The sequence below is a fragment of the Macaca fascicularis genome, chromosome 5, assembly GCF_037993035.2.
Source record: "Macaca fascicularis isolate 582-1 chromosome 5, T2T-MFA8v1.1".
Lineage (NCBI taxonomy): Eukaryota > Metazoa > Chordata > Mammalia > Primates > Cercopithecidae > Macaca > Macaca fascicularis.
This window is the reverse complement of record NC_088379.1, coordinates 126,405,866-126,550,044: the sequence shown is the minus strand read 5'-3', so window position 1 is coordinate 126,550,044 and position 144,179 is coordinate 126,405,866. Positions and strand designations below refer to the sequence as shown.

The window sequence follows — 144,179 nt, the reverse complement described above, 5'->3', positions numbered from 1 at the left end:
TATAAAATCTTTTTCTAACAAACAAGCACTAAGGGGGTTTATTACTGCTAGACAAACTTTACAAGAAATACTCAAGGGAGTCCTAAATTTAGAAATGAAAGCATGCTCCCACAAAGCCCACTTAATTACGTAGTTCACAAACCCTATAAAGCAACCATACAATAAACAACCAACTAACAACTTCATGATAGGATCAAAGCCTCACACATCAATATTAACCTTGAATGTAAGTAGTCTAAATATCATACTTAAAAGGCACAGAGTGGCAAACTGAATTTAAAAAAAAGACCATCCATCTGCTGTCTTCAAGAGACCCATTTGACACGTAATGACACCCATAGCCCAGAAGTAAAGGGCTGGAGAAATATCTATTACAAAAACAGAACACAAAAAAGAACAGAGGTCACTGTTCTTACATCAGGTAAAACAGACTTTAAACCAACAACAGTAAAAAATAACAAGAAATGTCATTACATAATGCTAAAGGGTTCAATGCAATCAGACTTAATTAACCTAAATATATATAAACCCAACATTGGAACATACAGATTCAAAAAACAAGAACTTCTAAACCTACAAAAAGACTTAGCAACACAATAATAGTAGGGGACTTAAAAACCTCAGCAACAGCATTAGACCATTAAGCCAAAAAACTAACAAAGAAATTCTGAACATAAATTTGACACTTGACCAATTTGACTTAATAGACCTCTGTAGAACAATCCACTCACCAATCACAGGATATACATTCTTTTCTTCTGCATACAGAACATACTCCAAGATCAACCATATGCTCAGCTATAAAGCAAGTCCTATTGAGTTGAAAAAAAGAGTAAATCATATCAACCATGCTATCAAAACACAGTGGAATAAAAGTAGAAATAAATACCAAAAAAACTCTCAAAACTACACAATTAAATGGAAATTAAACAACATTATCCTGAATGACTTTTGGGTAAACAATAAAATTAGGGAAGAAATTTAAAAAACTATTTGAAGAAATAAAAACAGAGACACAACATACCAAAACTCTGGGATGCAGCAAAAGCAGTGTTAAGAAGAAAGTTTATAGCACTAAACACCTAACTTGAAAAGTTAGAAAGATTTCAAATTAATTATCTAACATCCCACCTAGAGGAACTAGAGAAACAAGAGCAAACTAAACTGAAAGCTAGCAGAAGAAAAGAAATAACTAAAATCAGAGCACAACTGAACAAAATTGAAACCCAAAAATTCATACAAAGAATCAACAAAACCAAAAGTTTGTTTTTTGAAAGTATAAACAAGATTGTTAGACTATTAGCTAGATTAAAAAAGAAAGAGGAGAGACGATCCAAATAAGAACAATGAGAAATGAAAAGATAGCATTACAACTGATCCCACAGAAATACGGATGATCCTCAGAGACTATTACAAACACTGCTATGCACACAAGCTAGAAAGTCTAGAGGAAATGGATAAATTCCTGGAAATATACATCTTCCAAGATAGAATCAGAAAAAAATCAAAACCATGAATAGCCCAATATTGAGGTACAAAACTGAATCAGTAATAAACCTACCAACCAAAGGTCGGGCGCGGTGGCTCACGCCTGTAATCCCAACACTTTGGGAGGCCAAATGGGCAGAACACGCGGTCAGGAGATGGAAACCATTCTGTCTAACAAGGTGAAACCCCGTCTCTACTAAAAATACAAAAAATTAGCTCCTGGCTAACAAGGTGAAACCCCATCTCTACTAAAAATACAAAAAATTAGCCGAGTGTGGTGGCGGGTGCCTGTAGTCCCAGCTACTCGGGAAGCTGAGGCAGGAGAATGGCGGTGGGAGGTGGAGCTTTCAGTGAGCCGAGATCGCGCAGCTGCACTCCAGCCTGGGCGACAGAGCGAGACTCCATCTGAAAAACCAACCAACCAACAAACAAAAACAAAAAAAACCTACCAACCAAAAACAAGTTCTGGATAAGACAGATTTATAGTTGAATTCTAACAGATGTACAAAGTAGAGCTGGTACCAATTCTACTGAAACTATTCCCCCCGCCAAAAAAAAAAAAAAAAAAAAAAAAAAAAAAAAAAAAAAAAAAAAAAATCGAAGGGGAGGGACTCCTCTCTAACTCATTCTACCAAACCAGCACCTCCATTTTGTTAAAGCCTGGCAAAGACACAATGAAAAAAGAAAACTGAAAACCAGTATCTCTCATGAACACAGACACAAATATTCTCAGCAAAATAATAGCAAAATGAATCTGGTAGCACATCAAAAAGTTAATTCACTATGATCACCGAGGCTTCATTCCTGTGACACAAGGTTGCTTCAACATACACAAATCAAATAAACGTGATTTACCACATGAATAGAATTAGAAACAAAAACCATATGATTATTTCAATAGATGTGGAAAAATCTTTCGATGATATTCAACATCCTTTTATGATAAAAACCGTCAAACTAGGCATCAAAGGAACATACCTCAAAATAGTAAGAGCCCTCTATGACAGATTCACAGCCAACATTATACTGAAAAGCTAAAAATTGGGAGCATTCTCCTTGAGAACTGGAGCAAGACAAGAATGCCCAGTCTAACTGCTCCTATTCAACATAGTACTGGAAGTTCTTGCCAAAGCAATTAGGAAAAGAAAGAAATAAAAGGCATCTAAATAGTTAAGTAAGAAGTCAAACTATCTTTCTTCGCTAACAATATGATTCTATACCTAGAAAACCCTAAAAACTCTACTGTAAGGCTCCTGGAACTGATAACTTCAGTAAAGTTTCAGGATACAAAATCAATGTACAAAAATCAGTAGCATTTCTACAAACCAATGACATTCAAGCTGAGAGTCAAATCAAGAATGCAATCACATTTACCATAGCCAAGGCTCCACCACTGATTATCTCTGCAGGAACACCACATTTTAACAACTATTTGCACACACAAAAAAGCATCTTCTTAAGAACCAAAAATCAAATGAGCAATCACAGTCCTTAGTTTTAACTTTGTATTTCTGCAAGAGGCACTGAAGAGAGGAGAAAAGACACTCTTGAATTGCTGATGCGATTCCTCCCCATTTCCTTAGTAGTGGCTGCATGGCACGGGGAATCTGTGCACTTTGGGGAAGGAGAGCGCAGTGATGGGGGACTTTGCATTGAACTCAGTGCTGCTCTGTCACAGTTGAAAATAAAAACATGCTGGACTCAGCTGGGACCTTCCCACAAGGGAGCATTTGGACCAGACCTAGGCAAAGGGGAAGTGCCCATACCAGCAGCTGGAACTTCAGTTCCAGCAAGCCTTGCCACTGTGGTTTAAAGTACTCTGGGGTCATAAGTAAATTTGAAAAGCAGTCTAGGATACAAGGACTGCAATTCTTAGGCAAGTCCTGATGTTGTGCTGGGCTTAGACAAGTGGAGTGGGGCAGTGAGTTACCTAGTGTGACAACAGATGGCACAGGAAAGGGAATGCTTATACCACCTTCCCCACATCCCCAGGCAGTGCAGCTTGCAGCAACAAAAATGACACCTTCCTTTTGCTTGAGGAGAAGAGAGAGAAGAGTAAAGAGGACTTTTTCTTGCATCCTGGATACCAGCTCAGACACAGTAGACTAGGGCACCAGGCAGAGTCATGAGGCCCCAGTTCTACCCCCTACCTCCCAGATGACATTTCTAGACACACCCTGGGCCAGAAGGCAACCAGCTACCTTGAAGGGAAAAATCCAGTCTTGGAAGGATTAGTCACCTGCTGACTAAAGAGCCCTTAGGCCCTGAACAACCAACAGTGATACCCAGATAGTACACCATGGGCCTTGGGTAAAACCCTGAGCCATGCTGGTTTCAGGTACCGGCTTAGCCACAGTGCAGCAGAGCACCAAGTGGGCTCCTGGGGTCCCCAAGTCCAGGCCTGGGATCTTGGACAGCATGCCTGGACCTTTCCTGGGCCAGAGGAGAGCCCACTGCCCTGAAGGGTGAGCCTCAGGCCAAGCAGTGTTCACCACAAGCTGACTGAAGAGCCCTTGGGCCTTAAGTGAACATTTGGGTGGCCTGGTAGAACCCCCTGTGGGCCAGTAGTGGTGATGGCCATGGGGAAGGGCTCCTCTGTCTGTCAAAAGGGAATGGAAGAGCAGAAAGGACTTTGTATTGTGGTCTGTATGCCAGATGCCAGCATAGCAGCAGTAAAATAGAACACCAGGTACATTTATAAGGTTTTTGACTCTAACCCCTGGCTCCCAAACAGTATCTCTGGACCTGCTCAGGGTCTAAGGGAACTTGCTACCTGAAAGGAAGGACACAAACCTGGCTGACTGCCACCTACTGATTGGAGAGCCCGAGGGCATTGAATGTTTATTTCCTTTCCTCTATTTCTGTTTCCTATTTTTGGCACACTTATAATTTAAATCTTGGAGTACCTGGATGTATTCTCTAATCTTTTGTGGGATATTTTACAATGAAATATTCTATATAATTTAAAGTGACATTTGTCAACATGGACAAATCTTTCATAGTTAAGTGGAAAAAGTAAGTGACAGAGAAGCTATAAAATTAAAATAAAACAAAATTATTTCTACAAAATCCAAACAAAAAATAATTATGTGTGTATGTATACACACACATATATGCAAGTATACTGATGCATATGCACAAAGAAATGAAGCTATTTGTTCAGAATAAAAATTATCAAATATTACAATTATTATTACTTTGGGGGGAGAGTAAGTAGGAGGATGAAATTGGAGAAGAGTACAAAGAAATTCCAAGGTTACTGATATTTTATTTTTTAACCCATGATTGGTACATGAATGTTTAAAATGCTTTGTGTCTTTTTATGTGTTTAAAATATTTTAAAATAATTTTAAAAGCACTTAAGGTTCATTTCTGGCCTGAATTCTCTATTCCTTTCTTGCTCCTGAGGACTTTCTTTTCTGTCTTTGAAGTTTAGTTATATATTGATTTTTCTTTTAAAAATTGTTCTAATATTTTTATGTTTGTTGTTGGTTAGAAGCCCTGTCTGTATCAGCTGTTCCTGGTAATATTGCTTGAAACCAGTAAGTTAGTAGATGTATGAGTTTCCTAGGCTGCTGTACCAAAGTACCACAAACTAGATAGCTTAAAATAATAGAAATATATCACAGGTCTGGAGGCTATGCTGGACCACGCTGTCTATGAAGGCCATATGAGTTGAATTGTTTCTTGCCTCTTCTACCTTCTGGAGGTTTCCAGCAATCCTTGGCATTTCTTGGCTGGCAGATGCATCATTCTAATCTCTATCTCCATAATTCCATGGTATTCTTCCTTGTGTGTCTGTGTGTCCAAATTTGCTCCATTTTAAGAACACTAGTCATTGAATTAGGGCGCATCTTAACTCAATATAACGAGCCTCCATCTTAACTCTATTACATCTGCAAAGACCCTATTTCCAGCTCAGGTTATATTCACAGGTACCAGGTGTTAAGGCTTCAACATATCTTTTTGGGAGCTACAACTCAACCTTTAACAGAAGGTGTACTCTTTTTTATTTGTTGGACACCTAGAAACTCATTTTTAATATGTATCACCTTCATTTATCAGTGTTATCCTTAAATGTAAAATCTATCAGCAGTGGAGGGTATTGTGATGCTCTGGATAAATGGCCTTCCAGAGTGTAGAAAAATGATACAGCAGAGAAGGAAAGTCTAAATAGAATTGGACTTAAAGGAATTAATTAATACAATTTCTAAATCATAAATAAAATTTGGACCTCTGTGTGGAGTCCTAATTAGGGGAAAGAAGTCAGGCTAGTAGGAGCAGGGGAAAGTGAAAGAAAAAGCAGATAAGTTTTAAAGTCTGCCTTTCTTCATGGTCCAGGACACATAGCCCTCCTGTGCAAAGAAGTTATAATCTTCCTGCACCCAGCTATTACTAGACTCTTGGCTGATAGAAAAATACAAGTTAGCTCACTGCAACCTTGGTGTTATCGGTGCTGCACAAAGCCCTCTTCAGCACACAGCACAAGCACCATCCTATAAACATCTCCAGCAAGCCTCTGTCTCATTGCAGTCAGCTCCTTTCTTGCTGTCCTGCCTGTCGCACTCTTGCAGTGTATTTTCATACTTTCTCTAATAAATCTGCCTTTGTCTTGGTAAATTCTTCTTATCACCTGCGTGATACTGGCCCTAGATAGTCGTGCCCTGTGATACTCTGAAAGTCTAATAAAATTAAACTAGAGTTAGTATATTAACTTGTATTTAAGTGATGTATATTTATCTGCCATCTTAGATTTCTGTTATGTTCTTATTTCAAGGTTTGAAGAACAAGAATATGCTTATTTTATGATTATGTTTTTCTGTTTTTTTATTTTATTTTCATCTCTAGTCATAGGCTTTTAATAAAATGAGAGTTGTTTAGTAGGTAAAAGCTATACTCATGTCTCTTTTCATATAATTATGACTGCTCTGATTTCTGAGAATTCATTATGTTGGTACAAAATAGGAAGAAAAGACGTTGATGCATGACATTATTATTCCACTGAAATTGATCTACCTTAGACTCCAGAATGCCAGTGTGAGTGGAGTAAAAATTTCACAGCTTATATGTTTTTTTCTAGAGAAAGCAGGTTGAGGTTGAATGCTTGTGTATGATAGCAGTGGAACATTAATAATAATTCAAGAAAGCAATACTGTAACAATGTAAACATTGGGAAGATATGTGCTAAGAAGAAAGCTTATGTTCCTTTATGTATGGTAATAAAGTAAAGAAACGAGAGTGAAGTAAGAAATTGGTAAGAGAAAGAAGAGGGATGTTAATTGCCGGCTTTTGAGAAGACACCAATGCTTTTCCAAATAAACAATGTATGTTTTACTACGGTGTAAAAGACAATTGTAAATGTTCAGAGCTTCTCTACAAAACTACAAAATCTTCCAGTAAAGAGATGAGGTTTTTTTTATTATTATTTTTGGTGGCAATTCGGGGTTTCCTATTTTATTATGTGCATTTTCCATAATTTTATTACCTTATGTTGTAGGTATTCAGTTTAGCTTTATAATGGTCTGTCTCTTTGTACAAAAACATATTCTCTCATCTTTGAAATAGACTGAGGGATAAAGAGCAAAGAAAGAAGCAGTATTAATTTGAGTTGAAATCTTGTATTTGAAAAATATTTAACATTAGTGATATTAGTATTATATTGGTGACTCTAGGTCATACGTTCTAAAGGTTCTAAAACCATTTGATCCCTTTAGAGGCTTGTTATGAGCATAATTTATTTGCTTATCACTATCTAATTTGAAATCTCCCTCTCTTCCTTTTAAAATTTGAAGTCTTTGAGTAAGAAACAGGTGGCTGGGAAAATGAAAAATCAACATTAAAATTTTCCAGTGGCTAATTTATTCTGCAAATGTTATTTCACTTCTCTAGGTGCCAGTCACACACTGGGGAGGTGCTGCTATAAATATTTTCTGTTGCTCTGCATCACATTTTTGTAAGGTAGATATTTTTAGCTTCAATTCAATAAGAATATTTACATTCAGAGAGGTTAAATAATTTACCTAAGGTTCTTCAGTTTGTATATTGGAGCAAAGGGATTTAAAACACATTATACAAATATATGTGCTTGGAAGGGTGGGTTATAAGTTTTAAAGTGCTGGAAGGAACTGTGGTGTAAAATGTTTTTATTCCTTCCTGTAAGTATAATATTTAGAATTTCTCTTTTACAACATTTCATTTTATGAAATTTGTTAATATCTTTAAACATGTACACATATATCTAAAATTTAACATTAAGTATATTTATGATGTTGTTGAATATACATTTTAGTGCTGACCCCACCTTTTCTGGCTTCAATCTTCCCTTTTTGCTTATTCCTTTCTCATTCCCTATGGGCTCCTCCCATCTCCATAATCCACATTAATAACACACTTTTCCATATTTTCTTCTATATACTGTATATGGATATAGTGGTTTTACTTGTCATTGTTTTTATAAAAAATTGGATCACATGATGTATGTATGCTTTCTTACGTGTTGCTTTTCTCACTCCTCAGTAACTCATGGAGCATTCTCCCAACTCATATAGTTCTATGAGTTCTATGTATTTAATGGCTATATCATATATCATATTTAATAATGTGATTAAATGGAATGTGTGGCAATTATTCAACCATTTATTGATATTCCCTTTGTTTTCCATTTTTTGTCACTATGAACAATGCTGCAATAAACATTCTTGTACATATCTATTTCTTTATCTACTGGTTACTTGGTTATCACAACATAGAATCCCACGAGTGGGACTGCTAGATCAAAACCTATATTGCGAAATGCTTTCAAAAAAGACATTACAATTCACAGTTTCCTCAGTAATTAGATAACATACCTTTCTTCCAAATCCCTAATAGCACTTTTATTCCATATTTAAATCTTTACACTTTGATTAGTAAAAAATGATAGCTTGCTGTTACTTTAGATTTTCTGACTTAGCATTTTTCTCGTGTGTGTTTGTGTGTGACACACACAAATATACATACACAAATTGGCCATTTGGATTTGTATTATGTGTTACAAGTTAACATATAATACCCCAGGATAATATAATATAGAAAAGTAGACAAAAGATGGAAAACAGAAAATGCTATAAGCACATTATATAGTATAGCTATTGACCCTTTACTGTCATAGATACTACAAATATTTTTGCAAGTATATTATCTTTAGACTACATTGTTTATAGTATTTTTTACTATACTAAAACTTCCATGCATAGTCAAATTTGTCTGTATTTTTCCGTCTAGTTTGTGGGTTTCTTGTATTGCACAAGAGGATCTTTCCCGCCCCTGGATTATATTTTTAGCCTCCTAAATCTTATTGTAAGCATTTTTTATTTGTTTTATTGTTTCATTCAAATTCTTACCCTATTGGAAATGTATTTTTTACACATTGTATTCTATGAGGATATACTGTGATTTTCTTCACAGTATATCCTCATAGAATGTAGATAATGTAGATATCCTCATAGAAATGTAGATAATTATGCTACCATCATTTAGTAAGTTATCTATTGATTTACTACCACTTGCATTACTACAGTGAAAACAGTCAATATACCACATAAAATTTCAATCAATGATGAAACACATTGTTGGGTGGTCCCATATGACTATAATGGAGCTGAACAATTCCTATTGCCTAATGACACTGTAGTCAGCAAAACATCATAGCACAATGCACTACTCACATGTTTGAGATGATGCTGGTGTAAACAAACCTACTGAGCTGCAAGTTGTATACAAGTATAGCAATACAATTATGAACAGCACATAATACTTCATAATGACAATAAATGACTGCTACTGGTTTATGTATTTACCATACTTTTAATTGTTATTTTAGAATGTCATAACAAAAATGTTAAATGTAAAATAGCCTCAGGCAGGTCCTTTGGGAGGCATTCCAGAAGAAGGCATTGCTATCCTAGGAGATGACAACTCCATGCTTGTTACTGCCCCTGAAGACCTTCCAGTGGGACAGGATGTGGAGGGGAAGACAGTGATATTGATTATCCTGACCCTGCATAGGCATAGGCTAATGTGTGTGTTTGTGTCTTAGTTTTTAACTGAAATATTTGAAAGTAACAGAAAATTTAAAATATATAAATTAGAAAAAAGCTTATAGAATAAGGATATAAATAAAATATTTTTGTACAGCTGTATAATGTGTTGGTGTTTTAAGCTAAGTGTTAAAAGAGTCAAAAAGTTTGAAAAATTTAAACTAAGTGTTATAAGAGTCAAAAAGTTTTAAAACATTAAAAGGTTTATAAAGTAGAGAAGTCACAGTAGGCCAAGGTTAACTTATTGGAGAAAGAAATTTTTTTAAAAAATTAGTGTAGCCTAAGTGTAGTGTTTTATAAAGTCTGCAGTAGTGTATAGTAATGTTCTAGGTCTTCACAGTCACTCACCACTCAACTAACCCAGAGCAATTTCCAGTCCTACAAACCCGATTCATGGTAAGTGCCTTATAAAGGTGTGCCATTTTCAATCTTTCGTAATATATTTTTACTGCACTTTTTCTATGTTTAGATACACACAAATACTTATGTTACAATTGCCTATAGTATTGAGTATAGTAACATACTCTACAGGTTTGTAGCCTAAGAGCAATAGGCCATACCATGTAGCCAGGATGTATAATAGGCTATATACCATTCTAGGTTTGTGTATGTCTACTTCATGATGTTCACACAATGATGCAATCACCTAATGAGATGTTTCTCAGAATATATCCCCATCGTTAAATGACACATGACCATATTGAGTGTCCATATATTTCTGGAGGTGCTATTCTGTTTGCTTATCAATGCCAAATATCATTACTTGAGTTTAAGGGCTTTAGATTATCTTCAGTTATCTGATAAGTCGGGTCTCACCTCATTCTTCTTTTTCACACTTATGCTTTATTTTTGAAATTTTATTCTTCCTCATAAACTTTAAGATTACTCTTGCTACTTGTCTGTTGTCAGCTGCGGACTGCTTTGTGTCATCTCTCTTCAAGGCCTGGACTGTATCCATCACTTGGATGCTGTCAGGCACTATGTAAGAGGAGAAAGAGAGCGCTGGGGGTTTTGCTGTCAATGAATTCTGATTGGAATTGAAAGTGAAAATGTCACATTCTGTTACAACTCAACTGGTCACATGGCTTCACCCAACCACAGGGAAGCCAATAAGAGCAATCTACTACATGCCCAGAAAGAGTTAAGTGAAACCATTCGGTGACCTGAAATAATGACAACAACATATAACTAATCCTTGTTAATGTTGAGCTCTATCTCTACATTAAAATTTTTATGATTTTTTTAATGATTAAAAAGAAAGAAAGCAGGAATGGCAATATTAACTTTAGATAAGGTGTAAAGTTCAAAACATCAAAGGATGTTTTGTGACGCTATAAATCATTATTCATAACTATCATAAACTGGTATGCACCAAAAATATAACATACACATTAAAAATCAGAAATTTAGACATTTTGATAAAATATAATTATATAGGGATATATAATACTTGCATAGTAAAATTAATAAACCTTACATATTTTTATACTCATTTTATTTTTTCTTTGTAAATAATGTGCTTTTTGTACTTACTATGTAAGTAACTAGAACTCAATTAGCTCTTTCAGCTTCTTTGTCTTTAGCTTAATGTTTCTTATATTGTTTGTTTAAATTTTGCTTCCATTCTTTTTTCTGCTCTAGCATTGTTATTATGTATATATCCATTTCTATAGATCAGTCCCTCAAATTCCTTATCTGTCTGTGAATAATTTTTATCTCTTTGTATTTTTGCAATATACTTGAGAATATTTCATAAACTTGGTCTTCCAGGAAACAAATTCAAATGGCAAGAGTTGACTATCCTTTAATTCATAAAGTGTGTTTCTTAGTTGAGAAATCATGAATCATTTAGAGGACTCACAAAAATTTGCTTAGGCTTAACTTGAATTTCCTTAAGTGTTTTAAAATTATTTAAAAATATTTTAAACATATAAAAATACGTAAAACATTTTAAACATTCATGTACCAATCATGGGTTAAGAAATAAAGTATCAGTGATCTTGAATATTTCTTTGTACTCTTCTCCAATTTCATCCTCCTACTTACTCTCCTCCCAAAGTAAATAATAATTGTAATATTTGATAATTTTTATTCTTAACAAATAACTTCATTCTTTTGCACATATGCATCAATATACATACATATGCGTATGTGTATACATACACACATAATTATTTTTTGTTTGGATTTTATAGAAATTGTTTTATTTTAATTTTATACTTTCTTTGTCACTTACCTTTCCCACTTAACTATGTGTTTGTAAGGTTTGTCCATGTTGATAAATGTCACTTTAAATTATATAGAATATTTCATTGTAAAATATCCCACAAAACATTTGGAGAATACATCCAGGAACTCCAAGGTTTAATTATAGGTGTGTCAAAAATAGGAAACAGAAATAGAGGAGAGGAATAAACAATTAAATAATTTTTTAAAAACCACAAGTCTTGAAGGACAGAAATCTCCATTTTGAAAGAATTAACTGAGTGCCCGATAAAATGTATGAAAATAATCCCACACCTAGAAATATCATCATGGAATATTAGAATACTGGAGACAAAAAGAATCTAAGTATGGTAGCAGTTTTGTAATTATAAAATGATATTTAAAAAATAAAATAATCACTATATTTCTTTCTTTCTTTTTTTTTTTTTTTTTTGAGACGGAGTCTCGCGCTGTGTCACCCAGGCTGGAGTGCTGTGGCGCGATCTCGGCTCACTGCAAGCTCCGCCTCCCAGGTTCACGCCATTCTCCTGCCTCAGCCTCCGAGTAGCTGGGACTACAGGCGCCCGCCACCTCGCCCGGCTAGTTTTTTGTATTTTTTAGTAGAGACGGGGTTTCACCATGTTAGCCAGGATGGTCTCGATCTCCTGACCTCGTGATCCACCCGCCTCGGCCTCCCAAAGTGCTGGGATTACAGGCTTGAGCCACCGCGCCCGGCCCACTATATTTCTTTCATAGTGTTGTTTATAGGATGAAATAAGTTAATATTGTGAATAATAGAATGATGTCTAATATAAGCAATTAATAAATGTTAGCTATTATTTATATTATTCCTTTGCAGATAATATTTCTTTTGCTCTTCAGCTACCTTTCTAATCTTTGCTTTGTCTTGGTGTTCAGTTTCACTATGATTTGTGTGGATGTGGGTTTATTTGTATTTATCTTGTTTAAGCTTTGTTTTTCTTCCATACCCTGTGGATTCATACCATTATGTATTTTTTATTTCTCATCTTTAATTTCTTCTAATATCATCTCTTCCTCATTTTCTACTATATTTTTCGATACTCTTAATTATAAGATGTTAGAACTTGTCATCATAAATTACAGGTCTCTTTAACACTCATATTTTCTAAGCCCTTTTCTATATGAGCTGCCTAATAATTTTATTTCCAGTTTCTTAATTTGTTTTCAGCTGTGCCTAGTCTTTTATTTATCAACTGAGATTATAATTCCAACTCTTTTTCACTACTAAGAGTTTGATCTTTTCCAAAATTATCTGGCATTGTTGGCCGTAATTTATTGCCTAATCATCTTTTTTAGTATCGCTTTTACTTCCTTAAACATGTAAAGGGATATACTACTTTTACTCTGTGGCTGGTAATTTCAATATCTGTAGTTCTAGGTGGGGAAGAAGATTCTAATACTGTTGGTGGTTGTTTCTGTCATTTCTTGCTCTGGTATTTGTTCTTCCTGTGCTTTTATAATTTGGAGTTATGGATTCATATGTCCCTGTTCTTCATCAGTGTTAAGAATCTTGAAAGTGTTGAGGTTTGTTTCTTTAGAATGGGTACCAGCAACCCCACGTGCTACCAACCCAAGATCATACTTGACGTTAAAGTCACATGATAGTTTTTTTGACACTAGGATTATAAATTTAAAGCTCAGTATTAAGTGAGAACAAAGCTCCATTTAGTACTTCTCAGAGGAATTTCCATTGCATTTCAACTCTTTTCACCCTAATTTCAGATCCAAACAGTAACTTTTCATGAAACAATGCCCTTTGGCACAGGAGCAACCTGAAGTGATTCTCACTATCCAAATCTGCAATGATGTGTGCATCAAAATGAACAATAGTAAAGGATTATAGCCCATCCAATAATCCATGAATCTATACTGATATCAATTGACTAACAATTTGATAAATGGGGAAAAACGGAAAGCCCTTTCTTGTAGAAGATGCTCAACTTACAAATGTAGAAGGAATAATAGAATTAGAAATCCCCAGTTGGCAACCATAGAAATAAAAATTTTAAATAAAATAAAATAAAAATAAAAATTAATTCCAAGAAGAATCATCAACGGATGCTAACACTAGTGGGCAAAAGTTTAAGTAGTATATTTACATATTCTCAAAATATTTCCGTATGAAATGCTTATGAATTTCAAATGGAAAACTATATGCAATGAAAATTAACATAGTCACTAATGGGACAGATCAACATCATGTCCCTCAGTATGATGCACTGAGTAGATCATAACATCACGTCTGTGCTGTTTCCATCCAAAAATGCATAATCTGGTTCAAATCATGAGGAAACATCAGACACATCCAAAATGAGGGAATGCTATGAACTAAAGGCCTGTACTCTTCAATAATGTCAATGTCATGAATGATGAAGTCTGAAGAAATATTTCAGATTTTAAAAGACTGAAGAGCCATGACAACTGTATGCAACACAAGATCCAGAGTCCTATATAGGACAATATTGGGACAACTAGTGAAAAGTTAATGATGTCTGTAATTTAGGTAGGACTATTGTAACAATATTAATTTCCTAATTTGCATAATTGTACTCTGGTTAATAAAAGAATGTTCTTGTTACAAACTAAAAGTACTTTAGTAGGAAAGGAGCATCATGTCTATGACACACTTTCAAACACACCTCAGAAAAAAATTATACAATCATGTAAATAAATTGAAAATGCAAATAAGGTGTAATGTTAACATATGGGGAATATGAGAATTTTTTGCACAATTCTTGCAACTTTCCTGTTAGGAATTTTCAAAATATATAAAATTTCTTGAAAAAATCCCCACATGCCAGGGGGCAGATACTTTTCTAGCCCACATTTTCACTATTCTAAGTCTGTACTGGTGTTTCAAGGTACTGGATTTATGGACAGGCTGAAGTCTAACTCCCTGCCTTATATAGGCTGAAGGCCTTACTTTTCTTTCACAGCCATTAAAACTCATGTTTGAATATGAAGTGTGGTAGGCAGAATAATGGTGCTCAACAATGTTCACATCCTAATCCCCAGAACCTGTGAATACATTAGGATACATGGAAAGAGGGAATTAAAATTGAAGATTGTGTTGAAGTTGCTAACTAGCTCACCTTGAAATGGGAAATTATCCTGGATTATCTGTGTGGGTCCAACCAATGTAATCACAAAGGTCCTTAAAAGTAGAAGAGAAAACAGAAGTGGGGAGAGTCCAAGAGAAATGTGATGATAGAACGAGGGTTAGAGCATTGCTGGCTTTGAAGATGGAGGAAAGGGACTATAAGCCAAGAAAGGCATGTAGCCTCTAGAAGCTGGAGAAGGTAAGGAAACAGATTCCCCACCTGGAACCTCCAGAAGGAAACAGTCCATGGGATACTGTGATTTTAGCTCAGTGAGACTCATGTCAGACTTCTGATCTACAGAACTCTAAGATAATAAATTTGTGTTTTTTTAAGCCTGTATTTGCAGTAACATATTACAGCAGCAATAGAAAACTAATACATGAGGGCTAGTAATTGCTGAAAAGTGTTGCAGGAAGTCAGGGACCCCAAATGGAGGGACCGGCTGGAGCCATGGCAGAGGAACATCAATTGTGAAGATTTCATGGACATTTATCAGTTCCCAAAATTAATACTTTTATAATTTCTTACGCCTGTCTTTACTGCAGTCTCTGAACATAAACTGTGAAGACTTCATGAACATTTATCAGTTCCCAAAATTAATTCTCTTATAATTTCTTATGCCTGTCTTTACTTTAATTTCTTAATCCTGTTCTCTTCGTAAGCTGAGAATGTACGTCACCTCAGGACCACTATTATACAAATTGATTGTAAAACATGTGTTTGAACAATATGAAATTGGTGCATCTTGAAAACGAACAGAATAACAGTGATTTTAGGGAACAAGGGAAGACAACAAAAGGTATGACTGCCTGCGGGGTTGGGCAGAATAGAGTCATATTTTTCTTTCTGCAGAGAGCCTATAAATGGACATGTAAGTAGAAGAGATATAGCTGAATTCTTTTCCCAGCAAGGAATATTAATAATTAATAACCTGGGGAAGGAATGCATTCCTAGGGGGAGGTCTATAAATGGCTGCTCTGGGAGTGTCTGTCTTATGTGGTTGAGATAAGGACTGAAATACGCCCTGGTCTCCTGCAGTACCCTCAGGCTTATTAGGGTGGGGAAAAGATCCTACCCTGGTGAATTTGACGTCAGACTGGTTCTCTGTTCTCGAACTCTCTTTTCTGTTGTTTAAGATGTTTATCAAGACAATACATGCACAGCCAAACACAGACCCTCATCAGTAATTCTAATTTTGCCCTTTGCCTTGTGATCTTTGCTTTGCCCTTTGCCTTGTGATCTTTATTGCCCTTTAAAGCATGTGATCTTTGTGACTTACTCCCTGTTTGTACACCCCCTCCCCTTTTAAAGTCCTTAATAAAAACCTGCTGGTTTTGCAGCTCAGGGGACATCACGGACCTACCGATATGTGATGTCACCCCTGGAGGCCCAGCTGTAAAATTCCTCTCTTTGTACTCTTTCTCTTTATTTCTCAGACCAGTCAACACTTAGGGAAAATAGAAAGGACCTACACTGAAATATTGGAGGTTGGTTCCCCAATAGAAAAGTAGCTCCCTACTTTTCATTTTTTTCTGTCTCTGGGGTTTTCATTTCTATCTCTGGGTGTTTGTTTCATTCAACTTAAAATTTTTATAACAAAAATTCTTTAAAAAAATATACCTAAGGATAATGACTTCCAGCTCCATTTATGTCCCTGCAAAGAACATGATCTCATTCTATCCTCATCAAACTAATGTAGGAACAGAAAACCAAACACTGCATCTTCTCACTTGTAAGTGGGAGCTGAATGAACACACGAACACAGGGAGAGGAACAACACACACTGGGGCCTGTCCAGGGGTAGGGTGAGGGAAGGGAGAGCATTAGGAAAAATAACTAATGGATGCTGCACTTAATACCCAGGTGACAGGTTGATAGGTGCAGCAAACCACCATGGCACATGTTTACATATGTAACAAATCTGCACATCCTTCACACATACCCCAAAAGTTAAAATAAAAATAAAAATAAAAAAATCTAGTCCATATTGCAATGTAATAATAATTCCTCTAAGTGAAATGGCTTTTTAAAAGTTTTTTTTTTTTTAATTTTGAGATAACTTTAGACTTATCTATAGAGAAAGAAAACTCCCAGTTTTCTCTAGTATAAAGCTACTACTTTTCCCTTATAGTGATATGTATTTTTGAAGGAGATACTTTCAGATTATATAAATATCCTCTATCTCCATAAATTTTCATCCACTAATTTTAGCATGCATCAGTGGATTTTGCCTGCAGTACTTTTCTCTGTGGTATTCTAGCAGTGACTTTCTATTGCTTGCATTTCTTCCACATGGATTATTTAGAACTCTTTTATAAGGAAGATTTGTGCCTTCTCTCCCACTTATTTACTTATTTAGTTATTTATTTATAGAAATGTGAGTCATGAATATTTATTTTATTCTCTAGGTTTTAATCCAAATCCATTATTATTTTTATTCATTGTTCAAATTTTAAGTGCACTGTTCTTTAAAGTGTGCTTTTGAAATTTAAGTTCTGCTTGTTCTCTGTAATCTTTTTTTGTCTGCCGGGCTCCCTTGGATGAGTTATTATTTTCCATTAAGGCTCAGTGGAATGCAAATCTGGTTGATGGAAAAACATAATCATTTTGTAGATAGTAGTTATTTTGTATCAATAATTCTGAGCTTTTACTTAATCTAAATAATGTTACTGTCTTTGTATTCATTTTTATGTTGCTATAGTTCCAGATTACTATTAATATTTAGAATGAAGAAATGTAGAGTTAGGCATTCTGTATAGAAAGGTAGTATGTTAAAAACTAAAATAGTTACATTTTAACATCAGATTCTAATCAAGCTGCTGAATTAGTAACTGACGCTCTCCCATCTCCAAAATCAGTACAGAGGAAACTATGAAGGAAAATACTATGAAGCATAGAAAACTGTGAGAAGCCCCTGGGGTGACCCACTGAAAGTTTAAATTAATTGTGTTGGATGAGAGGCAGGCAGACAGGGCTGGTCACAGCAAAAATCAGGGGAATTGTTAGAGTTCTGTTATTGCTTCTACCCTGCCTTTATCATGGGACCAGCAATGCCTTCCTTCTTACCTGCACTGGATCATGTCTTGCCTGGGTGGTAAAATTAGGAAACAAAACCCCTATGCTTGAGAGGAGCAAAAAATGACAACTGTAGATTAATCAGCTCGGTGCAGGTAATTCCTCCTCAAACCCCAAAACCAGCAATATACAATCTAATGAGCTTCCTCAGCAAAGGATGAAGCCAGGACCTGAAGAACTGTTTGTGGAGTGAGGAGTAATTGGCTGTTTTTTTTTGTTGTTGTTGTTTTTTGTTTTCTTTCCCTGGTGGCTGAGCCTCTTCCCCTGAGAGCTCATTCCCGCCACCTCCTCCACAAATATGCACATTTTGAGTTTATTGTGTTTGACAGGGACTGAGGTTTGGCTTCCTTAGACACATTGCCTGAAATAGTAGCCCATTTAAAAATTTCCCAATTTAGAGAAAAATGAATTACCGGCCCAAATAACAGAAGTGTTTGATAACTTACAACTATTTCAAAAGAAATATGACATACCAGATCATAAATTCCATCAGAAACAGAAATATTAAAACAGATTGACCAAGAATTTAAAATTAAGCTAAAAAACAATGCTAGACGAGATTAGGGACACATCACCGATAAGAAAGAAGGACAAAGAAACATAAAAAAGGATCAAACACAAATATTAGGTATAAAATCACAATATCTGAAGTAAAAGACATTTTGAACAGGCTATACAACAAAATGGATATAGTTAAGAAACAAATTAATCAATTGAAAGACCAGATTTGGGGGATTTCCTTGAAGGAGGGAACAAAAGAAAGAAAAATATGTATTTTTTAAAATTTAGCAGCACTTATATCTGGGTAGTAGAAATCCCAGAAAGAGGGAGAAATAAAAATGGGGAGGGGGTCATATTTGAAGGCATAATGGAGAAAATTTCCTGGAATTAAAAAAAAAAGGATGAAGACCCTCAGATCGAAGAGATCATTTAGAGACAAAGATGATAAAGGAAAAGCCACACTTAGACAAATTACAGTACAATTTAGGACCTCAAAGACAAAGAAAAAATCCTAAAAGTTGATAGAGAAAAGGCAGATTGCATACAAAAGAAAGAAGCAGCAAATTTCTATCAGAATTCAAAAAAACAAAACAACTGGAAGCAAGAAGACAATGGTGTCTTTTCACATAATTACAGGAAAAGAAATCTGAACTTAGAACGATATGTCCAAACTGTCATCCAAAGATCAGAGCACAATAAAAAATATTCTCAGAAATACAAAGCATCAGAAGCTGAGACCTTTACTGAAAATAGTTTTTGATGAAGTACTAAAACAAGAGATTATTAAAATCCAGGAGAATGAGAAGACAAAATAATACCTAATCTATTTTACCTGATAAAGTTTGTTATCTATAAAATAAATATCTAAGACCAAGAAAAATAAGCAATGTATTTGTAATAGCAGAATTAAAAGACTAGAAAATATCAACGTGATGAGTATTAGGGTAGAAGGGGAAACAAAGAGATGTTCAATTGAACCATTGTTCTTTACTTATTACAGTGTCAGTATAAATATCAGCATTTCTTTTTAAATGTAAGAAAGAATTCAAAAGAAACAGAAAATGAGAGTCCATAGAAAAATGTCCATCTATATCCGATTATTCTTACTTACAGGGACAGAGTAAGGATTCTGTCCCTCTCATTCTTTAAAGTTAGTCCTGTAACTTGCTAGGACAATGTAATGAGCACAAAAGCCACATGTATCACTTCTAGATAAAATCTTTTTATTTTCATTGAGACACTGTCATTTCCTTTTCACTGCTTCAGAAATTGATAAGGCCCATGTTGCAGCTTGGTCAGCCTGGGAATGAGTGGCTATGATGAGCAAAGCCCCACTGTCAAACCTTGGCAGCAAATAAACCCAATGTGCAAATGAGGCCTTGGGAGTTGGTTGTTACTGCATTATATAACTGAGCCCCTACTAACAGAGATGTCTGGGTCTGTTTTGAGGTACCCATTTATTTCTATTCTTAAGGGCTGATCTCAGAAAAAAAAAAATGGGATGTGTTACGAGGTCCTCTCCCTGTATGAATCGGGTACCTGAATCAGGTAATCAATTACCTGATTCAGAGACTGCCTGGTGGAATGTTGGACTATATCTAGCAATTATTCAGATACCTTTTCTAGATGTGAGTTATTCCTGAGCCAAAGGGCACCAATGGATATCTGCCCTTAATAACTAAAGCACAAAGAAGTTGAAACAACTAGAAATACAACACTATGTGTTTTGTTTATGAGATGCAACAGGTCTTTGAACAAGTTCCTCTTTGAACAAGTGCCCTCTGGCGGGGATGCTAAGAGCTAAAGGAGGTAGTGAACTATCCTTTCCAAAGTGAGAAGGTGCCAAAGGCAAGACAGGATGTATTCTTAGGGTCTGCTCACCAGGTAAGTGCTGAAAGAAATCACCAGGAAATTTTGCTGCTTGTGAGATTACTTGCTGCTAAAAGCAATTGCTTGAAAGTATTACCGGAGATGTCTAGCTAGTGTCTGCATCTCGGACTTTAATGTTCATGTGAATCGCCTGGGAATCCTGTTGAAATTCAGACTAATTCAGTCCATTTGGGACAAGGGTGGAACAAAACTGAATGGTTCTAACAAGCTTCCAAGTAATGCCAAAGCTGCTGTTTCTCCGATTGCACTTTGAGTAGCAAAGAGCTAACATAATTGTTCTCAACCATGGCTGCATATTAGGATCATCTGGAGAACTTTGGAAATGCTGATGTCTGCATACCATTCTTACATGTTTTGATTTAATTGGCCTAGGAGTGGCCCAGGGCCAGGGTCTTCAGGCAATACTAATATGTTGCCAAGGGTCAGAATGACTGAGCTAAAACCTGAGAGCACAGCATCAAGCACACAGCTGGACATCAGTCCCCACTGTTATCCATAGGAGAAGGTAGTGATTCCTAGTACTTTAAAAACAAAAATAATCATTATAATTAGAGATTAACATTTCCTGAACACTTATTCTATGTCAACAACTCTACAAATTACATTAATTCTCTAATATAATTGTTACAAATGTTATCGGGTAGGTACCATTACTAACCCTATATGTATAGCTGAGGAAATTGGGCTTCAGAGAGGCTATGTAAATTGCCCAAGTTCAAATAGTAACTAAATTAATAATGTGGAGGTAATGCCAGGCAATCTAACGCTAGGGCCCTTACACCTAGTCACTACACTGCTCGGTGTTTTGTAGTGAAGGAAATAGATAATCATTTTCTCTAGGAAACACCACGGAAACCAGCCCATAAGCTCTGGGTGGGAACTCAAATAAAGACTCTACAGCGAAGCTCTAAATACCAATCAGGTCATTGTGGGAAAGTGAGAAATCTCACACATTGAGCATTTTCTTGAACTACATGTCTATCCTTGTATGGAATATGTATATTTAGCCTCCCTCCAGATATTTCTACCCCTGCTATTCATCTCTTTCCAGGTGATGTTTCCAGAGTATCTATTCCTAGTCATTTGGGGAAGACAGTTTGGTTCTGATATACACTTGAGTGAGAGCAGGCTGCAGGGTGCATCTCTGAGGTCACCTTGCCCCTGCCAGTCTCAGGCATCTGGTCATCCTATAGCTTCTCTTAGGCTAGAGCTTCTCAATGAGCTGTGCTGCTGCTGTGGGTGGCAGATGGGCCCTGGTGGGGACAGTGTGGGACAAGAAGGGTGTACCACCCTTCCCTTAAGCAGCACAATACCCACTGACTGTCCATTGACTTCCAAAGCACCACTGCCCAATACAAGGCTGGTGTGGGAAACAGATTTTACCAGGTTACTATTGAAGAATAACTAGAAGAAATTACAACAGCAGGGTGAATAACCTAACATTTGATGTTAAATAGGATTGTTTCTCAGAAGCCAAGGGAAAGGAAAAGGTAAGCGCTTCCAGGATGTCTTCTCATAGGCATATCCATTTTCAGTCTTAGGGTCCCCCTCCTTTGCCTCTCTTCAAAAAGATAATCTCCTCTTCAGTTTCACAAAATAAATCCTCTCTAATCACAGGAAAACCTTATTTCCCACCCTAGAATTCTTTTCCTAGGGTGCACTCCCTCTTCTCTTACTGCTAACCAGGACAATGGGACTCAATATCTACGGCTGCCCCCTTCTCAGAGGCTGGGTTCCTCTTTTGGAAACACGTGGGGGCAGGTGGGGCTGCACCTTTGGTGGTCAGATCCAGCCTCTGTCCTCTGCTGGTGGGACTCCAACATGTGTTGTTGCCTGCTTCCATGGCCTTGCAGATTCACTCCTGGTCTCCTGTGGCAGGTAACGTCCTTGCACTGATATCCCCCTCTCCTTTCTCCTCTCTCAGGCACTGAGACACACCCCAACATCTCAAGGACAAACAATGCCTTGGAGAGACAGTGTAAACAACAGCGAGACAAAGGAAAACACCTTCCTGGTGGGCTCTTCTACCTGCTAATTACTTACAGGGAGTCATATATAAACATTTCCAAACATGTCATATATAAACATTTCACTGCCCAAATAATGAGATCCTTGTCCACAAAATGATGCCTGTTGGTTTCAGTTCTTTTTTCCCCCACCCTTTCCAGCTTCTCAGCATAATAAGCAATGCCTATAACAGAACTTAACCAAGAATCTCCTTTTCTGAGACACTGCTGCCCTTCATTAGAAGACAAAGCAATCCTGTAACATATGATAAGATTGCTTTTCCTGCTAGTACCTTGGATTTGAGGATGCAGCTCAGAGAAGGAAGGCACATTCAAACTGTCTCTGTACTAGCCTTTTTGGAATAGGGTATACTTCAATTTTACTGTAGCCCTGAGAAGCTGCCTGATTAAAAAAAAAAAAAGAAATCAAAGTCTTTAGTATCAGAGAGACAAGGGTTGAAACTTCCATTCTTTATTTACTAGCTCTGGGACCTTGGACAACATACTTAATCTTTCGATTTTCTTACCTAAAATGAGTTAATAATTTTGCCTTATTAGATATGAGGACTAAATAAAATACGCATTCAATTTACCTGGTATATAGTTGACAAACATAAATAAGAGTGTCCTTCCTTATCCCTTCTAATTTCTGGGATATTTCTAAATATTTATTTTGGGGGTATGCATATGTGGAATTCTGTTTTCTTATAGCAGCATTCTGATACAAAATCAAATCAGACTAAATAATTTGCTGGAATTATCCTATTTAACCCTTACAAGAACCCTATGGAATTGGTGCTAATATAATCCCTATTTCACAGATAAGGGAATTGAGGTTAAGGTGACATGACCCAAGTTATTTAGATGGGATGAGATTTTACCCTTAGAACCTGGTTAAAAGAAAGTGAGGCACAAAGCAAGTAACAGCAAAATGGAAAATTACAGGCCGCGTATGGTGGCTCATGCCTGTCATCCCAGCACTTTGGGAGGCCGAGGCAGGAGGACTCCTTGAGCTCAGAAGTTCTAGAACATCCTGGGCACACTCTATTATTCAAAAAAAAAAAAAAAAAAAAAAAAAAGGAATGTGGAAGAAAAACAACAATCCTTTTAATCCTGGGCTTCTTAGGACTTGAAACTATATAGTTATGATAAAGCTCCCTTAATTAGGCCAAAGCAATAGTTCTGTGTGTGCTCTTTGAATTTTCACAGCTGGGATTTAGCCTTTTCCTGTCTGAGAAAAAAACAGGAAAGTGACCTTATAAGAAAACTTAAATTTAACTGAAGTCAGCAGGACACAGGTGGGCTTTGAGATAGTCTATGAACTATTTTGCATGGATATGCTAAAGATTTTCTCTTAGTGAGATATATTTAACTTCTTATTAATATCTAAAGTTTTAATATTGGCTTTTTATTTCTAGAAAAACAGAATCTAACTCATTTTAAGTTCTCTTCAGAAAATCTGCTTCATGGCAATTACCCAAGTCCAAGGCAGCTCTTTCCCAGACTCCTGGCAGAGCACTCACTTGATAATAGTGTTCCCACAGAGGATTCCAGTCATCTGGAAAAGCAGTGTCAGAAAAACCTCCTCAAATCATGTCAAGATGAAATAATATTAGAAGTGTTGCCTCTGCTGGGTTATCCAAGACAGGCATTTCAGAGGTGATTCCTCACAAATGCTATTAAAGATCAGTGACATGCTTCCTGAACATACATCTTTTCTCCACCATCCTATTTCTTTATGTGCTTACTAGAGATGACATCTCTTTTATTAAAAAAAGAAGGCTTAGCTGCTTAGCTCACATTTTGCTTTAACAATAGCCCTTGTTTGTTTTCAGTGGGACTCCTTTAAATTTCTCTCTCTCTCTCTCCAACATTAATCTAGAAAAGGATATTTCTCAGCAGAACATACATTAAGGGTCATCCCCATGTGGAGCCATCAGCAGCTCCACAGAGTTTAGCTGATCTATGAGGCTTTAATGCAAAAACAATTACTTTCATTTGTTCCTAACATTAAGCTTTGGAAAAATTCATTAATTAAACTGTGTAGAAGAGAGACAGACCTCATTGATTCTTCTTTTCTTTAATCTGTGAAATGAGGAGATTAGATGAGGTATTTGTATAATTTCTATGGATATTAGAAATTTCTGATAACCCATTATTAGGGAAAGTATAAGTTTCCTCTTGCCGCTCTCACAATTTGCCACACACTTAGTGCCTTGAAACAACGCAAGTTTATTATCTACACTCCTGAAAGTCAGAAGCCCAAAGTGAGTCTTATGAAACTAAAATCAAGGTGTCGGCAAAACTGCATTCATTATTTCTGGAGGCTCTGGGGGAAAATCCACGTTCTCACCCTTTCCAGTTAGCAGAGGCCATCTGTACTCTGTGGCTTGTGGCCCCTTCCTCCATTTTCAAGGCCAGCAGTGCAGCATCTTCAAATCTGTATTTCTGATCTCTGCTTTCTGTTTTCACACCTCCTTCTCTGACTGTGCCACTCCTGCTTTCTTCCATCTTAAAAGGACCCTTGTGATTACACTGGGCATACTCAAATAATATAGATTAACCCTCCCATATCAAGATTCTTAACATTATCACATCTGCAAAGTCGCTTTTGCTATGTAAGGTAACATATTTACAGGCTTCAGAAATTGAGAGGCAGATGTTTTCAGATGCAGATATTTTGGTAGGTTGTTATCCTGCCTACCACGGAAAGGTACTGATTAAATGCCTACAACATTAACTTTCACTTACACAGTCACATAAATATAAGTGTGCGCAAAATATTACATTTAGTGAGTGGTTTGGTGTGGGCAGGGGATACTCACAGCACGGCCATTTCAGATGACACACGGTTCCAGTAAGGATAGGTTCCAAGGAGACCACTTTGTGGAATGGGTTTTCTTAAAGGGTCAGCAAAAGTTACACATGAGAGTTGCCCCTTCCCATGGCTGAGAAAAACATCACATGGCATGTGGTCGATCACCAAGTGTGTCTAGAAAACAAAGTGAGTAAATTCATGGATGGCACACCACTGTGTTTTACTACAGTTCAGAAGTTCCCTCAAGCTTGAAGGTTTTTTCCCTGCTGTTTCACTTGCCAGCAGAGTTGTTCTGTATTTTTTCAGTGAGTATGTCAACTCACTGAATGCTTTCCACTCACTAGAGTGTCTGCGCCTTTAAACATTAAGATATGGAAGAATTTTAGGGATCTTCTAATCCACCTGTTGTGTGTGATAGATGAATAAACAGACACACAAAGCGTAATTAACTTGCCCAAAGTCACTCTGGTAGAACCTGAGCTACAACCAGACACTGGAATGATTCCTATTCCAGTGCCCTTGCTGCTATGCCATGTTACCTCTGGCTTTGTTTGCAAATGCTATTGGGACAAGCAAATGAAATAGCAGGTGGTTAAATATGGATATTAGAGCTTTACTTTCATAGCAAGTAGGTGGGAATTAATGCTAATTTCTGAAATGCAAGATCTAGGAATGATGAAGTCACATTTTGAAATGAAAGGAACACTATATTTTCACACTTAAATTGATATTCCACAAGTCTGATTAATAAGAATCAGTATGAAAGGAAAATCATTTTACCCACCATAGTTGGTAAAATTGGCATTGTTCTCTGTTGCTTCTTTTATCCATATTATTTAATTTTTTTCTTTGGATAAAGATTTATCTACTTTGAGTTGGAATAAAAGCCAAACTTTCCTTACTTAGAAAGAAAACCATCAGCAGCCTATTGTTTGCCACGGGAAAATTATAAAGTCTTCAATATTCCTCTCAGAGAAAAATGTCAATTTCCTGGGATCCGAGATTATTTTAAGTGCTTTATCTTTACATAACCAAAATGTCCCCAGGCTTCTTCAAACGTTAACATTCCAGACCTAAATTTCCTTGGTTTCTTAGCCTCCATCTGCTGCCTAGGACTCCATCCGAGGCCTCCTCTGTCTCCTTGGGTCTTTCTTTAGGGTGGGTCTCAGTTGTGCTGGCTGTTAAATTTCAGCTAGCTCCTCTGCCACAGCCTCCTCGCTGAGGCCTGAGACCTATTCTTCCCAAAGCAGAAGTGGGGAGATGCCCTCAAACTCCCTTACTCAATTACATCTTGTATTTGGTTATGTAGTCCCCAAAGCAGCACTTGGTTACCCTAAATGTGATAAAAGCTCCCCTGGAAGTGTGTTAGCTTCTTCTAACCCTCTAGCAGGTTCTCTCTTGTCCTGTCAGGTTGAGGAACAGAAATAATTACCCTCTGTCTTGCCAACATGCATATAATCAATGAATATGGATCGATATGCTAGGGAAGAGTGGGGAGCGGGAAAAGGCGACTCAGTCTGTCAGGCTCAGCTCTCTATACTGAGATAAGTGACTGCCTGCTAATTTATGATCATGATGAGTGATTTTTAAGTGGCAGGAATGAAATGTCTCCCAACAGCTTCCCATTCTATTAACTTCATTATTAACTTATTATTTAGTTAATAATAAGTTAGAAGTAGAAAAACACTGTTAAGAAAAGTGGGGTTGGGCGCCGTGGCTCACGTCTGTAATCCCAGCACTTTGGGAGGCTGAGGCAGGCAGATCACTTGAGTTCAGGAGTTTGAGACCAGTCTAGGGAACATGGCAAAACCCTGTATCTACAAAGAATATAAAAAATTCAGCTAGGCTGGTGGTGCATGGCGATAGTCCCAGCTATTTGGGAGGTTGAGCTGGGAGGATGGCTTGAGCCCAGGAGGCAGAGGTTGCAGTGAGCCAAGATTGTGCCACCACATCCCAGCCTGGGTGAGAGTGAGACCCTGTCTCAAAAAAAGAAAAAAAAGTGAGAAACATTAAAGATATCTAATACTCTTTTTTAAAAAACAAAAAAGATAATTACTTGATTTAAAACACTTTTAAAATAATGAAAATCTAAGCCAAAAATTACCCATTAAATCCTGAATTCAAGACAATGTTTTCATTCTCCCAGGTTGCCATCCAGTTCCCTTTTTAATGCCTCTGTAACATGTTATTAAACATGTAGGGGGTGTAAAAGGAAGACCCTCTGTAGGGTCAAGACATGTTTTGTTAAAATTCTAATTCACGGGTGTTTTTCTCCAAATAGGATTATGAATTTCTTTGGAAACTTTTTCTTTCTCTCAAATTCTACCTCCCAAACATAAGAATCATCTAGACTCCTTTCTTTTAATTTTAAAAAATTTTTAAATTATTTTATTTTATTTTATTATACTTTAAGTTCTAGGGTACATGTGCACAACGTGCAGTTTGAGATTTTCTCTCTTTTCTTTACTACCCATGTGTAAATAGTTTTCCTCCCAGCCAGGCTCGTTAAGGAGTAGTTTGTAGCCAGGCCGCAGCAGGCTTGCCTATTCTCAGACCCAATGCAGCTTCTCGGAGCCCCTGGCTCCCCTTGGCCATTCAAAGGCTGGCCTTGGTGTAATTTTAAGACTGTAAAAGGTGATGTTTCTCCCTGCAGTTTCCTTCACCCTGTCTTCCCATATTACATGCTGTTTTGAGATTCAGAACATTTCTTCAGCTGCTTCTCTCAGATTTTTTTCTCTGTGTTCCTCTTATCAAAGCTTTTATCTCTTGCTTCACCAAAGCCTTCATCTCTATGCTGATGTATCTCAGAGGGAGAAGCAAGTGGCTACTTTGGTAATTGATTTATTCATCTTATATTTTGGAGTTTTTTTTGAGATGTAATTTGAGTGTCTCAAACACATTACTTTCTTTCCTTTTTTTCCCTAAGGACAGAGGAGTTTGGAGTTGGGTGGACAAAGAACAAGAAAGGAAAGATATTCATTTGTCATTATAACTAATATTAAAATAGTTATGAGCATCTACTATATGGCAAGCACTGGTCACAACAATGCATGAGGAAAATACAACTCTTATTCTCCCAGAAGAGATGACCCAAGGTAGGGGACAAGCTGTGGGTGGCAAGGTGGATGTGTGAATACAGTTTAGTCACTGGGAAGGAAGGGATATGTATGTTGCTTTGAAAATACATATAGCTCTGGTCTGGGAGCTATATGTCAGGAACTGTCTGCTCAGTGAGAGTGACTTCCAAGTAGAGACCTGACAGTTGAGTAGGAGCTAGCCTGGCAAAGCCAAGAGGCTTGTTCCAGGAGTAAGAAATAGATCTGAGGTAGGAGACAGCATGAGGAACTCAGGCTCCTGCAAGGAGTACAGTATGGCTGGAGCCAGACTGTGAGGGAGCAGTGGCAAACAAGGAAGGGTCTCTCAAACAATGTTTGGTAGGTGGGACTTTTTCCTGAGGGAAACTGTCTCTGGTAGGGAGACAGGAAATGTTATAAGCTGGGAAGTGACAAGGTCACTGTGTTATTGTGTGGAGAAAAGATATTGGGTGTGGGAAGCAAAGAAGTAGGAAGCTGTCCTAAATTATCTAGAAATAACAGTGGTGTGACCTAAAAAGGTGGCTGTGGTGTTGGGAAACAGTGAATATATTGGAGAGGTATTTCAGCAGTAAGACTGACAGGACTGGGTGACTGACTCTGTGTGTAGATAAGTGAGAGAGAGGGATTTTCTTGAATGACATGTAGGTTTCTGGCTTCAAATAATAGGTAGACATTAGTGGCTCTCGTTGAGTCAGGGAACACTTGAGAAGACTGGGTTTTGCTTTCAGTTTGAAGAATGTTGAGGTTTATGTGGAGGCAGGGGATGAGAATGAAAGCAGAGATAAGCATACATGGATCTGGAGCTCAGGGTTGAAAATACAGATTTGGGAATTGTCAATAATAGTTGGTACAGATCTATAATTCATTATCCACAACTCCAAATCTCAAAAGCCCTAAAATCCAAGTGAATTTGATTTTAAGTTTTATGCAAATGCATTTGAAGCAAAGCTTGATATGAACTAAGTTAAGGTATTTTTAGTCTTTATCCCAATAATATGATTATTTATACCTTTTGTTGTAGGAAGGTTAATGCAATCAGTTATGGGGTGCTGCCCAGATACTAATGTTAATGTTAGTAATGTTAATGTTAGTAATATACAGTAAATGCAATGTTTTAGATTTCTAAAATCCAAAAAGATAATCTAAATGTGAAACCATTTGTCCTCAAGGGTTTGTGGACTTATATTTGAAATCTGGAGAGCGGATAAGACCCTGAAGGACAGTCTGTGAAATAATGAGAGTTCTATGATGGATATGATAAATTGTCACTCAGCAGCTATCTCAAATATCTATCCTGTTTTACAGAAACTAGAAAGTTAGAAACGACGTTTTTCTCATCAGAAGCTGCTGTTTCAGATGAATTTCCCAAAGCAGATGAATTTCTGCCAGACTTGGAAGATGAAAGTGATATAAAGGTTGTGTTCCTGCAGTTGCTGCTGGTGAGCCCAGCCATGAAGGATGAGGAAGTCTAGATTTGGTAGTAGCATCCTGAACAGACTGCTTCCTGATCCTGGGAGCTTCCTGATTACCTAGTGGAGGAGGTGATAAATGTCAGCTACAACTTTGTGAACAGTTGCAGAAATAAGGTCTGTGGTAGCTACTTATATACTTTATGATGTATTATGTTAATATATATGAAAGTATTTAAAGGAAGTATATATTTTATATATGCTTTCCCCTTCTTCCCTTTCTTTTTCCTTTTCTCTTTGATACACAGTATGTTATTGATTGCCAAATTTATCATTTTGGCCACAGGCACAGGATGTCCCAATAGTATGGTGACTGAACTAGAAAAGAATTGAGTGTCACCCAGGGGTGACTGGATGGATGCAGTTACTGATGGAACTTTGGGTCTTCTCTTCACAGGGGAAGATGAGATTGTTTTCATAGGTGTGAAACATAGTTTTATCACATTAGGTAGGAGCACATTGCTGTTGCTAGTGGTGTTAAGTGTCAGTAGAAGGATGTGCTGAGTGTTAAGTAGCTGATGGAGTATAGTTCCAGCTCATGTTAGTCTGGCGTGCTATTCCTTCTTCAGAGGCTGGAACATAAAATGACCTTTCCCATACTCTTGCAACTAGGATTCTGGATATGATTTGGGTTTTACCAATCAGATGCTTTTATGTGAGATTTGGAAAGTAGAAGTAAAGTGGGGAGATTCTAATGTTTCATATGTCATTTCTGTTTTAAGCCCAATCTAGAGGTAGTATCTTCACCACTGGGGCAGCTTCCTGATCTTTTGCAATTTTTATTGTTAGCGTCCTGACTGTGGCAATGAGGGTTTAGTTCTGGAGTCAATAGATGGCACCTTCACAGTTTGACAAATGGCTTCATGAGTGTAAGGGACAGTGTCTCCTTTTATGTTTTTGAAGATATTCCTAAAACCTCAACCTTAAGTTTGCTTCTTGAGCTTTCACAGTAGCTCTGTAGGTAATTTAATACTCTGTAGTAAATCCCTCCCTGCTTAAGCTGGCTGGAGAAAATTCTGTTTGCTTCAGTGAATTCTGACTGAAAAAAAAAAAGTGTGCCTAAGGCAAACCCTCAGGAAAAGCTACTTATGATACATGATAAGAACAGAGAACTTGACCAAAATTAATTAGAGTAAGCAGAGATACAGAGAGAAAAAAAATAGTGTAATGTCATGGGAGGCTATGGATAATAAATTAGAAATAACTTCAAACTAGACCACATCATTGAAGATAAGAAAAACTATCACCATTATCAGAATGAGCAAACAGGGCACAAAATAATTTTTTTGATGTTGTAAATACTTCTGGTGATTATATGGCAAGATGAGGCTACAGATCAACATGTGTATATCTATATATACACATGTTATATATATCTGCTTTAATAGAGATGCAAACACAGCAAGTCACAAACAGTGAGACATGGATATCATAGAACACATTGTGAGTAAAGAATTCACACTGCTTCTACCCTTTACCCAGTAAGAGAAGGTTCTAGCCATCTCCTCCTGAAACTCTGTCTTCCTTGGCCATGGCATTCTGGTACTGTTAGTACTTGGGCACCAGGTCATTCCTGTTGCTCTCAGCCTCAGTGCACTCATCCATCTCATCCATGCCCTCGCCCATGTACCACTGCAGGGAGGCCTTGCACCTGAACATGACAGTGAGCTGCTCCAAGATGTGTTCAAACAGCTCCTGGATGGCTGTGTTGTTGCTGATGAAGGTGGCGGACATTTGTAGTCTTGGAAGTGGCTACATTTCACATTGTAGGGGGATCCAATGAGCCAAGTAGCTCCTGTACTTATTTTGGATGTTAAGCATTTGCTTGTCCACCTCCCTCATGGACATGCAGTCCCTGAAAATGGCAGCTGCTGCTAGGTAGCAGCCATGGCAGGGGTCACAGGTCGCCATCATGTTCTTGGCTTCTTGGTCTGCTGATGACTATCTAGGGTCAGGGCAATCTGTGGCTTGGGAATTGGTTTTGCTTAATGTTTTTATCCACACACAAAATTAAAATGTCTTTTGTATTGGGCAAGTAGGCAAAGCTGCTTGTATTTTAGATAACTAAAAGATAATCCCTAAAACACACCTCACTTTCAACATGTTAGAAACACCTCATAGTTACATAGGAGTAGCTAATCTTGAGCATTTCCTTTATATGTTTCAATTATTTCCCCTCTCTTAGAGACACACATCTATTTTTCTTCTCCAATTTTTAATATGAATCTTCAGTGATTTCATTTACCTGCTGGTTTTGTACCATAGAAGTGGCCATTTCATCTTTAGTACCTTCTTCCAGACAGGTTTATAGCTACCACAGCATCCACTTGTATACTCCCAAAATGTCTATGTGTAACTCACAATTTCAAATGTATACTATTATAGTTACCACTTGTTAAGATAAAAGTTATAGCTAGGATTATGACAGTCACTGTGGAATTTACAGATACTAAGAAGCGTATCTTCTACTGTTCCATATTTTAAGCATTTAGAATACTACCTACCAAGAAGGTACTTGTTACAGATCTGACATCCAGAAACTTCCTGTCGGAGATTCAGCTAGCTTCATGGTCTATCAGTGTTTGCTAGTTTATTCTTTACTTTCCCAGGATTTAGCATCATCTTCCAACCTACAAATATGATTATATTGTTTCTCCCCCTTCTTGATTATTTATACAAATGCTTGATGAAAATGACCCTAGATGGAACTGGCAGATTCTGTTGTTGTTTACGTGACTACATTTAGAAAAGTACTCATTTGTTCCTTTTATTGCCTGATTAGAATTAGACAACAAGAGTTCATGAATAAAATATCCCAATGCTGATTTTTAAAGAAGGCCTTGATTAGGAAAACTATCAAATTTTTAAAAATGTAAGTATATTACATAGTGTGGACTTCACTTGGTCACATGATAATTCTTCAAATTTCTGGTATACTAAAATAGGCATCTAGGGAAAATTCCATTGTCAGTCACTTATTACTTTAGATAAATGAACTAAGATAACATGAAACTCATAGAAACAACTCAAGAACAGAGTGACAGCATAAAAGGTGCTGCTTTGTGGTGGGTACCAACAAATAGAATGCCAATGCTATTGACAAATCTTCAGAAAGAAGAATGAATCCAAAATTATGCAATTTTACCAAAACAATAAAAAAGGATTACTCAGAGGCATAGAGTATAAAAAAGATATTATTACACAAAAATCTTAATGGTAAAATATAATCACTATGCCATTTTGAAACAACTATCTGTTTTGATTTTGAAACTTTTATAAAAACGAGCCTATAAATATAACACCTTAATGCTCCTGCCTTTCTTGCATATCCTGTTCTGGTTGGCTGGTAGGTTCTGTTGGTATATACTTTGTATTCAGGGGAAGACAAGACAACTTGCAAGGGTTGGAGGAATTTCTTTTTCTGTCATGGATAATTAATTAGGCTATAGGTTTGCATCAGTAGCCCTCTGTTGCTTCCCTCCTGTCTCTCTCATGCATGTGCACACACACACTGACACACATACATTTACACCAACCCTTCTCCACATACACACTCTGCCTGTCATTTGATTCTACAACCCATCTTGCCAATCCTCTTTGAAACTCAATGCAAGCCCTATAATTTGATCTTTCTCTTTTCTTTTAGGAACTGTAATGTCATTTCATTTCTAGAACTTTCCTTCTAATCTGCTCCAGTGACTTTTGGAATTTCCTGAGCTCAAGACACTAAGACCATGATTTCTTTACTGTTAGTGTTCTACCAGTCAGATGCAGGGTTTTATCCCTATGAGCTAATCATTCTGAAATGTGACACCAATCTGTCCTTGTTAAGACATTGTAGGAATTGCTTGGGGAACCTAGGTTCTTTGCATAGGCTGAAATTTTCAGTTAGGGGCACTGTAGTACCTGCTCTTATGAAAACCTACCAGTTCTCACTTGCCAATGCTAAGAAGAGAGCAAGTCCAAAGTAGTGGGAAAAGAGCTTGTATTTTTCAATGGATGCTTGTTTTTTTCAGTGGATGCTCCTGAGGTGCTACTCTTGGCCACTCAGGCTGAACTGAATTCCTTTCTCCACCTGTTTGCCTTTAAACAGTTTGATGATGACAATGACTCCTTGCCTGAAAATAGCAACTTTCCTCCTGTCTATGTCCTCCTGGCTGTGAGGCTGTCTAGGACTTTGCAAAATACGTTTGGTTGTGTTTTCTCATGTTATTCTGGGAGCACAGCGAAAGGAGCAGGGCAGAGCTTTCAGTCCTCATTTTAAACATAAGAAAACCTCAGTTTTGAAGACATGAATGACCCCTGCAGTGGGTCACATAGCTAGAGAAGTCCTTAAAGTTGCATGAATCCTGCTGTTTTCTGATTCCTGGCCTGGCCCTCTTTCTTCTTCACCAGTGTTTCCCAAACTTCAATCATCCTAGGCTACCATCTTATTTTACCTTGCCTGGCTACCACTTGTTAATATTTTTAGGTATTTTTAGCATATTCACTTTCTTACCCAAATTAAAAATAATTAAGAACTTTCTATCATTATCATAAGTGGAAAACTAGCACTTCTTTCCCAGTGGAAATAAACTGACGATAAGTACATCAAAACAAAGCAATATTATGAAATTCTAGCTAAATAAGTTGCTTTCATGTTGCCAAGCCAAAGACTCTGAAGCCTAGACCTACTTTATTATTATTATTATGAAAAAAAGTTATCAAATGATAGATATGTTAAATATATGCTAGCATGAACTGGAGACTCTCCATGAGAATGTTAAATGGATTGAGAGACAGTTGAAAAGAATAAAAGAACTGAATCACCATATGAATCAATATTTTTAGGCTATGCATGTGTATAGACCCCAAGGTCATCTTACCTATTTCAAGAGGTAGTTGTTCTCCAACAACTCTTTGGGAAACATCATTGAATTCTGATTACTCATATATCCCTTCCATTTTTTTTTCCCTTCCGGTGAACTTAAATGCAGACTTCCAAGTGTAGACTTTGAACCTGTCTTCCCTCTTTTCCCCCAGACTGAGTCACCAGTGTGGACTCTGAAGCCGATATCACCTCCTGGGTCCATACCTACCCTACCTGAGTCTCTTCACATTTCTATGCAACTGCAGAGATGGCTCTAATAACAAAAATTTTGACACAATAGTTTCTAAATAGGCATTAAACAAGTAGTCTTTGTGTCTACTTTTAAATTATTTAGCACATTTTTCAACTGCTGGAGGAAATCAAGCAAGACAACAATGTGGTTAGGTATAAATAGGATTCTTTTCAGAAGAATTGCCCCTCTATTTAAAAACTGATGTTTTAGAAAATTGATTTTGTAGCAATTACCAGGTATCTTGTAAGGAAAAATGTAAGACTTTGGAATAAACTAAAAAGATTACTTGGATATCCTTTTAGTGGAATACTACAGCCTCTGGGAAATTATCTGATTCTGTAAGGGACGCTGCACTTTTCTTTGCCTTTGAGCTATTTTATAATCTTGTAATTTATAGATATCTCATAGCAATGCACATAATTCATGTCTATAAACATTCAAGCAAATTTTGTCTGGTGGAGAAAGCCACTTTGGGTCCATTTGTAAATTTATTTCAACATTCCCTTACTATATATATATATATACAAATGATTCTTTGATTTCTCCTTTGAACAAGGCTACAACAATGGCCTGATTTCCTCATTAACTAATGAATTAAAATCTTTGATATGTGTTTATTTTATATCTGTAAGAAAATCATGATTGTATTACTCTCTTTTAAAGTTTCTCTTTTAGCTCTCCAGTAGAGACATTTAAAATAGAAGTTTAATTTTTTTAAAGACTTTTTACTGGTGTGGGTATTTTTCCATTTTATACTGCAATAATTTGAAAATACAAATGCTAGTATCTACTTAATACCACTGTAATTATTACTGTGATTAAACACACCCACACACACATACACACACAAACTCTAATCTGCTGAGGAACAAAAAGATAAAAATTTCCACAATTATAATAGTTTATCTGATTATCTTTTTTGAGGAACATAGTGGGTGAAGTAATTCCCTATATATATATCTGGCTTTGATATTTTATATCAACCTACCCAGAGTCAACTATGTTCCAATGGTATCACATGTGATGATATTTAGTAGTGAGGACCACTTAAGGCCAATTGTGAGATGGTGAAGTTTAACCTTCACACATCTTGTCTTTATGCAGCATCTGCTGTTACCTCCTCTGTTCTATCTCTAAGCAGACTCCTTTTCCTTTTTTCTTTTGGAGCGACTTCTTTCAGGCCATTATCTATCTACCTAGGAAATGTGGAAATCAGGAAGAGTTTGGAGTTTTAAATATTTGGACTTGGTTCAAATTTCTGCTATGTCACTGATGATATGACCTGGGTAAGTTAATACACATTCTGACTTCTAATTTCCTCAACTTTGAGAAAGAGATAGCACCATCAGAAGACTGTGGGTTTTTTAAAATTTTATTTTAAGTTCTGGGATACATGTGCAGAACATGCGGGTTTGTTACATAGGTATACATGTGCCATGGTGGTTTGCTGCACCTATCAACCTGACATCTAGGTTTTAAGCCCTGCATGCATTAGGTATTTGTCCTAATGCTCTCCCTTCCTTTGACCCCTACCCCATGAAGAACCCCAGTATGTGATGTTCCCTTCCCTGTGTCCATGTATTTTCATTGTTCAACTCTCACTTATGAGTGAGAACATGCGGTGTTTGGTTTTCTGTTCGTGTGTTAGTTTGCTGAGAATGATGGTTTCCAGTTTCATCCGTGTCCCTGCAAAGGACATGAACTCATCCCTTTTTATGGCTGTATAGTATTCTGTGGTATATATGTGCCACATTTTCTTTATCCAGTCTATCATTGATGGGCATTTGGATTGGTTCCAAGTCTTTGCTATTATAAATAGTGTTGCAATAAGCACACGTGTACATGTGTCTTTATAGTAGAATGATTTATACATCTTTGGGTATATACCCAGTAATGGGATTGCTGGGTCAAATGACATTTCTGGTTCTAGATCCTTGAAGAATCGCTACACTGTTTTCCACAATGGTTGAACTAATTTAGACTCCCACCAACAGTGTAAAAGCATTCCTATTTCTCCACATCCTTGCCAGCATCTGTTGTTTCCTGACTTTTTAATAATCACCATTCTAAGTAGTATGAGATGGTATTGCATTATGGTTTTGATTTGCATTTCTCTAATGACCAGTGATGATGAACTTTTTTTCATATATTTGTTGGCTGCATAAATGTCTTCCTTTGAGAAGTGTCTGTTCATATCATTTGCCCACTTTTTGATGGGGGGTTGTTTGTTTCTTGTAAATTTGTTTAAGTTCTTTGTAGATTCTGGATATTAGACCTTTGGAAGATGGGTAGATTGCAAAATTTTTCTCTCGTTCTGTAGGTTGCCTGTTCACTCTGATGATAGTTTCTTTTGCTGTGCAGAAGCTCTTTAGTTTAATTAGATCCCATTTGTCAATTTCGGCTTTTGTTGCCATTGCTTTTGGTGTTTTAGACATGAAGTCTTTGCCCATGCCTATGTCCTGAATGGTATTGCCCAGGTTTTCTTCTAGGATTTTGATGGGCCTAGGCCTTACGTTTAAGTCTTTGATACATCTTGAGTTGATTTTTTTATATGGTGTAAGGAAGGAGTCCAGTTTCAGTTTTCTGCATATGGCTAGCCAGTTTTCTCAACACCATTTATTAAATAGGGAATCCTTTCCCCATTGCTTGTTTGTGTCAGGTTTGTCAAAGATCAGATGGTTGTAGATGTGTGGTGTTACTTCTGAGGCCTCTGTTCTGTTGCATTTGTCTATATACCTGTTTTGGTACCAGTACCATGGTGTTTTGGTTACTGTAGCCTTGTAGTATAGTTTGAAGTTCGGCAGCCTGATGCCTCTAGTTTTGTTCTTCTTGCCCAGAAATGTCTTGGCTATATGGGCTCTTTTTTGGTTCCATATGAACTTTAAAGTAGTTTTTTCTAATTCTGTGAAGGAAGTCATTGGTAGCTTGATGGGGATAGCATTGAATCTATAAATTACTTTGGGCAGTATGGCCATTTTCACAATATTGATTCTTCCTATCCATGAGCATGGAACATTTTTCCATTTGTTTGTGTCCTCTCTTACTTCTTTGAGCAGTGGTTTGTGTTGTCCTTGAAGAGGTCCTTCACATCCCTTGTAAGTTGTATTCCTAGGTATTTTATTCTCTTAGTAGCAATTGTGAATGGGAGTTCACTCATGATTTGGCTCTCTGTTTGTCTATTATTGGTATAAAGGAATGCTTGTGAGTTTTGCACATTGATTTTGGATCCTGAGGCTTTGCTGAAGTTGCTTATCAGCTTCAGGAGTTTTTGGGCTGAGATGATGGGGTTTTCGAAATATACAATCATGTCATCTGCAAACAGAGACAAATTGACTTCCTCTCTTCCTATCTGAATATGCTTTATTTCTTTCTCTCTTGCCTGATTGCCTGGGCTAGAACTTCCAATACTACGTCAAATAGCAGTGGTGAGAGAGGGCATCCTTGTCTTGTGCCAGTTTTCAAATGGAATGCTTCTGGTTTTTGCCCATTCAGTGTGATATTGACTGTGGGTTTGTCATAAAGAGCCCTTACTATTTTGAGATACATTCCATTGATACCTAGTTTATTGAGAGTTTTTAGCACGAAGGGGTGTTGAATTTTATCGAAGGCTTTTTCTGCATCTGTTGAGATAATTATGTGGTTTTCTCTTTGGTTGTGTTTATGTAATGGATTACATTTATTGATTTGCATATGTTTAACCAGCCTTGCATCGCAGGGATGAAGCTGACTTGATCATGATGGATAAGCTTTTTGAAGTGCTGTTAGACTCGGTTTGCCAATATTTTATTGAGGATTTTCACATTGATATTCACCAGGGATATTGGCCTGAAATTTTCTTTTTTGTTGTGTCTCTGCCAGGTTTTGGTATCAGGATGATGCTGGCCTCATAAAATGAGTTAGGGAGGATTCCCTCTTTTTCTATTGTTTGGAATAGTTTCAGAAGGAATGGCAGCAGCTCTTCTTTGTACATCTGGTAGATTTCGGCTGTGAATCTGTCTTGTCCTGGGCTTTTCTTGGTTGGTAGGCTATTAATTACTGCCTCAGTTTCACAACTTATTATTGGTTTATTCAGGCATTTCTTCCTGGTTTAGACTTGGGAAGGTGTATGTGTCCAGGAATTTACTCATTTCTTCTAGATTTTCTAGTTTATTTGCATAGAGGTGTTTATAGTATTCTCTGATGGTAGTTTGTATTTCTGTGGGATCAGTGGTGATATCCCCTTTATCATTTTTTATTGCACCCATTTGATTCTTCTCTCTTTTTTCTTTATTAGTCTGGCTAGTGGTCTATCTATTGTGTTGATCTTTTCAAAAAGCCAGCTTCTGGAGTCATTAATTTTTTGAAGGGCTTTTCGTGTCTCTTTCTCCTTCAGTTCTGCTCTGACATTAGTTATTTCTTGTCTTCTGCGAGATTTTGAATGTGTTTGCTGTTGCTTCTCTAGTTTTTTTAATTTTGACTTTAGGTGTCAATTTTAGATTTTTCCTGCTTTCTCTTGTGGGCATTTAGCGCTATAAATTTCCCTCTACACACTGCTTTAGTTGTGTCCCAGAGATTCTGGTACATTGTGTCTTTGTTCTCATTGGTTTCAAAGAACATCTTTATTTCTGCCTTCATTTCGTTTTTTACCCAGTAGTCATTCAAGAGCAGGTTTTTCAGTTTCCATGTAGTTGTGTGGTTTTGAGTGAGTTTCTTAAGCCTGAGTTCTAATTTGATTGCACTGTGGTCTGAGAGACTGTTATGATTTCACACAAAGAACTCAAACAAATTTACATGAAAAAAACAAACAACCCCATCAAAAAGTGAGCAAAGGATATGAACAGACACTTCTCAAAAGAAGACATTTATACAGCCAACAGACACACGAAAAAATGCTCATCATCATTCACCATCAGAGAAATGCAAATCAAAACCACAATGAGATACCATCTCACACCAGTTAGAATGGCAATCATCAAAAAATCAGGAAACAACAGGTGCTGGAGAGGATGTGGAGAAATAGGAACACTTTTACACTGTTGGTGGGACTGTAAACTAGTTCAGCCATTGTGGAAAACAGTGTGGTGATTCCTCAAGGATCTAGAACTAGAAATACTATTTGACCCAGCCATCCCATTACTGGGTATATACCCAAAGGATTATAAATTATGCTGCTATAAAGACACATGCACACATATGTTTATTGTGGCACTATTCACAATAGCAAAGACTTGGAATCAACCCAAATGTCCATCAGTGACAGACTGGATTAAGAAAATGTGGCACATATACACCATGGAATACTATGCAGTCATTAAAAAGGACGAGTTCATGTCCTTTGTAGGGACATGGATGCAGCTGGAAACCATGATTCTCAGCAAACTATCGCAAGAACAGAAAACCAAACACTGCATGTTATCACTCATAGGTGGGAATTGAACAATGAGATCACTTGGACACAGGAAGGGGAACATCACACACTGGGGCCTATTGTGGGGAAGGGGGAGGGATAGCATTAGGAGATATACCTAATGTAAATGACGAATTAATGGGTGCAGCACACCAACATGGCACATGCATACATATGTAACAAACCTGCACGTTGTGCACATGTACCCTAGAACTTAAAGTATAATCATAATAATACAAAAGGACAGATGGAATTATATCAAGCTAAAATGCTTCTGCACAGCAAACGAAACAATTAAAAGAGGGAAGAGGCAACCTGAAGAATGGGGGAAAATATTTGCAAGCTATTTATTGACAAGAAATTAATAGCCAGAACATACAAGGAAGTAAAATAACAGCAAAAAAAAAAAAAAAAAAAAAAAAAAAAAAAAATCCAATTTAAAAACTGGGCAAATGAACTAAGTAGACATTTTTCAAAAGACATACAAATGTCTAACAGGTATATGAAAATTTTCAACGTCAATAATCACTGGGGAAATACAAATGAAAGCCACAATGAGATCATCTCATCCCAGTTAGAATAGCTATCATCAAAAAGACAAAAAAAAAAATGCTAGTGAAGATGCAGAGAAAAGAGGACACTAGGACACTTATACACTGTTGGCAGGAAAGTAACTTAGTACAGCCACCATGGAAAGCAGTATAAAGATTCCTCAAAAAACTAAAAATAGAACTATCATAGGATCCATTAATCCCAGTACTGGATACACATTTAAAGGAAAGGAGATCAGTGTATTGTAGCAATATCTTCACTCTCATTTAGTGCAGCATTATTCACAGTAGCAAAAATATGAAATCAACCTAAGTATTCATTAACAGGCAAATTTATATAAAAAAATACAGTATAGAGAGCATGGCAGATGGGAGTCAGGACTAGATTGCAGCTCCCACTCAGATGGACAGAGCAGCATGTGGAGGCTCACATCATGAACTTTTGCTCCAGAATGACTGTAAGAATAAATCAGGAAAACACAGATAACCCACAGACCCTCTGAAGAAGGCAGATTGCTCCTATAGGACTTGAGACACTCCAAATATGGTGAGTGTCCAAACTGTGGAAGTGAGAAAGGGGGATCATCTCCCTCCAAACACACATTCTCACTGGGGAACCTGAAGGTCTAGATCATGGGAGAAGCTTCTGACCTTACTTGGAGCTGAGTCAATTTAGAGAACCGAGTAAAACACAGAGGTAGAAGCAGCAGTGGGAAAAGCCCTGTAGTCTTGCTAGCAAGCCATTTCCCCCTTGCTTCACAGGGGTCCTTGGGGTGGGCTGCCTGAGGTACTGGGCAAAGGTGACAGGAAGAAGGAAACTGCCAGCTGAACTGTTACAACTTGAACTGATCAAGAAGTATCCTGGCCAGAACTCAGGGGGAAGACGTGAATCTGATATATAGACTTCACAAGTGAGGGAAGCGTGAAAGTCCTACTTGCTTTTGCAGCTGAGAGGCAGGTAGTTCTCAGTCCTGCTCCCCCACTGCCTAAAGACTCAGTACTGTTGGGGGTGACACAGTAAGAGTGAGACCAGCCCTCTGGGTTGTGTGGGAGCTGGGTAACAACTGTGACTGGTGGCTTTCCCCCACTTCCCTCACAACCTGCATGACACAGCAAAGGCAGCCATAATTCTCCAAGGAACATAACTTCATTGACCTGGGAACCTCACCCCCAACCCCCACAACAGTCACAGCAAGACCCACCAAAGGAGAGTCTAAGCTCAGGCATGCCTAGCCCTGCCCCCACCTAGTGGTCCTTCCCTGTCCACCCTGGTAGCTGAAGACAAAGGTCTTATACTCTTGGGAGTAATAGCACCCCACCCATCGCCTGCTCCTCCCCACACTACCACAGCAGATGCTCTGTGGAAAGCACCACCTCTGGGCAGGAGGCCAACCAGCACAAAAATAGTACATTAAACAACCAAAGCAGAGAACCCTCACAGAGTCCATTTCACCCAAATGCCACTTTCCGCGGAAGAGGTGCTGGTGAGAGACTCAGACAGTTCACATCACATGACTCTGTGCAGACCACCACCAGCACCAGCCTGGAGCCAAGTAGACTTCCTGGGTGGCTAGACCCAGTAGAGAGATAACAATCACTGCTGCAGCTCAGCTCACAGGAAGCCACATCCCTAGGAAAAGCAAGGGAGTACAACATCAAGGGAATACCCTGTGAGGCAAAAGAATCTGAACATCAGCCTTCAGCCCTAGACTTTTCCTGTGACAGAGCCTACCCAAATGAGAAAGAACCAGAAAACCAACTCTAGTAATATGACAAAGCAAGGCTCTTTAATACACCCAAAAAAATCACACTAGCTCACCAGCCATGGATTCAAATGAAGAAGAAATCCCTGATTTACCTAAAAAAAAGTTCAAGAGGTTAGTTATTAAGCTAATCAGGGAGGCACCAGAGAAAGGTGAAGCCCAATGCAAGACAATCCAAAAAACAATACAAGAAGTTGAGAGAAATATTTAGAGAAATAGTATAAATATAAAAAAGTCAAAACTTCAGGAAAAAATGGATGCACTTATAGAAATGAAAAGGTTCTGGAAAGTCTCAGCAGTACAATCAATCAAGTAGAAGAAAGAATTTCAGAGCTCAAAGACAAGATTTTCTAATTAACCCAATCCAACAAAGACAAAGAAAAAAGAATAAGAAAATATGAACAAAGCCCCCAAGAAGTCTAGGATTATGCTAAACGACCAAACCTAAGAATAATTGGTGTTCCTGAGGAAGAAGAGAAATCTAAAAGCTTGGAAAACATATTTGGGGGAATAATTGAGAGACACTCCCCTGGATTTGCTAAAGACCTAGACATCCAAATACAAGAAGCACAAAGAACACCTGGGAAATTCGTTACAAAAAGATCATCGCCTAGGCACACTGTCATCAGGTTAACTAAAGTGAAGATGAAGGAAAGAATCTTAAGAGATGCGAGGCAAAAGCACCATGTAACCTATAAAGGAAAACCTATCAGATTACCAGCAGATTTCTTAGCAGAAACCTTACAAGCTAGAAGGGACTGGGGCACTATCTTCTGCCTCTTCAAACACAATTATCAGTTAAGAATTTTGTATCCAGCAAAACTAAGCATCACATATGAAGGAAAGATACAGTCTTTTTTCAGAAAAACAAATGCTGAGAGAATTTGCCACTACCAAGCCACCACTACAAGAACTGCTAAAAGGAGCTCTAAATCTTGAAAAGAATCTCAGAAACACATCAAAACAGACTCCTCAAATTATCAATCAAACAGGACCTATAAAACAAAAATACAATTTAAAAAGCAAAAACAAAAAACAAAAATCCAAGGTACACAGGCAACAAATAGCATGATGAATGCAATGGTACCACACATCTCAACACTAACTGTGAATATAAACGGCCTAAAGGCTCCACTTAAAAGATACAGAATTGCAGAATGGATAAGAATTTACCAACCGACTATCTTCTGCCTTCAAGAGACTTACCTAACACATAAGAACTTACATAAACTTAAAATAAAGGGGTGGAAAAAGGTATTTTATGCAAATGGACACCAAAAGCAAGAAGAGTGGCTATTCTTACATCAGACAAAACAAACTTTAAAGCAACAGCAGTAAAGAAAAAGAGGAACCTTATATAATGGTAAAAGCCTTGTCCAACAGAAAAAATACCACAATCCTAAATACATGTGCACCTAACACTGGAGCTCTCAAATTTATAAAACAATTACTATTAGACCTAAGAAATGAGATAGACAACAACACAATAATGGTAGGGAACTTCAATACTCCACTGACAGCACTAGACAGGCCACCAAGACAGAAAACAAAGAAACAACAGATTCTAATTATACCTTGGAAGAAATGGACTTAACAGATATATGCAGAACATTTCATCCAACAACCACAGAATACACATTCTATTCAACAGTGCATGGAACATTCTCCAAGATAGATCATATGATAGGTCATAAAATGAGCCTCAATAAATTTAAGAAAATTAAAATTATATCAAGTACTCTGTAAGACCACAGTGGAATAAAACTGGAAATCAACTCCAAAAGGAACCTTCAAATTCATGCAAATACATGGAAATTAAATAACCTGCTCCTGAGTAAGCACTGGGTCAAAAACAAAATCAAGATAGAAATTAAAAAATTCTTTGAAATGCACGACAATAATGAAACAACCTATTAAAATCCTCTGGGATACAGCAAAGGCTGTACAAAGAGGAAAGTTCATAGTCCTAAATGCCTACATCAAACAGACTGAAAGAGCACTAACTGACATTCTAAGGTCACACTTCAAGAACTAAAGAAACAAAAACAAATAAAACCCAAACCCAGCAGAATAAAGGAAATAACTAAGATCAGAGCAGAACTAAATGAAACTGAAACCACAAAAACAAAAAATACAAAAGATAAATGAAACCAAAAGCTGATTCTTTGAAAAGATAAATAAAATTGATAGACCACTAACAAGATTAACAAGGAAAAAAAAGAGAAAATCCAAATAATCTCATTAAGAAACTAAATGGGAGATATTACAATGGACACCACTGAAATACAAACGATCATTCAAGGCTACTATGAACACCTTTGTGCCCATAAACTAGAAAGCCTAGAAGAGATAGGTAAATTCCTGGAAAAATACAACCCTTCTAGCTTAAATCAGGAAGAATTAGACACCCTGAACAGACCAATAACAAGCCTTGAGAATGAAATGTAATTTAAAAAATTACCCACAAACAAAAGTCCAGGACCAGATGAATTTACAGCAGAATTCTAACAGACATTCAAAGAAGAATTGGTACCAATCCTTTCAACACTATTCCACAAGAAAAAGAAAGAGGAAACTGTCCCTCATTCATTCTATGAAGTCAGCATCACCCTAATACCAAAACCAAGAAAGGACATAAACAAAAAAGAAAACTACAGACCAGTATCCCTGAAACATAGATGCAAACATCCATAACAAAATACTAGTTAACTGAATCCAACAACATATCAAAAAGATAACACACCATGATCAGGTGGGTTGCATACCAGGGATGCAGGGATAGTTTAACATAGGAAAGTCCACAAACGTGATACACCATATAAACAGAATTAAAAACAAAAATCACATGATCATCTCAATAGATGCAGAAAAAGCATTTGACAAAAATCCAGCATCCTTTATGATTAAAACTCTCAGCAAATTCAGCATACAAGGGACACACCTGAATGTAATAAAAGCCATCTATGAGAAACCCACAGCCAACATAATACTAAATGGGGAAAAGTTGAAAGCATTCCCTCTGACAACTGGGACAAGACAAGGATGCCCACTCTCACCACTCCTCTTCAACATAGTACTGGAAGTCCTAGTCAGAGTAATTAGACATGAGAAAGAAAGAAAGGTCATCCAAATTTGTAAAGAGGAGGTCAAACTTGCTGTTTGCTGAGGATATGATTGTTTACCTCAAAAACCCTAAAGACTCCTACAGAAACCTCCTAGAACTGATGAAATTTAGCAAAGTTTCTGGATACAAGATTAATTTACACAAATCAGTACCTCTTAAGTCCACCAACAGCAACCAAGCAGAGAATCAAATAAAAAACCACTTTTACAAAAGCTGCAAAAAATAAAAATAAAATACTTAGCAACATATCTAACCAAGGAGGCAAAAGACCTCTACAAGGAAAACTATAAAACACTGCAGAAAGAAATCATAGATGACACAAACAAATGGAAACACATCCCATGCTCATGGATAGGTAGAATCAATATTGTGAAAATGACCATACTGCCAAAAGTAAGCTACAAATTCAAAACAATAACCGTCAAAATACTACCATCATTCTTTGCGATATGAGAAAAAACAATCCTAAACGGCATATGGAACCAAAAAAGGGCCCGCATAGCCAAAGCAATATGAGGCAAAAAGAATAAATCTGGAGGCATCACACTACCTGATTTGAAACTATACTATAAGACCATAGTCACCAAAACAGCATGGTACTACTATAAAAATAGGCACATAAAGGCCAGGTGTGATGGTTTATGCCTGTAATCCCAGCACTTTGGGAGTCTGAGGCAGGTGGATCACCTGAGGTCAGGAGTTCAAGACCAGCCTGGCCAATATGGTGAAACCCCGTCTCTACTAAAATTACAAAAAATAACTGGGTGTGGTGGTGTGCAGCTGTAGTCCCAGCTACTCAGGAGGCTGAGGCAGGAGAATCGCTTGAAGCCAGGAGGTGGAGTTGGCAGTGAGCCGAGATCTCGCTACTGCACTCGAGCCTGGGCAACGAGTGAGACTCCATCTCAAAAAAAAAAAAAAAAAAAAAAGGCACATAGACCCCTGGAACAGAATAGAGAACCCAGAAATAAACACAAATACTTACAGTCAACTGATCTTCGACAAAGCAGACAAAAACATAAATTGGGGAAAGGACACCCTTTTCAACAAATGGTGCTGGGATAACTGGCTAGTCACATGTAGGAGAATGAAACTGGATCCTCATCTCTCACCTTATGCAAAAATCAACCAAGATCCATCAAGAACTTAAATCCAAGACCTGAAACTATAAAAATTCTAGAAGATAACACTGGAAAGCCCCTTCTAGACATTGGCTTAGGCAAAGATTTCATGACCAAGAACCCAAAGCAAATGCAATAAAAACAAAGATAAATAGCTAGGACTTAATTAAACTACAGAGCTTTTGCAAGGCAATAGGAATAGTCGGCAGAGTAAACAGACCCACAGAGTGAGAGAAAATCTTCACAATCTCTACATTTGACAAAAAACTAATATCCAGAATCTACAACAAAGTCAAACAAATCAGTAAGAAAAAAAATTCCATGAAAAAGTGGGCTAAGGACATGAATAGACAATTCTCAAAAGAAGATATACAAATGGCCAACAAACATATGAAAAAATGCTCAACATCACTAATGATCAGGGACATGCAAATCAAAACCACAATGCAATACCATCTTACTTCTGCAAGAACGGCCATAATAAAACAACAGTAGATGTTGGCGTGGATGCGGTGATCAGGGAACTCTTCTACACGGCTGGTGGGAAAATATAAACTAGTATAGCCACTATGGAAAACAATGTGGAGATTCCTTAAAGAACTAAAAGTAGAACTACCATTTGATCCAGCAATCCCACTACTGGGTATCTACCCAGAGGAAAATAAATCATTATATGAAAAGGATACTTGCACACACATGTTTGTAGCAGCACAATTCTCAATTGCAAAATTGTGGAACCAACCCAAATGCCCATCAATCAACGAGTGGATAAAGAAACTGAATACATATATGTCTCCACACACACATAATGGAATCCTCTCGCAGCCATTAAAAAAATGAATCAATGGCATTTGCAGTGACCTGGATGAAACTGGAGACTATTATTCCAAGTGAAGTAACTCAGGAATGAAAAAAAACAACCATTGTATATTCTCACTGGTATGTGGGAGCTAAGCTATGAGGACACAAAGGCATAGGAATGATACAATGGACTTTGGGCACTTTGGTGCACTGTATACTGCTCGGGTGATGGATGCACCAAAATCTCACAAATCACCACTAAAGAACTTACTCATGTAACCACATACCACCTGTACCCCAATAACCTATGGAAAAACAAAATTTTTTAAAGACAAAAAAAAAGAAAAGTAATAAAATAAAGAAAGTGAGACATATAGCATATAGGGAAAGAAGATTCTGTTTATATTATATATAATTTGAGTTTTTTTTTTAGAAAAAAAATTTGTTTCTAAAAAGAGAAAAAATAAAATTAGAAAGAATACTGTATTTAAAAGTATACTTGAAATCTTTTCTAACACACACACATACACTCACAGACACACGCCATTACATTTACATGTTGAAAGTACCCTTGTGTCCACTAAATACCTGATAATGATCCAGAAGTTCATTGCTGATTCATATCGTAGTAAAACAATGGAGTCTCAAAGACAAAAATAATTCTCTGGCTTCCAAGCAAATAGATGAAGTCTCTTAGAAAAGAAAGAAAAGTAGGTTGCTGTAAGAATGCTTTTTCAATAGCAACATACTAAAGGAGGCAAAAGGTTTGTGTTAAAGCTGTTATTTGTCGCCTCTAAACCTCATGTTGAAATTTGATCCCTGATGTTGAAGGTGGGACCTTAAGGCAGGTGTTTGGGTCATGGGAATGAATTTCTCGTAAATAGATTAATGCCCTTCCTCAGGAATAATTTTCCATTCTATTAGCTTCTGAGAGAGCTGAATATTAAAAAGAGGGTGATACCTCCCTCCTCCTTGTCTTGCTTCCTCTCACCATGTGATCTCTGCATGTGCTTGCACCTTCCACCATGACTGGAAGCATCCTGAGGCCCTCTCTAGATGCAAATGTACAATCTTGCACTTTTTCAGACGTCAGAATTGTGAGCCCTATGAACCTTTTTATCTTTATAAATTACCTAGTCTCCAGTATTCCTTTATAGCAACAGTGAGCCGACTAAGACAAAGGCCATAGAAAAGCATGCAAGAACTCAAGGATATATTTCATCTACATCCTTGTAGATGTAGGAATTTCTACATCTTTCTAAGGAATCAACTAGAAGATGAACTTCATCATAGCTGATCAGGGGACCTTCTACAGAAAACTACTAATGAGAATTTAGATTAAAACAAATGTGGAATAAAAGCCTATCAATGTATGCTTTAAAAACTAAAAAATGAAAGGAGAAGGGAAAGAAAAGGAGAAGACAAAATTAGCTCATGGATTGGTGCACAAATAATAGACAGTAGTTAAAAGATATTTCTTAATGCTAATAAATGTAATAATAAAAGCCTAAGTAAAGAAAAAGGAGGGCTAGAGAATTATTTAAAAGTATTAGGCTAAAAGTCATTAGTACAAAAATATGCACATTTAAACCAAAATATTCAAACTAGAATAAACAAAACAGACTATTCAATGAAAGACACATGGGAAATACAACATAAAATAACTGAAAAAATAGAGATTAAAAATATTGGTCATATTTATAAAAGCAAAAAGATTCAATTTACCTATTAAAATAAATAAGGTCAGCTTAAAAGCAAAACAACTCTATGCCACATACAGACAATACACTGAAAATGAAGTTATTCAGAAACTCAAAGTAAATGGGCAGAAAGTGTACTGGTCAAATGCAAATGAGAGTAGAGTTTAAGTCTATAGTCTTGAAATCTAGGCAGAAGTCAGCCAAATCATTAATAAAGAAAAAGGAGGATCTTTATAATGTTAAAGATGCCATTTACAATGGAGATATAAAGTTATAAATATCTGTGAACTATTTAATGCAGACAAAATCTACATAAAGCAGAAACTTTGAAAAGGAATAGACTGAAAAAATCTAAAAGGTAGAAATTGTACCATACTACTCTTGGTCCAAAGACAGGTCAAATGGACAATACTAGGTAAGGATATAGAAGATCTAACAAATAATGAACAAAGGAGGTCCTATGAGTGTATATATATAAAATTTTGAATAATAAGAGAATAAAGCCTTCTTTTTCTGGTGCACATGGGCTACTTAAAAACTACCTGCTGGGCGCGGTGGCTCAAGCCTGTAATCCCAGCACTTTGGGAGGCCAAGGCGGGTGGATCACAAGGTCAGGAGATCGAGACCATCCTGGCTAACACGGTGAAACCCAGTCTCGACTAAAAAACACAAAAAACTAGCCGGGCGTGGAAGCCTGTAGTCCCGGCTACTTGGGAGGCTGGGGCAGGAGAATGACGTGAACCTGGGAGGCGGAGCTTGCAGTGAGCTGAGATCCGGCCGCTGCACTCCAGCCTGGGCGACAGAGCGAGACTCCATCTCAAGAAAAAAAAGAAAGAAAGAAAAAAAAAAAAACTTTACCATGTGTTAAGTCCAAAAGGAAACCTTGATAAGTTCCTGTGGTAGGCAGAATGACTCCCAAAAGCTGTCTATGCCATGATTCCCCAGATCCTGTGAATATATTACATGACAAAAGGCACTTTGCAGATGTAAGTAAGGTTATAAACCTTAAAATAGAGAGATTATTTGGAATTATCTAGGTGTGCCCAATCTAATCACATGAACTCTTAAAAGCAGAGAACTTTCTCCAGGTAAAGTTAAGGAGATGAGGCAGAAGTTGAATTCAGAGAGATTCAAATCCTAAGAGAGGCTTGCCTTGTTATTGCTGGAAGGAGTCACATGGAAAGAAAATATGAGGAGGAATGGCTTTTAGTCTCTAGCCACCAATGACATGGGGACCTCAGTCGTATAACCACATGGAACTGAATTCTGTCCCCAACCTAAACGAGCTTGGAACCAGATTCTCCCCCAGAACATCCATATAAAAGCCCAGGCCAGCTGATGTCTTCATTTCAGGCTGGTGAGACCTCAAGCAGAGAACTCGCCAAGCTTATCTTAACTTATGACCTACAGAACTGTAATAAAATTAATTTGTCTCATTTTAAGATGTTAACTTTGTGTTAATTTGTTATGGCAGCAACAGGAAAATAATAAAATTCCAAAAAGCAGAAGTTATAAACAACAGTATATGATCACAAAGTACAATAAGATTAGGTTGATGCAAAAATAATTGTGGTTTTTGTCATTGAAAGTAATGGCAAATCCTCAATTACTTTTGCACCAACCTATTATTAATAAAACAAAAAAATTTGGGGGTCAAAAGGCAAACACATCCCAAACTACAGAATTTCTAAAAGTTAAAATAAGAATTTGACATATCTGAATCCTTAAAGGACTAAAAAGAAAATCTAAAGCCTCCAATAGTTATGCCAGTAAAACCAAGAATAAAACATTTAACTCATAAAAGTAAAAAAGAATATCAGCATAAGCCAAACACATAAAACAATATATAATAAATATATAATGAAAAAATTATAATGGAAATTAATCTTTAGTTTTCTTAATCAAGTAAAAATGAAAAAAAAAAAACCACATAAATACACAAAGAAACTAAAGGGGGAAATAACCATTGAAAAAAATCACTAATTTCCTAACAAACAATTTGCACAACTCTTGGTGAATACATTTGACAACCTAAGAAAGCGGGAAATATCCTAGAAATATATAATGTATCCAAAATTGACCCCTCTAGAGATAGGAAGTCTAAAAGGCCAATTTTCATAGAAAATTAGGAAGTGATAAAATTATGAAAGAGCTACTGTATTAGTCTGTTCTCACAGTGCTAATAAAGACATACCCAAAATATGCACATTTAAACCAAAATATTTAACATAGAATAAACAAAACAGAGTATTCAATGAAAGACACACAGGAAATACAACATAAGATAACTGAAAAAAAGAGATTAAAAATATTGGTCATATTTATAAATGCAAATGGATTCAATTTACCTATTAAAATAAATAAGGTTAGCTTAAAAGCAAAACAACTCTATGCCACGTACAGATAATACACTGAAAATGAAATTACCCAAGACTGGGTAATTTATAAAGGAAAGAGGTTTAATGGACTCACAATTCCACATGGCTGGGAAGGTCTCACAATCACGGCAGAAGGCAAATGAGAAGCAAAGGCACATCTTACATGGTAACAGGCAAGAGAGCATGTGCAGGTGAACTCCCATTTATAAAACTATCAGATCTTGTGAGACTTATTCACTACCACTAGAACAGTATGGGAAAACCTGCCATCATGATTCAATTATCTCCACCTGGCCCTGCCCTTGACATGTGGAGATTATTACCATTCAAAGTGAAATTTGGGTGGGGACACAGCCAAACCATATCAGCTATTCTCCACCCCTACCAAAAGCAACAGGCCCATATGGTTTTATCAAAGAATTATACTATATCTTTAAGGACCACATAGCTCAAATGCAAATCACACTTTTCAAATAAAATAAAAGCAAATGTCCAAATTATTTTTATAAGAAAAGTTTAACTTTGACACTTAACCCTGATAAAGCCTTTTCCTCAAATATTAGTGAAAACTCCTAAAATAGAAGGTTGGCAAACAGAATCCACTAGAACATTAAACAATCATGAACCAAGTAGGTTGTCTTTCATTCTGCAATAAATTTTCAATATTATGAAATGTATTAATAAAATCAATTATATAATTACATCAAAGGAAAAAGTTTTGATACAAAAATGATATTAAACCAAATTTAATATTTATTCCTGATACATTAGTGAACTAAGAGTCAATGGATAATGCCAGATTCTCACTTAATGTGGGAAAATCAGAAGCATTCCTACTAAAGCCAGGAACAAGACACCGTCTCCCTACCTTAATTTTTTTTTTTATTTTTATGATTGGATGCGAACATGCTTAGAATGTATTTGTTTAAATTTTCTAGTTAAAAGTGTTTTGTGGGCAGGAATCCTAGCCTCCAGCCTTAGGAAAAAGTCATAAACACATTTTAGAATATCTGTTTATTTGTACATAAAATATACATTGTTCCCAAGATATACTACATGTTATGTTACCTATTAGGAATAAAATGGTAAATTAGATACAACCTAATCCTAGATGGCAGAGCCCTTCTGCCTTCATATAAATATTAGAGGCCTACATTTTCCTAAGTCAGAAGTTCTCAGGCTTGGAGACACATTAGGATCACCTGGGGAGCTCTTAACACCACTGCTCAGGCCCCACCTGCAGACATTCTGAGTTAATTAAAAAGTGATTCAAGTGGCGCTAATATGTAGCCACAGCCTGAATGCTTGTGTCTAGAAAAAGGAACCGCTGAGCTGGGATGAAAGCTGGTCAATGATCTTAAAAGCAGATGGCTTACCCTAGCAGGTACCAAGTCATAAAGCTTCTATAATTAAAACGGTGGATATAGACCCATGAAAAGATAAACAGATACAGTAAAGGGCAAGGCCAAGAAGTAGACCCAAGTACATATGAAATAACCCAGGTACAAAGTAATTTAAACACTACAAAGTATTGCATAAGAAACTGTGGTAGACATACATAGAAGCATACAATGTCAATGAATGCTGAAGATGGAGACGATGTTTGGTGATTGGGTACTTGATAAAGGTGAGCTTTTTAATTAGTGAGTCTGGGACAAGTGGTAGCTTTTGAGAAAAAGAAAAAGTTACACTATTGATTAAATCTCAAATTAATCAGAGATCTAAACATTAACAATGAAATCATACAAGTATCAGAATAACACCTGGGTAAATCTATTTCTTGGAAATGAAGAGTCTTTCTAATATGACTCAAAATTGTAAACATATAAAGAAAAGGTAATAAATTATTTTAATCAAGCTCCATATACATGGCTTCAAAACAGTTTACCAATTTGCCTTAAAATACAGTAATTTTCAATGTGAGCCGTGGTTTTTCCTTTTCTCCTACTCTTTTTTTTTTCTACAAATTGCAAATACTTGGGCTTTGTTAAAATATCTCTATATTTAGAAATAAGTTAAAAATCAACCGATTAGGACATTTGTAGGTAAGCAATAACAGTCATTCTATATTGAAATGTTTTCTTTTTGCAAAGAATCATTGTGTTTTATAGTTACCACGATGCTTCAATTCAAATGAATACAATCCTTAAGGAAAGCATGATTACAAAAAGGCTTTTATTCTTTTACTTCAATCTTCAACTTAACATTTAACATATATTTTAGAATTAAAGTTTAACACAAATGTCACACCTCTCATTGAGAAGCGATACCTTTAATGAGTAGGCATGAAAATGCAGAAAATGCCTGACTCCCTCTTTACAGGGTAGATATGAAGACGAAAATAATAGTGCATATGAAAGCAACTGAAACATTATATAAAGTATTGGATAAGATATTGTGGTAGACATACACAGAATCTAGAAATGTTAATAAATGCTGATGACTGTGTTCCAAAATACCTTCAGAGAATCAGACATGTTTTATAACTTAAAGTGATCGATATATATTTTAATAAAAATATATTTATGTCTATAAAGCCAAGAAGCTAATAATGTCATTTTCTCAGTGTAATTATAAATACTTACATTCTATAATATTAGCTACTTTGTAAAACTAAGCAAAATATTAAGCTAATAATGCCATATTTTCAGGGCAAGTATAAATACATTTGATAATATTAGCTACTTGTAAAATTAAGCAAAATATAAAATTACGATAAAAACATGCTATTGTGCAAATATTTTCCACTATATTATCTCAGTCCACACAAATCAGCATTCTCTAAGGAAGAATGGGAACTTGCTAACTTAAAATGATGATGGTTTGTTTAGGATTTAGAAGCAGGGCAATGAGCATTATACAAAAAGTGATGTGTTGTGTGTTCCCGTTGTCCTTCCAGTGGTGTAGGAGCTCAATAATAAACCACAGACAGTGGATAATGATCTAAAAGGGAAATTTGGTATCTAGAATATAAAGCTGATTGGGGTGGGCTAGGCATTATAAATAGCACAATCTCCAATAGGCCTGATTTCATAAGCTTTGGATCCCATTGTGGATAAACAGTAGACTGGAACTGGCATCTTCAAAGCCACCAAAGCATTCATTCACAGCTCAAACAGGAGAATTTACTCCCTGATTTTTTTTAATGAAACAAGGTAAATTTTGAGCTGCTTTCTTAATATAAGCTCCATTTTCTAAGTTATTGTTTTATTTAACACAAACCTACCCTGTTAAGTATAGCCGGAAAGAGAAGAGCGAAGGGAAAGAAAGCAGATCCACTATGGAATGGCGGGGATCCAGGTCACATGCTCTTCTGGAAAGGTCCCTGGAAATTCTGGCATCTGCGTTGACTCAGACTCTTGTTAACACTTGTATTGTACACATTAAAAAGGAGGAAACCTTTAAAACACTAGTAGGAGGGGTCACTTGCTTATGTCACCCAGAATACATGGTGCTGTCATGCCTGCCCTTCCTCCTTCTCGGGGCAGGTATAGCTGGAGGAGCTGCTTAGAGTCATCCTCCTGCTGTGAAGATCTGTCATTTTCTCAGGTGTGCTATCAACAGTGTCTTGCCACTAAATCTGCTGAGATAGTCACTGGTCCATGAGAGACAAAGCTTGTCACCAGTTTACTAGAGCACTTTGGTTGCAAGATGTCACCAGGTGTTTCCATGAACACTTAGGTCCTAACCCCCAGATCCAGGAAAATTTGGACTTCTTCTGAGTGATATAGAAATACAGGCCCACTAAGATTGTGGGGCTTTAGCCAGTATTTCTTTCCCTTGGTGGACACTGGCCAATATCCATCATCAAAAGAGCCATCTCTGCCCTGAGCTTGCCAACCACAGAAAACTCTGAAAAGAATAGGCTTCTGCAATTTCATGGCTAATCTGTAGGTCTCTTCCCAGACTGTAAAAGACCTAAACATTAAACACAAATTCAAAAAAGCAAACTAACAAACCAATCATGTAGCCAAACAAATGCAAACACTGGATATAGTTTTCAGGATGAATGGATGAATCCCATGTGCTATTTGGTATTCAAGGAACCTAAAGGAATGTATTTATAGTCTATTTCCTGATACAGGAGAGTGATAGCAAATGACACCCACAGATTCTTAAATTGCATCACTGTCATCCTGGATGTCCCCTGAGTTGAGTGGCTGTTATAACACAACTCTCACTCGGAAATAATTCTGGCAATATGTTTTCCTGCAAGAAGCAAGACTTATTTCCTCTACTTCTGAATGCCAGATTTGGGACTTTAATTATCAAATGGGTGTCCCTGGTTCAAATGTCTATACATAATAGAATCAGAAGGGAGTTTTTAATCTGAGACTTTGTGAAAATTTATTTAGGAAGCATTTCTATAGCTTCCTAAATAAATTTAAGGAATTTAAATACATAAGGGATTCTTCTAGATTACATTTACAAGTATAAGTTTATTTAATCCTCATAACACCTTTTTGAGAGAAAGTTTTTTTTTTAATTTAATGTTTTATTAGTACGTGGTAGCATTTTTTGATGTGCATACATATTCATAGTTCTAAAGCTATCCTTATGGCTTTTTTTATTATTATACTTTAAGTTCTAGAGTACATGTGCACAATGTGCAGGTTTGTTACATATGTATACATGTGCCATGTTGGTTTGCTGCACCAATTAACTCATCATTTACATTAGGCATATCTCCTAATGCTATCCCTCCCCCAGTCCCCCACCTCATGACAGGCCCCAGTGTGTGATGTTCCCTGCCCTGTGTCCAAGTGTTCTCATTGTTCAATTCCCTCCTACAAGTGAGAACATGCAGTGTTTGGTTTTCTGTCCTTGCGATAGTTGGCTTAGAATGATGGTTTCCAGCTTCATCCATGTCCCTGCAAAGGACATGAACACATCATTTTTTATGGCTGCATAGTATTCCATGGTGTACTTGTGCTATATTTTCTTAATCCAGTCTATCATTGATGGACATTTGGGTTGGTTCCAAGTCTTTGCTATTGTAAATATTGTGGCACTATTCATGAGAGAAAGTATTTCTATGGTCTCACTTTACAGAGGAAGAAACTGCATCCAAGTTTCCCCAGTGAGAGGATGGCAGAGACAGGATGCAAACCCTGGGCATCTGAGTCAGTTGTATAAAGACACCTCTGGCATGGATTTACTGCATCTCACTCTAAATATAATCTTTGATGAGAATTACATACATTTAATCATGCACATGATTTTCTAAGATGTGCTATCAACAGTGTCTTGCCACTAAACCTGCTAAGATAGTCACTGGACCATGAGAGACAAAGTTTGTCACCAGTTAACCAGAGCACTTGGGTTGCAAGATGTCACCGGGCGGTTCCATGAATGCTTAGGTCCTAACCCCAAGATCCAAGTGAATTTGGGCTTCTTCTGAGTGATGTAGAAACACAGGCCCATACAGAAGATAATTCAGTGGGTGTAAATCACATCTGCCTCCTTCGTATTAAAGAATGGGTGATAGCCTTTAGCCAGTGTGGCTAAAACCTCTTCTCTGTACAATGTATTGGTTGCTTCTCACCTTAGAGTTTCTAATACAGATTATAGAAAATGTCTCTGCATTTCCTTATTGTTTCAAATTTGGTCTTCAAGCATCATGCAATAAACTTTTTCAGAAAAGATTGCTTTCTTCCAAAACACTGCACGAAATTCTGGCTGCCTGCCTTGTTCACTAATGTCAGGAACTCTGTACACCCGACCCTCAAATCTGAACACCTTGTGTCTGCCTGCTTTCGTGGCTGTGGTCTTTCTGCAATCATCAGATTGTTCTGTGCTAATAGGCAAAACACTCCCTGTGGCGGAAGAACTGTTTGCTTTTCAGACTGAATTGGAAACTGATTTTCCATTCTATGGCCCTGGCATTTTCTGGAAAATGGAGCATTAGTAACTGCGTTTGTAGCAGTACCTCAGAAGTGGCCCTGAGGGAGAATGCCTGTTTAAACTAGTGGTGTGTAGGCTACACTATCATGGAAATATAAATAATTATGTGTTACTGTCATCCTAAACCAACTCAGGGGAGTAATACAGGCTTAATATGTTTAAAATCTGCACGAGCACATGCACCATTCTAAGGAGAATGTGCTTCCCCTTGTGGCTGTCTTGACAAAACATCTGCTCAATCTCCTGCTCCATCCATGCTGCAATTATTTAGTGGTTTGCACCATTTTTATGGTTCTTCTTATAGCATGAGAATCCATAGAACAAGCATTATGGATTTAACACTATCACCTCCCAAATTCGGTCACAAAGCTGATTCTCTGCATTGATTATACACCTGTAGTCTGATTAGCTGCCATTAGCAGATAGATTAGACTGACTGATTATTTTGTTATAAAAATTATCTGTTTAATTCAACAAAACTATTACTTAAAGCAAAGGAGTCATTATTTATTATACATTAGGGGCTCTCCAACCTAATTACCCATTAGAGTCAGCTGGGGAGCTTTCCCCATCTCTGATGCCCATGCTACATTCAAATTAGTTACATCGCTATCTCACAGGTTGACATTCAGATATCACACTTGTTATAGTTCCCCCCGACAATTCCAACATGGAGCTGAATTTGGGAACTACTGATTTACAGGGAGATTTTTTAAATGATCCCATTATTATAACAGAACATAATAGGGAGTATTTGTTTTATTGTTCTACACTGGCTCTATTACTATGCCTTCTTTTATCTGCAATATCTGCATTTTATCGGCATTCAATGAATATAACCTCATTTAATCCTCACTATGACCCTATTGTTTTGTCTATGTTATAGTTGATGAAAATAAGGGGCAAAAATTAACTTGTCTAAAATTGTCCATATTATAAGTGACAGAGTCATGATTTTTGCTGACAGCGTGGCTCTTAACCTCTATGCTATTCTGACTCCTATTAAATTTTCATATTGTTAAATAGAGTAGCTGTAGTAGCAGCAGCAGCAGGCATTCACAGAGCGCCTACTACACTTAGGATGAATGAGCTACACTTCTAAGTGCTTTACATGGAGGACAATATGCAACTTCCTGAATAAATACCAACTCTTATTAATAATTGCTTAATTTGCTTCTACATTCTATTGTTGTGCTCTCAGAATACAGCTCTTTTCCTCTCTCCTGTGGCTGCACTGCCATCGAATTGGAGATTGGTCCCCCATGTTTCTTCCCTGTGTTGCTCCATTCCTTCCTCATGCTCACTGCCTTCCCGACATTCCTCATTTACCCCCCTCAGCTTTCTTGACACCCAATTTCCACAAAGATACAAACTGCTCGTGGGCCCCCAAGACCCAGGGAAGAGAGCGTGCCTTCTTCTGGTGTGTGGTAGGAGGAAGAGAGGGTTCTCCTAGCCACATGCCCTGAGAAGGGCGACCTCTGATTGCTCCCTACTTGGAATCTATTGCCACTCTGCCTTGTCATGACCAGCTGGGTTCCCTCACAGGAAACCCTTCTGAGGTTCTGCAGCTGAACCCACTTAACTGCTGCTGGTGCCAGTGGAGCCCAGTGTGGGACCAGGGACCACTCCTGAACTACAAAAGACACCAAAGAGTCACTCAGTATAAAGTGGGTGTGTACACACTCATTGATCACAGTAGGACCTTTAGCCCACTCTCAAATAGATTGTTGATTTATTTCTGTGGCCACACTCTATATCTTAGTTTTAATAATTGTGTCTCTGTTTTTTTCTTCACTCTCACCTTCACGTACGTGCCTCTGAACAGGCCCTGACCCAATGACCTTGTCCTAGTCCCTTAAGCCCCACTAGGGTCTGTTGTCCAAGCCCCTAATTCCAGCCCCTAGCCTGGACTGGCCACCTGCCACAGATCTCCTTGACACCCAGTACCTAGTCTTGTCCTATGCCTATGACCAGGTGCTTTGATTCCATTTGCCATTCTCTCGGGGTGTTTTTCACATCATTACTTACTGTGGAGACTTGTCCTGTGACCTTCTCTATTCTGGGGTTCTGGTATATTTCTGGTTATGGGTCTTTTCTAACATGACCCTTCCCAAGTGCCATTTGAGCCTGAGGTTTGGCAGCCTTCTCTCCACTGGTGCTGGTGTTTGTGATAAATTATTTATATCCACATGGATGTTTGTTTATTGTTGAGCTATGTCATAGGCTTCTAGCAGTTTTCCCCACCAGTCTCAGGATGGCTGGCACAGACTGCTCCTTTATTAAAGGGGCCAGGTTGCTTTTAGTGAAAACATTTAAAAATTATATTCAAACACAACAAATCTGTAAGCAGGTACACAATATTCCTTAGATCATCAATGGGCATCACCCCTTCCTACACACCCCACTTCCCTCATCCATCTCCATGATCGGTGACAGCCTCCAGCCCAGGCCCATCCTTCCCTGTAACCCTGTGCACCCCTCCTCATAGGGCTCACCTGTCAAGTTCAATACCCATTCAGCAAACATTCTGCATGCTGTGGCTGCATATTAGTGCCACCTGGAACCTTTTTAATTAAATTAGAATATCTGCAGATGGGACCTCAGCATTGGTGGTGTTAAGAGCTCCCCGGGTGATTCTAATGTGTCTCCAAGCCTGAGAACTTCTGACTTAGGAAAATTAGGCCTCAGTCTTTTATACGAAGTTGAAAAGGCCCTGCCAACCAGGATTAAGTTGCATCTAATTTATCATTTTATTCTTAATATACAACATAGCATGTGGCATTTCTTGGGAACAATGTGTATTTGATGAATAAGTAAATAGATATCCTAAAATGTGTTTATGACTTTTCCCTGAGGCTGGAAGCCAGGATTTCTGTCCACTAAACCTAATTGGCTGAAAGTTAAAAGCAAATACATTCCAAGCATGTTCACATCCAATTATAAAAATTTTAAATTTTGACATTCTTGACACCTCTACTTTTGAAAACTTGCAGAATTTTCTCCATATATATATAAAGATATATATATATATCTTTATTACAGGAAAAATAGAAAACACATAACCAAAACAAAGAAACTAAAAAATATTTGTACTTATACCATCTAGAAATAAACTGATGTTAATCCTTTACTATCTCTTCATTTACTATGCATATGTATTCTTGGATACATTACATTGAATCATCATCTTATTCACTCAGCAATATATCATATGAAATGTTATTAACCTTATTAATACATAACTTGTAGACAAGTCAGCTAACCATTAGGGAGGTGAAAATTTAAATTCAAAATCCCATAAAAGGACTCTCATATGGTTTGACTGTATCCCCACCCAAATCTCATCTTGAATTCCCACGTGTTGCGAGAGGAACCCAGTGGGAGGTAATTGAATTGCGGGAGCAGGCCTTTCCTGTGCTGTTCTCGTGATAGTGAATAAGTCTCACGAGACCTAATGGTTACAAAAAGGGGAGTTTCCCTGCACAAGCTCTCTTCTCTTGTCTGCTGCCATGTGAGATGTGCCTTTCACCTTCTGCCATGATTGTGAGGCCTCCCCAGCCATGTGGAACTGTAAGTCTAATTAAGCTCTTTCTTTTGTAAATTGCCCAGTCTCAGGTATGTCTTTATCAGCAGCATGAAAAGGGACTAATACAGATTGTAAGAAGACCTTTCTAAAATTCAGCTACAGTATCTCTTTTGTGCTTCATTAGTGATTGAATCCTTAAATAATATTTGTGTTTGAAAGAACAAACCTTAAGGCCTGTGAAATAAAGTTATTCCCCAGTAGAGAATAGGGAGGGTGCAAAAGCAAGAATTTTAACAAAAATGAAAACATTACTTAGGAGTTTTGAGTATTAAAATCATAACATTCTTTTAAACTTATGATTGCCTTTTGCTTTTGGCAAAAGAAATCATAATAGCTAATTTTCATCAACAACAGGTATCCCATTGTTCCGTTAGTCCAGCTATACTTAAAAATGTGTAGCTACTTTGGCAAAATTCCTTTCTAAAAATCTCCTTCCCTTTACTAAGTCATTTTAGAAGTCTACCAGAGCCGGCCTCAAATTCACTGTTTAAAAACCCCACTTTCCTTCTTGAGGAAATTGAGAGTTTACCCATGTCTAGTCTTCACTGCTTTTCTTGGACATCTGATTTCCAAAAGATTTTTGGTGATGATTATTCAGACACGTTGGTTAAATTCTCTTCATGCTTTACTTACACAGTCTGTTGCTGATCTCCATACAGAATTGAAGGGATTCACTTGAACAGTGAAACAACACAGCTGAGCCCCTTAGCTTTCATAATGAATTCACTCACTGGCAGACACGTCATGTCCAGAGCACATGGATCTCTTTTTAATCAACAATAGCGCTTACCCCATTTATCTCAACTTAGAGCCATTTGTCATATGGCTCCTGTCCAAAGCCTGAGAGAGATAATTGATATTCAGGGCTGGTAGTTTATGAAATATGAAGGGTTATCATTTGCTAAGTTTCCTCCGATCAGGTCAGATCACTAGAAAGCAAGATACTGTACCTGCATTATCTTATTCTGGCTCTCTGTAGAAATCACTTTATAAACTATGACTTGAATTATGCCTTCAGCTTGCATCAAGTTTGCTATTAGGAATGTCTATTAGCAACTATACTTTGCTTGTCATGAAGTTTACAGAAAGCCCATGGTTATTAAAGACACCATCCATTATGTATTTCAGTATTTCTTATATGAAGACTAATGCAGTAAATTTTTCTCAGAGGTCAAAATGCGAAGAAAGTTGTTCTCTTTTGACAGTATGCTTCCTTTCTTTTTTAGGTTATGAGGATTTCAATTCTCCCTTATATTTTTCTTTTGGCTCTGACTCCATAGCTGTCAGAAGCTGATAGCTAAGTCTTCTAATCCATTAGTTTAGTGTCCCATAATCTAGGTTTGCTGATATAATTATCTGCCTAGCTTTTATCATTACCAACCTCCTGTCTCCTTCTCCTCCCTGTCCTTCTTTTTGTTCCAGCCTCATGGTTTATATTTTCCTCATTGGTAGTAAAGACAGTATGGGGTTGAGAGTATGATTGCCTGGAATTTTGAGAAACAAACTACCAGTTTTTAGCTGTGTGACCTTGAGCAAGTTTCATTATATTATCTATGCCTCACTTTTTCATTTTTCAAAGAGGCTAATAAAAGCACCTACCTCATATGATCGTTATGAAAATTAAATGAAACAATGCAGACAAAATATTGTTTAAAAGATATTATTTTTGCATTTTTTCTTTTTAAAAATTGTGGTAAAATGCACATAACATAAACAGGGTATACTGTACATTTACCATCTTAACCATTTAAGTACTGTACATTGTTGTGTAGCCAATCTCCAAAACCCTTTTCATCTTGCAAAATGAAAACTTTATATCCCTTAAATAACAATTCTCCATTCTACTCTCTTCCCAGGCTTTGAGAACCACCATTCCCTATGCTTTTGACTGCACTAGATACCTCATATAAGTGAAACTTAGAGTATTTGTCCTTTTGTGACTGGCTTATTTCACTTAGCGTAATGCCCTCAAGGTTCATCCATATTATAGCATATGTTAAACTCTCCTTCCTTTGAAAGGCTGAATATTATTTCATGGTATGTGTATACCACATTTTGTTTACCCGTTAATCTGTCGATGGACACTTGAGTTGCTTCCACCTTTTGCCTGTTGTGAATAACGTAGCCATAAACATGGGTGTAAAAATGTCTCTTCTAGACTGTGTTCTCAATTACTTTGGGTACCCAGAAGTAGAATTGCAGAATCATATGATAATTCTATTTCTATTTTTTTGAGGAACCACCATGCTATTTTCTATAATGGTGCTATCAGTTTACATTCCAACCAACAGTGTACAGTGGTTCTCTTTTCTTCACATCCTTGACAACACTTGCTATCTTTTGTCTTTTTGATAATACTCATCTTAACAGGTATGAGGTGACATCTCATTCTGGTTTTGATTTGCATTTCCTTAATAATGAAAAATGGCCTCTTTTTGCATGCTTGTTGCCCACTTGTATATCTTATTTGGAGAAATGTCTATTCAAGTCATTTGCCTATCTTGTAAGGGGACTGTTGTTGCCCTTGTTAAATGGTAGGAGTTATTTTTATATTCTGGATATTAATGCCTTATTAGATATGTGATTTGCAAAATTTTTTCCATTCCATAGATTTCCTTTTCACTCTGTTGTTTGTGTTCTTTGAGGCATAGAAGTTTTAAATTTTGATGTGATCCAGATGATCTATTTTTACTTTTGTTGCCTGTACTTTTAGTGTAATATCCAAGAAAGTATTGTCATATCCAATGTCATGAAGGTTTTCCACTATGTTTTCTTCCAAGAGTCTTATAGTTTTAGCTCTTATATTTAGGTCTTTGATTAATTTTGAAGTAATTTTTGTATATGTAAGGTAAAGGTTCAAATTCATTATTTTACATACTAATATCCAGTTTTCCCAGCACCATTTGTTGAAAGACTGTCCTTTCCCCATCAAGTAGTCTTGGTACCCTTGCCAGAAACCATTTGGCCATGTATGTGAGAGTTTATTTCTGGGCTCTCCATTTGATTCCATTGGTCTTTACGCCAGCACCATGCTGTTTGATTACTATAGAAATGTTTTAAATTTTAAAACTAGGAAATGTGAGATCTCCAATGTTATTCTTCTTCAAGATTGTTTTGGATATCTTTTCACCCAAGCAAATAAAAAAATTGTTTTGGTCATTCAGGGTCCCTTAAGATTCCATATAAATTTAGCATAGGTTATTCTATTTCTGCAAAACATATAGTTGGGATTTTGATAGGCATTATATTAAATGTGTAGATTACTTTGGGTGGTATTGATATCTTAGCAACATTATGTTTTCCAATCTATGAACACTGAATGTCTTCCCATTTATTTGTGTATTTTTAAATTTCTTTCAGCAACATTTTGTAGTTTCCAGTGTACAAGTTTTTCTCCTCTTTGGTAAAGTATATTCCTAAGTATTTTATTGTTTCTGATACTATTGCAAATGAAATTGTTTTCTTAATTTCCTTTTCAGGTTTCTCTTGTCAGTGTATAAAAATGCAACTTATTTTTGTGTGTTGATTTTGTATCCTGTAACTTTGCTGGATTTGCTTATGAGTTCTAGCAGTTTTCTGTGCAATCTTTAGGTGCAATTATTTTTTAAACATAAGTTACCTCCAGTCTTTTCTTAAAGTAATTAACATGGATAAAAATACCCAATATATACAATTACATAATCTCTCTCATTCTCTCTCTTTTGCTGAAAGCACTTTTCACAAAAAAAATCAATTTATTCTGGGCTTCCTGAAATTACTCTTTTTAGATATTTTTGTATCTGTTCATATACATAAATAAACATATATACACACACACACATATATACACATATACACACACACATCCATCATATAATTTAAAAAATTCCTGCTTTGTAGCAGCGTTCAGAATATTGATTCTATGCAAACTTGTAGCATACCGTGGCTACTACTCTTGCTTTTTAAAATTTCTCATTGAGATACTCTGCTACTATGGTGTCAGAAATTTTAAAGCTCCTCAGTCCTCTTTATTCAGCTTCCATTTTAGAAACTATAACCAAGAGATCATACAATCTTTTCTAAATATCATTAACTTGGTTTCTTGCAGCTTAGAATCCCTATCTGACAATATGTAGTATGTTCTACATCATCTCCCTCAGAGTTGGCAGTTTCTCAAGCTTCTGTCACTTCTACCTTACTATCAACCCTTTGCTCACTGGGCAGAATTAAGAACAGAAAACCAAGTCTCCCAGAAGCTTTTTCCTTTTGAAAGACAAAATTCTCAGGAAGGTGAGGAAAATACCACATGCTCTGCTTTTAGACTACTTGTACCTTTAGCAAATATCTAGTGAACTCCCCATCTCTGACAATTTGGTAATCTTTTCTAAGGAAAGTTTGATTATCACAACATCTCACTGACAAGATAAAGTACAGACAGTCTTTTAAAATTACTAGTTGCCTCTCCTTTTGTATTTATCCAGATACTTTCTTCCATGTTCCTATCTTTGAGGGTAGAGAGTTCTTTGGCGATTCTTCTTCACCCTGTGATTTTATTTATTTTGGAAAATAGACCCTCTATCACTATTGTTTTCTAGTCATGAGAATTGCCAGTAAGCATCAGAAGCCAATCCTGCCTTTCTGGCTTGCTTTATCCCTATTTCTAACATAATCATTTCTACTTCTGTGCCTTTGGAGAGGCTACTCACCCTGTGAGATAAGTGACCTTTCTCTTTTTCAATTTATCTTTCCTTTTAGGCTTGATTCACACTCCACATTCCCCACACAGCATGTATGGATTTGCCTTTGCTTGAATTTCCAGAACATGTTCTTTCTGTGTCTGGATGTGGCACTTGTCACCTTATTTTGAGCTATGAATATTTCTGTCCATCCAGCCCCTCCAACAAGATGGGGTTGGCAAACTGCTGCTGCAAAGGGTCACAGAGTAAATATTTTCTGCTTTGAAAACCATACAATCTCTATCACAAATATGCAACTCTGCCATAGTAGTGTGAAAGCAGCCAAGGATGATATGTAAATGAATTAGCATGTTGTGTTCCAGTAAAATGTTTTTATTTTTATAGGCACTGAAAGTTGAATTTAATACAATTTTATGTGTCATGAAATATATTCTCTTTATGATTTTTAAAAATGATCTGAAAACATGAAAACTATTCCTTGCGCATGAGCTATACAAAAACAGATAGTGAACCATGTCTGGCCCAGGCTGTAGTTTGTTGACCCTAAACTAGATAATGAGCTCCCCAAAGGCTGAGCTGTGTTGTGTGCCCTTGTAGGAGTTACCCCTTAAGACTGGGTCTGTTTCTTCACCATACTACTCTTAATGACGAACATAGTGCCTGGCATACAGCAGACATTCAAAAATGTTATTGAACAGAGGCATAAATACTCATTTACTTATCTGGTTTTTAAACAATAAGCAGGTATTTCAGGAAATGGTCATGAGGTCATGGGGGGGCAGGAAAGGTCAGGAGTACTGGCAGTGTCTTGTGAGATTAGCCTTGGGCTACCTTAATAGGGGTATTTTCACTAGGTAGAGCATTGGATGAGTGAGATGTGGGTGGTTGAGATAAAGTGGGTTGGGAGGTTGAAGAGATGAGGGTTGAAGAGGTGTAGAGAGGTCTTGAAAATGAAGTCTAGTGCTATATTATTAGAGGGAGGAAGACACAAAAGAGTTTAAACTTTAAAGGCAAATGTCATTTTTTTTGTACACTTAGCTCCAATCAAACTAGCTTCAATCATGCATTATTTCAAAAAACAATTCTCAAAATCTGGATTCAAAAGCTTTTCAAATATCCTAGGGAGCCACTATGAGAGTTTGTCTTTGCTTTTCAAATTTCCCTCCTTCCCCTATACTCCTTTACTTGTTTTGAAGAGTGTTGAGTAGAACTGGGAAAGATGAACACTATTGCCGACTGCAGTAATGTATGTCTACATAAAGCACAAGAAATTAAATATAGTCATATCAGACCTGCTCTGGCCCTAAGAAAGCCTTGAGATTTCTTCTCTGGGTCACCTGGGGCTGGAATCAGCCTGAAGCTATGCTGCTGACCTTCTTTGATCCCAACACTATGGACCAGGGAGAGGCAGGGCATGTCTTCTATCTATGTGGTTCCTATGTCATTCGAGAGCCATTCTCTATGACCCAAACTTTCAGTCCCTAGTCCAGAGAATTGGAGTCATAGATGTGAACCATTGCTCCTACAATGGGTTATGATTGGACATCTTCCCTTAGGTTTCCTTCAACAGTTACAATATGAACACATCCTTTTCAAATGCCCTTGGAGCATATACCAAAATAGATAATACCCTTGGCCATAAAACAAACCTCAACAAATCTAAAAGAATGCAATTATACAGAAAATGCTCTCTGACCAAAAGGGAGTCAAACTAGAAAACAGAAAAATAGCAGAAAACTGTTCAAACACGTGGAAACTAAATAAGACATTTCTAAATAATCCATTGGTCAAAAAAGACATTTAAAAGGAAATTAAAGAGTACATTGAGCTGAATGAAAATGTAAATATAACACATAAAACATGTGGGACACAGTTATACCAGTGCTGAGAGGGAAATTTATGGCACTGAATGCTTACATTAGGAAAGAGAAAAGGTTCCAAGTAAATAATTAACGTTTCTACCTCAAGAAACTAGAAAACAAGTAGCAAAATAAAACGAAAGCAAGTAGAAGGAAGAAAATAATAAGGATAAGAGCATGAAAATCAAGAGATGAAATTCAGAGAAAATAATAGAGAAAATCAGTGAAGCTAAGAATTGTTTATTTGTAAATAGCAATAATATAGCCAAACCTCTAACTAGATTGACAAAAGAGAGAGAGAAGGCAGAAATTATAAAATCAGGAATGAGACAGGGGATATCCTTCAGCCATACAAAGGATATTAAGAGAATACTATTAACAACTCTACACACATAAATTCAGAAGAAATTTATCAATTCTTAAAAAAAACTCACCCGATATGGAATAGATAATTTGAATATCACTAAACTATTAATAAAATTAAATCCATCATTTAGGAACACCTCTAAAGGAATTCTTAGAATACTACCAAACTTTTAAAGAAGAATTAATACCATTTCTATACAGTCTTTTCTAGAAAATAGAAAAGGAAAGAATGCTCCCAATTCATTCTATGATGCTATTATTACCTGAATGCCAAAACCAGGATAAAAAATACAAAAAGAAAAAAAATTACAGACCAATAGCCCTCGTGAAGATAGACATAAAATTATTTAAAATCCTAACTAATAGAATTTAAAATGTATATGAAGAATTACACACCATGACTAAAATGGGGTTTATTTAAAATATTCAAGGCTGATTCAATATTCAAAAGTCAATCAATGTAATCCACCATTTTAACTGGCTGAAGAAAAAAATCACATGATAGTATTAATTGATGCAGAAAATCATTTGACAAAATTTAACACCATTGATAGAATCTCTCCACAAGTTGAAAGTAGAGAGTAACCTCCTCAAGTTGATAAAGAACATCTGCAACTAACATCATACTTAATGGTGAAAGAAGGCTGAATACATCCTTATAAGATTGAGCACAAGACAAGGATCTCTATTCTCCATTGCCATTTAACATAGTAAACTGTGTTCTCCAACCATTGCGCTAAGGCAAAAACAAAAAAAACAAACAAAAAAAAAAACCAAAAAACAAAACAAAACAAAACAAAACTCAAACAAACAACTAAAACAGGAAATAAAGAGCATATAGATCAGAAAGGAAAAAATAAAACTGTCTTTCTTCTCAGATAATGTGATTGTCTATGTAGAAAAGTCCAAGAAATCTACCAAAAAAAACCCCTCTGTATTAGTCCATTTTCACACTGTTGATAAAGACATACCCAAGACTGGGCAATTTACAAAAGAAAGAGGTTTATTGCACTTACAGTCCCACATGGCTGGGGAGACCTCACAATCATGGTGGAAAGCAAGGAGGAGCAAGTCACATCTTACATGGATAGCAGCAGGCAAAGAGAGAGCTTGTGCAGAGAAACTGCTGTTTTTAAAACCATCAGATCTCATGAGACCCATTCACTATCATAAGAACAGCACAGGAAAGACCCACCCCCATGATTCAATCATCTCCCACTGGGTCCCTCCTACAACACATGGGAATTATGGGAGCTACAAGATGAGATTTGGGTGGGGACACAGAGCCAAACCATATCAACCTCCTAATAAAATTAAGTGAATTCATCAACATTGGAGGAATCAAGGTCAACATACAAAATAAATTGGATTTCTGCATACTAGTAATGAACACATGGAACCAAAAATGAAAAATTCAATACAGTACCATGTACAAATGTCCCCCCAAAATGAAATACTTAGGTGCAAATCTAAAAATATGCACAGGACTTACATGCTGAAACTGTAAAATGCCTTTGAAATGAATCAAAGATCTAAATATATGGAAAGACATTCTACTTATGGATTGAAAAACCAACCTAGTAAATATGTCAATTCCTATCAAAATCCCAGCAAGGTTTTTTGTAGACATAGACAAGTTGATTGTAAAATGTATATGAATAAGCACAGGTCTGAGAATAGTTACAATAATTTTGAAAAATAAGAATGAAGTAAGAGAAATAACTCTACTTGATTTCAAAACTTATTATACAGCTACAGTAGTCAAGAATGTGGAGGATAGATAGACACATAGATCAATTCAACAGAATAGAGCTCCCAAAATATAAAATATAAAAGTATAACAGTTTTAGAAAAATACCTAAGAGAAAGTTTTTGAGAAATAGGCTTTGGTGAAGTTGTTAGAGTGAACACTAAAAGCTATCTATAAAAGAAAACATTGATAAATATGACTTCACTAAAACTAAAAGCTGTTCTGTAAGAAGATAAATAACAAGCTACAGACTGGAAGAAAATATTTGCAAACCATTTACTGACAAAGGAATTGTACGTACAATATAAAAAGAACTTTCAACAGCAAATAAACTAAACAATACAATTAGAAATTGACAAAACACATGGAAAGACGTTTCACCAAAGAAGATACAAAGATGGCAAATAAGCACATGAGAGGTTCAATATTACTTGCCATTAGGGAAATGTAAATTAAGGCCCTAAAGAGTTATCACCACACATCTATTAGAACAGCTTAAAAAAATAGTGACAAAACCAAATGCTGGCAAGGATGTGGAGAAATGTAACTTGTCATGCATTGATGGTAGAAATGGAGACTTGTACAGCCACTCTGAAAAGTAGTCAATCTCTTTAAAAATTAAATATACACATTACAGACTCAATAATCAAAACCTTTTGGTATTTCCTATAGAAAGGAAAACTATGTTCACACAAAAACCAGTACATGATTCTTTATAGCAGCTTTATTTGTAATAGCTCAAAATGGTAATCAAACAAAATGTCCTACAAGAAGAGGTGGATGGTTAAATAAACGGTGATACAGCCTGAGCAATAAAAAGAAATAGCCATTAATACATGCAACAACTTGGATGGATTTAAAAGGTATTAGGCTAAGCGAAGGAAATTCAATATCAAAAGGAAGCATATTGTATGATTTCCCTTATATAATGTTCTGACAAAAGTTGAGAGAGAACAGATTAGTAGTTGCGAGGGGTTAGAGATGGTGGAGGGAGGGGGTTGGTGTGAGTATAAAAAGCACCAAGGAGATTTTTGTGGTGATAGAAGAGTTTGTATCCTGATGGCTACAGGAATCTACACTTGAGATAAAAATACGCAAACACTGTACCTGTGTCAAATTCCTGGTTTTATATTGTTCCGTAGTTAACTAAGATGTAACGAATGGAGGAAACTGGGTGAAGGGTGGGTACACAGGATCTTTCTGTATTATCTTTGCAATTTCCCATGTTCTGTATTTTAACTATCTTAATTATTTTTCAATACAGAAAATAATTTAAAATAAACCTTATTTGCCTTGGGTAGTTGTGGCTCCCATCATTTTTCAAGAGGAGAAACTTGAAACTGTGGAATCCCGCAATACCCAGTTTCACATATAAGCATGACCTGACTGGGGCCATGCCCTGAGAAAGGCGCCGGGCGGCAGTAAGGTGGGGAGCCAAGGAAGTCTTCCCTCGCCGTGAGGGTGCGGGGAAGCGACCTTGGCGCCACTGAAGCTGGGTGTGAGGGGGGCGTCACCGAGTTCAGCCCCACCCTCCGCCGCTCCCCAACGGTGTCCGGCGTCCGCAATGCATGGCCAGAAGGCGGGGAGCGAGAGGAGCTGGGACCTTCGCGTGGCGCTCCATCACCCCGTACCGTCGCGGCGCCTCGCCTTAGGGAAGAGCAAGGGAAGAACTTTACTTGAACCGCGAATATTTTTTGGCCACTGAGATTGAGTTTCCCAGTGCTTTGGCTTCCTGCCTGTTTATCGTGGATTTGATCCCTGAGCTGCTCGCCTTTCCCTAACCTCCTGCGATGCAGCCGAGAGCCCTCCCGCGCGCCTGAGTCCAGAGCCGAGGAGGGGAGGCGGCCTCCTCCCGGTTCCCCCGAAGCCCTCCCTGCGCCGCGGATGGCCAGGAAGTAGCGGGCGGTGGCCCCGCGTCCCGGGAGCGCACAGCAATGCAGGCGCTCAACATCACCCCGGAGCAGTTCTCCCGGCTGCTGCGGGACCACAACCTGACGCGGGAGCAGTTCATCGCTCTGTACCGGCTGCGACCGCTCGTCTACACCCCAGAGCTGCCTGGGCGCGCCAAGCTGGCCCTCGTGCTCACCGGCGTGCTCATCTTCGCCCTGGCGCTCTTTGGCAATGCTCTGGTGTTCTACGTGGTGACCCGCAGCAAGGCCATGCGCACCGTCACCAACATCTTTATCTGCTCCTTGGCGCTCAGTGACCTGCTCATCACCTTCTTCTGCATCCCCGTCACCATGCTCCAGAACATTTCCGACAACTGGCTGGGGGGTAAGAGTCGCGCCCTGCTCCTTCTCGGTTAACCCTCTGCTTTTCAGGCAGATTTTTAACTTTGGTTTGTTTAATTATTTGAAATATTTTTTATCTTACTTTTAGTAAGAAAACCAGGGGAGAAAAATCTGGTAATTACAGAAAAGGGAGCTGAAATAAGTGGCGACGGGTGCGACTCCCCACATCACTGCTCAGGACCTTTCCCAAGCCTTTCCCCAATGTATGTCTCTATGCCACAAGGAGGAAGCGCTGGACGGGAATCAGAGGCGGCAAAAAAAACTTACATCCAAGTGAACACAGGTGGCGAAGTTCTAAGAAAGAGCAAACCAAAGTTAAAAATCTCATTTCCTCATTCCCCCAGCCTCCACCCTCACTTCCCAGTGGCTTGCAGACAGCTTCTTGTACCTATGAATATAAAACAAATATAATTCATGTACAGTAAAAATATACTGAACTAGTCCTTTAAAAAATTGTATTAAGTGTCATGCAGGAAGAAGGAACACAGAAAACTGATGCCCTCCTGACTATTAAAAAATGAGAGATGACATTCTCGTCCTTCCGTATAATGGGAACAAAAATGACAGAAGAGAGATGGAGTCACTGAGTTGGGAACAGTGTGTGGAGGTTGGAAAAAAAGATATCCTGTTTCTGCAGATGATCCAGCTGTTCCAAGAACACAGCTGGAGAATGCCCGGGTGTAAACCCATCAGCAGTAGTGTTGTGTTCTCACCAGTGCTTATGGTGCACTGTGGGCCTCCCCATTTTCACGGTTGGGTATTCTTGTGGCCACATCAAAATGGTTAGAAATGTAAGAGAAATAGATCATTATGCCTTCAATCTCTGCTATTTCTATCCCATTACTAATTCTCTTAAAGTCATGGAGGGTGTTTCATCCTACCATTACCAATTTGAGATTGTGAGCATTGCTTTTTTCCCCATTAGCTTAAACTGAGTTTGCTATTAGTGAGTCAGAATGTTAAAATCTTTGATTCTTATCAATCTACAATGTAAATATTTTCAGAAAAGCATTAAACATGGAGTACAGAGCATTGACTTGAAAGTAATACACAATGTGGAAAGAAAGACATTGATTTATGAATTAGAGACTTTCTTATGCACACTGATGCAGTAATTGTATTTGGGCATTTTAAAGTTGCTCAGTGCAACTAACTCCATCAAATTAATGGGGTATTTTTTGATCATCATACAGAACTTGTTTTTTGGGGGAAAAGCATGTGAGTTTTCATTTCTAAATGTTTGTGAAAGCAGATTTATGAAGCTTATTTTTACTGGAGATGATTATAGCTCCATTTGTAAAGGTGAAAATAATTATGCAAAGTGGGATTTTATGGTGGGGATCAAAAGACCTGGATTACTATTTTGGCTGTAATACATGTTAATTTTGCATGTCTGAGTCTCAATTTTTCAGTAAAATATTAGGGATTAGAGATGTTTGAAAGTGCAGTGAGTCTGGTCAGGCACAGTGGCTCACGCCTGTAATCCCAACGCTTTGGGAGGCCAAGGCGGGTGGATCACGAGGTCAGAATATCGAGACCATCTTGGCTAACACGGTGAAACTCCATCTCTACCAAAAATACAAGCAACAACAAAAAATTAGCCAGGCATGGTGGCACGCACCTGTAGTCCCAGCTACTTGGGAGGTTGAGGCAGGAGAATTTTTGAACCCAGGAGGCAGAGGTTGCAGTGAGCCAAGATTGTGCCACTGCACTCTGGACTGCATGACAGAGCAAGACTCCATCTCAAAAAAAAAAAAAAAAGAAGGAAAGAAAGTGCAGTGAGTCAGATCTTGAGCTCCTGTTCATATTGGGGAATGATGGCCGAGAAAAGCTGTATGGAGCATCTTCCATCCTCAGGGCTTATTTGGGAACTGCCAAGATTTTTCTCAAGTTTTCTTTTCTCCCTGCTTCTTACTTCATGGAGAACATTTCACTTTAGCTTCTAAATACTGAAGGAGAGTAATACATTGCTCATTTATTTTACAGGGTTAGTGTGAGAATAAAGTGTGTTGGTAAAAGTGCTTTGAAAAATATTGGTCATGCCATGAAAGTATAAGGTATTAATTCTATTAAGGGGTGTTTAATTGGGGGTGGCCTATGTTTATCTGGGACAAGATTTATAGAGTAAATAATAATCTTATAAATTGAGTAAATAATACCAAAATTGAAGTGCGAGGGAGAGGTGAGAGCCTGCAGAGGGGTTAGAGATAAATATGAAAATAGAATTAGCTTGTGCATTATAGGACAGGATAATCATTGCAAAATTTCCTTAATAAATTAACAAAAGAAAAGTTCAAGAGAATGTAATCTAAGAGCCAAAAATTAATTCACAATTTATTATTTTACAAAGCTATTGAGGATCTCCTATCTGGCAAAGTATTCTACCTTGAGAGTACAAAAGTGCGTAAAGTCTATCTGTGCCCTTCAGGACCTCAGAGAATAGGAGATGGTCCCAAAATTAGCAATAAGAGGATTTGATAGAAAGAGGATCCACTTTGCTCTAGGAGCACAGAATAATCAGGAAGGCTTCCTCAAGGATGTGATGTTCAAGCTAGGTCTTGAAGAATAATTCAGAGAATAATTTAGACTGTTTCCAGCAGAGGATGGAGTGTGTTCTAGGAACAGGGGTCAGTGCCAAATTGGAGGGAAGAAAGAAGATGGTGTATTCCAAGAATACCATGCAAGGCATTGCAAGAATGCACAGTTTGTATGTGGGGAACGGCAGGAAATGAGACAGAAAAGTAGTGCAACTGGGGAGGAAAGTATATATATATATATATATATATATATATATATATATATGTAATTATGTAAAAACCTAAAATATGAATATCCCCCAGATTCCTTCAGGGATGAGGTAGGAAACAGAAACAAACAATGAAGATCACCAGGAAGCAACAGCGACAAAAGAAAGACTCTGTCTCCTCTGAAGGGGGCAGGATTGCAGCATGCTGGAGTGGTGCCCCGGATTGTCACATCCTCTTTTGGTGGTGTTCTTGCTTCCCCACCTCTCCTTCCGAAAAGTTGGCAATACAGATTTTTATGATGCTGACTTCTAAGTCAAATCCAAAAGTATAATGCAATCGAGTAAAAAGAAAGCATCTTTATGGCTTGGTCACAGATAATTCATGGACTTCCAGTTTGTGACATCTCTACATTGCCTCTCTCTCAAATATTTCCGATAATGGTAAGGCTGTGAATGACTGTTTTATTTTTCTTTTAGTCCATTCCTCTTTCTTTCTGGGGACCAGCAGCACTTATTGAGTCAAAACCTGCATTTTAACAAGGTTCTCAGTTGTTTCACACGCACATTAAAGTTTGATAAGCACTAGAGAAGTCAGCTCAGGTCTTTACAAGGAAAAAAAAAGTTTGTTAAGCACTACTTGAAGTAAGTAATGGTTCTTAGACCTAGCTACACAGAGAATCTCCTGACGGGCTTTTGGAAATGGCCTGCACCAGCCCCAGCCCAAACCAGTTACACTTGTCTCCAGCCACACTACCTTACAGAGCCCAGTGTGCACAACTCTACTCAGGTCCCCTTTCAGGGACATCATGTTGTTACCTTAAAATTGGTCGTGGCAGGAGTATTCACATAATGGAAATCAGCACTTACTAGTTAGGCCTGTTTTTTAAAAAAGTGAAGAAAAAATCACAAACAAACAGAAATCAAACAGTTGTTTCCAGCACACCACTGAGCAAAGACATTGCGTTTTCTTCTGTACACTGCTGAGGACCATGAATAATAGGTGAGGCAAAGTATAGCCACAAACATGTTTTTAACTGAAGTTGGAAAGAGATACAGCTGATCCACAGCATCTAAGTGTGCCCAGCATGGAGGCAAGCTGACATTCGATTCCTTTCATCCACCTTGCATTACCATCATCCCCTTATTGTCTTACCTTTCATCTACCAGTTGACTCACTCTCTACTCTCCAGGACTCCTTCCAATATGGAGCTAGCAGGAGTGGGGATTCTCTGCCCCCAAGTATTATAAGCAGCATATGATTATGAGTTTTTTATTCCTCATATGAGGGTGGAGTTGTGCTGCCGTGGCCCTTTCCTTTAGGAAAGTTTTTATCTGTTCTCTTCTCTGATTTACTTGGCTAGACTGCAGCAGTGGAGTTGCCCATTGCCTCCTTAGGGCCTCCAAATTTACCTATCCTTATCTGCAGCTTGTTCCTCCTCATTTTGTTTTGTTTTTTCCTCTTTTTTATTTTTTTCTTCACAATGTCCAAATGCTCCTCCAAATTCACTCACTGAACATGTTCTGTTTCTTCCAGCTAAATATAGAACAATTGATTTTGCTTGTGACCAGTGCTACAGAACACCATTCTCTTCTCTAAGTTTCCGTGAACTGGTCTTTTTTTCTTTCTTTGTTTCCTTTATGTCTCTATCTCTGTATTTTCTGCCTTTTGAGGGTTCTCAATCTTTCTCTTATTTTGCAAGTAAGTGTCCACTGAAGCTTAGCATGCAATCTCTTTTCTTTCATCAATTTCTGCATAGAGGTTATAGTCATGACTCTCACTTCTTTGCTGATGATTCTGAAATCGGTGTCTAATCAATATCATAAGCCATGGTCTTTCACCTGATCTGAAGACTTGGCACTTACACATGAATATCTTACCAACATCCATCATTCTCTCATGTTATCTTGTTCCTCTGCCCAAAGTCTAAAGTATTATTAATGACACTATGAGTCATTCTTGTATTCAGCATTTCCTGGGTATTTCCTGTGTGCACTGGGATATTGCAGGTATTGAGAAAGCCGTGTTCCTGTGGAAAAGCCAAGTTTCCATTAGACTAAGGAGGGAGGAAGCATTCAAAGAAGTGATGGAGAATGCAGGGGGGTTTGTAGATGTCAGGGTCCCAGAGCACGCAGTGCAAGTATTGAGGAGTAGGGAGCTTGAATCAGATTAGGGGATGTTCACAGTCTGATGGGTTTGAGTCCCAAGTTGAGGGATGGGCTGGGAGAGAATGGGACTCGTGGTAGCTGAGGTAAATGAAAATTTAAGGCATAGGAATACTAATTCTGAACACTTCCCAGAAGGAGATAGAAAATCAGTTCTAATGCTAGCCTGCTTTATGACTCTAAGCATTAATAAGATGAGATGGGGAGTGTTTGGGGTGTGCCTGGAGTAGTGGCCTTGCTAGGATCCTGCTGGATTCTGTATCCACTTCCGTCCTGCTGTGGATGCAGGCACAGCCCGGGGGAGGATGGTCTCCCCAGGTGCACACACAGTTCTGCAGCTCTCTCCCAAATCCTGCTGTGGGCAGTGAAAAGAATTTTCTAGCAGTGGCTGGCAAATTGACTAAAAGCAATTCCAAAAAAAAGGAGTTTGAAATATATTCTAAGTAATGGCAGCATCGCTGGGGGAAGTACACTTTCATGCACCTTTACTACTTTTGAAGAGTACTAGGGTAAGAAAATACAGAAAATTAATTTTCTCAGCAGTGGATATGAGAATTTCTCTTAGAGTGGTAATGCTCAATCTTGGCAACATGAAGGAATCATCTGGGAGTTTTTTAAAACACAGATGCCTGGTTCCTACCCCCTGGAGATTCTGATTTAATTGGTCTGATTATGATAATTGGTATGGAGTTTTCAAAAGTTCCTCAAGTTAGAAAAGTTATAATTTGCAGCCAAAGTTGAAAGCCACTGATGTAGTGTAAATGCTGACAGCACCAGGAGTTCCCAAAGTTAAAAAAGTTATAATTTGCAGCCAAGATTTATAGCCATTGAGGTAGTATAAATGCTGACAGCTCCAGAACTCAGGCTGATATGAAGACTAAAAGAAATAATAGATGTGTTTTTTTAAAAAAGTGCAGTGCCTACCCCATGTACCAGCTCAATGTAGCTATTATGTATTTAAAAAATAGCAATGGCAGTCAGAATGCTTAGAAAATGCAAAAGCAGATTATCTTAACTGGAGTCCAACAAGGAGCTCAGAGGCAATTCTTCCATTTTCTGGAGCCTATTGCATCTTTACTAAAGCCGTTGACGTTTTTAGAGTCTTTCAAGATGAATTTGGAAAGGAGTCAAAAATGGTGAAAAGTTTGGAATATAAGCCATACAAAGAAATACAAGAAGAATTATTCTCTTGCCTGGAGAATAGAACTTTAGTTATAAATTAGCACACCTCACCACAAGGGTTTTTCAGTCTGTTTTGCCCAGGGCCACAGTAGCGGATGTGGGCGGGTAATAGAATGGTAGGAGGCGAAGCTCCAAGCTTCATCATAACAGGTCCTGTCTCTCTTTTTAAGAATTAGAGTTTTGCGTATGATTTTATATGAAAAATGAAAGGATGTAACTGGAAGGAAAGGAGGGAGAGAAAGAAAGCACTCACTGTACACAACATGAAATGTTAGAGTGTGTTTTTAGAGATTGAGAGCTGATACATTGTGAAATGAATTAAAGGAGGTTGTTGAACTTCATTTAGTGAAAAGATCTTAATTTTGAGGGCCAATTTAGAACAGAGAGCTTAACCTGGAACTTCTTCAGTCCCATTTTATTATTCAATCAGTGACTAGAAAACATCAGTTACATTTGTTATATAATTTTTTTTCTATGACATTTCAGAAATTTTAGAGTTCCTGGGGAAATTTACATATGGTAAGATTGGTGTAAAATCAACAGTATTGTGGGGCTTAAAAAGTCAACAGAAATGATAAAAGCTGTTGATGAAGAACTTCCTTATTTAAAATAAGGAAGTATTAAAAAAAAGATGTAAATTAAACAGAGGCCCAACAGCAACAGCAGTTTGGAAGTAAAGTCAGGAATTATGCTATGGACCAGCCTCTGGTTGATCTTTCCTAGAATCCATTATGTGCACACTTTGAGAAGAAAAGATACTGTAGGTCGCTAAATTTTCTTGGTAGGTGGGAGAGTGGCAGTAACAGCAATAGGATTTATGTAAAAGATTCTCTCCACTTAGGACAAGAGCAGTTTACATTTAAAATAATGACAGGAAAGGATTTAGCAGTAAGAAAGTTTTAAACATTTCACTGTGCACTTAGGAGGCATAAAATGAATGCCCTTTTTAGTTTGCTTTTCTAAAACATAACTATTCTTTGACAAGTGGTTGATTTATTAGGATTCTTGTTTATAGGGAGAGAAGCCCAACTTAAACTACCTTAAGAAAAAAAAGGGGCTATTCTACTTCTGCAACTGAAAAGCTCAAAGTTAGGGCTGGTTTTAGGCATAAATGGATTAAAGTCTTCAACAATGACAGTCTTCCCTCTCTGTGGCCAGATTCACTTCCCTCTGTGTTGTGGTTTCATTCTTGAGCTGTCTTTTGCCCAAGTGTGAAAGTTGACCCCAGGAGCTATAAGCTTACATTTTCTTTAAAACTCCCTGTCTCAACCCAAGGGTCCATTGATGGACAAATGGATATACAAAATATGCTGTGTATACACATAGTGGAATATTACTCAGCCATGAAAGGGAAGGAAGTTCTGATACTACAATGTGGATGAACTTTGAAAGCATTATGCTCAGTGAAATAAGCCGGACACAAAAGGACAAATATTGTGTGATTCTACTTATATGAACTATTTAGAATAGGCAAAGTCATAGAAACAGAAAAGATACTAGTGTTACCAGGGGGTATGGGGAGGGCAGAGTGGGGAGTTATTGCTCGATGCTTAAATTTCTGTTTGGGGTTATGAAAAAGTTTTTGAAACAGATAGTGATGATCACTGCATGAGACTATGAATGTGATTAATGCACTGAATCATACACTTAAAAATGGCTAAAATCATAAGTTTTATGTTATATATATTTTACCACAATAAAAATTCTGGAATAAAAAATAAAATTTTTTATCTCAGGAAATAAGAGAGAGAACTTCCTGGTAGCTGCAGAAAATTCTGGAAGGATTCTAGCCAGTTTGGCCTTGCTGTCTTACCCATAGAACTAATCATGCACCTCAGGGAGCGCCATCGTCACTCCTATTCAAAGACCTGGAGATGCCTCCTTCAGCAGGGAGAAAAGCCTATTGAGGAGCCACTGTGAGGCAGTTTCTTATCCCTGTCTTGTGGGAGACTGACTTTCTCTCATCTGTCTCCCATTTGGTTTCAGTTGAGTGTAAGACTTCCCACCTTGCTCCCACTTAAGGTTCAGCTGCAGTCTTTTGTATAAATCTGTACAATTGCTCGACTGTGGTTTAAGGGTTGCTCCTCCCCAGCAGAGCAACCCATTGCCCATGCTGTCAGTCATCTTGCCCTTCAAGGCTCAGCGTCTTCCTGTGTTGATCTGGCCTTTGGCGTCTGTGCAAGTAATAAACTTCCTGAATCCATTGATGCTCATTGTCTCCTTACTAACTGAATCCATGGAGGTGTGACAAGCTAACAACTGCACTAGTGACACTTGGGACCCTGTTAGCCACCAAGCGCCTTGGAAAGGCTTGTCTGCTTAGCACGAAGTTCTTCCATAGGAAGGTACTCAGGGTAGATAGATATGTTTAGCAGAGTCGGCCATTTATGTCTATTGGAGTGAGTCAACTTACAGGGACTAAAGCTCCCTGATCATATGTATCCCCATAAGGCCAAACCCTGCACTAGGTTTCTCAGGATCAAGCTGAACCAGCGTTCTGAATAGCTCTTCCTTGTCTGCCTTTCCTGCCTTGGATGGAGTGCTGGGATCTCCCTCTGCTGTTCCCATCTCATTTATTAATATATACTCCCCAGTGGACCAACTTCCAGGCTGCCAATTCCTTCTAGTAGTGGACATATGCCTTCTCTCTCTGCTAAGGAATTATTGAAAGGTCAGTGAATGGGGTTCTAGAAGTTGGTATTGGCAGTTCCCTCTCAGTCTGTGCCTTTAAGAAAAATTCAGCAGAAGCTATACTATTTGTTTCCTTTTATGTCTTAAAACTAAAGATTCTTAAGGATGAATTCTGAAGTAATCAAGTAAGTGCTTATTGTTTTTATCTGTCTTTGTAAAACTAAATTAGTCCTACCCGTAGCTTGGTTTTGGAGAAATACATTACTGTCATATCAGAGAGATTGTAGGCTATTCAGGGTAATAGAAATCTTAAAAGACAGCATGTTCTTACAACCCGGGAGAAATAGAAGGATAGAGAAAAAGTTTGATGCTGTGAAAACGAACATGGATTGTGGAATCAAACAATACTGGGTTCTAATCCTGTTCCATCCTTTATCAGTGTTTGTATTAACTAGATTATAAATTCCATGGCCTGGCATTAAAGCTTTCCCTATTAGAAGACCAAGGAGAGAAGTTATAAAATAATGTTTGATGCTGCCCCCCAGTGGTTGATGTGGCCGCAGAAAATATGACAAAGATAAAGGTTTTAGATCAAGCTTTATTTTAACAAAAATATTAATGCATATCTAGTTCTTCTTATTTCCCATTTGATTTCTCTATGAAGCATATAGCATTTACATATTTTCATTTATGCAATCTCATTTTAAAGCCCCCTTGAATACATGTATGAAAATATGTTAACGTTTTTAAACAATTTCCTGTGGGATTGAGATGCATTTAAAATCTGCAAACGTCAGGCAGTGTTGCCTAGTGCGTCCTGGAGACCTTCGAAGTCGCCGTCGCTCTCACCATGACTGGGTCGAGACTGCGCCAAGCCTCTGGAGGACGTGGGTCCTCGGAACCTTTGTAGTGCCGGACTCCGGGCCACAGGCGCGGCAGCAGGATAACAGAACCTCTGGATGGACTCTTCCTGGGAAGCTTTGCTAATTTGCAGCAGCTAGACCATGTTCCTCATTAACATCTGTCTGTCAGCTTAGTCATCACATCATTTCACCATGGTAGCAGGGACTCAGCTCGGAATTCTATATAGAAAAACACCTGGATCCCAGACTTTCAATGGCTTCAAGACAACTAGAAGTGCCTGCTCTTGAGGCTAGTGGGCCTCTAGGCAAGATGTCCCTGCCCTTCGGGATATACCCCTGGGCACTCAGCTTTGATAATACTCTCAAGGACCCTGCACCCATTACTCCTCCTCCATCAGACATGGGCAGCGTCCCTTGGAAACCAGTAATTCCAGAGCGCAAGTATCAGCTCCTCGCCAAGGTGGAGGAAGGAGAGGCCAGTCTACCCTCCCTGCCATGACCCTGTCATCGGCCATTGACAGTGTGGACAAGGTCCCAGTGGTGAAGGCTAAAACTACTCATGTCATCATGAGTTCTCTGATCACAAAACAGACCCAGGAAAGCATTCAGCATTTTGGGCAGCAGGCAGGACTGAGAGATGCTGGCTACCCACTCCACGAGGGCCTCACCACTGAAGAGACCAGGTACCTTAGAGTGGCATAAGCACTCCACAAACTAAAGCTACAGAGTGGAGAGATAACAAAAGAAGAGAGGCAGCCTGCATCAGCCCAGTCCACCCCAAGCACCACTCCTCACTCTTCACCTAAGCAGAGACCCAGGGGCTGGTTCACTTCTGGTTCTTCCACAGCCTTACCTGGCCCAAATCCTAGCAACATGGACTCTGGAAGTGAGCATAAGGACAGCAACTTGTCAGATAAGTGGAGCCTCTTTGGACTGAGATCACTTCAGAAGTATGATTCTGGCAGTTTTGCCACCCAGGCCTACTGAGGAGCCCAGAAACCCTCTCCAATGGAACTGATCCGTGCCCAGGCCAGCCGAATGGCTGAAGATCCAGCAGCCTTGAAGCCGCCCAAGATGGACATCCCAATGATGAAAGGGAAGAAACAGCCACCACGGGCCCATAATCTCCAGCCCTGTGACTTGAATGTGCTCACACTCACTGGCTTCTAGAGCCCTTTCCAGGGATTCTGGTAAAGAAGGTTTCTTGCAACCCACTCTCCTTTTACCTTGGCTTTCATATAGGAAAGGTATATTTAAAAACTTAATCAGATGGTCGCGGTGGCTCACGCCTGTAATCCCAGCACTTTGGGAGGCCAAGTTAGGTGGATCACCTGAGGTCAGGAGTTTGAGACCAGCCTGGCCAACATGGTGAAACCCCCATCTCTACTAAAAATACAAAAATTAGCCAGGCATGATGGTAGGTGCCTGTAGTCCCAGCTACTTGGGAGGCTGAGGCAAGAGAATTGCCTGACCCGAAGAGGCAGAGGTTGCAGTGAGCCGAGAGCATGCCATTACACTCCAGCCTGGGTGACAAAGCAAGACTCTGTCTCTAAATAAATAAATAAATAAATAAGGTAAAAAACCTGTTAAATTGAGGCTAGAGCTGGAGACATAATTGGTTTTTGAGAAACATTAGTACAAAGCTTGCCCTTGTTGTGTGGAGGAAGCCATTTTGTACTGCTTTAAAGTTAGACTAAATATTCTCAGCAGTGGTGTATAGGGACCTCATTACCTATTTTTTCATCATTTACCCTAGGTAAGAACTTCGATCACTGCTTACTGGGTAAATAATGTTTGTGCTGTTCCAAAACCCAGGCTTCTTGATTCCTTTACCACTATCCGTGTGAGCACGGACAAATCATGGCGTAGAGGTGCTCACTGACTCACTGAGACGACTCTGGCCCTGTTGATGGCTGATGCTGTGCTCCAGTCTTATCAGTTAGGGGACCCAAGATTTGTTTGGGACCTGGGTACAGGTTAAAGCCAGACTTGGCAGGGACCCCTGCTTCTAGGCTGAACCTTGAGTCTCCCCGCTTTTTGGTAGACCTAATGGATCACTGTCCTGCAGCCAGTTCTTCGTGTGGGGCCTCTTAGGCCAGTGCCAGGGGAGGCATCTCCTCGTTCTGTGCCACAGAACAAACGCTAGTCTAGTAGAGCTTTTCTTGCACTTTAAAGTGAGATTAATTTAGCTCCAATTTGGTTAAAAGCTTCCTAAGCGAGAAAATTCGACCTACTGTTTTGGTATAGGTAAATGGACTTAAACTTTTTTAAAGTAAGGGAGATGGTAGGTACAGTTAGATTATAGTCTTGAGGTTTATATGAAGCCAGTAGTGTTACCTTATTTTGATTTCCTTGTTCAGGTCAGGGCCTGGAATGTCTGTGGCGGGAGGTGAATGAATTCAAAATTTTCTGTATGAAAGCATTTTTCACCAAAGTGAGCCTCATGCCTTTATGCAACACATAACCTTACTGAGGGAGGGAAGTAGGGAAACCACATTTTTATTTCTCCTTACTGTGTACAAGTTCAGTTATTGTCTTGAACACGGTCTCAAATACCCATTTTTTGTTTTGGATAGTACCTTGTCTGTGTAAGAAGCTGACCTTTCCACAGAGGGGCCCTGGAGTCTGAAATTATGAGAATTAATTTATTTGTGTCTTCTATTATGATCTCTTATTTTGACAATAAAAATCCTTACTACTTTCTTCAAAAAAAAATAAATAAATAAATTAAAGAATATGCAAACATTGTAGTTTGGCAAACATAGTGTTTGACTGTGGTATAACTATTTAATTTCTCTTTGCTTTGGTGTCCTAATATGTAAACTTAGGAAACCTTATTCCCACTTTACAGTGTTGCTATGACAATGAATGACCCCAGGTGTCAAAAAGACCAGGCACCTAGAGATAATGCAAAGAAAGGAAGCTATAATTGTTGTTCACATATTCGAAATTATGCTACTTAAAGTGTTAGCTACATTTGTGTGTAGAATAGTTTTATATACAATAAGGATGTTGGAGAATTTTTTAAAAACTTCTTGCACTGTTAGTCATATATCAAATATATTTGGTATGCACTTTTACAAAGCACCTGTAAAAACCAGGTCCCTTATAGCTTATTTATGATAAAATACTATAGTTATTTCACATAAGTACAATTTACATGAAAAGAATTACTTTTATGCTCAAACTATGAGGATTCAAACTAATCATTTGTACTCAGAAAACAGATAAGAGTGCTGCTTTCGTTTATTTCAGAAGCAATAATACATGTCTAGAGGAGGAAAAAGTGGTGGTAAAAAAATATTGCTGGGACTGAAGCTGATTTTGTAGTTCCTTTCAAGGCTCATGTGTCTTTCCAGGCCACCCAGACCATAGGCACAACTTTGCAACACCAATGTTCCTAGGAAGCGGTCCCACTGACCTCTGCCTCTGTCTTGTAATTTAAGACAACTTTTCTCAACCCCTGTGTGCCTAACTCCCCATCCCACCCCAACGGAACCTCCCTTGATTATGAACACGTGCAACCGGTTATATTGCTGACATTCTTGCTGTTTAGTTCATAGCCTGAAAATGTACATGACGGCACCTCAATTTGGACACCAGGGTGAGAGTGACTGTGAAACAATGATGTCAGGTGTATGAATATTGTCTTTGGACTTTCCTGTGATGCTGGCGCAGGCTTGCTGAGATGTGGGCAATCCTGGGCACTACCGCCTTGCTGTGCACTGCAAAGAAGTGGAAATAATAATACGAAAATGGATACCAAAGTCTTAACATAGAGCTTACTATGTGCCAAACATAATATTATAATATTATCCTCATTTTACAGATGAGAAAATGAAGGCTTAGCAAGGTGTTCATGTATTGATTAGCTATCCTGCATAACAAACCACAAAAAATTTAGGTAATTAAACGATCATTCATGATTCTATAGGTCAATTTCAGGTTGGCTCATCTGGATAGTTCTTCTGCTAGTCTCATCTTGTTCACTCTCAGTGCTACATCTATCTGGTGACTTCATGGGGGCTCATTGTTTTACCTCAGCAAGGGACAGGCCATCTCTGTCCCACATGGTTTCCTCTTTCAGTAGGATACCCAGAATTCTTTATGTGGAGGCACCATATTTCAAAAGAGAGAGAGAGTAGAAGCATCAGAATCTCTCAAGACCTAGGATTGAAAGTCACACAAACGTTACTTCTGTGTTAACGCAAGTCACATCACTGACCCAGATTCAAAGAATAGGGAAACAGATTCCTCCACTTGATGTGGCAAGTGGCAAAATCATGTTTTAGAGAGCTTGCAGAAAGTCATGGAATTTGTAGCCTTTAAAAAAAAATCTTACTTTTTCATAGTAAGTAAAATGCCCAAGCTCATATAGACTGGACATAGGGGTGCCAGGCTTTGACCCAACCAGTCTGCTTCAGTGTTGGGTTTTTAACCACAGTGGTTATATTGACAGGGGAAGAATTTCACTTTCTGCAGTGAATTATGCTTCACCACCTGCTTCGGCCCTGTTTGTGCAGTGGTGCCTTTAGCAGTACCAGCCCTCGAACTCAGGTACTAGTTTGAGACCTGAAAGACAAATTTCTGTAGTGAAAATTTGCTATGATCTTTTCCTCATAGACTTTTGTGAAAATGAACTATTGTACACTGACTATAAGTCACCCTGCCCACAAGTCTACTAATGCAGAGGCCCCAATACACCTACATATTCGTAGAAGTCTGTATTGGCTCCAGTGTAAAGGTAACCATGAAGCTATTCTACAGATGAAACTACACGCTTGGTTAAAAAAAAAAAAATTTACTGTAATATCTACAAACAATAAAGGATTTATTCTTGTGAGGAGGAATTTTACTGGATCAAAATCTAAGTGTCAATATGAACCTGATCCAAACAGTGATTTATGGGAAAGAGACACTGGTTACATGTGTGTGTGTATGTATGTGTATATATATATATATATATATATATATATATATATTTTTTTTTTTTTTTTTTTTTTTTTTTGAGGTGGAGTCTCGCTCTGTCACCCAGACTGGAGTGCAGTGGTATGATCTCTGCTCACCGCAACCTCTGCCTCCTAGGTTCAAGTGATACTCCTGCTTCAGCCTCCCAAGTAGCTGTGATTACAGGTGTGCACCACCACGCCCAGCTAATTTTTTGTATCTTTAGTAGAGACGGGGTTTCACCATGTTGGCCAGGCTGGTCTTGAACTCCTGACCTCGTGATCTGCCCACCTTGGCCTCCCAAAGTGCTGGGATTACAGGCATGAGCCACTGCACCTGGCCTAGTTTTGGCTCCTTCTTTAAGACATCTCTGGAGGATGCAAAATGTGCTAGGCTTGCATAGACTCCAGAGAGGTTAAATTGTTTCTTTTACATTTATCCATGAAAGCCTGAAGTTTTTGAAAGAACAGCTCTCCATGATATATTTACAAGTTTATTTCAATAACAATAAGGGGTATTTCATGTCAGATAAGTATGGTTAGTTATCTAAATTGGATTTGCTTTTATCCTAGGCAGACTTCTTTTTAAATGGTCTTTCTTGTAGTGTCTAGATTCTTTTATTTTTCATGTGGAAGTCCAGTTGTTTCAGTGCCATTTGTTGAAAAGGCAATCTTTTCTCCATTTTATTGTCTTTGCTCCTTTGTCAAAGATTAGTTTACTATATTTATGTGATTGCTGAGCTCTCTATTCTATTCTATCGATCTATTCATCTGTTCTTTCCCCAATACCACACTATCTTGATTAACGTAGCTTTAAAATAAGTCTGAAGTTGGGTAGTGTCAGCCTTCCAACTTTATTTTTCTTTTTCAATTTTGTGTTAGTTATTCTTGGTCTTTTGCCTCTCCCTATAAACCTTAGAATCAGTTTGTTGATGTCCACAAAATAACTTGCTGGGATTTTGCCTTTCTTACCTAAACATGCCAAAGAAAGACTTTATAGTGAGAGCAGCTGCATACATGTGTCTCCTCTCCCCCCCTTTCCCCCTCTTCCTGGATAAGGGTATATAGAAAAATGCTTTTTACAAAGAAAGAGAACTGAAAGAAAACCACCCATGTTGTTCAATTATGGTCAGAAAAATTTTGATTTACAGATGTTACTGACAGATAGGGAGCTGACTCTGTGAGAATGGGATTTCCTTATCTTTCATTTAAAAACCTGAAGAAAATCTCTAACAAAAATCATTAGGTGAGTGGCTTATAAGCCAGAATTATATACTGAGCTATTTGGGCTCTGCGTGGCTTTCACACATCTTTCAACATGTTTTAGCTCTGGGTAGCAGCAATATAGAATATTGTAGAAAATTGCAGTTATTGTTTTTTAAAAAGTTCCTTATATGGAGGTAAATAAAAAGTGGTTGTTTCACTGGCAACTGGAAGATATCTTATTTTAGAATAAATAGTACTGGTTCTTTGTAATTTGAAAAGGGAACAGGAGCAGTGTTGGGAGTGGGCAAAGGAAGGAAGAGGCCGCACCTTTTATTAAATGGTTTTGCTTCCAGCACTACATGTCATTAGGTCAAGTTGTCATACTACAAACTTGTGGCCTAGTTACCTAGTGAAAAAATAGTTTAGTCTGGGAAATATTGTTCCTTAGGAGCAACAGGAAGTCTTCAATCTATTGTGAACTTTTCTTGCTATTTAAAGTCTGGTCCATGGACACGTAGCATCAGCGTCACCTGGAACCTTTTTCAGAATAATCTCAGGCCTCATCACAGACCTACTGAATCAAAATCTGCATTTTTAACAAAATTCCCCAAGTGGTCCATGTGTTCAATGGAGTTTGAGACCCAGTGGCCTAAAATATATCATTGCTGTGTTCCACTTTTGCTTCTGAGGAACACGGGATAGATTATTTTGGCCAGTGGTGGTAGGTCACCACTGAGCACTTTTTATTAGCAAGTAGACTGTGGCTGCATATCTCTCTCTGATTACCTATAATATCATAGAAGTGTTGCTACAGTAATCAGGACCCTATGCTACTAAAGTTTAACTTCCACATCATCATTATGCAAGGAGGGTGCAGAATGTAATACACTATCACTTTTACTTGTCTGCTTTATTTATTGAAGACTGGATCCATCTGATTCAAACAGAATGAGTGAAAATTTCCTCAAAGTAAATATGGTCTTTGTGAAACTATTTACCCTTGTTTTCAGAAATTACAAATTTCTCTAATTATAATTAAGGAAATTGAGTGGCTTTTTCTCCTTTCTGTAGCATGTGGCTGGATTTTCAGAGTTAAATCTGTGAGACATTATTGTAACAGTACATTCTTCTGAATAGATTTTCATAGCATTTTTTTCATTTGTTCATTGCATCATTCACTTACTCATTTAACTAACATTTATTAAATGCCTAATTGACCTAGGGATGCAAGGGTGAACGGCACACAGTATATGTTGTGGAAGGTTCTTGGGGAGAGACAACAAGCTTTTTGGAAAATATGAATAGTTTTGTATGCCTGGAGTTTGGCATTCAGAGGGGATGTGGTGAGAAATGAAGTTGGAAAGAAAGGGAAACTGCGGATTCTGAAGAGCTTTCTAGTGCTGTGTTAAGGAGTTTGAGCTTCATTTTGGAGCAGAGGCAACACTACTGAGGCAGTGAATTTCAAAGTAGGAGTTGCAACCCATGAATGAGTCATGAAGTCATTTGGTGAGTCAGTATTAGCGGTTTTACAAAATGGAAATACAGCAGAATAGAAAATATCAAAGAGCATTTCTGTAGTAAAAATTTTGGGTAAGTGTGTGTGATGTTCATGGTCTAAACCAATACTATCAGGGGAGTCAGGCTACCCAGGGGAACCAGGCGAGCACAGTTGACCTAAAAAAAATTAAACCCATCAGAACTCAGCAGTACCATAATCCTGGTCCATCAAAATGATAATGCTTTGTTCTAGCCAACTCTCAGAATTGGGATACTAAACTGGAAGAATCGATGTTTGCAATTTATAGGGAACACAACTAATTGAAAAAATGATTTACCCGTGGTTAGCTTCTAATAAAGTACTAAGTTTGTTATACATCTTGTAATGTCTGTATGTGGGTGAGCCTATGACAAGGGCAAACCATTTTACATCAGGTTATACTAAAAGGTGTAAGTGATGACTGAGCAGAAAATCACTATCATCTTATATATGATATCTGCCTAGGGCTACATAGCTCTCTGACTGTTTTTGTTACTGCACTAAACACAGTTGCCGAAAGCAAATTTGTCATGTACTCATTGTGTATAATAAATTTTAATTTTGGACTGTGTTATGTGCAGAGATTACCAACTCATAATAGAGGAACTCCGTTGCTCAAAAAATTTTTGAAAAATGTTACCCCAATAAGATTTGAAAAAAAAATGGTGTTTAGAAAAACGAGGTGAGAAAGGAGCAGGGTCACATGCAAATTACAGAGATGAGATACGGAAAAGAAGGAAAATTGTGATAATAAGTTGTATTAGTCAGGGTTCCCTAGAGGGACAGAACTAATAGGATATATACACACACACACACACACACATACACACACACACACACATATACACACACACTCCTATATACATACTCCCATATATACACACACACATATACACACACGCACTCCTGTATATACATATATACTCCCATATATATACACTCCCATATATATATACATATATATACATATATATATATACACATTTACTAAGTATTAACTTACACAATCACAAGGTCTCACAATAGGCTATCTGCAAGCTTGAGAGAAAGGAGAGCCAGTCCGAGTCTCAAAACTGAAGGACTTGGAGTCCAGTGTTCGAGGGCAGGAAGCATCCAGCATGGGAGAAAGATGCAGGCTGGGAGACTGGGCCAGTCTTGCCTTTTCACATTTTTCTGCCTGCTTTATATTCACTGGCAGCTGATTAGATGGTGCCCACCAGATTAAGGGTGTGTTTGCCTTTCCCAGCCCACTGACTTAAATGTTAATCCCCTTTGGCAACACCTCACAAACACACCCAGAATCAATACTTTGCATCCTTTGATCCAATCAAGTTGACGTAATAACCACCACATCAGCTGTCTTCCAAACCTAAATGTATGTACAGGTAGAGAATAGAGTTCTATTAATCTGGCAGGTAATGAAGTAATTTAAAAGAGATCACACTGATGCTTCCAAACCATTGAAACACCCTGAATACTTACTTCTTTTGTAAGGCCTGTTCTCTACACTAATTATAGAAAACTTGGGATTTGGGGGATGCATTTCCATAGGGGTTACAAACACAGACTCTGGAGCCAGACTATTTGTCTTCATCCCTTACTGTATACACAAATGACCCTGGACAAGTTACTTTATTCCCCATTTATCCCTCATGCAAGCGGAAATAATAATACCACCTATCTTTTAGTGTTGCCAAGAGAGTCTATGAGTTGATGGTGTTAATGCTTATGAGATCAGTACCTAGTACATAGTAACTGCTCAGGAAATGTTCCTAGAGTAGAAATTAGTTTTATAACTTAGAACATTGTGATCAGTGTGGCTCAGCCATGACCAAGGACATTTCTGGCAAGCTTATGTCATAAACAAGGACAAAAGAAGAGATAGAGTGGGAAAGAGTAAAGAGGCAATTTCATGCTGTGGCAGAACACCACAAGTTTATGAGAGCAGTACAGGGAAAGAGATGAAAGATGAGTCATTTATAAAACACGAACTTCCCTTCCCAACTATTCTGTCAAGAATAAAGAAAATGATTCAGTATCCTGAGACTTTGATAAAGTTGCTTATCAGCTTAAGGAGATTTTGGGCTGAGACAATGGGGTTTTCTAAATATACAATCATGTCATCTGCAAACAGGGACAATTTGACTTCTTCTTTCCTAACTGAATACCCTTGATTTCTTTCTCTTGCCTGATTGCCCTAGCCAGAACTTCCAACACTATGTTGAATAGGAGTGGTGAGAGAGGGCATCCCTGTCTTGTGCCAGTTTTCAAAGGGAATGCTTCCAGTTTTTGCCCATTCAGTATGATATTGGCTGTGGGTTTGTCATAAATAGCTCTTATTATTTTGAGATACATTCCATCAATACTGAATTTATTGACAGTTTTTAGCATGAAGGGCTGTTGAATTTTGTCAAAGGCCTTTTCTGCATCCATTGAGATAATCATGTGGTTTTTGTCTTCGGTTCTGTTTATATGCTGGATTACGTTTATTGATTTGCGTATGTTGAACCAGCCTTGCATCCCAGGGATGAAGCCCACTTGATCACAGTGGATAAGCTTTTGATGTGCTGCTGGATTTGGTTTGCCAGTATTTTATTGAGGATTTTCACATTGATGTTCATCAAGGATATTGGTCTAAAATTCTCTTTTTTTGTTGTATCTCTGTCAGGCTTTGGTATCAGGATGATGTTGGCCTCGTAAAATGAGTTAGGGAGGATTCCAAAATCACAAGCATTCTTATACACCAGTAACAGACAAACAGAGAGCCAAATCATGAATGAACTCCCATTCACAATTGCTTCAAAGAGAATAAAATACCTAGGAATCCAACCAACAAGGGATGTAAAGGACCTCTTCAAGGAGAGCTACAAACCACTGCTCAGTGAAATAAAAGAGGACACAAACAAATGGAAGAACATACCATGCTCATGGATAGGAAGAATCAATATTGTGAAAATGGCCATACTGCCCAAGGTAATTTATAGATTCAATGCCATCACCATTAAGCTACCAATGAATTTCTTCACAGAATTGGAAAAAACTGCTTTGAAGTTCATATGGAACCAAAAAAGACCCCGCATTGCCAAGACAATCCTAAGCCAAAAGAACAAAGCTGGAGGCATCATGCTACCTCACTTCAAACTATACTACAAGGCTACAGTAACCAAAACAGCATGGTACTGGTACCAAAACAGAGATATAGACCAATGGAACAGAACAGAGTCCTCAGAAATAATACCACACATCTACAGCCATCTGGTCTTTGACAAACCTGACAAAAACAAGAAATGGGGAAAGGATTCCCTATATAATAAATGGTGCTGGGAAAATTGGCTAGCCATAAGTAGAAAGCTGAAACTGGATTCTTTCCTTACTCCTTATATGAAAATTAATTCAAGATGGATTAGAGACTTAAATGTTAGACCTAAAACCATAAAAAACCTGGAAGAAAACCTAGGGAATACCATTCAGGATATAGGCATGAAAGCAATGGCAACAAAAGCCAAAATTGACAAATGGGATCTAATTAAACTAAAGAGCTTCTGCACAGCAAAAGAAACTACCATCAGAGTGAACAGGCAACCTACAGAATGGGAGAAAATTTTTGTAATCTATTCATCTGACAAAGGGCTAATATCCAGAACCTATAAAGAACTCAATCAAATTTACAAGAAAAAAACAAACAACCCCATCAAAAAGTGGGCAAAGGATATGAACAGACAGTTCTCAAAAGAAGACATTCATACAGCCAACAGACACATGAAAAAATGCCCATCATCACTGGCCATCAGAGAAATGCAAATCAAAACCACAATGAGATACCATCTCACACCAGTTAGAATGGCATTCATTAAAAAATCAGGAAACAACAGGTGCTGGAGAGGATGTGGAGAAATAGGAACACTTTTACACTGTTGGTGGGACTGTAAACTAGTTCAACCATTACGGAAAACAGTGTGGCGATTCCTCAAGGTTCTAGAACTAGAAATACCATTTGACCCAGCCATCCCATTACTGGGGATACACCCAAAGGATTGTAAGTCATGCTGCTCTAAAGACACGTGCACACGTATGTTTATTGAGGCACTATTCACAATAGCAAAGACTTGGAATCAACCCAAATGTCCATCAGTGACAGACTGGATTAAGAAAATGTGGCACATATACACCATGGAATACTATGCAGCCATAAAAAAGGATGAGTTCGTGTCCTTTGTAGGGACACGGATGCAGCTGGAAACCATCATTCTCAGCAAACTATCACAAGAACAGAAAACCAAATACTGCATCTTCTCACTCATAGGTGGGAAGTGAACAATGAGATCACTTGGACACAGGAAGGGGAACATCACACACCGGGTCCTAATGTGGGGAGGGGGGAGGGAGGGATAACATTAGGAGATAATGCCTAATGTAAATGATGAGTTAATGGGTGCAGCACACCAGCATGGCACATGTATATATATGTAACAAACATGCACGTTGTGCACATGCACCCTAGAACTTAAAGTTAAAAAAAAAAAAAAGAAGAAGAAAAAAGAAAATGATTCAGAAACAAAGAAATAATAGAGGAGATAACAAAACAAAAATAAATAAATAAAATATGTATACAAGTTGGAATTCTTTTCAGTTATCGTTTATTTGAACTTTATCAGATAGCCAATGGCATGCTTGTGCTACTTTGTACCAGCCCATGAGAGCTGATTGTGTACCTCTCTTCTGAACTCCACATTCACTGATATTGTGTTGGTAGTTTTGAAATTGGCTCTGGCAGGAGTATTTACATCAGAAAATTAGCAAACATTACAAAGCAAGGTCTTCCTTTTTAACTTGGAGAGCTGCTTATTAACATTTACCAGTCTACCAGTGTAGGTATCTCTTATAATGCAGACAATAAGCAATAAACAACATTCTAGGTATTACCGGCTATTATTACTTTAAGGCATGGTTTTCTTTTGTCATCTCACAATCAACTTTAACCCAGATTTTTGCTTTTTAAAAAAGTATTTTGACTATATTCAAAGAGAATTGCTTTGAATACTACTTTGTAATTTTATGGTTATCTGTGACATATTGTTTCATGTCTAGTCTCCTTTTAGGAAGAGGAGGTGGGAGAGTATATATGTTGCACAGCCTGTCTTTAAAGAGCCTGGAGTAGTGTATGACCCATAGATGAGTGAATGAACAAATATGTGAATGAAAGAGAAGATAGAATATAAAATAAATCTGAGTGAAAGACAAAGAATATCCTCTCCCCCTGAAGCCCCTTAACCTCTTCAGTTGGAAGCAGTGTTAGAAACGTAGACCTTGAAGTGAGGGCTGTCTCTCAAATCCATTCTCTGGCCCAGTGGTTCTTGAGCTTTGCTGCCTATTTAAATCACCTGGGAACTTTAAAAAGCCTAAGTCCCCAAGCATACCCTAAAATTCACAATCTTGCAGAGTGGATCTAAATATCAATTTCTTTTAAAGCTCCCCGGTTATTCTGACGTATAGCTAAGTCAAGAACCAGTGCTTTCTAGGGCCTGGAATCTGGCACTAGGTCTTAGAATTCTCCGTGTAGGGGAAGGGAGTTTAATTGGGAGGGAATCTGAATATCTGCCTTTGAGTAACTGCTGGAAATGTAACGGGTAGTTACTGTTTGGATCAGCAGATAGGTACTGGTCTGAATTCCTGGTTATGGCTTTAATTTTTTTTTTTTTTTTTTTTTTTTTACCTTATCTCTCTTGCAGAAATATTTGACTGCCTTCTTTCTCTCTCTCTGTTCCACTCCCCACTTTGTTGACTATTCTTGCTTTTATGCTCTCTCTTAGAATCTCAGGTCCATGGCATTTAATTAATAATATGCTATTGTTATCATATGAGCAATGATCCTCTCTTGTCTGCCAAGGAAGGCAGACAACCTCTAGAAACTAGAAAAGGCAAGGAAATGAATTCTCCCCTAGAGCCTCTAGAGAGAACACAGCCCTATTGACCCATTTCAAACTTTTGACCTCCATAATTGTAACATATAGATTTGTGTTGTTTTAAGTCACTAAGATTGTGGTACTTTGTTACAGCACCAGTAGGAAACTCATACAAACACCCTGTGCATTAGCATAGAGTAACTCTTTATTTAGGCCTTGTTTGATATTATGCCTTGCTAAGGGAAACCTGGTATGATCAAGGTATTGGGTGGGTATATTCGTATATTCTTCAAGAAAGAATAGGACCACCTCTCAGCCCTAGCGGAGCCAAGCAGGAGGATTCAGAGACCCAGGACAAGACCCAATACTATGCTGGCTTCAGGTGTGACCCAGTATAGTGCCAGCTATGCAGGCCATGGGAGTGCTTGCATCACTTCTCCCCTAGTTCCAGGCAGCCCATAATGGAGACTATCCTTCTGATTGGGAGAAAGAGAGAGAGGAGAGCTAGAGATTTTGTCTGGTAGCTCAGGGATTCTTCATTATCTTACCCAATTCCATCAAAGCAGTGTATCTAGGAGTCTGCAGTACTCTTGGGTTGCCCCCTAGTGCTGATTAAGTTTTTTTTAAGTGCTGATTTTTAAGTTTGTTTTTTTTTTTTAAATTTCTTAAAACAAATGAAAACGGAAACAGAACATACCAAAACCTATGGAATATATCAAAAGCAGTGTTAAGAGAGAAATTTAAAGTAATGAAATCCTATATCAGAAAAGTAGAAAATCTTCAAATAAACAATCTACTAATGTATCTCAAAGACCTAGAAGAGCAAAAGTAAACCAAACCCCAAATTAGTAGAAGGTAGGAATAACAAAGATCAGAGCAGAAATGAATGAAAAAAAAAAAACACAAAAGATCAATGAAAAATTGCTTTCTTGAACAGATAAACAAAATCAACTAACCTTTAATCTGACTAAGAAAAGGAGAGTGACTCAAATAAAACAAGAGACAAAAAGGGAGACATTACAACTGATACAACAGAAATTCAGATGATCGTTAGAGACTGTTATGAGCAACTGTATGACAATAAATTAGAAATCCTAGAAGAAATGGATAAATTTCTAGACACCTATAACCTACCAAGATAGAACCATGAAGAAATCCAAAAGCCAAATATACCAGCAACAAATAATGAGATAAAAGCAGTAATAAAAAGTCTTTCATCAAAGAAAAGTCCAGGACCTGATGGCTTTACTGCTGAATTCTACCAAACACTTAAAGAAGAACTAATATTAATTCTACTCAAATTGTTCCAAAAAAATCAAAGAGGAAGGAATACTTCCAGACTTACACCACAAGGTCCGTATAATCCCAAAACCAAAACCAGACAAAGACACAACAAAAAAAGAAAAACTACAGGCCAATATCCCTGATTAGCATAGATGCAAAAACCTCTAACAAAATACTAGAAAACCAAATTCAACAACACATTAAAAAGATAATTCATTATGATCAAGTGGGATCATTATTTCTGGGATGCAAGGATAGTTTAACATATGCGAATCAATCAATGGTGTATATCATATCAACACTATGGAGGACAAAAACCATATGATCATTTCAATAGATACCAAAAAAGCATTTGATAAAATGCAACATTCTTTTATGATAAAATCTCTCAAAAAATTGGACATAGAAGGAACATATTCAACATGACAGAAACCATGTATGACACACTCACAACAAGTATCATACTGAATGGGGAAACTGAAAGCCTTTTCTCTAAGATCTGAAACATGACAAGGATGCTCACTTTCACCTCTTTTTTTCAACATAGAAATAGAAGTATTAGACAGAGCAATTAGACAAGAGAAAGAAATAGATGACATCCAAATTGAAAAGGAAAAAGTCAAATTATCCTTGTTTGCAGATGATATGATCTGAAATTTTAAAAATATCTAAAGACTCCACCAAAAAACTGTCAGAACTGATAAACAAATTCAGTAAAACTGCAGGATACAAAATCAACATACAAAAATCAGTAGCATTTCTTTATGCCACCAGCAAACAATCTGAAAAAGAAATCAAAAAAGTAATCCCATTTACAGTAGCTACAAATAAAATAAAATACCTAGGAATAAACATAACCAAAGAAGTGAAAGATTTCTACAATGAAAACTATAAAACATTGGTGAAAAAACTGAAGCAAACGCACACAAAAAATGGAAAATATGCCATGTTTATGGGTTGGAAGAATCAATATTATTAAAAGTGTTCATACTGCCTAAAGCAATCTACAAATTAAATGCAATCCTTCTCACAATATCAATGGCATTCTTCACAGAAATAGAAAAAACAATCCTAAAATTTATGTGGAACCACAAAAGATCCAGAATAGCCAAAGCCATCCTGAGCAAAAAGAACAAAGGTGGAGAAACCACATTATCTGACTTTAAATTATACTGCAAAACTATAGGAGTCAAAATAGCAAGGTGTTAGCATGAAAAACAGACACATAGAACAATTGAACTGAATGAAGAACCCAGCAATAAATTCATGTATTTGCAGTCAACTTATTTTTGACAAAGGTACCAAGAACATATACTAGGGAAAGGACAGTCTCTTCGATAAGTGATGCTGGAAAACTAGTTATCAATATGCAGAAGAATGAAACTAGATCCCTATCTCTCTCCATCATACATCAATCAAAAATGGATTAAAAACATAAATCTAAGACCTAAAAGTGTAAAATAGCTAGAAGAAAACATTGGGTAAACACTCCAGAACATTGATCTGGGCAAAGATTTCTTGAGTAAAACCTCAAAAGCACAGGCAACCAAAGCAAGAATGGACAAATGGGATCACATCAAGCTAAAAAGCTTGTGCACAGCAAAGGAAACAATCAACAAAGTGAAGACATAACCTACAGAATGGGAGGAAATATACAAAATACCCATCTGACAAAGGATTAAAAACTAGAATATAGAAGGAGCTCAAACAATTTAATAGGAAATAGTCTGATTTAAAATGGGCAAAAGATCTGAATAGATATTTCTCAAAAGAAGACAGACAAGTGGCCAACAGTTATATGAAAAAAATGCTCAACATCACTAACATTGGAGAACTACAAATGAAAACCACAATGTGATAGCATCTTACCTCAGTTAAGATGGCTTTCATCCAAAAGATAGGCAATAATGAATGCTGGCCAGGATGGGGAGAGAGCAGAAACCTCATACACTGTTGGCAGAAATGTAAATTAACATAGCTACTATGTAAAACAGTGTGGAGGTTCTTCACAAAACTAACAATAAAACTACCATAAAATTCAGCAGTCCCACTGCTGGGTATACATCCAAAAGAAAGGAAATCAATATATTGAAGAGGTAGCTGCATTCCCATGTTTATTGCAGCACTCTTCACAATAGCCAAGATATGGAATCAACCTAAATATCCATCGATGGATGAATTGATAAAGAATATGTGGTACATGCACACAGTGGAATATTATTCAGCCATAAAAGGAAATGAAGTTCTGTTATTCACAACGGCATAGATGGAACTGGAGGGCATTGTGTTGAGTGAAATATGGCAGGCACAGAAAGACAAATATCACATGTTCTCACTCATATGTGGGAACCTAAAAAATAAATGAACTTTTGGAGATAGAGTAGAATGATAGTTACCAGAGGAAGGGTAGTGTGAAAGGGTAATAAAGAGGGGGATGGTTAATGGATATAAAAACACAAATAGAATGAATAAAATGTAGTATTTGGTAGTACAATAGGGTGACTATGTTTAACAATAATTTATTGTGTATTTTAAAATAACTAAAAGAGTGGAATTGGAATGTTCCTAACACAAAGAAGTGATAAATGCTTGAGGTGATGAATACCCCAGTGATCATGATTTGATCATTACATATTGTATGCCTGTATCAAAACATCACATGTACCTAATAAATACCTGATAAATATGTGTAACCATTATGTGTTCACAATAACTAAAAATAACTTTTAAAAAGTTGGCCAGTGTGTTAATTTCAATTCCCCTTATCAATGATGATTTTTTAAATGGGCATGTAATCCATTCTGGCCATAAAGTCTGAGGTTTTCCTTACTTTTATGAAGGGCTTGAGAAAGTATATTCTTTGTTTTCCACTTCTGGTCTTTGAATCTTGTTTGAGATGCAGTGCTTGGAGATACTGCAGTCATCTCATTTGCCAAAGTGACAATCATAAGGACAAAGCAAATCACACTGAGGAGGACAAAGAAATCCAGTGGAGAGAACTCGGAACTGTAGTGAAGCCATTCAGCTGTGGCATTTATGACCCTGTTATTGGCCTACCTCTGAAATTATTTTTATGTTAGATAATACATTTCCCTTATTGTTTAAACCAGTTGAATTTTTAACTCATAATCCAAAACGTTCTAATGAATGTATAGAACAAATACATGTAAAGAAAACAAAAAAATATTTATTCCAACAGCCAGAGAGAATTATGATGATCACATCAGTGCATTACATTTAGTTATTTAAATTTTTCCCACATACATTTTTAGCAAAATAGAAACCTTTTAGTGTTTGTATACGTCTGTACATGAATATATTGTTTACTGTTTAATTTCATTTTTTGGTTGCATTGTTAAATATCTTTTGAAAGATTATTAATGATTGAATGATTTGCATTATATTGGCATATCCCAATTTATTTAACCATTCTGCTTTTTTTTTTTTACATTAGTTTATACTAACTTGGAGTTATATCTTTGGTGAACAACTGAGTACATAAATTACATAAGTGCTCCTAGTATTTTATTAAGCATTTCTGAGGAAGTTCACTTTATAGTATGCTTTGTTGCCTGATTACCTTCACATTCAAGAAATTCTTTCTAATGCCTAAAGTTTTTCCATTTCTTTCCTAGTATACAAAAATATTCCTTCCATTATTACTTCACAATGGGTTATTTTAATATGAACATAATGAAACCCCATTATTTCTGATTTCTGCTTTACTGTCCTTATGTTTAACCCAGGCTCATTTCATTCTATTATTTGAAAATCTAATTTTTGTCATTAGTGGAAAGTTTAAGCAACTCAGTTACCTTTCTGAGGTTGTATTTGTAGCTATTAAAATAATGAAAATTGGAAGAAAAATACCAGTATAGACATAATTGTATACTGGGGAACTTGTTTTTAATGCAAATATACACACAAACAATTCTTATAAAGTAATTGAAGGAAGCACTCTGCAGGGAACTACAGAATTCATATGAGCTGTGACTCCACAAAGTAAAACCTAAAAGTTTGAAATTTGTGAGACGCAGAGTATCAAGACCCACTCATCCTAAGTCAAAGCTTTCCAGGGAACAGCTTCTACCTGTACACAGAGCAGCTAGTGGTCTTTCATGCTGTCCCATTCTCAAACATGTAAGGAGAACCAAGGATTGTCAGACAGTTGAGGAAAGCTTTCTTTCCTTCTTTCTTTTATTGTACATGTGCAGGATGTGCAGGTTTGTTACATAGGTAAACGTATGCCATGGTGGTTTGCTGCACAGATCAACCCATCACCCAGGAATTAAGCCCAAGAATAAAGGAGAACAAAACAAATGAATAAATGAAACCCAGAAGAAATGGTTAATCATAGAAGGGAATTTGGAAATAAACTCTAATTAGTATTTTTATACATACAGACGTATCAAGAAGAATGTCTCCTCATTTGAAATTTTCCCGGTGGAATTAGTATTGGTTTATAAGTATCAGACTTCTGCAATGAATATATCACTCAACAGCAACCTTTTAGCTGATATTTATATAAGGAAAATTTATGTTCCTAAACTCAATAATTTAATATTCTAAGCAAAATGATATATAGGGAAAATATCAAGCTACCTTCCAAAAATAAAATACCTTCCAAATACATCAAAATCACAAGTAGGTGTTTTGAAAAGCATGCCTAGTGTTCACAGAGGGATGCATGTGCCGAATGTTGACACTAAGAGAGGCATCATATCATTTTATTCAGTGTAAACCATGCTTTGCCATTGTTACTCTTGCAAAGAAGATTTGTTTTGAGAAGAGATTGAAAAAGATATTGATGAATTCTTTAAATGTAATGCTGAGTAATCAAGTACTAAACTTGTTCAGAATGTCAATCTGAAATAGTTGATCATAGTGATAACAGAGAGAGCCTTCAATCAAACCACCAGACACTGCTCGCTGAAAATAATATGGGGACTAAACAAACACAGTGATAAATATTATCCTGGAACTTGGTGGACTGTGAGTGCCTGACTCTTATAACGCTGTGCAAAAAAAATCTGTGAACATAAACTTGAAGAGAGTTAAGTAAAGCTTGATTTTGTAGTTTTTCATCCTAAAATGACACTTGCATCCCCTGAAGATCCATTCATCATTTATAAGTCCCTACCCCAGAATGAAAATGACAAAGAATCTCTGCCTGTTTCTTGCATGAAATTGCCCTTTTGTCATCCAGCTCACCTATGATGTCACTTTCCATAGGCCTTGACAATGACTACATTTTAACCATCCTTCCCTTTCCACTTTCTTCAAGTTTCCAGTTTGCTTTTTTCTTCAGGAGTAACGGGTCATCCCAGGTAATTGCCCTATTTTCATTGTAAATTTTACCTGCATTTTCTAATGCCTTTATAAATTGCTGTGTGCTGATTGCTATGCCTTATTGGAAAAAAATATTTATGATGTACCATGAAAAGTGGGCATGTTATTGATACAGAGTAGCATGCATACAAACAATCTGATAACCATTCTAATTGTTTTGCAATCAATTAGACCAATTATTTTAAGATATTATATTTTAAATGCTGGCTTTCCTATGTTTTAGTTATACTTAATGAAATCTGTTAGAAGTTTAATTTGGCCTTTTAAACAAAAGGAAATAGGTGACCAGGGCACATTTCCATATAGACTGTCTCATTTTCAAGAATGGGTTTCTGATATTAAATTGGGGGTATGTGTCTGGATTTAAGATGAGACTGACTTCATAGATCAAGAACAAGCTTCTTTGAAAAGAAATATTTTAAGAGCAAGAAAAGCTTTTGAAAGTAAAAATATTGCTGAAATTATACATACATTAGAAGGGTTGGAAGACAAAAACAAGAACGTCTCCATAATGTGGGGCAAATAGGCAAATCTATATCTATATATAAAAGGTATAAACATAGGAGGATCAATTCAGGAATTCCAATAGCTGATCAATAGGAGTTATTTCTTAAAGACACAAAGGAAAGCACAGAGGTAAAGGACTGAGAGTTGCCAAATGTAAAAGGTACACACAGGGCTATGGAAAAAGAGTAAAAAAAAAAATGACACGTGTTTCAATACATCCCCATAACAGTTCAGACTTCTAGTTACAAAGAGATCAATAAAATCTTCCGAATAGTAACCAGGATATTTATAAGGGAGCAAAAATCAAGCTGACAATATAGACAGGTTAGCACCAACAGTGGATGCTAAAAGTCAATAAAGTAAGGTCTTCAACATTCTAAAGGCAGATGATGTTGAATTTAGGTCAAACTACAGCCATTTTAAGATATATAAGAATGTAAAGAACTTACTTTCCTTATTATTTTGAAGAAGTTACTTGAAAAATATTATGCAAAATATGGGTAAAATACAAGAAATGAAAAACCATGAAATTAAAAAAACCAGAGAAGAAATCGATTGAAAATGAATTTAATGATGACAGCTGTAGAGTGATCATTAAAAACAAAACAAAGCAAAACACAGCCTGCAGTCATCAAAATTGGAAGTCAGTGGTCTTCTAGAAAGAAGTATTAAAATAACAAACAGTGGAATTGATTCCAAGCAGTATATGTGTGATGTTAAAAGTTGAGATGTAATAGTAAAAATGATAATGATGATGATAATAATAAGAATAGCTAATGCATTTTCACATAGTACTAGACACTGGCCTAAACACAGTAGGCTTGTTTTCTCATTTAATCCTTCAAGAGTCCTATGAGGGAAGTACTGTTATTATTTTTACATTTTATAGATAAGAAAACCCAAGACACAGTGAAGTAAGATAATTTGCCTTAGGTCACAGTTAGCAAGTGATGGACCCATGATTCAAACTCAGACAGCCCAATTCTAGAGCCTATACTCTAAACTATTATACTGTGGTGAAGAAGATATATGGTTCTTCTTCCAACTAGAAAAAAGAAACACAACCCAAAACTCTAGGAAAAATTAAATAAACAAAAATACTCTATAAAAAAGTTACATCCATATAAAAAGCCGATTAAAATACGGTATGCTTTAGAGCAATAGATATATTCACAAGGATCTTGACTATAAAGTCACTAAAAAGGAGATAGGTTTAAAACATACACATTGGCTTTGTAGTTAATATTAGTCATGGTAATTAAAATGCTGTATATGGTTTTAATCTTTTATAATTACAAAGTAGGCCAAGGGAATAATACTTAATATGGCTGTGGAACAGAATGAAAAGCTATCAGTCTTTAGATAGAGTAAATGTAAAGGTATAGATACAAGACATTTGGAGAAAGAAGAATGCAAAAATAGGAGGAGAGAGGTACAGAGATGAGGTATCATCTCACAAGTGGGGGACAAGATAAACTGTTGGAAGCTAATAGACTAATGAAGAGGGTGTTAATATATTACTTTAAAAGTCAAAGTAGAAGAAACTACATGCTAGAATTTAAGAAATACATCCCCTAAAACCTTTCCAAATAAGTTATTGAAGACAGTGTTATAACTGTAAGAAAATTAGAAGCTGTGGGAGAAGCAACAGTGGGAAATGACAAAAGTGAACCAATAGCCCATCTACCCAAGAAGGTAATCTATATATCATCTGAAATCAATAAATCAAAAGAAAAGCTGTATAAGGCAATTTATTTAGAGATTGTAGTGCCCCCAACAGTAGAATTAAAAGCAAGTGGTTGTTGGGAAATAGGCAGACACTTATTCTTTTTTATTGCAGCCCTTCTGATTTTAAACCACATGCTCATAATTCTTTGATAAAAAATTTTTAATGTAAGAGATAAAAAAATTGAATTTGTGATTAAAAAGCTATCAAGAAAGAAGTTTCCAAGCCCAGGTACTTTCACTGGAAATTTTGCCATTTAAAAAACAGTTAACACCAATTTTACACAAACTCTTCCAGAAAACAGAATTGGAAGAAATAGTTCCCAACTTACTTTATGAGGCCTTCATTGTCCTGACACTTAAACCAGAGAAAGACAGTTCAATAAAAAGAAAGCTGTAAACCAATAGCTCTTATGAACTCTGGCATACAAAATATCAATATAATGCCAGACAGATCCAACAATGTATAAGAAAGATTATACATCATGATGAAGTAGGATTTATTCCAGGTATGCAAGGCTGTCTCAAATTCCAAACTCAGTGTAATCTATCATATCCATCAAGCTAAAGAAGAAAAATCATATGATTACACCAATTAACAAAGAAAAACACTTGACAAATTTCAACACTCATCCGTGATAAAAATTCTCAGCAAGTTAGTAATACAGAGGCGATTTCTCAATTTGATAACAGCATTACAAGAAACCTACAGCTAACATCATATTTTATGGTGAAAGACTGAATGTTTTTCTTCTAAGATTGAGAACAAGGCAAAGATGTCTGCTTCTCACCACTCTTATGCAAAACTGCACTCAAAGTAGAAGCCACTAAGAGAAAGAAGGACAATAAGTAAGACATATGCAGATTGGAAAGGAAGAAACAAAAGTGTCTATATTTGCAGATGACATTATTTTCTATGTAGAAAAGTCCAAAGAATCTACAAAAACACCTAGAGGTAATAAGTGAGTTCAGCAAGGTCACAGCACGTAAGATAAAGACACAATCACATTTCTATAGATTAATGATACAGGAAGAGGGGCAGGGAAGTGCTGGGAAGGGAAGGACATGGTCCCTGGCTAGAGCTCCGCCCCCAGGTCTGTGCCTATGGACCTAGGTGAGGACAGGCATTTCTGTTTTTGTGCCCAAATGTTACATTTCCCAAGACCACCCTGACCTGCCACGCCCTCATCCTGTGCCTATAAAAACCCTGAGACCCTAGTGGGCACAGACACAAACAGCTGGACATCAAAAGGAACACACTAGTGGAAAAAGACACAAGCAGCTGGAAGTTGAAAGGAGCGCACCAGCCTCAGAGCACACGGCCATGCACCAGCAGATGCCAGCGGGCAACCAGCTGGCAAAACAACTGCAGAGTTTGGCCAGAGCAGTCAGATGACAGCCCATGACTCAACTCCATGGGAAAATCACCTTCCCACTCCTTCCCACTCCATCCCCATTCTGGCCTCCCCATCCACTTCACCAAGAGCTATCACTCGATAAAAATCCTTGCACTCATTCTCCAAGCCCACAGGTGATCCAATTCTTCGGTATACCAAGGCAAGAATCCCGGGATACAGAAAGCCCTCTGTCCTTGTGATAAGGCAGAGGATCTAATTGAGCTGACTAACACAAGCTGCCTACAAAGGGCAAAACTAAAAGAGAACCCTGTAGCACATGCCCAGCAGGGCTTCAGGAGCTGTAAACATTCATCCCTAGACACTGCCATGGGGTCAGAGCCCCATGACCTGCCCATCTGCCTGCTCCCTCCATGGGTTTTGAGCAGCAGGGTACTGAAGAATCGAGCCACAACCCCATCACAGGCCCTGTGAGGGGGACAAGGGAACTTTTCCCGTTTTGTTAACAGGTGACATGCAGAAACTGAAATGAGCAATACAATACCACCTAAAATTACTCCAAAGAAAATAAAATATTTAGACACACACTTACCAAAATTTGTATAGATTCTGTATGCTAAGAATTACAAAAATGCTGATGAAAGAAATTAAAGAATACATAAATAAATGCAGAGACACTGTGTTTGTGGATTGGAAGATTCAACATATTAAAGATGCCAGTTTTCCCAAAATAGATCTATAGGTTTAATGTAATTTCTCCTAAAATCTGGGCAAGAATTTTTGTAAGTGTAGAGAAGCTTATTCTAAAATTTATGTGAATAGACATAGGTCCTAGAATAGCTAAAACCATGTTGATAAAGAAGAACGAAGTGAGAGGAATCACCCTACCCAATATTAAGGCTTACTAGGTATATAAAACAATCAAGATGATGTGGTGTTGGTGGAGGAATAGACGTAGATCAATGGTACAGAATAAAGGACCCAAAAATAAATCTACATCATGTAATCCGCTGATTTTTTGACAAAGGTGCCATTCAGTGGAGAAAGGATAGCCTACTCACAAATAGTATTGGAGCAAATGCAAACTTATAGGCCAAAACAAACAAACAAAACCTTAAAGTAAATCTCATGCCTTATACAACATTTTACTCAAAATGTATTATGTAGACTTAAATGTAAATGTAACACTATAAAACTTTTTTTTTTAATGAGAAAAGTTTAAGACTAGACACAGAGTTTTCAGAATTTTTAACTGACACTAAAATCACAGTGCATAAGAGGAACAACTGATGAATTGAACCTCATCAGAATTAAACACTTTTGCTCTGTGAAAGCCCATGTGAAGAGATAAAATGACTAGCTACGGACTGAGAGAAAATATTTAAAAAGCACCTATCTGAAAAAGGACTAGTGTCTACAATATGCAAAGAACTCTCAAAACTCAACAGTAAAAAGGCAGTCTAGTCAGAAAATAGAGAAAAGATATGAAGAAACATTTCTATTAAAGGGGATATAAAGATAACAGATAAGCACATGAGACGATGTTCAGCATTATTAGCCATCAGGGAAATGCAAATGAAAACCACTGTGATATATTACTACACAGCTATCAGAATGGTGAAAATAAAATTAGAGACAACACCAAATGCTGGTGAGAATGTAGAGAAACGGAATCAATTATACATTGCCAGCAAGAATGTAAGATGATACTACTCTGGAAAAGAGTTTGGTAGTTTCTTCTAAAACAATATATGATTACCATACAACTCAGAAATTACATTCTTGAGCATCCAAAGACACGAAAATCACCCAAAACCTGTACACAAACAGTTGCTTTATTTGTAAGTCAAAAACTGGAATCAACCCAGATGTCCTCCTGTGATGAATGGTTAAACCGACTGTGGTACATACATAGAATGAGGTAAGTGTCCCCCTCAGGGCCAGCAGGGCAACCTCTGTCTCCTTTTATGAATCCAGAAAGAATCCTAGAGAAAAAATGGCTCATCTTCTTCACCTGTAAGTTTCCCACTGCAGTCTCTTTACTCATCTTTCTTTCGGCACCTGGCAGCCATAGGACTTTTCTCCATTTCCCTTCACTCATCAGAAGCTGAGTTTCCTTCAGCCTCTTCTCTTGTCTTCCACTTTTCCCTGAGCTAGGTTTTCCTTCCTCTGGATAAAATTTTTCCCTCTCTCCTGTTATACAGATAAAAGTGTTAGTGGAAAGTTTCTAAGTCACAAGATAATCACTTGGAGTGCTTTGTAATGGTATTATGCATAATAGGAATAATTACTGGGAGGGCTGAGATTTTAGAAGAGGCCAACCGTACATCTATTTTAAAAATATTTAGCAATTAAGGTTCTCATCTTTAGTCTTTACAGTTTAAATCAGCAGAATATTCCAGTGTATATCAGATGAGTCTACTTTGGGGTCTTATAAAATATTCCTTAAAATTGCAGATGCTTTAGATGCTGGGACCCCAGCAAATTATGCTATATACAGTTGGAGCTGCTTTAGTTGATGCAGGGCTGGAGCTTGGAGCCCTCTCTGCCTCTTCACATTTGGCCTGCCCCTTTCTGTAGGCAACTCCTACAGCACCGTGTAGAAATGTAGTGCTCCTTGGAACACTGATAGAGCCACAAGTCTGGATCTTCTCTGGAAGGGCTTTCCAGTTGAAGAAGTCCATAGGTCTGTTCTTGTGTGGTTCTCAGCCACACTTGTACAGCAGTTCTAATCTTGACTATATTTAACTTGTTTCCTACTCTTCTACAACAGGATGTGGTTGAGGGGAGTGAAATAGGATTCAAGATTTGGTAAATTTGCTCATTAGAAGCTGCTTAATTATGAAACACGTTAGATGCAACTAGAAACCTACAGGTTGTATTGGGACAAGGATGCATAGACTGTTTGAATATGATTTGTTTATTGGGTACATGAAATTAAGGTAATTACATGCCAGATTGTTCTATAATCTGTTAGACCATTATTTCAAATAGTGGTTGCATCAAGTAACCTTTCCTTTATGAAACTGCAATGTGTCTATTCACTTGTTTTTCAATAACCTTGGAACAATTATTCAGAGTAGTTCTTATCATTAGATACTTTCATGCAATTATACCTCATTATACTATTTTCTAAATTAATAATGTTTTTAATCTTCTCTACAGTTAAAGACTGTTTTTTTTTTCATTCTGTTCTTTCCATTCAGATCCTTTTTAAAGTCACTGTTACACACTAAAGTGAATACAAACACTGCCCAAACTGTTTTCAATTTTCAAACATCATGTTTAGAAATAATGTAGTCTTGCTTCTCTTTGAATTGAGACTTGCTCTGTGTGGTGGTGGCTGAGTGGATAGGAGAGTGAACACCATTCTCAGTGAGAGCAAAAGGTTCATGTTTTGCACAATAAAGTTATATAAATGTGTTAAAGTTGGAAATTGAAGGCAGCAGATATTAAACCAAAGCAATTGTTCCTAATCCAGTAGGCAAAATAAAATGATTGTAACCTCTATCCCAAGAGTCAGACATAGTAGAAATGGAAGCAGCAGTGGAGGCAAACTGTAGTAGTAGGATTGAGGACTGTCTAATCTTAGAGTTAACAGTACACCCAGAGAGAACATAGCCCATAGTACGCTACATTTTAAAAAACCTACCTTCCAGAGAATAAGGTAGCAGAAGAGAAGTATATCAAATAATTCTACTTCGTTGCAAGCAACAGTTGATAGCTAAGTAGCTCAAGAGAAGGGAATGTGTTGGAAGGATGTTGAAGGCTCACAGGATCAGTGTGAAGCTGAACGAATGGATCTACAACAGAAAGCGACCAAGGGACCTCACAGTTCAGTAGCCATAACTCAGCAGTGACCTGTTAGCACTTATGATCTGGTGAGCACGTGACCACACCTCCCCAAATCTCTCTTTCATCTGCATTCAACCTTTCAACACTAAGAAGGATCTCACCTATTACTGCTTTGTCCTCCTAAGTAGGAGCTCTTACCTAACCTGCCCAAAGTGGGGGAGAGTTAATATTCTAAAAAGAAATCATGTTGCCATTTGGAGAAGTGAGGTGGATGCTGGAATATCAAAATATGAGAAACACCCATTCCAGGCTGACTTTAAGAAGCACAGCTTTGATATTAACATCTGATTGTCCTGTAAGGAAAAAAAAGAAGGACATCCCAAGTAAACAGTGCCTTTTGCAGGGAATGTAGGATTATCCCAGTTTAAAATTACCACGTTTATGGGAAGAAATTTCACAAGACACATTCTTACAAATAATTTAGACCCATACAGTTCACACTGGGAAAGATAAAAGGTAAAATAAGCTGACTGAAGAGCTAACAAAGAGATTACCAGAACAAGAAGCTGAAAAAGAAAGGGAGGTTTGATGATAGGCTTAATGAAGGGCAGAGAAAAACCAGAACTCTTCAATGTTTATTTTGTTTTAGTCTTCTAGACCTTGAAAAGTGCTCTCTCAATTAAAAAGGGCAAATGTTTAGAATGAAAATAAATATCCAAGATAAGTAAGTAGATAGCAAAAGAGCATGTACCTATTTTTAAAAGAACTCAAACCTACATCCTAGATAAATTACATGACAGAACTTTGAAGAAACTTGGAAATGTGGTCAAGGAAACACTGTCAGTAATTTCTTAGAGAGCTGGTTGGAGAAATGTCAGAAGTAATGAATAGGGCAAATGCTGTTCCAAATTTATTAAAATGGTAAAATGACAGATTATACTACAGCTTGGTGTGAAATTCACAGGTGGGTTATTAAACAGATGATTTATGAGCAGGTAGACAAGAAAACTGCCACATAGCTTGGGCATAAGATAAGTGAGGGTGGCGTAACGGAAGGAACTGGAGTCAGACAACCTGGACTCATTCTGTCAATAAATAGATGTGCGGACATGAGCACATCATTTAACTTCTTTAAACTACAGTGTCTTTCTCTGGGAAATAAGGTTATTAGATTAGGTGTTCTTTAATGGTCAGTTTATCCACAAAGAACATGTCATCCCCAAGTGTATCGTATTTACCTTAATTCTTTTAATAGGGCTGCCCAATGATAAAAGAGCTGCCATTTATTAAAGAATGTATCCAGTATTAGGTGTTTTTGCCACGTTTTGAAATACATCAGTCCTTTGACAGATGGGTGTTGTTTTTTTTTAAATTATACTTTAAGTTCTAGGGTACATGTGCATAATGTGCAGGTTTGTTACGTATGTATACTTGTGCCATGTTGGTGTGCTGCACCCATCAACTCGTCAGCACCAGATGGGTGTTATTAATCCCTTTTTTCAAATGATGAAATTGAGGCTCAGAGTGGCTAAGAGATCAGATAAAGCAGAATCAGAGTGTATCCTGATATCAATGAATCAATTGACAGACATCCTGTGCTGTAATACACAAACTGAATATATTTGGGATGGATAACACTATAATGAGATAACACTACAATGAATGCAGCAAAAATTCTCTTTTGTTTGGATAGCAGTATTTAAAATATCTTTCCTTTCAACCAAATCGTTTATAAAATGTTTAAAAGTACAAGGTTCTTCTCAATAGAAAAAGTTCAGATTAAATTTGTAAGAAAAGAGATAAAACCTAGAATAAATATGCAGATTAATAATTTATACCCATATTCATTTATTCAAGTATCACATCCAAACCAGGATTTGAGATAAACTGATTTATTCACAGTATAGTAACTATTCAAACACAGTGGAATTTATTAACATTGAAAGTAAATTCCCACTGTTGGCATCTAAACCATCTTTCTAAACAAAAGAAGGCCTTAAAGTTGAACAGGATTTTGTCTTGGGAAACTGTAACAAGGAATATAAGTGAGTGGGATTGGTTCTTGGGTTGCCATTTGGAGCCCCCAAAAAGGATTGGGAAGGGAGTATCTAGAGTGATATCTAAGTACGTTTTCCCCTTAGGCATAGGATAGGAGGTAAGGGAGTCTTGGGTTAACAAAATTTCTATTAAAGTGATCCAGTTCGTTTCAAGTTGATTTCAAGTTCAACAGAAGCCAATCATTTGAAAAGTCCAGCACAGAAGACTGACGTAAACATCAGTTTCAGTCACAGAAGAGGGTGTTCAGCCTTGGGGAGCCAATACAGTCCCACAGTTTCTGCCTTGGCCAAGCCATATCCTGAACATTGGTGAGTTCCCTTCTGCCTAGTGCATGGCCATGGTCCATGGGGGTTCCCTTCTCCATTCACCTTTTAAAGCTCTGAAAAGCATAGCAAATGAGAAACAGCTGAGACAACTAGGAAAGACAGGAGTGACACAAAGGCTTCTGTCAAATACAGGTGGAGCCACTGTTTGGAAAGCATGGTTGGTTCTGAGACTCTGAGAACAAAGCTAGAAATGAGTGGAGTTTAAAAGCACTTTTTCTAATTAGCGCCTCTCTAAAATAGAATGGGATGCCTTTAGGAGTGACGAGCCTCCTACTCATTTGTTCTTTTCAGTTCAGTGAATATTTATTAATGGCCTACTGTATTGCCATTCTTAAAGCTGGGAATACATCAGTGAAACAAATAGACAAAAATTATTGCTCGGGCATTATCTATATTTTAGTAGAGGTAAATAAATAATAAAACAATAAAATAATAAAAATAAAAAACAAATTAGCAGCATATATATTATATATCAGTATGTTAACATGTGAAAGAGTTATGGGAAAAAAGTAGAATAAAAGAGATGAGGAATGAGAGGAGATAGGGAATGGGACAGGCTCAATTACAAATATGATTGTTAGAGTAGGTCAGCCTCATTGAGAAGGTGACTGTATTAGTCAGGGCCCTACAGAGAAACAGAACCTATAAGATATTTGGAGATATTTAGGAGAGATTAATTATGAGGGATTGGCTCACTCAATTGCAGACACTGGGAAGTTCCATGACCCACTATCTGCCACCTAGATGCCCAGGAAAGCCAGTGGTGGAGATCCAGTTCAAGCTTGCAGGCCCGAGAGCCTGGGGAGCTGTGTATGTAGGTCCCAGTCTAAGTCAGAAGGTGTGTGGGAACCAGGAGCATTGATGTCAAAGGGCAGGGGAAGGTGCACGTTCCAGTTTCAGTAGAGAGCAAATTCATCCTTCCTGTGCCTTTGTGTTCTATTCACGCCTTCAGTGGATTGGATGCTGCCCAACCACACTGCGAAGGGAGGATCTTTCCCACTGATTTCTGATTCAAATGCTCATCTCTTCTGGAAACACCCTCGCAGGCATACCCAGAAGTACATTTTTCTATCTATCTGGGTATTCCTTAAGCCAGTCAACTGGACACATAGAGTTAGCCATCACAATGACATTTGAGCAGACTTCAGGGAAGGATGTAGGGGAGTGATCTCAGAGAAGAGCATTCCAAGGAGCTGGAAAAGCCATGCAAAGACCTGAAGCAGGGCTATGAAAGTAAGGAGACCTCCCATGGAGTATTCCTTCTCTGAAATGCTTGAGACCAGAGGTGTTTGAGATTTCAGATTTTTTGGAATGTTGAAATATTTGTAGACATAATAAGATATCTTGGCAATGAGATCGAAGTCTACACATGAAATTCATTTATGCTTCTTATATACCTTACACACATAGCCTTAAGGTAGTTGTGTACAATATATTAAATAATTTTGTGTGTTTTGGCTGTGACTTGTCACATGAGGGAAGATGCGGGATTTTCTACTTGTGGCATCATATCAGCACTCAAAAAAGCTTTGGGTTTTAGAGCATTTCAGATTTTGGGATTAGAGATGTTCAACCTGTATTTAAGCAGAGCTCAGCAGAGCATTTCGGAGAGAAGTTGAAGAGAGAATTTCTGCTTTTGGTATAAACTAGGACTAGATAACCTCTGATGAGTCTTCCAACTTCATATTCCCTGAGTTTGTGATTCTCTAGTAGCTGGGAATCATGAATTTGGTAGCAGCCAGCAGCATGGGTTCAAGACCAGAGGTGCCAGACCAAGACTCACAAATCCAGATGGTAAAGAGGCCAGACAGATAGTATAAACATTTTAAAAGATTGACAAATATTTTAAACTCTTATGTAAACCAAATAAAGCATGTTTTCAAGCCAAATCTTGCCTAGTGGCTACCAGTTTGAGACCATTGCATTAGAGAAAGTAAAATCAGTTTGGAGTATAATGGTGTAATACATATATAAAGTCTTAGACAGGGAGCCAAAGGAGAACAAATGATAAAAGAAGAAATATGGGAGTCTTTGATGAGAACTATTCCTTTGTTGTGATTTGACAGGAAGCCAAAAGAAAACCGAGAGTCAAAGATTACTCTGTAGTGTAGAGCCCAGGCGGCCAGTTCACAATGACTTTGCCCTTCCCCAAGCAAAGGTCATATTGCTTTTTTTCCACTGTTTCTATGGCTAGATACGGATTTGTCCTCTCATTGTCTTATTATACATAATTGCATAGCATTTAGGAACGTAGAATTCAGTTAGAGGGAGAAAGATAAGCCAATGCAACATTTTTCAATTATTTTGCGTCTACAGTGTAATTACAGTTATCAAACTTTTTGGCAGAGGCTCAGAATGAACTGATTGTGATAATTACAAAGACACAGATGAAACCTTTATTCTTTTTGTTTTGATGTATGATTTGTCCTATTTCCTTGCTGCAGGTGCTTTCATTTGCAAGATGGTGCCATTTGTCCAGTCTACCGCTGTTGTGACAGAAATTCTCACTATGACCTGCATTGCTGTGGAAAGGCACCAGGGACTTGTGCATCCTTTTAAAATGAAGTGGCAATACACCAACCGAAGGGCTTTCACAATGCTAGGTGAGGCCACTGGATGTGCCAATGGCAGTGTGAGTGACATTTTTCATTACAGAATAAAGAGGACCATATTTTTAAACTAGAAGAGTAGCTTCTTATCTAACTTGTAGGCATTGGAATATAATTTGAGAGTTTCAGTGCTTTCCCTGTTTGCCTCCACCTCCACACCATCTCTCTTTTAGGCTAACCTCAGCACTGAAAATGTATCATTTTGGATATACTTTTTCAGTTTACGTCTTTAATGTTTGAGCACTACGTTCGGCTAATCTAAGACAAGCTATGAGTGGCAATGCCACATTAATGTTCATTAGATTGAGAACTGTCATCTTTTTTTTTTTCTTTAGAGACAGAGTGTCAACTACATTGTCCAGGCTAGTCTCAAATATCTGGGCTGAAGTGATCCTCCTGCCTCAGCCTCCCAAAGTGCTGTGATTACAGGCATGAGCCACTACACCCAGCTGGGAATTATCAACTTGAGATAAGAAGACTCTAAGTTAAGCTAACAAGGGCAGGTCGATTTTTTTTTTTCTTTTTTAGGCAAGGTCTCATTCTGTAGCCCAGGCTGGAGTGCAGTAGTGTGATCACAACTCACTGCAGCCTCAGCCGCCCAAGCTCAAATGATCTTCCCACCTCAGCCTCCCAAGTAGCTGGGACCACAGGTTCTCACCACCACACACAGCTAATTTTTTTATTTTTGGTAGGAACGGGGTCTCTCTATGTTTCCCAGGCTGATCTTGAACTCCTGGGCTCAAGCCATTCCCCCTCGGCCTCTCCTTGTACTCCCTGGCCTCCCAAAATACTAGGATTACAGGTGTAAGCCACTGCACCTGGCCAGGCAGGTTGATAATGATAGGGAGCAGGAAATGTGTTTTTAGAAAAGTGGAGAACAGGGGTGCTGCTCTTGTGATGAGTACACAAGGGTAGAAAGTGACAGGGTACATGAGAACAGTGGGTTCTGAGTGCTGGGGATGCCTGGCAAAGGCACATTCCACCCACTTCATACTTTTGCTTTAGGCATTTCTGGATCGCCAGCTTGCTGTAATTGTTACTGAGTCAGCAAGTCACAACGAACACATACCTCATGGTAAATGGTAAATTTGAAGCAATGCCCTAAGGTCTAACACGGTAAAATGGAAGCATTTCTCTATTCAGTAATTATAATTGAGCCATTTAAAACCTTAATGTGCTTCACAGTGGTTTGAATTTAATATAGCAAATAACCAGAGGTGTAGCAAGCAACTAATGTGATAATCAAATAAAGCAATTTTTACTAATATCTCACTTGAGAAGAATGAGTAAACATTTATTTCTGCTATAAGAATTTAGCCAGTATTGGGCTGTGGAATTACAGAAAGAACCCCTGCAGGCTTTGCAATGCCAAAGTCATTTTAAATAGCTTGAAAATAATAGCTAAATCATTAGGGGAGAAAGGTGTTAGTTTTAGTTAGTTTTAATTTCATGTCATATCTTTCCTATTAAGAATTCAGAGATTTCTGGGCTTTTAATAATTGACATCCTTCCAACATCATAACACCTGAAAACAGCATGTGGGGATGGAAAGCGAGTAAGGAAAGGATTACATGGAGGAGGGGAGTTATTTAAAGGAAAGAGAACTGGCGAGAGTGACAACATCTCAAAGCATAGTTGATAATAGGCAGTCAAGGGAGTTCCTACTCAAAAGAGACATAAGAAACAAGGTTTTAAAATCAACTAGACTCATCTCACCATGGGGGCTTTTGTGAACTGTTGTCTAATGTCTCCTGTAGCTCTGTCACACTGTGACCCAGCCTTGTCAGTCACTGTTTGTCTGTCACGTCCCATTCCTCCTTCCAGCTGAGATTGCCTAGACCTAGACAGAGGATGTCCAATCTTTTGGCTTCCCTGGGCCATATTGGAAGAAGGAGAATTGTCTTGTGCTATACATAAAATACACTAACACTAACAATAGCTGATGACTTTAAAAATATATCGCAAAAAAAACTCATAATATTTTTAAAAAGTTTACAAATTTGTGTTGGGCCACATCCAAAGCCTTCCTAGGCCACACGCAGATTGGACAAGCTTGGCCGAGATCCTCCAGGCTTTCTTGCCCAGATGTGGTCACTGTGTCTGTATTGTTCATCTACCTGTAGCCCTTCTATCTCAGAACCGTCCAGGAAGGTAGGCAATGAGCTATACAAATTAGACTCAGTTCCTCGAGAATTTGTACTAAAGTCCAGAAAAATGATTGGACATAAGATAACTTTATGTGATTAAAATAGAACAGATGTGTATGGTAATAGGGAGACAGAAAAGAGAGAGAGAGGGTGAGAAATAGAGACAGCCAGCCAGCCAGACCTGTGAGTCCTACAGCTGCCAGGTATCATTGGATCATGATGAATTTTTATAGGCAGCACCAGATTATGTGTTTCTTTATAATAAACCCTAATTATGGCTTAATTGAGTCATTGAAACCCAAAGCAATAAACTGTGCTCTTAACATTCCACCCAATGTAGAAAGAACAAACAGAGTTCGAGCTGGAAACTTTTCCCCCCAAATCAAAGTTGGGGCTCTTGGTTCTGTCCTTTTCCACGTCTGTTAAAACACATGAGTTGAAATTGTTGTTGGTAGTTAATCCCTTTTTTTCTTTTCTAAGAGTACATCATTAAAGCAATCCCTCTTGACAAGTTTGTGGAAGACAGGAAATTTGGAAAGAGCATTCTGGTTTCTGAAGTTATCAGTGTTCGTTTTCTAAATAAGAAAATAATGTCCATGTTATGGTGTTCAAGATAAATGTACATTTGATTTTAAAAAGAGGTGATAGAGAGTGGTCCATGCCATGTTTAAAAGTTATTCATCCATTCCACAAACATGGATCAGCCCCTACAGAGGGCCAGGAATTTTCCCAGGACTCTTGTTTGAGGAAACACAAAAATAAATGGCATTGTGTTTGCTTTCGAGGAATTTGTAGGGAATTGAGAAGTCAGTAAGGGCAACCAAGACACTGCACTAGAGGGCATGTAGAGACAACAGGGAATTAGTAGTCAGCTTATTTGGAAATAGCAGCAGCCTTCAAAGGTTCCCCAGAGAATGTGATTTCTGAGTCAAGTCCTGGAAAATGAGTCCACAGATAGACACTGGGAATAGGGTGGCCAGGGAGTGGCACAGTGCATTCTGGGATACAGGAACTGAAACCAGTGCTGCAGACTCCTCAGTAGAGGACTGCAATGTGAATAGCATGGACTGAAATGGAAGAGGAGAGACAGGCAATTGAGATGGTAGAGAACCTCATGGGCAATTGAGATGGTAGAGAACCGCGTGGGCAATTGAGATGGTAGAGAACCTCATGGGCAATTGAGATGGTAGAGAACCTCATGGGCCATGCTAAGGAAACTAGGTTTTATCTTGTAGGCAATGGAACACTATTAAACATTTAAAACTTGTTTTAGGGAGTTTATTCCAGCAACAGTTTTGAGGATGGTGAAAGAGTGGAAGCATGAACCTCAGGGGAGAACATGGCACTACCCTAAGGCAGAGAACAGCTGCCCTCCTATAGGGAATCTTCATGGTTAGATAATTATGCATGGATGTGTCATACTCTGATGACTTTAACACTTTTACAGGTGTGGTCTGGCTGGTGGCAGTCATCGTAGGATCACCCATGTGGCACGTGCAACAACTTGAGGTAGACTCCAGCTGGGATGGATAATCATATTGTTGAACTATTTTCTCACCCCTCTTAATTGTAATTATTTTCCTTCCTGCATGAGCAATACAGCAAATTTGTATGACCTCAGCTATTTCACTGGAGGTCTTTCAAGTGGAATAAAATGATTTTTTAAGGTTCATTTTCTCTGTTTTACCTAGCTCTTCCTGATATATTGTTAGGACTCTAATGCTTAAAATACAATTTTCAAAAAATACACAGGTCAGTTTCTACATTTTCCTGCACGCTGAGCATGCTTTTCCCAGTGTCCTCAAATGTTTTGTTACATTTTAAGAGTTGAATGATTGCTCTAAGTTTTTCTTTTATTTTTAAGTCACGTAAAAAAATTGTAACAAATTATCTACTTAGTTGACTCTCATAAGTCTTTTCTTACCTGCCTCCTATTCATTGACACATTGAAATTCTAACTGGAAACATGTCAGGAGATCATCTTATTCAGCCTCTCTCCTTTCCCCACACCTTTGTCAGACAGGCCCAGCCATGCATGGGGATTCACAGGAAGGAGAGCGCTGAGTTGGTTTCAGACAGCCCAGCCTGTCTGTTAGGGTGAACTTTAACATGTCTTGCATAGGTGATCTACCCAGGCAGCAGTTTTCAAAGACACTAGGGGGTTGCTCACATACACCCTAAGATAAGTTTTAAATGGTTTATCCCTTTGTACCTTTTAAAATAGAGATAGGCAAATGTGAAACTTTACGGTCCATGTCATGTCATCCTCAAGGATAACAAATGAGCCTAAGATAAGAGAACATTCAAAAAGTAGCCTGATTTTTTTTTCATGTAACTAATTTATTGAATGAGCTGGACTCCACAGATGAGAGCAGAAAATAATTTTATTTTTTCCCTTGCTAGCTGTAAAAATGCATCTGAGGACTTTTTTAGTCCTCTTGGTGAAATATGGATGAAAAAATCTTGAGCAACTCTTCCAGTCAGATAATAAAATTTCTCTGGTCACTTTCACTCACAAGAATAGTGTGAGTTTTGTTATTAAACTGTCCTGTCCAGGAATAGAATTACATACATCCATACTCTTATTTAATCAATTTGCATTTTTTCCCTTCCCTCAGTGTGAATAGTTTTCAGGCCTAGAAATGTGAAGGAGTTATGGTCAGCTGCTTCTGTTTCCTCTCCTTGTGTTTCTTTTTCTCTCCCCTGCCCCACTTCTCTCCCCGCCCCCCCCCCCCACCATTGGCTGCCTCTCTCTTGTCAGAAGCTGATGAGGAAAATGGGGAGAGGAAAGGGGGAGATGTCACCGGAATCGGTGCCCTCTAGGTGTGATGGTATTGCCTGTGACTGACTACTTGCTTCAGGACTTCCCAAAGATAACCGCACTGAGACCTCCAGCCAGCTGGCAAGGGATCATGCCAGCTCTTGTCTGTGGACGCTGCCCTTATCTCCAGCGGGAAGCCCAGACTGGTGGAGCCCTTTCATAATGACTCAGTTCTAAATCGTGTGGTCCATTTCTAGCCCATAGAAAACAAACAGGTGTATCCATTTTTAAATAAAATAAAAGCATTTTATTTTATTTAATATAGAAAAATTATTTTTATATGTTTAAAAATACTCTAAATATTTTTTAAATATATAATTAATTGTGTTTGTAGAAAATGCGTGTCATGTCATTGGCAAAGCCAGTCCTCACTGTCAAACAGATCAGTCCAGTCAAAGTTACTCCCTGTCAGGAAAACATTTGATTAACCAAATGTATTAATATGCATCCCATGGCCACCATCTCACTCCTAAATTCTTTTAGAACAAGCAAAGACTTCCCGAGGGCATATGCTCAGATGGTTTTACGGAAAATTTCAGATCTTCACTCTTCAATTTCAGATTTTCTATTTCCAAACATACGCTTCTCGAAAATTCTACTGCCTAATATCGTCCTGAGCTTGCAGGGACTCTGAACTTATGACAGGGATGATACAAGTCTCCCTGCCTTCAGCATTTCTCACTGCCACTCTCTGCTTCGGTTGTACTGGGCTGTCTCTCTCATGAGTGATGTATTTGTCAGTTTTCAGGTGATAGAAGCAATGAGATGGTTAAGGTTGTCATTGCTCCTGCCTCCTTACTGTATGAAAATGTGAATTCACAACTTCTCAACACCTGTCAAATACCTTTTTTTCTCTGCCAGGCTTTACCCTGAATAGAAATATATTTAAGAGAGAGAGTAGCACAAAGCCCTGCCATGAGTTTGTGATGCCTTGATCAGTGTGGCTTCCCTGACATCAGTCATTGAATTATCTCTTGTTTTGGTGCCCCGTGGTGAGATTCAGTTTGGGTGAGAGATGTGACTTTGGTAAGTTGGGAGAAGGGTGCTTATGATGGAGGAAATGGGAATGTAGACCCAGTGTGACACTTCAAACTTGGGGACGATAGTAGGCAGTGGAATTTTAGAGAAGTGTGTGTTTAGAAATAGAAGATCTGAAATTTTCCATAAAACCATCTGAGCATGCCCTCAGGAAGTCTTTGCTGAAGTCCATAGTGAGGACTTTGCCAAAGTCAGGAAGTCCGTAGTCCCTAGGGCTATGTGAACCTGATCCAAGACGCCCAGTCCAGCATGCTCTTAGATGTGTCAGTTCATGCCCCCCGGTCATTGGCCTTTGCAGGCTTTGCTTCCATAGAGTCAGAATGAATTTCATTTTAACATCTTATTTCCAGAGAGTTTGAATCTTGAGATTATTTTTCAGTGAGTGTTATTCCTAGTTGCATTTGTAAGTAACACCTAGGTCAGAACTTGAATTTTCTTACCTTTGATGAGTAACCAAAAAGTTGCTTTCCCCCATTCAATTCACGTTGAAGACTGGTGATAAAATTTGCTGGGAATGTAGGCAGAAATATATCTGAGACCCAAGTATTCAGCTCCACAGTGACTAAAATGACAATAGTTTTGATAAATCTGTCATTTTTATTCCTATTACCCAAAAAAGTAACTTTTGAATATGCTTTAAATATTTAGTTTGTTCTTAAACTAGCCCTTAAAGCACTCTCTATTATTTATAAATGTTATTAATAATAGTTTTGAGCTTATGAGTCTGCCAGAAATAGTATGAATAAACCAGCAGGTACAATCTGAATATTTGTATATTTGCAATAGTTTGAATTCCAATTTCTTATTCATCTCAGAATAAAAGCTGCCAGTTGCCTCTTTAATATCTTTCCAAGCAATCTGATCATTGCAATATATGAAGTAGCAGTAACAAATTACGGCTTTCAGTACCTCTCAACTGAAAGATGTCTCATGCCTTTCAAAAATCTATCTCAACAATTGAAGAAGCAAAATAATTTAATATTAAACTACCTAGCATGTATTTTATATTGCAAATATTGCAAAATATTTTTCGATATATACTTTGGCAAATGTAGTGCTGTTTCAGTCAACTGAAAACTTGTGACTAGTGGAAATAGAAGTTGACAAAGATAATAAATGAAAGTAAACAGGCTATGGACCTGAATTCCATTTAGAATATAAAAGATGGTATAAAACTCTTAAGAACTTAAGCAGTGAAGTGGAAAAACTATGCTTCACAACAAAAGAACAATGAAAAATGTATCTCTTTTGAAATACATGCTGGGGACAAATTTGAAAGAACTTAAAAAATGTGTTGCAATAATACTTGGCTGATTTCTGTTCTTTTAATGCTGACTACTGGTTCTTTTAATGAATTTTTCTTATTATAAAGATCAAATATGACTTCCTATATGAAAAGGAACACATTTGCTGCTTAGAAGAGTGGACCAGCCCTGTGCACCAGAAGATCTACACCACCTTCATCCTTGTCATCCTCTTCCTCCTGCCTCTTATGGTGATGCTTATTCTGTACAGTAAAATTGGTTATGAACTTTGGATAAAGAAAAGAGTTGGGGATGGTTCAGTGCTGCAAACTATTCATGGAAAAGAAATGTCCAAAATAGCCAGGTCTGTTTAATGAAATATTCACCTCTTTAAAATATCTTTAATTAATTGTGCTGGAAGGGATGGTTGCCAGGGCTCTCAGAACCGCTAGGTAATTTAGTCTAAGCAACCTTTGTAATTCAAATTTGAGGCATGGACTGACTTTAAACTCTTGAAGTTTTACATGGGGTGGAAAGAAACAACAAGATTACCAGCTCACAAATCAACTGGGAAGTTACAGCTATAGGTAGAAACTGACTTGGAATTTAGAACATATATGATGTGGTAGGAAGACAGTGGGCTGGTGTCAGAACCCTGTGGTCCTATGGGTACTCTCTCTATTACTCACCAGCCACAAGATAGACATCAGTCTCACTCCCAAGGCTCTGCTTCCCTCATATGTACAAGGAGCATAATAACATCCATCCTTACTTAATCCCACCCAAAGATGATGCTAAAAGACAAGAGATTGATCTGTATGAAAATCCTTTGGAAACCGAAGCATGCTATTTATTTTAAATTATTATTATTTATTTATCTTTACCTAAGGGCTTTGCTTTCTGAATTTATTCATTAATAGAAATTTTAAAACACGACTTACTGCTGTGATACTTGTAGTCCATATCATTTTTTAATAATCTACACTGAATGACTCTCAGAAACAAAGCAAAAAAGCCTTAAATGGAAGAGTCTGGTGATTTGGTGGGATTTTATCATCTCTCCAAGTGTGCTCTAGTGCTCAGTTAGAATTAAAAAGCCCTTCTCAATGTACAGGGGCCCCTAGGCTGTTCAGCACCTTGGGACCTATCGTTAAGTTGGTTCCTCCCACTTCCTTGAAAGAAAAAGCTACCGTGTTGAAATAAGAGATAATGGATCAGGCACAGTGGCTCATGCCCGTAATCCCAGCAATTTGGGGGGACCAAGGTGGGTGGATCACTTGAGATCAGGAGTTCGAGACCAGCCTGGCCAACATGGTGAAACTCAGTCTCTACTAAAAATACAAAAATTAGCTGGACGTGGTAGTGGGTGCCTGTAATCCCAGCTACTTGGGAGGCTGAGGCAGGAGAATTGCTTGAACCTGATAGACAGAGGTTGCAGTGAGCCGAGATCACACCACTGCACTCTAGTCTGGGTGACAGAGCAAGACTCCATCTCAAAAAATAATAATAATAATCACAATAAAAGATAATGAGTATGAGTTTTTATAAACTTAAAGCACCATGCATATGTGCAGAGCTCTTGAATATGTAAATCCTCTTTACAGAAGTCACGGAGAAAATTAGTTTGAAGCCCTGGTTAATCATATTGTTAAGATACATCAGGCCGGGTGTGGTAGCTCACACCTGGAATCCCAGCACTTTAGGAGGCTGAGGTTGGAGGACTGCTTGAGCCCAGGAGTTTGAGACTAGCCTGGGCCACAAAGTGAGACCCCGTCTCTACAAAAAATTTAAAAGTTAGCTGGGTGTAGTGGCATGCACCTGTGGTCCCAGCTACATGGAAGGCTGAGGTGGGAGGATCACTTGAGCCCAGGCTGAGGTTTCAGTGAGCCATGATTGCACCACTCCTCTACAGCCTGGGCAAAAGAGTAAGAACCTGTCTAAAAAAAAAAAAAAAAAAAAAAAAAAAACAAGATATATCATATAGATATTCATTTTAATTGTATCCCTGGAACTTCCCATATTTCATTTTTTTTTTTTTTGGTAGAGATGGGGTTTTGCCATGTTGCCTAGGCTGGTGTTGATCTCCTGGACTCACACAATTCACCTGTCTTGTCCACCCAAAGAGCTGGGATTACAAGCATGAGTTACTGCACCTGGCCCATATTTTATAAATATTGATATTTTACTGCCACAGGCATGAATGCTCTTTAATATAAAGTGAGTGAAAGCTTTATATTGAAGTAACAGAAGTTGGACTTCCTAAATTCACATCCAAGATAGTCTTTACTAGTTATCCAACTTCGCAAATTAATTAACCTTCTGTGTGTCTCGATTTCTGCATCTATCAAATGACTTATTGAGAAAATTAATAACATCATCCATTTCATGCATCTGGCAGAGTGCCAGATCCGTAATGAGCAGACATTCAAAGAACACTTATGATGTGGAAAATATTAAGATGAGGGTAATATCAACAGGAAAAGAGGATAATCAGCTCACAAATAACCTATCATAAACTTAATTTAAAAATTATATTTGAGTGAACTAGGCTCAGACTTTAATAGCTTTGCAATGAAGCTGGCACATTTGCCAATGAGAAGTTAACTAATACAATGTTTGCTTGTGGGTTTAGGAAGAAGAAACGAGCTGTCATTATGATGGTGACAGTGGTGGCTCTCTTTGCTGTGTGCTGGGCACCATTCCATGTTGTCCATATGATGATTGAATACAGTGAGTGCTTGTCATTCTCATTTGATAGACATTCTCATTCATTTCCTGTGAGAATAGACAATGAATCTTTGAAATGTGCCGCTGTTCACTTGGATAATCAAAAACCTAACATTTCATGTTTCTTTCATGTCTTCAAGATCACAAGGTCATTATGTGGTAGGTCATTATGTATGACTATGACTAAATCTTTAATAATTACAGAAGACAAAAGCTTTGAGATTCCTCTCCCGTGTTACTCCTTCTGTTCTCCCTAGGCTATTTAAACGTTGGGAAAGGAGTGACATCCTATGAGCATTTCCCATTTAGAACCCGACTTGAATAGTTAGACCTGCAGTATATTCTCTCTGATAACCCAGGACTTATCATGGTTCTCAGTATGATTTTGTTTCTGTAAGGCAAGTGAACATTTGAAGGGTTACTGCTGCTTCTAGTTTACATGAAGCTTGGAGTTATCAAGCTGCATTGCTATAAGCCCCCTACTATTTGCTGGACACCAGGCTATGCTTGTAAGCCTAGATTCTCTAAGTGAAGACTCATCACAAAGGTTATTTTTATTCAGATATCAGATGCCTCTCCCAAAACGATCTTGAGAATTTTTCACACCTTTAGATACTTGTACAAGTGTAAGTCTTTGACAGACGACAAACAAAGTTTTATTTTATGCTCCTTAAAATAAATATACATTCTAAAATATTACTTTATTTCAGGTAATTTTGAAAAGGAATATGATGATGTCACAATCAAGATGATTTTTGCTATCGTGCAAATTATTGGATTTTCCAACTCCATCTGTAATCCCATTGTCTATGCATTTATGAATGAAAACTTCAAAAAAAATGTTTTGTCTGCAGTTTGTTATTGCATAGTAAACAAAACCTTCTCTCCAGCACAAAGGCATGGAAATTCAGGAATTACCATGATGCAGAAGAAAGCAAAGTTTTCCCTCAGAGAGAATCCAGTGGAGGAAACCAAAGGAGAAACGTTCAGTGATGGCAACATTGAAGTCAAATTGTGTGAGCAGACAAAGGAGATAAAAAAGCTCAAACGACATCTTGCTCTCTTTAGGTCTGAACTGGCTGAGAATTCTACTTTAGACAGTGGGCATTAATTATAACAATATCTTCATAATTAATGCCCTTCAGATTGTAGCCCAAAGAGAAAATTATTTTGAGCAAAGGTCAAATACTTTTTTTATTCTTAAGATGATGACAAGAAGAAAACAAATCACGTTTCCGTTAAAAAATGACACGAGGTTGGTCCAAGTGCAATGATGTTTACAACCAATTGATCACAACCACTCAACAGATTTCTGTGTTCCTTCTCACTTCCACTGCTTCACTTGACTAGCCTTAAAAAAGTGACATGGAAGGCCAGGTGTGGTGTCTCACACTTGTAATCCCAGCACTTTGGGAGACCGAGGCTGATGGATCACAAGGTCAGGAGATCGAAACCATCCTGGCTAACATGGTGAAACCTCGTCTCTACTAAAAATACAAAAAATTAGCCGGGCGTGGTGGCGGGCGCCTGTATTCCCAGCTACTCGGGAGGCTGAGGTGGGAGAACGGAGTGAACCTGGAAGGTGGGGCTTGCAGTGAGCCGAGATTGTGCCACTGCGCTCCAACCTGGGCAAAAGAGCGAGACTCCCCATCTCAAAAAATCTTTTTTGAAAAATGTGTGAACCATACTTTTAATATTATTTCAGTAGATTTTTAAAAATCTTGTACAGAAATCAGTGTTCTTAGCTAACAGTTTTTCTCCCACGCAGTTTTTCTCCCACCGTAATGTGACTATGTATTGCTAGACTGAATAAGAAAATCACTTAAAATAATGTCTTCTTCCTTGAAAATTAAGTTAATAGTTCAGTGCTGTAATGTGATTTTTATTGCACTGTTGAAATTAGGTAATACAGTCTCTTTCACATGAGGTCTGTGCCACAATCATAAAATTAAAGCAGAGGGAGAAGCAGCCAAGTGACGGATGAATGAGACTTAGAGGAAGATGCCTGTACTGGAGCTTTGTATGGTTCTGCCAGTTACCTTGCTGCCTTGCTGTATGACTGGCAAGTCACATCGCCTTTTTAAGCCTTCATGTTTTCCTCTGTAAACTGGAGATGATACCCGCTCCATTTCACGGAGTTGCTGCCAGAACAAAATGAGACATGAGCAGACAAGCCCTTTGTACTCTAAACAGCCTCAAGCTCTGATGCATAAGCTCCCTATGTCTCACATCTCCCCTTTATGTTCTCTTTTCCTTTCTGAGACTCTCCCTGACCCCTGCCCAACTTTCCCCTCATGCCTGTGTTGTAACTGGTTTCTCTAATCAAAAGAAGAAAGTTTGGGGAGCCTCATTTCTGTGATATATTTAGACAAAACTATCTCATATGGTTATCTTTTTAAGCCCCTTATTTTCACTGATGGGATTTCTTATATAAAAGGAATTTTCTGTGTAGTTAGTAGATGAGGGTGTGAATCAACTCCAAGCCCATGAAATTGTACTGTGCCCAAGGCTGACCCTCAAGAACTGGGTCAAGAAGAACAATAGAGTCCCCCACCCATATTCCTTACCCCAACCTCCCTTAAGTGCAATCCTTGTCTCTTCAATCTTCTCTCTGGTTCCCAAATGTCATGGATACAGACGCCACCATCACAGCACCCTGTCATTTTGCTTTCAACAGCTAAGATTCCCAAAGTCCAGCATCAACCTCACAGCCAAAGTGTTTATTCCATTTCCAGTTTTCCAGCACTTATTCTCCCAGCTAGGTAATAGGAAGAGAAGCTTAAGAGCTTATAGGACATTTTACAGGTAAAAGCTTTAAGATTTGGTAACAAAGGAACTAACTGTTGGGATCTTCAAGATACAGACATTTAATTTTATATGTGTCAGTGAAGCATGCATGAAAAAGACAAAGATGAAACAATGTACAGTATTATGAAAAATTGTCAATATGACACTGCAAAATTCACAAAGAGAAAAGAGAGAGACTGATTATTTAGTTTCTACTGAAGTGGACTATGGGTTATTTATATAAACTGCCTGTCATATCTAGTTACCCTATGGCAAAACAATGATTATCATTAAACATTAAACCATTAAAAATGAATTGGATTCACTGATTTTGGTTATCCTTACTCAGTTGGTAAGTATTCATATAATTCTTTCTACATTTGGTGTATACATGGTCTAAATATGACTTAATGAAAAACAGATAAATCTGCACTGTTATTGACCATGTAATTATTAAGGTTAGAAGTTTCTTATAATTCCTAAATATTTAGATATAAGGTAATAACATAAATATTTACTGTAAAATTTCCAGACATCTTATGAAAGCCTTTAAAAAAAAAAATTTGCTCACATTGCATTAAAGCTGTTTTAGAAACAGTAGCAGTAATAGCACACCTTTTTTGTCGTTTAAACATATAATCCCTTTGCTCTGTTATGAAGCTTCAAAAGGTAAATGTGGTCCAATCTGTTCCTGAAAATGTCCTACTATTAGCCAAAGAAGCTGTGAGTCTCATCTGGACGTTGAGTCCAGACACTGATATAACACAGCCTGTGAGTCCATAGAGAGTTCACCCTGGATTTACAAAACGAACCTGACTACTGCCTTTTGTTCTCTTTTCTCTGACTTCACAGTCCCTTGAGTCTTTATTTCCTTTGTCTTCTACTCAGTCATCTGCCTTTTTCGCCTTTTGTCTCTGCCACAGACTGCCTGTCACTCATTTTATCCATCTGGTTTTCCTTTACCCGGTGCTTGGAGTGAAAATTGAAAAGGTTTTGTTGGATCCAGGAGGTAGGGTTGGGAGTGGTATGGAAAACTAGCTTTTCATCTATTAGCATTTAGGTAAAACATTTGTGAAAGCAGTAAAAAATACGTTTCACTGCTCAGACCTCTAAGCCTTTTATTTCATTATGGATCACTGTGCCAAAAAGAGATCAGTATCTTTTCTCCACTCTATAAATAGATATGACCTTCTGAGGAATATTCATAGTTCATGTCCCTTTTGATTATACTATGAAGGATATGTCCTTTTTTTTGCCATAGTTTGGTATGGTTCAGAACACCAGTGTTATACATACTAGTTTGATTAAAGATTAATTGCTAGTTCCAAGATCATTTTAAAAAGAATAACCCAGTTTCAGGCCCTATGCTATGTTACTTGAAGGCTTACAATAAATCAAAATAACAAGAAAATGTGTCATTGGCTTAAGGATAGATACTTAGCTAAATGCAAAATAATAAAGATACCAGAAGAAAAGGCACAAATATATAATCAACTTGTTTTGGCTGAGGTAGCAGCATAATTCAATGGGGGGAATGACAACCTTAAAACAAAAGGTTCTGGAACAATTGGATATTCAAGGACCAAAAATAGGACTTTGATTCTTATATTACATACAAAAATTAACTCATAATGCACCGTATACTTAAACAAAAGAGCTAAATCTGCAAAACCTCTAGAATAAAATAGAAGAAAATCCTGGTACCCTAAATTAGGCAAAGATTTCATGAGGCACTAAAAGCAGGAAGCATAAAAGGAAATTGATAAAATTAACTTTGTCAAAATGAATAGCTTCTGCTATTTGAAAGGTAATGCTATAAAAATGAAAGGACAAGCCACAGATTATAAGAAAATATGTGCAAAACACATCTGGTAAAGACCACATATCCATTATTTATAAAGAATTCTCACAACTCAGTAATAAAATTGGCAAATTATTTGAACAAACATTTTACCTAAAAAGAAACACAAATCAATAAGCATATGAAAAGCTGCTCAACATCAATAGTCACTACAAATGGCAAAACAAAACAACAGTAAGATGGCACTACAGACTCCCTAGAATAATTGAAGTTAAAAAGTGTTGGCAAGGACGTTGAGCAACTGGAATTCCCATGGCTGGTGGGAATATAAAATGACACAGTTATTTGGGAAACAATTGGCTAATAAATTGAACAGTTGTTCTACAACCCAGAAATTCCATTCCTGGCCGGGCACGGTGGCTCACGCCTCTAATCCCAGCACTTTGAGAGGCCGAGGTGGGTAGATCACAAGGTCAGGAGATCAAGACCATCCTGGCCAACATGGTGAAACCCTGTCTCTACTAAAAATATAAAAATTAGCCTGGCGTAGTGGTGGGCACCTGTAGTCCCAGCTACTCTGGAGCTGAGGCAAGAGAATCACTTGAACTTGGGAGGCAGAGATTGCAGTGAGCCAAGACTGCGCCACTGCACTCCAGCCTGGCAACAGAGCGAGACTCTGTCTAAAAAAAAAAAAAAAAAAAATCCATTCCTGGATATTTTCTCAAGAGGAATTAAAACATATGAATATTCATAGCAGCTTAATTCATAATCACTAAAAACTGGAAACAATCCGAATGTCTATCAGCTGGTGAATGGATAAACAAATTGTGGAAAAGCAATCCAATTGAATATGACTTACCAACAAAAAAGAATTAATTGTTGATACATGGGACAACAAGGATCAACCTCAAAAGTATTCTGCTGAGTGAAAGAAGCCAGCCAAAAAAAACTATATGCTCTATGATTCCATTTACATGAAATTCCAGAGAAGACAAAGCTGCAGGAATGAAAAACGGGGAGGGGTTGCCATGGGCTAGTAGTTAAGTTTAGCCAATTGAATGCAAGAGAGTGACTTTTTTGGATGACAGAAATGTGTTATCTCTTAATTTTAGTAATGGTTACTTGGGTTTAAACATTTGTCCAATTGATTAAATTGCATTCATTAAAAGGATGAATTTATTGTATACAAGTTATAGTTTTTTTAAAGTACATTTTATGAAGGAATTCCATTTCGCAATGTAAAAATGCCAACTCTTCATACTGATTCCTTGACCCGAAGAAGAAGAGTATCTATAGTAGGAAAAGCCTAGTGGAGGCTTTTAAAATTGCCCTACCCACCACCACCACTCAAGAGAGTAAATTAAAAATAATATTTTGGCCCCAGGTGAACAACAGAGATTGGTGCTGCACTCAGAGATTTAAATGATACTGCATATATACCCATCATATCTTCATTTGTTTCACTAATATGATAGATTCTGAGATTTAAATGATAGTGCATATATGCCCATCATATCTTCATTTGATTCACTAATATGATAGATTCCTGCAAAACTTAAATGGATTGTAATACATGACGTAGACTGCCACAAACAAGTAGTAGCCCCAAGTGCTGTGCTGTGCTGAATGTGGTATCTTTACGGGAGCAGATTACCACAGCGTCTAGCACACTATATGTAGCTATTCATCAGGCCAATGCTTTGTTTTCAATGTCTGTTAGGAAGGAGAATAAGCAGGAATCTTCTACATCCACATGGAATAAACAACAATGTATTTTCTATTGTCTTAACAAAAATTATGTTTATCTGTCTGTTCCTTTACAGGATAGACCAAAGGGACATGAAGTGTCTGGATATTCCACAGAAGATCATATTGGTTCTCTATGACATTATACTACTTGTATCTGATACTATGAATATATATACATATATATATATATATATATATATATATAGTGTGTGTGTATATACATACATATATACACGCATATGCGTGTATATATAAGTATTCAGTGACTATGTGGCCAAGATTTCTTACCATGAGTTGGGTGCTGTCTTACCCAACAAGTGTTAAGCATGGGCAGTCTCAGAAATAATTAATTCATAATAAAATGGAAATAGTATATCCAGAATCACACAGATCAGGAGCGCACAGATAAAGTGCACAGACAGGTGGCACATAGATCCACATCACTCAGCACTCCTGCACCTGTGGTCCCATGTTTGCCTGGATTGTCAGTGACTGAGAGAGGTGTGTTAGAGTCTTCCACTATGCCTTATATTGGCTTATTTCTCCTTTTAAAGATGCCAGCTTTTGCTGGTGTGTTAAGTCTATGTTATCAGGTACATGTACACATAGGATTCTCAGATCTTCCTTTATGATTGGCCATTTTATCATTATGTTCTTTCTTATCTTTTAGCAATCGGGAAGTTTTCAAAGAATGCATTATCAAAAGTCCTCTAAATGTGTTGAATAAATTGTTGAAAACTATGTGTTCTGTTTTTCATAATAGAAACAATAATTCGCCGGGCGCGGTGGCTCACGCCTGTAATCCCAGCACTTTGGGAAGCCGAGGCGGGCGGATCACAAGGCCAGGAGATCGAGACCACGGTGAAACCCCGTCTCTACTAAAAATACAAAAAATTAGCCGGGCGCGGTGGCAGGCTCCTGTAGTCCCAGCTACTCAGGAGGCTGAGGCAGGAGAATGGCATGAACCCGGGAGGCGGAGCTTGCAGTGAGCCGAGATCGCGCCACTGCACTCCAGCCTGGGCGACAGAGCCAGACTCGGTCTCAAAAAAAAAAAAGGAACAATAATTCAACAATAGGAAAAATTCTGAGTGACTGCCAGTAGAGGAGTAACCAAATAAATGATCTTACATTCTCATATGATCTATATTTTCTTTTTTGTTGTTGTTTTTTTTGTTTTGTTTTGTTTTTTTGAGGCGGAGTCTCGCTCTGTCGCCCAGGCTGGAGTGCAGTGGCGCGATCTCGGCTCACTGCAAGCTCCGCCTCCCGGGTTCCCGCCATTCTCCTGCCTCAGCCTCCCGAGTAGCTGGGACTACAGGCGCCCGCCACCGCGCCTGGCTAATTTTTTGTATTTTTAGTAGAGACGGGGCTTCACCGTGGTCTCGATGATCTATATTTTCAAGGAATGTTTATTGCCATGTGTGGCAGGTGAAGTCTTGCTAATAAAAGGTGAAAACTACACATTCAGAAAGTTACCCCTAATGCTTAACCTGGTCTACTCCACGCGCATATAGTCTATAAAAATAAAATTCCTTTATTTATCACTCCATAAAGAGTTATTTTTACATTCTCAGCTTGCCAAAGTAGGCTTATGATGATTTTCTGCTTTACTGCCCTAAAGTTTAACCTGAAGCCATTTAATTCAATTATCTGTAAGACTAGCATGCTCTTTAAATACAATGTTTAAAAAGTTTTTGCTATTAGTAGAGTAAAAAAGCAGTTCACATGGGCAAGGACTTCATGTCTAAAACACCAAAAGCAATGGCAACAAAAGCCAAAATTGACAAATGGGATCTAAATAAAATAAAGAGCTTCTGCACAGCAAAATAAACTACCATGAGAGTGAACAGGCAACCTACAGAATGGGAGAAAATTTTTGCAATCTACTCATCTGACAAAGGGCTAATATCCAGAACCTACAAAGAACTCAAACAAATTTACAAGAAAAAAAACAAACAACCCCATCGAAAAGTGGGCAAAGGATATGAACAGACAGTTCTCAAAAGAAGACATTCATACAGCCAACAGACACGTGAAAAAATGCCCATCATCACTGGCCATCAGAGAAATGCAAATCAAAACCACAATGAGATACCATCTCACACCAGTTAGAATGGCATTCATTAAAAAATCAGGAAACAACAGGTGCTGGAGAGGATGTGGAGAAATAGGAACACTTTTACACTGTTGGTGGGACTGTAAACTAGTTCAACCATTGTGGAAAACAGTGTGGCGATTCCTCAAGGATCTAGAACTAGAAGTACCATTTGACCCAGCCATCCCATTACTGGGGATACACCCAAAGGATTGTAAGTCATGCTGCTCTAAAGACACGTGCACACGTATGTTTATTGAGGCACTATTCACAATAGCAAAGACTTGGAATCAACCCAAATGTCCATCAGTGACAGATTGGATTAAGAAAATGTGGCACATATACACCATGGAATACTATGCAGCCACAAAAAAGGATGAGTTTGTGTCCTTGGTAGGGACATGGATGCAGCTGGAAGCCATCATTCTCAGCAAACTATCACAAGAACAGAAAACCAAACACCGCATGTTCTCACTCATAGGTGGGAACTGAACAATGAGATCACTTGGACTCGGGAAGGGGAACATCACACACCGGGGCCTATCACGGGGAGGGGGGAGGGGGGAGGGATTGCATTGGGAGTTATACCTGATGTAAATGACAAGTTGATGGGTGCAGCACGCCAACATGGCACAGGTATACATATGTAACAAACCTGCACGTTATCCACATGTACCCTAGAACTTAAAGTATAATTAAAAAAAAAAAAAAGCAAAAAAAAAAGCAGTTCACCTACTTTTCAAATGTCATATTTGTCGGTTTTACAGAGAGTACAGGGGTCCTTTACATGTTAAAAAACAAACACCATACCCATCCATTAAAAAGTGTAAACTGATAGTATGTTGTTCTCATTGACTCATTCAACAGATATTTTTGGAGCTCCTGCTGTGGTCAGACCTAGACAGCCTCTTTCGAACTCCAGATCAAGAAAATTCTTTCTACTCTGAACTAGAACAGATTGAAAAGGGTTGACTGGCAAAAATTATAAAAAACAGGTAATTCATAGCTTTAAAAACAGACATGGCCTCAGTGGCTTAAATCTCAGGCCCCTTTCTGCCTTTGGTCACAGAAATTTTTGTTTTCTAGAACTGAGATTATGATGTATCTAAAAAAGAAAAAAAATTAAAAGCAAATGAAATAAGATGACAAAAAATGACCCTATTTGAATCATCAGAATTACCAGAGGACAGAAGTAAATGAATTCCCCTGTTCTGAGTCCTATGGTTTCTGTCACTACACCAGAAACCTTGGCTGCTGCCATGTTTACAAAACCATTAAGAAAACTTATATAAAAATAAACTATTTTTAAAATTAATAGTTAATGAACTGGCAAAGGTGATTTTTTTAATGAAGGAGTTTCAAGGAAAAGGAACATCTGAGAAGCACCCAGTTATATCTCTTGTCTGTAAGGAGGAGGCGTTTCAAGTGTAACAGATGTTCTCTAAACTCCAACAGCCTGAGTGACTTCAAAAATAATTAAGGAATGATTTCTTACTTAAAATAGCAGACTATGTAAACATATTTATTTCTCCTCCCTACTGAGATCCTATCAAAATGATATTAAAGGAATAGCAAATGTACAGACCCACAAACATGATGAAAAAGAGAGGATAGCCACAGTGAATACGAATTTTCAATAAATATCCTGATAAAACCTAGATGTTGATTATAGCATTGAAATCATGAAGAAAAATAGAGAAAGTCACAGATTCTGCCCAGAGCAGACCACAGTAGTGGAAGAATTAATTAACGATACGTCTCCAAAAGAGTTAAACATCATGGTCTAGTCCATCATCTGCCATAAATAGAATGGCTACCCGGAAGGTGTTTATTCCTCACAGCTTAACATTCCCACCCCAAACATACACATACATTTATTCTTGAAGGAAATTAAACGAGTTTGGGGAGATATTGGCAGACACCTCGGTATTCTGGAACACTGTAGTGCCCAAGTGTGATGATCAGATTCACAATAACCCTAAATCAAAGCCAGCCACTTGCCACCCTCAACCTATGTACAGAGTTTTTGGTCAGCTTCACATTTCTGCACTCTTAAAGGATCATTGATATTTTAGAAAACCCTGAAAAATGAAAGAAAAAAATTAAGATAAAGAGACAGAAAACTAACTGAATAATCAAATAATTCAAGGTGACAAAAAATTAGAAAGGAATTGTTTGGTATTCTTATAGAGATTTAATAAGATATTCCCTTTATAAAACCATAAATAAAGCATGCTACAAAAAGGAAGAATTGGATTAATAAAGCTTTTAGAAATTGAAAATAGATTGTTGAAATTAAAAATAGATTATTTACTCATCCCTATGGCCCATATGTTTAATGGAAGCCGTCACAAAACTTTCTTCAAAAGTGTTTTCTAATGTATGCTTACATGATAAACCTCTTGAGGCTATGTTTATCATTCACGGTGCTGTCCAGAAACAGACGACACATTCAAACTGAGTAATTTGAAGAGAGATAAATAAAGGGACTCCTTACAAGGGCTTGAGCAGGATACAGAAAAACAAAAGGATTAGTGCACCTAGCTGCTAATAACAACAAAGCACCCTTTCCACCCCTGGGCCTTAATGGGAGGCAAGAAGAAGATGGAAAAGAAAGAAAAGGAGGAGGAGAAGGAGGAAAAAAAGAGAGAGAGACAGAGAGAGAGAGAGTTGTATGGAAAGAACTACCTGTAAGCACTAATGTCCTGGGTAGAAGAATGCCACCAGCCTTTGCTGCCCTTCATGGAGAGTGTCATAAACATAAATATGCTGACCTAACTCCTTCCTCCCTCTGATCTGCTAGCAGTCTTCATTCCTCAAACACAAGCAAAAGACAAAGGTGCTCCTTGATTCAGACATGGAGCACAGTGGTGCAGAATAGGTGGGCAAACAGAAAATATCCAGTGCATGTGTGCCTGAACGTATGTTAATTATGGTTAGTTATCCCCTCATATTTCCATGGTGGTTTAGTTGCATATAAAAGTATAAGTTTTCAGCCTGGGTGACAGAGCGAGACTCTGTCTCAAATATATATATATATATATATATATATATATATATATATATATATATATATATATATATATATATATATAAGTTTTATTTCCTTCAATACATCTAAATCTGTGATGTTTTGTCTTTTTGATGCCAACATGTCTATTTAGAGTTCTGATGTCAGTCTGAGATATCTTCTTTCTCTTTGATATCTTTTAAAACTTGGTGTTTGTCTTAGATTCCACATTTTTTCTGATTTATTTATTTTTAACTGATAAATAATAATTGTGTATATTTATGGGGTAAGATGTATACTTTGTAGAAAGATTAAATAAAGCTGATTAACATATCCATCACCTCACCAATTTATTTTTGGTGGTAAGAGTGTTAAAAATCTATGTTTAAAGCAAATTTGAAATACTGTAGTCCTCCCTTATCCATGGGGGATACATTCCAAGGCTCCCAGTGGATTCCTAAAACCATAGATAGTACCAAACCCTATATATATATCATGCTTTTTCTTACACACACACACACACACACACACACACACACACACACACACACACACATATATAGATATGTACCTATGATGAAGCTTAATTTATAAATTAGGCAGAGCAAGAGATTAACAAATATTAATAAAACAAAACAATTATAAATAAATGTACACATACATTTAAATGGAACAATTTCAAACTTATGAATTCTTTTCATCTGGTTGTTTTCTTTAATGTTTTCAGACCACAGTAACTGAAACTAGAAGGCAAAATAACAGATAAGGGGGGATTACTGTATTCAGTACATTACTATTAACTGTTGTCACCATGCAGTGAAATAAATCATAAAAATTTATTCCTTTTGTGTAACTGAGATTTTCTACCCTTTGATTAACATTTTCATTTCCTCATCACTCTCCCTCTTCACCAGCCTTTGGTAACCCCCTTTCACTCTCTGTTTCTATGACATCAACTTTTTAGATTCCACATATAAGTAAAATCATGCAGCATTTCTCTTTCTGTGCCTGGCTTATTTCACTTAGCACAATGTTCTCCAGTCCCATCTATGTTGTTGTGAATGACAAAATGTCCTTTTTAAAGGTTGTATAGTATTCCATTGCACATATATATACACACCATTTTTGTTTTATCCATTTCTCTGTTGACAGACACTTAGGTTGCTTCCATATCTTAACTATTGTGAATATAATGCTGAAATGAATTTGGAAGTGCAGATGTCTCATCAACATACTGGACATATTCCATTTCAGGTAGTAAGATTGCTGGATTATATGGTAGTACTTTTAATTTTCTTAGGAACCTCCATACTATTTTCCAAAATGGCTGTACTAATTTACATTTCCACCAACAGTGTATAAGGTTCCCTTTTCTCCACATCTTCACCAATACTTTTGTCTTTTGATAATAGTCATTCTGACATTCTCACTGTAGTTTTAATTTGCATTTCCCTGATGATTAAAGATGTTGAGAATTTTTTAGTATATCTGCTGACCATTTGTATCCTATCTTTTGAAAAATGTCTGTTCAGATTCTTTGACCATTTTTAATCAAGTTGTTTGTTTTCTTACTGTTGAGTTGTATCCAGTATATATTTTTTACTAGCCTCTTATCAAATGTATGGTTTATAAATGTATTCTCCCAATTTGTGGGTTGTCTCTTCACTGTTAATTGTTTCCTTTACTTTGCAGAAGCTTCTTAGCTTGATGCAATCCCATTTGTCGATATTTGCTTTTGCTGCCTGTGCTTTTAGAGTCCTATCCAAGGACTCATTGCCTCTTCAGCTGAGCTAAGCCCAGGAAATAAAAAAAAGAAGAAAAAAGAAAAAAGAAATATTGCCCAGACATACCATGGAGCTTTTCCCCTGTTTTCTTCTAGTAGCTTTACAGTTTCATGTCTTACACTGAAGTATTTTATCCATTTTGAGTTGATTTATGTATATGGTGTGAGATAAGGGACCAATTTCATTCTTCTGCATATGGATATTCAGTTTTCCCAACACCATTTATTCAAGAGATTGTCTTTTTCTTATCATGTGCTCTTGGCATATTTGTTGAAAATCAATTGACAGTAAATATGTCAATTATCTGTGCTTTCTATCCTGTTACATTGGTCAATGTGTTTATTTTTATGCCAGTACCATGCTGTTTTGATTATAGTAGTTTGTAATGTATTTTGAAATTAGGGAGTGTGATGCCTGCAACTTTGTTCTTTTTGCTCAAGATTACTTTGGATATTCTGAGTTTTTTCTGAGTCCATACAATTTTAGGATTGTGTTTTGTATTTCTGTGGAAAATGACATTGGCTTTTTGAAAGAAATTGTATTGAATTTTCAGATTCTATAAAATCTTACTAACGTGTTTAGGTGCTGTTGGTCTTTTGGCCCCTTTGGTCCTCTGTAAGAACTCGTAGTCTGAGATTTCTGATTTTTATTTTTGGAAAGTTTTTACCATTTATTCAAATATTTCTTCCCTCTAATTATCTTATTTTTCCTTCTGAAATTTTAATTAAACAGGCTTGATATTTTCTCCATTTTACTTAGTTTTTCATTAATTTTTAAAAATCTTTTTAAATGTTTTTCTGAGAAAGTTTCTTTTTTTATTTTATTACTTTTTTGTTTTATTTTGTGTTTGTATGTATGGGTATAGATATATGAAATCAAAAACGCTGGAGAATTTTAATTTTCTCTCTTCTGGGAGAGTTTTGAAATACAATATTCTTGCTCAGTACTTGGTTTTTTTTTTTTTTTTTTTTTTTTTTTTTGTATCCACTCTGTCTTTCATCCCAATTTATAATAGTTTCATTTAAAGTTTTGTATTATTTATAACAAAACCATTCGGTTTTTTGGTATAACTTTCAGTTTCCTCTTCATGTCACCGGAATCCTCCTTAAAATTTCATGGAAGATATTTATTATGTTTCTTTTAAAATTTTAAAAGACAATTAACACTAGGAAGGAAAGAATAAGTGTAAATGAGAATTGTAAATATTTCCATGAATACTTAGAGAAGATCCTGGAACAGTCAAGAAGACAATAAGGAAATGATAAATTTGAAGGATTTAGATCAGTTGTGGAGCTGGAATGATCTGGGGAAGAAAGAACATTCCCGGTAAGGAAAATAGTATAAAAAAGATTTCTGGAGGTAGTAAGGAGTATTTTATAGAAATTCAAATAAGATTGTTTTAAGCAACATCATCTACTGTGAGTAAGGATAGTATTTAGAAAGTTAGATTGTGTAGAAATGGTCCAGAACAGTCAACTATGGGAAATGTGTCAATAAAGGATGATTGAGAGAGTTTCTGAGTGGACAGTTGGGCCAGATTAAATTAAGATTTCACAAGTTAGTGGTCAACCAACGTATGTGATCTTAATAACATTTTCTAACAATATCAAAGAGTAAACGGGCTTGTCTGGGAAATATAGTCAGCAGAGAAGGTGAACACAAAAAGAACACTGAAATAAGAGGTGCTGTCCAGAAAATGTGACAGGTGTTCTGTTTTTAATAATGGGAAAATGATGAGAAAACAGGAAAAGACAGATAGTCGGGAAGATGAGAACGAATATGGACAGGAATGAGTAGATATGATGGGTTAATCTATGTTGTAAGGCACGGATAATAGGACTGGACACAGTAGGAGGTAAGTATGAGATGTAACACAGAACACATTGGTAGGGCAGACTTTTGCAAATAGAGGAGATTGAGGGGCGCCTGATATCACTGTCCCAGTTGAAAATTTGGTGTGGCTGGGCCTCTAGACACCATCTTACCCTCATCACTCCTGATAGAGGAGAGGAAGATGTTTTTCACTCTTGGGACTCCAGGCCTTGCTGTTAATAAGGTCCTCTGAGAATGTAAACTCACTAGGGCTTTCAAAATACAGGAGGAGAAATGTTAGATCCTAAGATTGCTCAAGAACTGATTAAAGCTTTGTGTTTCCATGGCTATAGATAACATCCTTGTCCTCAGTGCATCTTTCATAAATACATGACTATGTCAAAAGAGGGGTAGGGTAAAAATATATAGCTGAATCACTTCAAGATGTTACTATTTATTGGAGAGAGAAAAGCAAGTAAAAATACATATTTTTATGTTTCCTACGTCATATTCCTATGTGAAGGACACAACAACATTGCCTGCGTTTCTTCCTGAAGAGCTTGGCCTGAATTGACTTCTCACCAAATTCCTAAGGCTCTTTTTACTGATTAGTTCTGCTCTGTCTTCTGTTGTTGTCTTGTTAGTTTTTGTGTCCTCCTATAGCATGTGTATATACAGACAGATTTCTGTTAAAATGAGTGGTGGATAGGCTACTGACCTTATGTTGCCTACTCTGCATACCAGAATCTGAATAATCATAAATATAGGAATACATGAGTATATGTGGCAGCATTTTTCAGAAATTCATCATATTTTCATTAGTTGACGGTAACCTTATCCATTGTGGGTAAAGAAACAAGATTTTGTGCTGTGCCTTGCTGCTGTTGGTTCATTGTCTTGTCCACTGAAGCTTCCTAATCTGATTCTGAGTCCCTTATTAGTAGGTCTTGGGGTTTGTTTTATCTTTTTTGTTCTAAATATTGAGTTCTATATTTTAATGCCCTGTCTTAACACTGCCACCTGGACCACCAAAAGGCTATTGGATATGCCACAGTTTGTTTCTCTTATCTGACTGCACTATTTCTGCAAGCTTTTCTGTAGAAATCAGACCTTCAATGCCTTTCAGCAATAATTGGAAGGCATTAAAGGTCTGTAGTGGGCAATTGAGGTTTGTTATTTTGTAACAAACTGATAATGTCTATCCTTTTTATGGTAAAAAATTTCCTTCTGAAAATCACCCCTTCCCCAACTTAGACCATAGTGTTTGACTAGAAGTGTCCCTGCTCCCAGCTCCAGGAATCTTCCATGATTAGTGTAAGACATAGTGATTAGTCTAGGGTTAAATACATGGCCCAATTCTGGCCAACGAAAATTAGTCTCAGGATGTTTTTGCCACCTTTGGGGTAGAAAAGTTTTCACCTTCCTGCTGGACTCTAGGTAAGTGTTGATGCAGCCATCTTATGAATACTGCCAACTGGTGACAACAGTAAGGCTTCTACTGACAAAGTGAGGCACAGCAGGGAGAAAAAGCAAGCTGGTCCTAGATCACGGTTCACTACAGGAACATTGAAATTCCCAAAAGATCCCAAAAAGCCAACTGAATATATTGGTAAAAGCATCAAATATTTTCCTTGCCAAATGGCTTAGGAAAATGCTATTTAATTATTTTATGCTCAAAATTTAGTTAGTTGCATTTATGTCTTACCTTGACAACTAATCTTTGAGGGAAAAGAGTACAGGTATATTCATATATGCCTATGAGAGACAGAGATACAAAACAGCACAGTGCTTTGTACACCATAGTGGTACAACATTTGTTGATTTGAATTGATATGTATCCTAATTTTTTCCACAAGGGTCACTGAGTTTATCCTCATTCTGTATTTATAAATAATGTGAGTCATATAGCTCAGTGGAAATACAGCAGCTCTAAAGTCCACGCAATACTTACTAAAGCTTTGTTAAAGAATGTGTAGGAAAACAAGATATATATGTGTAGGATCACATACACATAAACTGTGATCTTGAATCATTGCTTTTGAGAACTTTTAATAAGTTCTCAACTTGTCTAACATTTTATATCTCTTTATCATGAAGTTCTTGAAAATTTGGATGGAAGGCCTCCGTTAATGAAACATTTGTAGTGAGAGTGGGAAGATGGAAAAGGAGATTAACAAAAGGTCTGGTTTAGAGTACGAACACTGTTGTCCAACATGGTGTGTGGGAAACACTGAAGAATGAAGAAGCCCTGATTAATTCACTGGTTATCACCAAGGCTTTATCCAGGGATGATAATTATTTGGGCACTTATTCCAAGAAGGCAGAACTTGCTAATCTGGGTGGAGGGATGTTCACAATGGCCTGGAATACTTTCCCTGTACCCCTCCCATTCCCTATTTAGTCATTCATGGAGTAGTGGATATAACACTGGCTAAGGGCATATCCTCGGTTCATGTTCCCACCTCTGTCGCTTGTTTGCTGAATTGGCTAGGGCAAGTCACTTCATCTATTTGAATCTTACATTTTTTATGTATAGAATGAGGTTATAATATAAAGGTTCAATAAGATGGTGGTGGTTAAATGTTTAAAACTTAAAACTCAAAGAAGTAAAGCATACTATATTGTTTGACTTTAATTACATTTAAAAATTAATACAAGTAAATCTAACCATGGAGTGCCCTTTGTACCAGGCTGGTGGGAAGTTTTTAAACATGGAATCACTCGTTACTCCTGCTGCCAGTATCTATTTATATCTGCTGTTATGAAAATTTATACCTCATACAGGTTTGATTTAAATGTCTTCTTAATTAGAATTAGATTTTCCCAGGAACATCAAAATTTTTTTAAAAGACAGATTAGACACACAACTAAATAAAGATAAAAGAGGCAAATTATAAACTCTCTTTTGACTAAAAGAATTGAAAGTTGGGCTACATTTTTGTAGATTTTTAAGAATTCTTTAGAACTTCCTATATATAATATCATGCCATCTGTGGATAGTTTTACTTCCTCCTTTCCAATCTGGATGACTTTTATTTATTTTTCTTGTCTAATTGCCCTGGCTAGACCTGTAGCACAATGTGGAATAGAAGTGGTAAGAATGAACAACTTGTCTTGTTTCTGACCTTGGAGGAAAGCTTTCAGTCTTTTACCACTAAGTGTCATATTTGCTGTGGGTTTTTCATAAATGTCTTTTATCAGGTTGGATACATTCCCTTGTATTTCTATAACATCTATTGAGATGTTCATGTGGCTTTTGTCCTTTATTTAATTAATATGTATTACATTGGTTAAGTTTCACGTGTTGTACGAATCTTGCACTCCTGGGATAAATCCCACTTGGTCTTGTTATACAATCCTTGTATGCTGCTGGATTCAGTTTTCTGGTATTGTGTTGAAGATGTTTGCATCTGTATTCATAAGGAATATTGGTCTATAGTTTCATTTTTTGTGATATTTTTGTCTGGCTTTGATGCCAGAGTAATACTGGTCTCATAAATTGCATTATTTAGTAGTATTCACCCATGATGTCATCTGGGCCTGAGCTTTTTTTGTGGAACTTTTTTGATATCTACTCAGATTTTTTATTTCTTCTTGAGCTAGTTTCAGTAGTTTGTGTCTTTCTAGGAATTTGTTAATTCCATCTAAGTTATCTGACTTGTTGTATGCTATATACAATTGTTTATAGTATTCCCTCATTATGCTTTATTTATTTATTTATCGCTGCAAATTCAGAGTAATGGCCATTCTACTACATAGACATATAGAACTAAATGCAGTAATATTTTCTTCCATTTCTCAGCAATAGGCAAGAGTCTACTCAGACATTCAAAGCACATGATTGTTGATTTTATACTCGATCTCTGAAAATGGGATACAATTCTTCCTCAAACAATTTTTGCTCTATCATCCTGCATTAGTTAGGGTTCAGTTTGCTTCAACAGGACACATAGACTCTAGCCCAGTGTGTTCTAGCAAAACAGGCTTTTAAAAAAATTATTCCAGCTAGTTAGTATCCAACACTGATGAGTGGGAAATTGAAAGCCAATCCCCACTGCTGGCTCCAGGACCAGATCACTTCTGCCGTGATCCATGCCAGGAGAATGGATATCCCATGTTCCACTGTTCAACACTGGAGAATGAGGAAGCCAGCCCTGGGACCTCTCCTACAGTTACCATGGAAAAGCCAAATGCTTTCCATGACAGTTTTTTGTTTGTTTGTTTGTTTGTTTGTGTGGTTTTTTTTTTAGATGAATCTCGCTCTGTTGCCCAGGCTGCAGTGCAGTGGGGCAATCTCAGCTCACTGCAACCTCCACCTCCCGTTTCAAGTGATTCTCCTGCCTCAGCCTCCCAAGTAGCTGGGATTGCACCCACAGCCACACTCAGCAAATTTTTGCATTTTTAGTAGAGATGGGTTTTCACCATGTTGGTCAGGCTGGTCTTGAACTTCTGACCTCAAATGATCTGCCCGCCTAGGTCTCCCAAAGTGCTGGGATTACAGGCATGAGCCACTGTGCCCGGCCTCCAAGACTGTCTTTACCAGCAGAATCCAGGTTTTGACACCACCCTAGTTTTATTCATTTCAAGACAATACTGCTTGGGCACACTCAGATTTACTAATTTTAAAATTAAAATTTATTTTAGTCACTATGACTTGAGCCACTTAGAAATGTAAACGAACTTTGAGAGTAATTTTCTTTTTGGATGAAAATATCTGACTCTGAGACATTTAAAATATGTTTCTTATTTATTTCAACTTTTACGTTTTTACAGACTTTCTATTATATTCTTCTTCATAGAACCCATGTTATATGACTGCTAGTATTTGCATGTTTTGATCTTCGATTTAAAAATCACTT

The 144,179-nt window shown here is 37.5% G+C and overlaps 1 protein-coding gene and 1 pseudogene across 4 annotated transcripts; both read left to right on the top strand.

Moving 5' to 3' along the window:
• The first annotated feature begins 71,402 nt into the window (after positions 1-71,402).
• On the top strand, positions 71,403-127,384 carry QRFPR (pyroglutamylated RFamide peptide receptor). 4 transcript variants are annotated; one of them, XM_074040983.1, is made up of 7 exons: positions 71,403-72,106; positions 111,508-111,681; positions 114,144-114,302; positions 117,903-117,964; positions 121,687-121,922; positions 124,191-124,288; positions 124,996-127,384. In XM_074040983.1, exons 3-7 carry the CDS (start codon positions 114,161-114,163, stop codon positions 125,394-125,396), a joined length of 939 nt encoding a protein of 312 aa, XP_073897084.1. In that variant the 5' UTR covers positions 71,403-72,106; positions 111,508-111,681; positions 114,144-114,160; the 3' UTR covers positions 125,397-127,384. The 4 variants fall into 4 exon arrangements, with proteins under 4 accessions (XP_073897084.1, XP_005555883.1, XP_073897086.1 ...); XM_005555826.5 differs by lacking the exon at positions 111,508-111,681; XM_074040984.1 differs by lacking the exons at positions 71,403-72,106; positions 111,508-111,681 and adding an exon at positions 72,778-72,914.
• Positions 81,783-82,878, top strand: LOC102117379 (putative monooxygenase p33MONOX pseudogene; annotated as a pseudogene).
• Positions 127,385-144,179: the final 16,795 nt, after the last annotated feature.

Coding starts and splice junctions, on each gene's coding strand:
- QRFPR (XM_005555826.5), top strand. CDS start 71,767: ATGCAGGCGCTCAACATCACCCCGGAGCAGTTCTCCCGGCTGCTGCGG. Junction 114,303..117,902: donor AAGGGCTTTCACAATGCTAG/GTGAGGCCACTG, acceptor ACACTTTTACAG/GTGTGGTCTGGCTGGTGGCA. Junction 124,289..124,995: donor CCATATGATGATTGAATACA/GTGAGTGCTTGT, acceptor ACTTTATTTCAG/GTAATTTTGAAAAGGAATAT.